The 101,317-nt window shown below is 53.7% G+C and overlaps 6 protein-coding genes across 15 annotated transcripts; 2 read left to right on the top strand and 4 right to left on the bottom strand.

The window, feature by feature from the left end:
• Positions 1-6,972: 6,972 nt before the first annotated feature.
• ERFL (ETS repressor factor like) lies at positions 6,973-11,837 on the top strand. The gene is made up of 5 exons (XM_004767730.3): positions 6,973-7,104; positions 9,573-9,807; positions 10,111-10,306; positions 10,412-10,529; positions 10,883-11,837. Exons 1-5 carry the CDS (start codon positions 7,038-7,040, stop codon positions 11,329-11,331), a joined length of 1,065 nt encoding a protein of 354 aa, XP_004767787.1. The 5' UTR covers positions 6,973-7,037; the 3' UTR covers positions 11,332-11,837.
• Positions 11,838-12,054: 217 nt separating this feature from the next.
• On the bottom strand, positions 12,055-30,735 carry ARHGEF1 (Rho guanine nucleotide exchange factor 1). Of its 9 annotated transcripts, none has more exons than XM_045077227.1 (32): positions 30,580-30,735; positions 30,392-30,480; positions 25,499-25,541; positions 25,327-25,410; positions 24,759-24,872; positions 22,691-22,789; positions 22,465-22,507; positions 22,025-22,271; positions 21,571-21,600; positions 21,218-21,317; positions 20,974-21,070; positions 20,865-20,900; positions 20,573-20,710; positions 19,864-19,969; positions 19,331-19,342; positions 18,547-18,714; positions 18,117-18,262; positions 16,567-16,713; positions 16,169-16,251; positions 15,823-15,948; positions 15,607-15,721; positions 15,391-15,491; positions 15,114-15,191; positions 14,819-14,894; positions 14,580-14,747; positions 14,012-14,099; positions 13,814-13,900; positions 13,481-13,551; positions 13,301-13,387; positions 12,819-12,982; positions 12,623-12,725; positions 12,055-12,413 (listed from the first exon to the last, which is right to left on the bottom strand). In XM_045077227.1, the coding sequence occupies exons 3-31, from the start codon at positions 25,526-25,528 to the stop codon at positions 12,642-12,644; spliced, it is 2,925 nt and encodes a 974-aa protein (XP_044933162.1). In that variant the 5' UTR covers positions 25,529-25,541; positions 30,392-30,480; positions 30,580-30,735; the 3' UTR covers positions 12,055-12,413; positions 12,623-12,641. The 9 variants fall into 9 exon arrangements, with proteins under 9 accessions (XP_044933162.1, XP_044933159.1, XP_012919453.1 ...); XM_045077224.1 differs by lacking the exon at positions 30,580-30,735 and adding an exon at positions 27,605-27,745 and having other exon boundaries at positions 19,331-19,339; positions 30,392-30,534; XM_013063999.2 differs by lacking the exon at positions 30,580-30,735 and adding an exon at positions 27,605-27,745 and having other exon boundaries at positions 30,392-30,533.
• Positions 30,736-31,648: 913 nt separating this feature from the next.
• CD79A (CD79a molecule) lies at positions 31,649-35,070 on the bottom strand. The gene is made up of 5 exons (XM_004767728.3): positions 34,903-35,070; positions 33,192-33,512; positions 32,845-32,963; positions 32,245-32,313; positions 31,649-32,115 (listed from the first exon to the last, which is right to left on the bottom strand). The coding sequence occupies exons 1-5, from the start codon at positions 34,979-34,981 to the stop codon at positions 31,996-31,998; spliced, it is 708 nt and encodes a 235-aa protein (XP_004767785.2). The 5' UTR covers positions 34,982-35,070; the 3' UTR covers positions 31,649-31,995.
• A 3,555-nt stretch (positions 35,071-38,625) lies between these two features.
• RPS19 (ribosomal protein S19) lies at positions 38,626-46,919 on the bottom strand. The gene is made up of 6 exons (XM_004767727.3): positions 46,850-46,919; positions 46,318-46,388; positions 45,940-46,040; positions 40,180-40,363; positions 39,616-39,670; positions 38,626-38,688 (listed from the first exon to the last, which is right to left on the bottom strand). Exons 2-6 carry the CDS (start codon positions 46,386-46,388, stop codon positions 38,662-38,664), a joined length of 438 nt encoding a protein of 145 aa, XP_004767784.1. The 5' UTR covers positions 46,850-46,919; the 3' UTR covers positions 38,626-38,661.
• Positions 46,920-51,231: 4,312 nt separating this feature from the next.
• DMRTC2 (DMRT like family C2) lies at positions 51,232-76,218 on the bottom strand. Its single transcript, XM_045077219.1, has 16 exons — positions 76,012-76,218; positions 74,842-75,201; positions 72,722-73,000; positions 71,638-71,758; positions 70,636-70,688; positions 70,263-70,294; positions 69,783-69,824; positions 65,300-65,382; positions 55,128-55,358; positions 54,884-55,041; positions 54,524-54,600; positions 54,068-54,251; positions 53,788-53,914; positions 53,002-53,062; positions 52,693-52,867; positions 51,232-51,822 (listed from the first exon to the last, which is right to left on the bottom strand). Exons 1-16 carry the CDS (start codon positions 76,073-76,075, stop codon positions 51,710-51,712), a joined length of 2,160 nt encoding a protein of 719 aa, XP_044933154.1. The 5' UTR covers positions 76,076-76,218; the 3' UTR covers positions 51,232-51,709.
• Positions 56,763-62,462, top strand: LYPD4 (LY6/PLAUR domain containing 4). 2 transcript variants are annotated; one of them, XM_004767726.3, is made up of 5 exons: positions 56,763-57,917; positions 60,645-60,831; positions 61,026-61,169; positions 61,645-61,971; positions 62,202-62,462. In XM_004767726.3, the coding sequence occupies exons 2-5, from the start codon at positions 60,765-60,767 to the stop codon at positions 62,402-62,404; spliced, it is 741 nt and encodes a 246-aa protein (XP_004767783.1). In that variant the 5' UTR covers positions 56,763-57,917; positions 60,645-60,764; the 3' UTR covers positions 62,405-62,462. The 2 variants fall into 2 exon arrangements, with proteins under 2 accessions (XP_004767783.1, XP_004767781.1); XM_004767724.3 differs by having other exon boundaries at positions 56,765-57,917; positions 61,026-61,175.
• Positions 76,219-101,317: the final 25,099 nt, after the last annotated feature.

Raw genomic sequence — 101,317 nt, 5'->3', positions numbered from 1 at the left:
CGTCAAACCTCTGCAACACAGACCCCCCCCCAAGGACTGCAAATGGGCATGACGCTGGCCTTGAACCCATACTTGTACTTCTCCCCGCTGACTTGTGTCTCTGCCCAGCAGCCCCCTGCCCTCCCTGTCCACTCCTTCGCCTCTGCCCTAATCCCTCAATTTTCCGCCTCTCTGCCCCTCCTCTCCTTCCTCTCTCACCCAGGTCCCTCCTTGGAGCAATCTCTCTTCCCGACCTCCGCTCCCTAATTCACTTTGTCCCGGCTGCTCTGACTCGCTCCCCTTCTCCGGGTTTCCCCTGGCTCTCCGCACCACCCCCACCTTCCACCACCAACAAGACCCCACCGGGGTCTTGTTCTTTCCCTGTCTTTGCAGGACTCTCTGCTCTCCCATCTTTTCTGCGTGTCCCTCTGGTCTCTGTCCCCATCTGTCTCCGGGTAGGTGTTGCTTCCTGCTTCTCTTTCTACGCGCCGCCCATGTCTCTCCTGCTCCCTGTTTCCCCCTCCATCCCCGGCCATGCTTCCTCCTTCTCTAGGGTCTCTGAGGGGAAGTGCAGGAGGATGCTGGCAGGGGATAGGGAAGCCGCCTGAGCTCCGTTCCGTGGTTGCGCCTCTCCCCTCCCTTCCCCCAGTTCTGTTTGGTAGGCGGGGTGCGTGGCACTGCAGCTCCTGCCTCCCCGGGGATGCTCTCCCCCCACCCCCCAACTGACATGGTTCCGCGTGCTGGCCACAGCCCCAGGGACGTTTGTGCAGACACTGGGACTCAGAGAGAGAGGGAGGGAGGAACAGGGAGGGGGTTGGATGGACCCAGAGACCCACGACAGACAGAGACACCAGCTCCAGGGAGAGACAGGGAGTGGGGGAGAGGGTGGGTATGAGGTCTCCACCTCTGCCCCAACTCCATCCTCCAAACGACCCCAAACCGCCTGTCACAGACACACCTTCTCCAGGCTGGGAAACCAGAGCCTTGTCTGTCTGCCAGTCTGTCCTTCTGTCTCTTGCACAGTGCACCTTCTGGCCCGCGTGCCCTTGTGTGTTTGTGTGTCTCCAGCTGTCTCAGTGTGTGACACTGCATGGGGGGGGGGCTCTCTCTGTGTGACTGGGATTTGTGTGGCAGTCCACGTAGGTGTGACCTGTGGCGGTGAGTGTGCGTCCCGAGCACAGGTGCGTGAGCGTGGGAGCAGGAGAAGCCCCCGGAGCCGTGTCTGTGAGCCTGTGCGTGACTGTTGTGTGATGCTGTGCTGTGAACGTCTGGGGTGACTGCCTGAAACTGGGCTGTGTCTGGACTTGGCCAGGCGGGTGGTGTGTCTCAGTGACCAGGGAGCACATCTCCCTGAAGGCAAGGAGACCGATTGAGGCCTGGTGGGAGGACAGAGTGGGTGCCAGACCCCCCCGCACCGGGCTGGTGAGTGTGGGTGTGTGGACCTCAGGGAAGGAGCAGGTGTGGGATGGTGGTGCTTACGACCACCCTTCCCCCCAGACCTGGGCATCACAGCCGCTACCCGTGGGGGCCTGCTTGGTCATGGGCTCTGTGTTCTGGGGCGGCCGTTGTGCCTCTGAGCCTGCGGGCTGTGTCCAAGTCTGGGACTGGCCAGGAAATGATTCTGTGTGGGCGATGGAGAGCGTTGAAGTCTTCATGTGCTTGTGGGTGTGGGTCTGCGTGTGATGGTTGGATGGGGTCTGTGTGCCCTGCTCCAGGGAGCGGATGCCCAGTGGCTCGTGAGGCTGCACGTCTGGGATGACATGGGAGCACGGCCATGTGTTTGGCGCCGCTGCATGTGTTGTGTGGCTTCTGGCGGCCTGTGTGTTGCGGGTGCCCAGGTGTGTGTGGTTCCATCCTGGTGTTTTGTGTGTCCGTGTGGGCATGAGCGAGCCAGCAAAGGCACTAGCCTGTTGGGGCCACGACAGTGTGTGGCTTTGGGAGAAGTAGTGAGTGGTGTGCGTGCGTGTGTGTACATGTATGTACGTACGCACACACGCACTCTACACCCCAGGCACGGAGACACCCCGCCCGGGTCATGCTACAGCATTCGGTTGATGCAGGTCATGTCGGGAGGTGGGGTGACCTCGGGATTGCAGGTGGCAAGTCCAGGCAGGAAAGCCCCCGTCACCTTCCTGACCCTGTCTGCCCGGGGACAGCCCCAGGGACCTCCTTGGTGCCCATAGTGGGGCCTCCCTCGAACTCGTGTATGCTTAGAAGTGGCTGTGATCTGTATGGACAGGGGTGTGTGTGTGCGCGTGTGCGTGCGTGCCACAGCGCGTCAGCTGGGCTCTGTGCGCCAGGATGGGACAGGGTGTGTGAAGTGTGCCTACTGGGGGTGCCTGGAGAGTGTGTGCGGGAGTCTGCCTGTGTGTCTGCTACGCGCACAGCTGTGTCCTCGTGGGTGTGTGGCACAGGGAGGGGTGTGTCTCCGGGTGGGGGCAGGTGGAGTGTGGGAGTGTGTGTGCGTGTCCAGGCATGATGTGTGTGCCTGTTGGGTGTGTGCGTGTGCGCGCGTGTGCGGGGGTGGCGGCAGGAGAAGGGTCTCGGGCCGCGTCTCTCTCCTCTTTAGACAGAGCCCCGGAGAAGATATGAAATTTAAAAAAAAAATCAATTTTCATTCCACTTGTGCAGATTGTGTTAAGGGGAGGGGGTGCTGGGTGAGGGATGAAGGGGCTGTTGAAGGGGGGGCGAGGCCCGAGGCGGCTCCCGAGGCGGCCAGAGCAGCTTAGAGAAATCAAAACAACTGGTTAAACCCCAGCCCAGGGGGCCGGGGTGATGGGGGGTGAGGAGACAGAGGCGATGGGAGAGAGAGAGACGCAGAGAGCCTGAGATACCCCGAGACAGAGAGAGACAGAGATGCCCCAAGACAGAGACAGAAACTCAGGCCCTCAGAAACAGAGGTATCTGGAGCTAGAGACAGACGGAACAACAAAGACGTCAGTGAGCAAGACCTTGCAGCCCTGTGGGCCTGAAGGAGGCCGGGAGCCCCGTCTCTGGGGAGATGGTAGCAGAAGTAGGCCCGAGCCGTGCCCATTTCGTGCATGCCCACACAAGGCGTGAGAAGTGCGTGGATGGGGGGAGACAGTCAGACAGCTGGACCGATGGTGGCAGGAACAGTGGGGGCCCAGGGAGGCTTCAGCTCCCAGGGCCCACCTCAGCCGGACACAGCCCCTCACCCAGCCAGCCTTCGGGTCTGAGCGTGCCGCTGTGTGGGCTGACCCGTGTGTTTGTGTGTGGGGGGGGTCCACATGTGTTTGTGGTCTCATGGTGGCTGTCTGTGTGGGTGCCACACGTGCGTCTCTGGCTCTGTGAGCGTGGGAGCAGTGTGCACGTGGGGTCTCTGGTGCGTGTCTGTGGGACACTGGGTGCTTTGGGTGTTGCCTGTGTGGGACTTGGCCGTGCAGGGGTGTGTCTGGGTGGGCTTCTGTTCCTAGATGGCGTAGAGTCTGTGTGTCTGCCTTCGATTGTGAGCCTCAGTGTCCTTCTGCGTCTGTGTGGGTGGGTTTCTGTCTGTGATTGGGGATGGTGCGTCTTTGTTTCTGTGTGGCACTGAATTGGTGTGTGTGGTGTATGTGAATCTGTGTATAGCCATGTGTCTGTTTCTGTGTGAATATCTGTGGCCATCCTGGTGTGTGTGTGACGGTCATGGAGTGTGTGACCCTTGTGACCTGTATGTCTGTGTGTCGCAGAAGACATGGTGGTACGTGTGCCGAGCTGCTCTGTGGGTCTGTGTGATGAGTGTGGGTTGTTAGTCTTTTTGCGTACAATTTTGTTGACCTGTGCATCACACGTTAGTGTGATGTGTGTTGTGTGTGTGACAGTGGTGTGTGTGTCACTCAGCTGATGGTGTGTCTATGTGGTGTGTGACCATGTGATATGTGTGACTTTGTTGACCTGTGTCTGTGTGATGGGTTGGGCATGACCTTGTGGTGTGTATCACTTTGTTGACCTGTGTGTGATGTGTTGCAACGGTGTGGTGTGTGTGTGACTCTGGACCCGTGTTGGTGTGGTGTGGTGTGTGCGTGATTTTGGTGACCTGTGTCGTGTGGTGTGTGTGTGTGTGACTCTTGGCCCATGTCCGTGTGGTGTCCTGTGTGTGTGATTTTGTTGACCCGTGTCTGTGTGCTGTGTGTGGCAGTGTGGTGTGTGTGCCTGGGCTGTGTGTCTGCTTGGCAGGGAGGGGAGAGCGGCAGCGTCTTGCCTGCGCAGCCCTGCTCCCACTGCTGCGCACACACACATTCTGTGCCGTGGCTGCAGGCGGTGGAGATGGGGGGCGGGGGGGGGGGTGGAGGAAGCAAAATAAAATTAAAAATTAAAGCTTGCCCGGAGTCCCCATCCGCACGGCGCGGACCAGCGGGGCAGGGGCTGCCACAGCTCCCCCTCCACAGCTACCAGGTCTGGGGCCGGCTGTCCATCTGTCCAGCGTCCTACTGGGGCCCCTGCCTGGCCCTGCAGCCCCGGCCTGCGGGGCCGCTCCTTCCATCGGTCGATCAGCCAGCGATCAATGGGGCCAGGGGGGTGCCAGGGGCAGGGCGAGATCAAAGGGGCCCCAGGAGACGGACACTGGGACGAAACAGAGACGCAGAGACAGAGATGCGGAGACAGAGATGGAGACAGAGACTGAGGGATGCAGAGACAAGGATGTGGGCAGGAGAGACGTGGACACCTAGAAACATAAAAGAGCAGTGTGGAGACAGGGAGACGTGGGGATCCTGAGACAGGGACACGGGGACCCTGAGACGTGGCTCTCTGGACCCTGACAGTCAGGGCAGGGACCCAGTCCCTGCGGCCCGATGGGACAGAGGCGGGGACAGAGAAGGGGCCGGCAGAGACGGCGAGACGGCAGAGATGCATGTGAGAGACGCGGGGGGAGCGTGGGAGCAGGGCCCGGAGCGCCGATCCCACGGCTCCTCGTTATAACGTGTCCGGAGGAGGCGGCGGGGAGTTGAAAGCGTCGGGAAGAGAAATCAAAACCAACACGGAAATGAGAGGGGCCAATGGGGGTGGGGGTGGGGGCGGAGGCAGGAGGGAGGGGGACCGGGAGAGGCAGAGCGAGTGGGAGGTGGGAGAGAAGTGGCCAGCGAGGTGCGGAGCCAGGATGGAGATGGGGAGACTGAGGCGGGACGGGCTGGGGGCACAGAGGCCGGGCGGGGGGCACAGGGGGAAGAGGGGAGAGCCCGGAGAAGGGACGGGGCGGGGAGGAGAGGGGGCGTGGGGAAGCCAGAGATCCAGGAGGCAGAGGGAGGTTGGTGGGGGGGGGACACAGGGGTTAGGGAGAGTGGGTGGGGAAGGATGGGGGAGACCCCTGGGTTGTGGGGAGACCAGGAAAGAGGGACAGAAAAATGGAAAAGAGATGGGGGGAGACAGAGAAGGGGAAAAAGGTGAGTGCAGAGAAACAGAGAGCGGGAGAGACCGGGAAGGAGAACAGCAGAGAAAGTTGGGGAAATTGGATGGGAGACAGAGGGGAATGGGGGCGTGGGGGCAGATTGGCTGCAGGCAGTGGGGGAACCCCAAGAAGGCAAATGAGGTGGCAGGAGTTCTGAGTGCTGGAGGGGATCTTGTGGGAGAGACGCAGGGGACACTGGGTGGCGGTGTGTGTGGGGGGGCACCTGGGTGTCTGTAGGGACCAGGTCTGGAGGAAACGGGCCATCTGCCAAGTCTTGTCTGGCATCCAAGGGGTGAGGTGGATTTCTGGGGAACAGAACAGCTGTCCGGGATCTTTGGGCAGGGTGATGTCTGAGAGGAATGCTGTATTCGAGAGCATGTCACGTCACGGGTGTTGGGTATTTGAGGGGGGTGTGTCTGAGTCAGGGGGTCTGAGGAAAGTGCTTTCTTTGAGAGGGGGTCTCAAGGGGTGGCGCGGTGAGGGGCGGAGGTGTCTGAGGGGGAAGATGTGTCTGAGGGGTGGGTGTCTGAGAGGAGCTGATGTCTGAGGGTTGGATGTGGGGGGGTGTCCGAGATAGCAGGCACCTGCGGGGAGGGGCTGGCAGAATGTAAAGGTTCTGAGAGACAGGAGGGGAGGGGAGGGAGTGTCTCAGGGGGATGGGGTATCTGAAGGAGCAGGGATCTGAGGGGGGCCATATCCAAGGGGGGAAAGGGGGTCTACGGGGAGCTGTCTGAGGGAGAAGGCAGATCCAAAGGGGTAAGGGTTTCTGGGGGGGCATATGTCTGAGGAGGAAGGGGTGTTTGAGAGGTACTGTTTGGGGGGTAGATCTAAAGGGCAGAAGTGTCTGAGGGGGGCTGTGTTGAGGGGAGACATATCCAGGGACGAAGCCTGTCTGAGGGGAGCTGTTGGGGGGGATGTTTGAGGGAAGGTCTATTTGAGGGGGAGATCTAAGGAGGGGGTATCTAGGGGGGCTATCTCAGGGGGAGGCAGATCCAAGGGGAAGGGTGTCTGGGGGGTGCTGTTTGGTAGGGGAGGCAGATCCGAGGGGAAGGGGTGTCTGAGGGGTGGGGACGCTGGTGCACGTGGCAGGGGTCTGAGGGTTGGGCAGCAGGTTGGGGAGGGGCTGCTGTGGGAGCCTTCCTGCAGGGTGCGGGGCGGGCAGGCCGAGTCTGGCCAGCTCTGGGCTGGCAGATGAAGGCTGGGGGCTGCTGGGGAGCTAGATGAGCCAGCCCTGGGGTCTGCTGGGCGGCGGGCCATGGGGTGGGGGCGAGGTTCAGAGGGAGACAAATCTGGGACGGCCAGAGAGAGGGACAGAGACGCAGAGACGGTTGAGAGGTCAGGAACCGCGAGAGAGCAGCTGGAGAGAAGGCAGCGGTCTGCCGCTGCACGGCACTGGGTGGGCAGGGGGCGAGCCAGCCAGTGTGAGCCAGCAAGCCAGTGGGAGCAGTGGGGAGGGAGGCCCGGGGGCGCTGTGGGTAGTGATCGAGGTACAGAGCGAGGAGGAGGCTGCGGGAGGAAGGGTCCGCTGGCCGTGGGTGGAGAGGGTGGCGGGTGGCAGGATGGGTGGGCCTGGGCGGAGCGCCCACCCCACTGACCCCTGTCTGTCTCTCCTGACTGCTGCCTGCCTGTCCCCGCGTGTCTGTCCCGGCCTCTCTGCAGGGCTGGCTCCACCATGGACTGTAGCTGCGTCTCCGACCTTCTCTTCGCCCCGCCCGCCCTGCCGGCTCTCTGGACCCCTGGTAACTGGCCCTGGCCCGGACCTCCCGCCCCTTCCCAGCCGGCCGGCTCCTCCTTTCCGCACCTCTCCTTGTCCTCCCTCCTCTGTCCGGGTCTCGCTCTCAGTCCCCTCAATGCAACCCCCTAATGAAAAACTTGGCTAAAAACTTCACAGCCCGCTGTCCCTGCCACTTGCCTGCTGGGACATGAGGGTCTTTGGAGGGTGGGGGAGGTATCGGGGTCCAAAACAGACAGGATTCAGGGGTCTGAGGTCCTGGGGTCCCGGCTGTGTACCTCTCAGCCTGCTCCTGCCCAGGACCTTCGGGCAAAGAGAGGCGAGGAGACTGGAGATGGCCAGGCACTGACGGAGCAGGGGCGGGGACCATGGGGGAACGGGCCAGGCGCAGGTGGACAGACAGGGACTGCCTGGGCAGGGGGACATGGAGACATGGCCCGGCCCACTGGAGCCCTGGGAGAGAGGACGGACGGCCTACTCAGAAGTGGACACCCAGAGCTGGGGATGTGGACAGTAAGACTGGCTTGGATGTGCCAAGTCACACGCCCCTCAGACGGGCAGTGTGTGTCTGTGCCAGTGCATTGTGTGTGCGTGCGCACACGCGGACGGGCAGTCTGTGCCTGCTTCTATGCGGGGTCTCAGAATGTGTCCCTATGTCACGCTTTGGAGCTTCTGGAAGAAGGGGTCACACTGGGAGAGTATGTCTGCGCGGCGTCAGTCTTTGTGTGAGCTGCTGTGCCTGTTTGCACACACACGGGAGGCTACCTGGGTGTCTCCGCGCTGGGCAGGTGGTGTTTCTTTGGGATGTCTAGCATGCTTACGTCTCAGGATTGGCGGAGTGGGGGTGCCAGCTCGCCAAGTACGTCCCTGCCTCCGTGGGGTGAGGAGCTTGCTGCTGTTACTTCCGGGTCTGGGCTGGGGTCCAGGATGGGGGTCTCGGTGGGCTTTGGGCTGGGTGGGTGGGTGCCCCAGGCCTGTGTGTGTGTGTGTTGGGGTATGTGTGTCAGGAGGTTTCTTGCATCTGTGTTTCACGGAGTGTGATGGACTTTGGGGGGTCGTCATAATGTGTGTGTGTCTGTGGGCTGAGGTGGGTCTTCTCGAGTGTGTGTCAGCAGGTACAATGTACCTGGGGATGTGTGTTTGAGGACAGATGGTGGCTCCAGATTGGAGTGTGTATCTGCGCGTGTGTGGCCAGTTGTGTGGTGTCATCTCTGGGGTTGCCTCTTCCTCACTAGGATGTGTTCTGGGTGTGGAATGTGCCAGAGCTCGTGGGTTGATGGAGCTCTGTCTCCTGGAGTAAGAAAGACCCAAAATGGGCCTGAGTAAAATTATCCTTTCAGGGAGAAAGCTGCCTGGCCTTTGAGTCTTTGGCAGGGGAGGCACTAGCACCCAGGGACACACCAGGCAGCCCAGGTGGGACCCTGCTGCTCCTTGCCTCCCACCCCTAAAACTCTAGTGAGCCAGAGAGGGCAGGGATCTACCCTGGGCATGCACAGCACATAGGTCACGTGGCTGCTCTCCCAGCTCAAGCTTAGTTCCTTCCAGGCTAATCCTTCCATCCCCATGTCTGGGCCTGCGGTCTCTGAGGCAAAGGGGGACAGGTGTGGTGTCACCCCATGTGTGCCTGTCAGGCAGACACTTGTCTTGATGCCACACTGGTAGCTGGGCCTTCATGGTCCTGTGCGTCTCCTGATGTGGCAATGTGGTTAGTGGGGCCCTGTTCTGGGGGGCCCGGAGGGCCTGCCTTGGCGGCACGTTGTGTGTGAGCTGCCGCACCCCACTCTGCTGCCCCCCCCGTGGGCTGTGGTGTCGCCAGGCGCCCCTGGAGTGTGAGTGGACGTCTGTGGGACCTGTACACTGTGGGTGTCTGCTGACACATGGGCGCTCAGAGTGTTGGAGCACAGACGTGGGGGGGGGGGGGACATGGGACATGAAAGGTACGAACGCGCAGACAGGCCTGGACGTGGCAGCCTGTGGTCAGTGGAGGGCGTCAGGGAGAGATGGAGCGGGGGGGGGCGCGGATTGGGGGGCCAGGGCGTGGGAGGAGGGGAGACAGCAAGACTGAGGGTATTCCCGAGAGCAGGTGAGACCAGAGGCCTCCTGGGGCTAGGCTGGAGGGGGCAGTAGGAGAAGGGCTGTGGACAAGGAGGGGTGCCGCTCCCGTGGCCTCCCCACACTCTACCCCCAGACCCCGAATGCGGGCGAGTTGTGCCAAGGTAGAGGAGGAAGCTGCAGGTGCTACTCCGGGCTTCCTGGACAATGGAGTTCTTTGCCACTATTTGGACAGTTTGGGGCCTGGACGCTACCTGGGGTAGAGAGAGTGGGAACTGGTTCCCTAAAGATGGCTGAAGCTGGGCAGCTGCTCCTTGGAGACCAGGATTCAGGGGGGCCTCCTGGTTCCCAAGTCCGCGGGGGACCCAGAGCCTTGGACTTAGCGTCCTGACCCGGGGCCACTCCCCTGCCTCCCGTCCCCAGGGTTTGCCTTCCCGGACTGGGCCTACAAGCCGGAGTCGTCCCCTGGTTCGAGGCAGATCCAGCTGTGGCACTTTATCCTGGAGCTGCTGCAGAAGGAGGAGTATCAGGGGGTCATCGCCTGGCAGGGGGACTACGGGGAATTCGTCATCAAGGACCCCGACGAAGTGGCTCGGCTCTGGGGCATCCGCAAGTGCAAGCCTCACATGAATTACGACAAGCTGAGCCGGGCCCTGCGGTGAGGAGGGGCAGGGGGAGGCTGGCCCTGGGGGTCTGCCAGGGCAGAATCCCTGGGCTCCCAAGGCACAGGGATCTCCGTGGGGTAGCTCCTGTGATTACCTGTGAGAGGGAGGGACTCGAGGAGGAAGGCCAGAAGCCAGGATCCCAGCCCCTGCTTCACCCCTGCCTTGCTACTGGGTTAAGGGACTTCTGTGAGCCTCAGTTTCCCTGCTAGTGCTCTGTGCACTAATGAGTCCGGGGCGCCCTCTTTACCTCCCTCGGTGCCCCTCCCCAGCATCCCCTGTCCTCCCTCTCCCCACAGCTACTACTACAACAAGCGGATTCTCCATAAGACCAAAGGGAAGAGATTCACCTACAAGTTCAACTTCAGCAAAGTCGTACTTGTCAATTACCCACTGTTGGATGTGGCAGCAGCCACCACGGGCTCCCCACTCTTGCTGACCCCTGGTCCCTTTGGGGGGACGCCTGGGCCAGATGCTCCTCCCCTTACCCCCGAGGTGAGTTAGGACACTGGGGTCCCCAAACTGGGGGTTTGATGCCCTCTCTCCAGCCCTCAACCCAGCCGGTCTAAGCTGTGAGGCCTCCCTCGCCTCCCTCTGCAGACACTGCAGACCCTGTTCTCGGCCCCTCGCCTGGGAGAGCCAGGGGCCCGGGCGCCCCTGTTCCCTCCTGAGACCGACAAGCTGCGTCTGGACAGCCCTTTCCAGTTCCTGGGCTCTGGTAAGGGCCTGCGGGTGTGGGTGCCGGTTTGCGGGGGGCACGCTGCCCGTGTCTGAGGGAAGAGGATGGGGAAAGATGGGGAAGGAAGGACGCAGGAAGGAGGCCCAGGGCGAGGCTGCGTGTGTGCCTGCGCTTAAAAGCCACAGGAGGACTTGGGGAGACGGAGGAGAGAAAAGGGGCAGGGACAGGCTGGGAGAGGGGCTTTTAGGCGACAAAGGACTGGAAAAACCAGGTGGGGGTGTAGAGTGGGCAGACGCCACGTAGGAGACACAATGGGCAGACCTCGGCAGACAGCACAGGGTGGGGGCACCTTCCCACGGTGTGCCCAGTCTGACCCACCCCGTGTTCCCCAGGTGCCACTGGCTATTCCAAGCCCCCCAGCCTGCTGGGTCCTTACAGTCGCGCCTTCCCAGACTATCCCTGGAACTTTAACCCGTATCTCACCGGCCCCTTCCCCAAGCTGCCGCCCTCTCTGTACCCCCCGCACTTCTACCCTAACCCTCTGGCAAGTACCCTGGGCCACCTGCCCTCAGCAGGGGCCGGGGGAGGCCCTGCAACTTCACCCCTCCTGGCTGCGGCAGGGGAGGCCCTGGGTCCTGAGCGCCCCTCAGGCCTGGCAGCAGCCCCTCGCCTGGCGCTGCCAGGAGCCAGGGGTCCGGAGGCCACACTGGGTGGGAAGGACGACAGCGACTCGGAGCTGGAAATCACGGACGTCAGCGGCTGCAGCTCTGACAGCGAGGGCGATGAGGGCCTCCCTGTGCCCCCCAAGGCCAAGGCAAGCAAAGGGGGGAGCGGCAGCTGAACCCGTGTGGGGTGAAGGGTTCCACCAGGGTGGGGGTTGGGCAGCCACTCATGCCTGGCCTGGCCTACCCTCGATGTCCCGCCCAAGGCCGGGGACCAGCCCTCGACCCCCTCCCAGGACCGGGCACTTGGCTGCCCACCTTCTTCCCTCACCCCAGGCTGGGGTCTCCCCTCCCCTGTCCAGAGAGGGAGGGAACATGACGGTGATGGCCTCGAGCCTCCTGCCCAGGCTTGTTTGAGGGGGGTCCCCGCCTGGCCCCACTCCCAAAGTGCAATATGGCGCCCAGCCTCTCCTGCCCACACGCCCCCCCGTGCTGTGCCCTGTGTGTTTGTGCGGCTGTGTCTCCCCTTGTGCCGGCCCCAGTCCTGACCCCCTCCCCACACAAGCCCCCTGGGACAGGGAGCTCAGAGCAATAACCCCGCCCCCAGCCCCGCCCAGGAGGGCCCCCTCCCCACCAGCTCCCCACAGCCCCCCACTAGCCACCTCCAGAGAGTTTACTACAAAAATAAAAGAACGGAAAGGAGCGTGAGCTGTGCAGGATCCGGGCGTCACGGGTGAGTTGGGGCTTGGGGTGGGAGCATCAACTGGGGAGTCGCTGGCAAAACCCAGGAAGGAAGGACTGGACAAAGGCAGTGGGACAGACCCGGGAAAGTGATGCCAGTCAGTCGTGGAGGGCTCCAAACCCACTCCAGGGCCCCCACCCTATCCTCACAGACACAGAGCTCTCCTTAGTTAATATATATTAAAAAATAAACCTCCAATTCAGGGTATAAAAACAGAGCAAAGGCACTTGGGGGTGGGGAATGGAGGGGTGGCCCCCCCTGGAAATACTGTGATGGCCCGGGGCATGGCAGGGTCATTGTGGTCCCCCTGGGAAGGAAGCCCTGAGTCCCCCAAGCAGAAGACAGGAGGGAGAGAAAGCCCAGGCCACGGGAGGTTGCGGGGAGGCAGTGATCCCAGCGGGGGCCCCCCCAGGCACAGCCCCCCGTCCCGGCAGCCCAGCTCCCTCTCCTCAGGCCCTTGGGGTGGAGATGCGGTGGCAGCTGTGCGGTGGCAGCGGATGGCCCTCAGTCTTGCAAGGCCTGGGGGATGTAGGAAAAGGGAGATGGGGAGAGATGAAGAGAAAGGGGGAGGAAGGGGGAGAGGGAGGAGGAGGGAAGGGAGAGAGGCGGGTGCAGGAGGTGGAATGGGGACATGCAGGGAGACTGAGGCAGAGGGAGAGAGCAGCAGGGGGCTGTAGAGAAGGGAGCCGCTGACATGCCCACTCTGGTCCCTCCAGTTCTCCACTCACCTGCCTGGGGCCAGGAGCCTCAGGTACAGCCAGGCTGGGGGGCAGCGCTCTCCCCGAGCTGAGATAGGAGGAGTCGCAGGCGACAAAATTCCTCCTCCACCTCCTGGTTGGAGAGTCCGCAGTGAGAGGGGTCCCTCCATGGAGTCTGGAGTCGGCTCCATCTCCCTGCACCCTGCTCCTCCCCCCAGGGTGCCACCTCCAGCTGTTTCATGGTCTCCTCCAGGCTGAGCAGCTTCTCCCGAATCTCCTGGGTTTGGTCCTGGCTCTGGGAGCCGCCCCCTGGGACCCCATCCCCTTCACGGGAAGGCCCTGCCCCGCTGTCTTCCTCCGAGGGAAACAGGAGCTGCTTCAGGGACAGCACTGGCAGGGACAAGGGAACAGAGTCACAAGAAAGGGCTGGGAAAGAGGCTGAAGGCTGGCAGCGGGGATCCCAGCGGGGAAGGTGGGGGCCAGGCTGCAGGTGGGGCTGGGGGACGTGAAGGGGTGCAGAAGAGAGGCAAGGAACACAGGGTGGAGGGCACCCAGGGAGAGGCTGAACAGAAGGTCAAGGGAGGGACAGAGGCTGTGGCAGGAAAAGGCGGCTTGGGACCACTGAGAGTGTGATGCAGGCCAGGCACGATGGGCCTGGGCAGGAGGCAAGCTGGGAAGGGGGGCTAGAGGCAGCCCCCCGCGGCCTACCTTTCTCCAGGGCCTTGGCAGCGAGCTGGCCCTCGGGGCCGGGCCTGGAGTAGGGCAGGAGCATGCTAAGGATCCTTTCTGTCCGGCCTGGGCGGGAGGCAGAAGCCGGAGCGGGTGTTCAGCGGTTGCTGGGCCTCCTCATGACGCCCGCCCCCCTCGGCGCCCCCTGCAAAGGCTCACCATCCGTTGTGGGCATCTCTCGGCCACCACCGTTGCCGTTCTCAGAGCTGCTGAGCAGGGGCTCTCGGGTGCTGGGGGGAGGAAGGACTAAATGATCTCACAGCCCTGGCCCTGGGGAGGGGGTGGCAGAGAGACAGCGGCGGGGCGGGGGGGGTGGGGGGTGGGGCACAAACAGATAAAAAAGTTGAGGCTGGGAGATGGAGACAGAGGAGCCTGGGTAGGGGCCGGAGAGGCTGTGGTGGTGGCACACGCACACACAGACACAGACAGACAGACACACACACCCGGAGCTCAAACTCCCCGGCTCCTCAGGCCTCCACTGTCCTCCCTCACCTGCTCGGGCTGGGCCGGGATTTGGAGCGAGAGGCGGGAGCGGGGACCTTCAAGGATCCAGCAGTCTCGGTGATGAGGGAACACCAGCTGGGGAGACAGGTCAGCGCCCCCAGGGCAGGCAGTCAGAGCCCCCAGATCCTACGCCGGAGCTTCCCACCCCCCAGCCCAGGCCTCCTCATCCACCGGAGCCACCCTTACTTCTTCCGTTCCGACACGGTCTGGGCCACCAGTTCATAGATCTGTGCCTCCTGGTCCCACGTAAAAAGGACATAAAAGGCTTTGTGATCTGTAAGAGGAGGGGGGGTGGTTCAGAGCCAAGGTTACCTCCATGTGCCCTCCCCTGAGTGTGGGCTAGAGGCTGGGGCAGCCCCTGCTTGCAGTGGCCTCGGGCTCCCACAGCTCACGCCATCCCTCACGTGCCTTGTCCCAAGGCCTCCATCTCACACCCCTTGTCCATCAGGCAGCAAGTCCCCAATCTGGCTTGCCCCACAGACCCCTGGAGCTGCTGATGCACCTCTGCAAAGCCCCAACTCTGTCTCCCCCACCCCCGTTCCTCTGTGGTCCCCAGGAGACAGCCAGGGGGCATCTCCCAAGACTGATGAGAGCAGGCTGCTCCCTGCAAACCCAGGGGAGCTGCCGGGCTCCCTTCTTAAGACTCACAACGCTCCTGGTCCCTTGGCTGCCTTCTTCGCCTCTGCTGGGGTCCCCTGGTGCCCCCCCCCACGTGCTCCCCAGCCCTCCAGGACGGTCACCGCCCACGCCTCACCGGTGGCCACCTCGCGGGTGATGGCAGACGTGAGCCGCAGCACCGGCCGCAGCATGGTCTTGCCGTCGGGTGTGGGTGTCAGCGTCCGACTGTGGGACTTGAGCAGCAGCCGCTCGTCCTGGCGCTGGAGCAGCAGCAGCAAGTCATCCAGCAGCAGCACGTGGACCTCTGCAGGGCAAGGCCCAGGCTCAGCAGCTGCCCCTACCCCCTAGCACCCCGCCCCCGGCCCCCACGCTCACCCACAGCCTTGTCCTTCGTCACCCGCCACGTCAGCGGGCCCTCATGCACAAGCTTCTTCTTGGTGATGTCCAGGTTCTGGAGGCAGGAGGGCGTACCGGGTCGGCACAGGGCACGGAGGGGAGGGGAGGGCAGGGGTCAGAAGGGGCAACCGGCTGGGACTGAAGAGGGGCTCTGGGCGGAGGGGTGGGGTGGCTCTCCTTCCTAGGGTGCATTAGCAGAGAACTCCAGGGGCAGGAGGGGCAGGGCTGCCGGAGAGCAGGGGAAGGCCGGGGAGGGCAGGGCTGGCAGGGCCACCTTGAACTCGCTCAGCATGGGGTCGCTGCTCTGACGTAGGTGGGACAAGTCCAGGCGCTTCTGATAATCCTTGAGTCGCTGCCGGTGGGGGGGAAGGGAGAGTCATGGGGAGGACCCGAAGGCTGTGGCTGACCCACAGTGACCCTGAAGGGGACAAGCTGAGGGCAGGGCCTGGCCTCCAGAGAAGGGGCCCTGAGATAGACAAGACAAAGGCCCGCCCAAGCCCCGCACATGGACACCCCATTGCCCTGGGGCCCACAGCCACGGCCAGGCATACCAACAAGTCCTCCATGTCGCGCACGGCCTGATTGACGTGGTGCAGAATTTCTCGGCAGCACTCAGCTGCCAGTTCCACTTTCTCTCGTTCCGCCGGCTCTTCTGTGGCAAAGGAGAAGCAGGCCCTGGTGACCCCGAGCCGGGAAGCTCCTGGCCAGCCCCGCCCCCATGCCGCGGAAGCTGGGGCCCTGCGCTGTGGGGCCCAGCGTGCTGGCACCTGTGTTCTGCCCGATGCTCTGGAGGAGCAGTGGGTACTTGGTCAGACGCTGCATCTCCGTGGGGATCATATCCTTCAGCTGCAGGCGGCGGCACCGGGGGCGGCTCTCAGCCTCCTGCGGGCAGAGTGTGCTGAGTGGCCCAGCTGGGGGCACGCAGCAGGAACTGTGACACCAGCACGCCTCCCCCCACCCCCAGACCCTGGCCTCCCCCTCACCTGCACAAAGGCACAGAACCGAGGCTCCTTGCGCTGCTTGGCTTTGAGCTGCTCTAAGGCAAATGACTGGCGGCTGCAGAAGCGGGAGGAGATTTTCTGGAACCATCTGCCTTCGGCACCATCAAACTACAGTGAGATTCAGGCCAGGGAGGGTGTCTCAGGTGGGATTGGGAAGAGCCGGGCCTCACGTGGGAAGAGCAGCCTAGACAGGCGCCTGCAGTGAGCGGCCCAGACCCCGGGGTCTTAATGGGAGAGGGGCTTGAGACCAGCCTCCCTGGGCCTGGATTCCAGGTCCCTGGCTGGAAAGAGGGGACCCCAGGGGGAGGCAGGGGCTGGGTGCCCTCACCCGAGCCAGCAGCACGTCTCCGATCTCCTCAATGAGGTAGCCACTATCCTGCCTGAGCTTCATCAGTCGATCGAGGAACAGGGCTGTGGAGAGCAGTGAGGGAAGGGATCACTGTCAGGGCCCGAGCCGCAGCGCGCAGAGCTGAGTGGGAGGCGGTGGTCAAGCTGCAGGTGTTGGATCCTGGGGGCCAAGGGGCCGCCACCCACCCGATGCCATGCCCTTGTTGATGTGCCCCGGGAATATGAGCTCTGGGGGGTCCAGGGCTGCCCCCAGGGCTAGAAAGGAAGCTGCCCGTGCCAGGCACTCAAGGAGAATGTGCTAGGCTCTGGTTGAGCCACTGAGGCCTTGAGGAGGGAGCCGGCAGCAAGGCACACAGCGGGCCACAGCCCTGCACTCACAATGCACCTCGATGAGCTCGTCCAGGCTGGGGAAGATGTTCTGGAGCTCCTCCAGGGAGAAGAAGCCCCCTTCTGCCATGGGCTGGTAGAAAAGGTCATGCAGCACCCGGAGCATGCGCACATGGGCGGCCTCAGTCACCAGCAGCTCTGTGGGAGCAGGAGGCACGGTTGGGAAGGGTGCGGGGGGGTGGGGAGGTGCACAGTCTCAGAGGCAGGCTCAGGATTGGGGGACAGGGATAACTCTCCCTGGGTGGAATCATTTGCCCCTGAACCAGCTACTGAGGATTCCTTATCCCACTGCTGGTGTTCCTTGGCTGCGGCAGCCAGCCCGGGTGACCAGTGGTCCCCTGTGCCTGGAACCCATGCCTTTCCCCGAACATGGGATTGTCAGTGCTACACCTGGGAAAATTCCAGGTGAACTGGGATGAGCTGGTCGTACCACCACCAGCAAGCCTACGGCTGTGTGTAGGATCCGGCAAGTCCCTCGGCCTTGGTTTCTGGAACAATGATAACCCTTTACACATACGTTGATAGCCTTGGATCCAGGAAGCCCCCCTCCCCCTACCGCCGCGAGGGAGCATGCCTGGGTTTCAGGGGCCCCAGGAGTTCCTGGAGACAATAAACGCACAATTCCATGTTAGGAATATTTTTCTGATGAGGGAAACGGCTGTGCTGTCCACTATGGTACCACTAGCCACAAACAGTCCTTCGGATTTTAATTGAAATGAAATACAGTTCTGTAGTCAGTGGTACTTGTCACATTTCAAGTGCTCAATGGCCATTATGCGGCTGGTGGTAACCGTGCTGGGCAGCACAGAGGCTGTGAGTTTTCATTATTCCAGAAAATTCTACCAGATAACACTGCTTTCTATTTGGCTCGTATCCTTAGAAGGATCTGGAACACAAGAAGTATTCCCCTATGGCCCTAGAACTTCCGAATGAGTTCCCCTCTTACTATTAAGCAACGTGTAAATAAAACTTCTAAACCAGAGCTTCCAAAGAAGTGTTCTACTTTTGCCAAACGCCCACCCCATACCCAGTTCGAGATCGCAGAGAAGAATCAACACAGAAAGGATACTTCCATCATCTCCCCACCCAGAAGCAAGCGCTGAGGATACACTGAGTATCTTCCGGAACTTGTTCCCATGGCACTACTTTTGCCTCTGAACAGTTAAGTCCACACTGGAATGTTCTTACCTGGCCCCCCACCACATTAAACACTTCCCACGAATCCCCTCAACTCCATGACCATCTTTTGAGGTGGGAGCTATTACTTCCCAAATAAGGAAACAAAGATTTCCTCGAGAAATACAACGTCATGTGACCCTTCCAGCTCTTACCAGCTCTGCCCTGCACTAGGAAAAAAACTCGCAGCAAACGTCACTTTGACAGCTGACAGCCACATTCCTGTTCCACGCGTGGCTGTTCCACGATGTATGTGACGAATGGCCCTCGGTGGTAACAGGCTGCCTTCAAGTCCGGCCCATGGCGCACAGAGATGGCAGCACCTTGTCCCTTCGCCAGAACTGGGTGGCGTCCCCCGTACTCACCACTGATGACCTCCTGCCGCTTCACCTGGCTCTTGGGCAGGCTGTGCAGGGTGCCAAGGGGGACAAGCTCCCGCCAGCCAGGGGGCTCTTCTGGTTCTATTTCTAGTCCTGACCGTGCCGGGTCCCCTTCGTCTCCAGGCTCAGGGCTGTGAGACAGAGGCCTTGTTAGGGCCGCAGCTTGGGGCATCCCTGGGAGGAGACTTCCATTCCTAGTGGCCAAGCCCCACCCCCCCACCCCCAGCCTGCCCCATGGCCTTGGCATTCAAGGCCTCCAGAGCAGGCCCCAAATCTCTAAGTAAGAAGAGTCCCACCCCTCTCCTGTGACCTCAGTGTCCAATACGCAGTTCTCTCTAACTCTGGCAACAACCCCTCCCCCACCATCCTCCTGTCTCTCCAGGCTGCCTCAGTAGATGGGGGAGGAATGACCTACGTGGCTCGTCGGGTAGGGCCAAGCACGGCTGTGGCAGAGCTGGGGTCCATGTCCACGTCACTCCGGGAGCGGCCCCCACCCCGGCCCTTAGCCCCGAGGCTGCCCCGGGAAGGCCGGCGGCGGTCACTCACCCGCAGGCTCTCCGAGCGCCCCAGACGCCCCGATAGCCTGGACCCGGAGGTCAAGGACAGTCAGGCAGAGGCCAGGACAGAGACAGGGAAAGACCAAGACAGGGACAGAGACAGGGAGAGACCAAGACAGGGACAGGTGGGAGAGACCAGGACAGGGACAGAGACAGGGAGAGACCAAGACAAGACCAGAGGTGGGGATATACCAGTTAAGGGACAGGGAGAGACCAGGACAGGGACAGACGGGGACCAGGGTAGGGGAGACCAGGACAGATACCAAACATGCAACAGAAGAGAGGAGAGAGTCAGAAGGAGCAGTGGAACTTGGGGCTTTGGGCTGTTGGGGCACTGAGGGTGGTCAAGAGCGATGGGGAAACTTGGTGGGGGTGGGGAAGGAAACCCAGTCCGGAGCAGGGATTGACCCCTCCCTTCCCTGTGGCAAGGGGCTGGTTGGGGGGCAGAGCAGGGACGGAGGGAGGGAAGATTTCAATACTTAGCTCTTCTGCTGGGAGGGTGATGTCCCCACCCACCCCTTGCAGGGTGAAGGGGAGGGGATGGCCCATGGGGAGAGGGGAGGGGCTGGGAGAAATGGGGGAGGGGCTAGCCCCCCCCCCCCCCCCCCCCCCCCCCCCCCGGCCCAGGGCCCACGGACCCACCTCTTCCATCTTCTGGGGAGAGAGGGGCACAGGGTCAGAGGAGGACCCAAATGGAACCCAACTCACCTCCCCCGCCCACCAAAGTGTCCCCAAAGCAGCGGCACAAAGACGGGCAGGGGGCAGAGCCTGCCCCCCAACTGTGAGGAGGACAGGGCCCCCAGGCTTGGAGCACAGAGGGTGGGGGCTGGAGGGCAGGGCACAGGGAGGCAGGGGCGGGAGCAAGGCGCAGGGCAGTGGCTCCGAAGAGGAGAGGAGGGAATGACAACCTAAAGAAGGGATGAGGGAGGGGGCAGGAGGAAGAGGAGGCGCAGGAGGAGAAAGAGAAGAGGAGGAGAGAAAAGAGAAAGTGGAGGACGGAAAGAGGAGGCAGAGATGGGCAGAGGGAGGAGCAGGGCAGAGTGGAGACAGCTCGGGGACAGCAGGAGCAAATGGCAGCGCGACCCCAGCACACGCGGAACCTCCCCCCCTCCCCAGGGCCTAATAAGCCCCTTCCTGCTCCCCGCACCCCTGACCCCACACCCAGCCCCGGGCACCTCTCTGTGTCAGCACCCTCCTCGGTGCTCTCTGGGGGTGCCAGGGGCTCCAGGCTGGCCGGGCCCTGCGGTGGTGGGTCCCCCAGCTCTGGTGGGGCATCAACACCTGTGGGGTGGCAGGGAGAACAAAGATGGCTGCCAGGCCCTTATGGCAAGACCCCCACCCTGGGGGCCTCGAGCTCCTCCTGTGGTGTGGGGGATGGGGGACGGACTGATAGAAGGGCCTCTGAGAACACGGCCACAGCAGCTGGGGCGAGGAACCGGGGGGGGGGGGGCCACAGAACCAGGGAAGGTTCCACGTCCATTCCCTCCCTGACCCTCAGCTAGGACTTGCAGGGAGAGGATAGACCCCTTTAAGGAAGACTGAGGCTCAGACGCGGCTTCCCAGATATAACCAGACTAAGCCGCAGAGCTGGGACTTGAACCCAGAATTGGCCAAGCAGTTGCCTTAGATCCCTGGAGGGGACTGACAATATACTCTGAGAGGGTTCTGGGAAATGACACCTTGGGGGCGGATGGGAAATGTAGTCCAAGGAGGGGGGCTTAAGCAGCCCCAGGATAGAGGCTGGAGCCTGAGAGGACAGCAGTGAAGCAGGTGAGCAAAGGGAGGTGGTTTCTTAATACTACTGGGGACCAAGAGCAGGGCAGGGTAAGTGGAGAACTGAGGAGGGGTGTCTCTTGGGGGCAGGGAGGCGCTCAAGAAACTCACCTGCTTCCCGGTCGGGGCTGTCTCCAGACAGAGGGTGTGGAGAAACTCCAGGGACGTCCTGCCCAGGAGCCCCGACGTTCCGGTCCCGGGAGGGCACTCCTAGGCCTCCCCTCCTTTCCATAAGGCCTGGCTTCTCAGCTGGGGAGACATCCAGGGAGGAGGGGGGAATGAGAGCCCAACACGTCTAATCCACCGCAGCCTGCACTCCAGCCCCATCCTCCCCACAGCCCAGGAGCACCCCGACCCTCTCTCCCAGGTTCCCCCCACCCCCAGCCAGCTTCAGGACCATTACCATCAGCCTCGACTTTGAGGTGTCGGAAATCGGGGGCTGAAACGAGAGATGGGGCTGTGAAGCAGGGGTGCCGTGGGGAAACAGGGCGGGCAGAGGCCAGGTACCTCACCCTGAGGCTCGCCCCGGTTCCAGCGGGCAGCGTCCAGTAAGATGCTCAGGCCTTTCTTGGTCTTGGTTGGCTCATCTGACCGCCGATTCCCCATCATCTGAGGGAAGGAGGGAGAGTGAAGGAGGGGGCTCTCCATCTCTGAGACCATAACCTAGCAGAATCAGACCCTGGGAGCCCAGATCACGGGGCTCCCCAGGGGCCTCTGGGGAGGGAAGCGCCAGGTTTGGGTGCTCAGGGGAAGCACCTTTTTTCGGAAGAAATTCCTCCCCGACTTCTTGTCCCCGCTCTTGGTCCGCACCCCAAGGTGGCGCATGTACAGGCTGATGGCGCTGACCACAGCGGCACTGTGGGGAGGGGTCAGTCAGGGCCCCGAAATGCGTGCAGATACACACACGCCCATGGCCATGGGGGCACTGCTGTCCCCCAAGCCTTCCCCTCCGCATTCACTTTCCACCCCAGCCCCCCAACCGGTTCCAGGTGAGTGTCTGAGGAAGGCAGAGAGGGCTCCAGAGGTCAGGGCCCCAATCCCCAGTCCTCCTCCCTGGGGCCTGGGGGACTAAATGCCTCTCCGGCCGTTCTCTCTGCTTCTCTCATCACCTCTTTTCCTCATCGGGAGAGATGGTGTGTCTGCAAAAAGAAGGAAGAAGTTTGCCACAAACTTGCTAAGCCTGGATCCCTGTCTATCCAGCACAGGTGTCCGGGGTGCTGCCCCTTAGATGAAGGAACAGAGAGAGGCGAGGCGGAGAGGGAGAGAGCCACGGCTACAGGGAAGGAGGAGCACAGCAGAGAAGAGCGTCTCTTGAGAGCTCGGAGCGGCAAGGACAGGACCCAAGCACCAGGCCCAAACACAAGACCATGGAAAGCCCTGGAAACTGGGAGGGTACCCCAAAGCTGGGAAGAGACAACACAAAACCAGCTGAATTACAAATGCCAGGGCTGGGGAACCCAGAAGGCAGGGGAAGAGCCCAAAGGTTAAGAAATGAACCCTGAAGCTGCAGGGACCCCACCCCCACCCCCACGCCAAGCTGGGGAGCAGGCAGGCCCCACTCACTGCATCTCCTCCAGGTGGGTCAGTAGCCGCTCGGCCAGGTGCCGCTCCCGGGCCTCAAAGCTGGCACGGTCCCGCCCAACCCAGGCCTCCAGCTGGGTCAGGTCGTGCTCCCAGGGTGTCATGCCCATGAGCCGCTTGGAGCGGAAGTCCTCCAGCAGCCGGCTGACGGTGGCCTGCTGGTTCTGCACCACGTCATGCACGAAGTGCCGCTGGACATCCTCGGAGAGGAGGTCGGGTCGCGTGCGGTCTGCAGGGACATGGGCAGGGGGTTGCTCCCACCCACCCTCAGACCCCTGACGGGTGCGCTTCCTTGGGTTGCCGGGGCCAGGGGTGAGGACAGGAGTCTGCGCTGTCCACGGGAGCAGGGGAGTGTGGCTTCCCACCCCAGGGGTCCCCTGCTGGACACCCCTCCCTCACCCACAGTCCCCTTCTCTCCTTACCGAGTTCAAAGGAGACAGTGGGAGGGACCGGCACTCGCAAAACCTGCTCAGGCCAGAGAACAGGGTGAAGGTGAGGACCAGGGCAGAGATGGGGTCACCACAGCCCAGGTGCCTGCTGGGAATGATGGTCTGAGGGGAGGGAGCTGGGGAGGGAGGGCCAGGTGGGCACCGAGTCTCCCAGGACCAGGTTGTGGGGGGATTAGGGCCCCTCAGAGGTGTCTCTCACCGCAGTCTTGTCCAGGAAGCTATGGTAGAAGTCGAGGAAGGCCTTCTTGGCCTCTTTGGGACCCAGGGAAGCCAGCATGTCTGCGTGCAGGCAGCAGAGCTGGGGAGACAGAGAGCATCACGTGTCCTCTCCCCCCCCCAGCCCCAAACCACATTCTCCCTTGAAAAGCTTGAGGCTCACGTCTTCTGGTTAAGAGCTCCCTGGTATCTACCACCCCCACACCCAGGCCCTTGCCTCTCTTGGCCTCCCTGGGGGCCAGCGTGACCATTTGCTCATTTTCTATCCTGTGAAGTGGCTATGGTTTGGTTTCCTGCTGTCTCCTACTACACTGAGAATCCTGGGGCCTGTAGCGTGCTGTTCTAACCCTTGGTCCACGTTCACCTGGTCAGTCGTGATCACTGGTTGTTATCGCCTTTTATAGATGAGAACACTGGGCTCAAGTAGCTTGCCCCAGGTCACGATGCTACTTACTTAGAGGCAAAGCTGGGGTTAGAACTTAGAAAGCCTGTTCCCCTAGAACCCACAGCCTAGAAATACTGCAAAAACCTGAGGGACACACGTGTGTATGTATGTGAGAGAGAGGGAGGAAGGTTCTGGCTCATCGGTGCCCCAGAGAGGCCCCGAGCACAGTGGGGGCTGGGCAAATCACCAGGTGGACCAGTGGGGCTCACTCATTCATTAACCACTCATCCCCAGAGCTCGCCTGCCCTTCAGCCCCATGCTGGGCAGTGCCGGCACTGTGCTGCCTGCTCCCACCCGTCTTGACTCCTGGGGTCTCTCGTTGGGTAAGGAACACAGTCTGTGTGCCAAGGCCTTACCCTAGTAGGGGTAGGACTCTGTTTTCCTGCCATAAACACTTCCAATCTCTGCACACCCCCAAACTCCACGACAAAACCCCACAAGAGGCCCATAGGAAGCAGCCCAGGGCCACAGCTATCTCCTGGCTGCCTGCCCAGCTGATGAGGCGAGGGGGCTGCAGCAGGCCAGAGTCTGAATGCTGGGGGCCACCCGGGTCACCTCGGCCAAGCCCCCGGCTCTGGCTGGGCTTGTTTCCACATCTGTAAAAGGACATAGCAGTCAGCACCCTCCCTGGGCTGAGTTCAGGAGCCCAAGTTCTAGAAAGCTCAGGCTCGCTAGGGGGACCTCCTTGCCCAGAGGGGCACAGCCTCCATTTACAGGGGAGGGGCAGCCACTCTTCTGGAGAGAAGGCATTTTCCTGATTTCCTGCCCATTTTTGAAGCTCTGGGGTCAGTCGATGCACCCCTCCTTCTTGGAGCCCTGGGCATCCCAGCCCAGCAGCTCTCTCATGTCTGGCTGGTGGGGGGATGTACCCTGTTGTGCACTTCCAGTCCGGTCGAGTGCTCCGGGCTACACCCTAGCTGCAGCCTGGGCTGGGCCACCCTAGGTCTCCTTGCGACGAGGACCTTGTCCCCAGAGCACCCCCCTCCAGCCTGCGCAGTGGCATCTTCCTTCCTGAGTCACGCACTGGGCTCTCCAGACCTTACAGGGCAGCATGGCTGCCCCTGACAGGGCCCAGGAAATTTCTGCCTCTTATCTGGGATAGTGAGTTCTGCTCGCTCTGCTGTGCGTGCTGCTTGTGGTGGTTCATTGTTTCTGGGGCAGCCAGACCTGGGAAGGCCAGGGGCTTCCCTCCCACAGCCCTGGGCCCCGAATGATGGACGGGTGGCCCCTGCCGAGGCCGCAGAAGAGGATTCCACTTCCAGGGTCAGCGGGAGGGGCCATGGATGGGTGACACAACCACTGGCAGGGAACAGGGGTGGGGAGCCCGGGGCTCTGCTGGCTTCTGGGGTCTCCACTGCTCTCTGCCTGACCAAGCTCTGAGTACCCTCCCCCCCTGTACTCGCTCCTTGCGGAGATTTGACGGGGCACCCGCAGTCTTGCCAGGGTCGCATGCCTAGCACTCTGGCTCTCTCTTCTAGATCTCACGCTGTGTGCTCTGGATCTGTTTCCTGGACCCTCCCAGCTGGGCTTCTCTGGCCGGTCTCACTGAGCGGGGTGGCCAATCCGGGTCTCAGCCCTCCCTCTGCCCACGCAGCCCCGCCCTCACCAGGGGTCCCGGTTCAAACTGCAAGGCCACGTGCTGCAGAAAGGCCATGAGGTGGGCAGGCCGCCGCTTCACCTGCTCCAGGCTCTGGAACTGGCTGTTGTGCTCCTCTGCGTTCTGAGGGCGGAGAGCGAGGCGGTGAGACAGTGGGGAGCAGAGCGGCACCTTGGGCTTGACCTCTCCCCTCCCCGGCAGCGATGACACCGTAATAGCTGGGACTGGGGCTGGTGTCAGGGACAGCAGATGAGTCAGCGGTACAAGGGCAGGTTATGAGGACAAGCATTAGCATGGGGAATAGGGATCGGTGCTGCGATTAAGGGGGGCGGTGAAAAAACCCGGGGCTAGAGTTAAAAGGGTGGGAGTCCACGCTATAATGGGACACCAAGGATGGGGTGGGAGGGAACTAGGATTGTGGTACCCAGATTACAGAAAGAGGGACAGGCAGTTAGAGGAGGTGGGGGCCAGCATCCCACGGGGGACCTGAGGAGGGAGGAGACACTGAGGATGGGACTTGAGGGCTGGGGCCCACGGAGGCTGGGACAGAAGCTTTTCCACCCCATCTCCCCCTCACCGTCTCCAGCTCATTCTCAAAATCCTCATCCTCAGCCCCAATGATGCTGACTGGCACCAGGCCAGGCCGCGGTGGTCCTGGGGCCTATGGAAGAGGAGGGATGGCCTCAGCTGGGGGTGCAATGCCAACTCACAGCCCCCCAGTCCCCTGCCCCTAGGCTCTCTCCACTCACCAGCCCGCGGGCGATGTCCTCTGCCTCCATGGGCTCCACAGGGCTGAGGAACAGGAGGGGCCGCGGTTAGTGGGGGCAGGAGACAGTGGCACAGGGTGGTTACTCACAGATTCCTGGCCCAGGTGTGAAGGTGAGTAAACAGCGTCCCCCGCCCCAAACCCGGCCTCCACAGCTCAATGGGGCCTCTGTGTGGCGACAAAGAGCCCTTCAGAGGCTAGCCAGGGCGGGGAGCCCAAGAACAGGGAGCCTTGGGAGGGTGGGGGAAGCGATGGAGGCCCAGGAGCAGGGGTCACTAAGAGAGCTGTGGCCATGAAAGCCTGTAATTTGGGGTCTCTAAGGGGGAACAGGCTGGGGGCCTGGACTCCTGGGTCTGAGGGAGGAGGGGCTGGGGGCCTGGACCCCTGGGTCTGAGGGAGGAGGGACCAGGTACCTGGATTCCTGAGTCTGAGGGAGGAGGGAGCAGCAGGTTAGGTCTGAGAAAGGAGACCTGACTCTTGGGTCTGAGGGAGGAGGGGCTGCAGGTTGGTCTGAGAAAGGACAGGCTGGGAGCCTAGATTCCTGGGTCTGAGGGAGGAGGCACTGGGAGTCTGGGCTCCTGGGTCTGAGGAAGGAGGGGCTGGGGGCGGGACTCCTGGGTCTGAGGGAGGAATGGGCTGCAGATTGGGTATGAGGAAGGAGAGGCCAAGAGCCCAGACTTCTGAGTTTGAGGGAGGAGGAACTGGGGGCCTGGACTCCTCGGTGTGAGGAACGAGAGGCCAGGGACCTAGACTCCTGGGTCTGAGGGAGGAGGGATTGGGGGCCTGGACTCCTGGGTCTGAGGGAGGAGAGGGCTGCAGGTTGTGTGTAAGGAAGGACAGGCTGGGAGCCCAGACTCCTGGGTCTGAGGGAGGAGGCACTGGGAGTCTGGGCTCCTGGGTCTGAGGGAAGAGGGCGCTGCAGGCTGGGTCCTAGGGAGGCAGGGCCTGGGGGCCAGCAGAGTTGGGAAGGTTAAAGGAAAGGCAGAAAGGAGATAAATGGGGTGTGTGGGGGCTGCTCTCCTAGACCTGACAGGCTTGGGGCCGGATGTTGCCTCTGAACCCACCAGCCCCACTTCCTGTGACAGGAAACCTAATGGCAAATCCCCCAACCCCCAACTCTCTCCACATAAGAAAACAAAACTCTGAACCTCTTTCCAGAGACCCAGAAGTAGCTTTCCCTCGGGGACCTGGTATCTTCCCCTGCTTCCAATCCCATAAAACAAGGGATGGTCCTTAGCCAGCTCCTCCCCAAGGTGTGTCTGTCTCCCCTGCCCTGCCTCTATCTGTCCCTCTGGCTCTCCTTCCGTGGCCAGCTATCTGTCCTCTGGCTGTCTGTCCCTTGAATGTGCTTGAAGTCTTTGCCTCTCTTCTCCTGGTCTCCTTCCCTCTCTCCCTCCCTTCAGACCTGTCTCCCTTTCCCACCATCTCTGCCCTCCGTCCCCCTCCACCACCTCGCCCTAGCTTCCGTTGCTGTCTCTCCCCTCTGTCAGTGTCTGTCTTCCCACATCTGGTTCTGCAGCCACCTGAGTCCTCGAGTCACTGTGTCATGCACTGTCTCTCTCTCTCCCCGGCTCTCCCATCATCTCCCTTAGAGTCTCTGCTTTCCTGTGTCTTCCCACCACCATCTTCTCGGTCCTTAATTAGTCTGACTAATGCCACCAGAGCCCGTGTCAGGCAGGAAGGAGGTGGGGAGGGGTGGACCAGTGGGGTGGTGAGGGGAGGGGAGGGGGATCCCCCCACAACCCAAAGCTATTTCCAGCCCCGGTTGCCTGAGGCTCACCCTTCTGCCTCCTCCACAGGCCTCCTCCCTAGCACTCAATAAACGGTGGGTAGGATTTTGTTTATGACCATGAAACAGTGATGCTTTCTGGAGTGTCCCTGTGTCATCCCATGGGTTCCCCAGAGCACACGACATTCCCTTTCTCTTCCATAGAGCGCCTCTGTCCACCTCCAAGCTCGGGTGATTTAAGATTTGAGCATTGTTAAATCTTCACATAAATAAACTTGCAAGCCGGCACCAAAAAAACAAAAAAAACAAAAACAAAAAAACCCCACAAAAGCAATTATTTATTACAAAAGCTAAACTTACCTAGCACTTAACAGCGTGCTAGGCATTGCTCCAAGTGCTTCTCACATCTGAACTCACTCAAGCTCACAACCACACGCACCCCATACAATTAGTAGTCCCGTTGGAGACAGAAAACCTTCACCAGGCCACCGGCAGCAACTTCTGGAAAACATGACCACACACATCGAAGGTCCATGCTCACCCCACCGCGGGGGCAGCGGGGGGAGGGGGGTGTTCAACAGAGGCAGGGAGATTGCAAAAAGCGCAAAGGAGAGGACACATGTCATGTGAGCAAATGCTCAGGGCCAGGCAGGCCCCAATCATGTACCTTATGCCTATTACCTCTGCATTTGGAAACACGAAACAGTGGCTAACCGTTAGTGTGCACTAAGTGTCATGAAGTATATGCCAGGCATAGCATTATTGCTTTACAGGTATTAACTCACTGAATCCTCTAAATGACCCCTGGAGGTCAGTTTTATAACTATTTTCATTTTACTGAGGCACAGCTCTTAAGAGACAGAGTGAGGATTCAGATCCAGGTGGTCTGACTTCAGAGTTCACACATTTAACTATGAGAATGTGCTCCTTCAGAGCACGCGGAATCCCACCGCCCACCCCAACCTTAGGAAACTAAAATCTGAACCGAAGTTGAGGCACATCTGATCCCTTGAGGGTGTCTGGGGAAATCAGAGGTCTGTGGGCACTGTGATGGGCAGGAGTGTGGGCTGCTGCTCAGGCTGCTCCACAGAGGCTTAGGGCTCAGAAAGCATTCTGGAAGGGAAGGTGCGGGGTTGGCTGCTTAGAAGACAGACGGTGAGGGGGTACCACAAAGGGTATTCACACACTGAGGCGGTCAGATGGGTTTGTAGGCAACTGAAAAAGCCAACCGTCCAGCAGCAGAGACACTGTGTCCATGGGACTGGGGGTGGTGGCAGTCGGGGAAAGTTTAGAAGGTTCTTAGAGGTGTGGGTCTTAGAGCAAAGCAGGCACCAGTTGGGGGCTGTATGGGCACCTGGATTCTGTGCAAGGTTTGTGGTCTATAAGACACTGAGCAGATGACCCGGGTCCCCAAGAACCTCCGGAAGCCGTAAACAACTAAAAATACAGAGTAGTCAAGGTAAGTTCACAAGGGGCCCTTGGAAAGTGTAAGGCTCCAGATTCTCTTCTATTGGCAAGTTCAAACAAGTGGGTCTACACGGAGGATCACACCGGATCATGATTCCGTAGGTAAAGCAGCCAGTCTAGGGGACCTATGGAGACTTAAAACGGGAGCAAAATTCTATAGGCGCATGTGGTGGTCCCAAGACCCAGGATTCTAGGGGGTGATACTGACCAATGGGGACCCCACATCTGTAAGAAGCCGAGTTTCCGGGAGTGGGAAGCAGAAAACTGGTGGGTCTGTTGGAACTTGTAATTTATATGGAACGTGGGGCATCTATACGAGCCCCAAATCCTACGTAGGACGTGGCGGGTCTACGAGGGCCCCAAATCCTACTACAAGGGACGTGGCGGGGCGCACGGCCAGGGATGATGGGGCGGACCTGCGGAGTCAGGATCTGACGCCCGCCGGGGGCCGCGTCCCTCACCTGCTCCTGGTCGTAGGAGAATCCACCACAGCAGCCAGAACCGAAGTCTCTGCGCGCCGGCTCCAAAGTCCCCCACCCCCGCCTCCGAGTCGCTCTAGCTGCCCCAGCGTCTACCTTTGCTTCCAGCTCCACTCCTCCCGCTAGCCGCTCTAGCCTAGCCGCTGCCCGGTTCCTATCCGGGAGACTCTACTCCTCCCGCCGGCCGCTCTAGCGCTCCACTGCGCCACGCTGGCCAGAAAGGGCCGCTCTGGCCTGCCTTGGAGGGCTGGCGTTTCCGTATCTCGACTGCTCCTGTCACTCTACCGTGCCCCGCCCCCCGCCCCCGCCCCCCCAGCCAGACTACAAAGTCCTTCCAGCTCCCCCGGCCCAGGGCTCAATCCCAGATCTCCGAGTCGCCCCTGGCCCTTAGTCTCCGGCCTGGGTTCCCCACCCTATCTTGCCTTCCTAACTCCGGAAACAGCTGAATTTCCAAGGCAGACACTAATATTCCCGGCACCCCCACCGCCCTGGCCGCACACTTTGCCGGGACTGTAAAGCGAAACTCCTGGGTGCCATGGTACCTTTCCCCCTGACATGCAGTGTCACCTGCAAAAAGTAATTACTTCTTCCCGAGACTCAGTCTTCCCGCCTGTACAATGGGGGAAGATCTCCAGCTCTGTCATCTACAACCCGTCTCTCAGGGTATATAATTAATGGCCCAGAAAAAGGGCTTTCCCAAAAATGCTTTCAAACGCGCTCTGCAACTTCCAGCTTCACAGGGGCCTACGGTGCAGTTATTGACGTTTTTCCTTTTCGGTGGCCCTAAAGCATGTGGGGTTGGAGGACGGTACTTGAAAGCACCTGCAAGTTCAAATCCCAACTCCACTCGGTCTCACGGTGTGTGGACCCAGGGACGAGTCGGTTCCGCTCCCTAAGCCTCAGTTTCCCCACCCGTACAATGGGAGTGATCATCCGTCCTCCGCTGGACAGTTGCGAGGCTTTGACCCCGGCCTTGCACCCTTCATCCCCACTTACTAGGCACTCGGCAGGTGTTAGTTCTCCTCTCTTTGCTCCCCTTGACAGATGGGTTAACTGAGGCCCACGGAGGGGCGGCCGCTGGCTCTGAGGGGCGCGGAGGAGGCCCCAGCACGGCCGGCAGCGCCCCGGCCCCCTCCCTCCTCCTCTCCACTTCCCCTGGCAGCCTAGGGGCGGGAGGCCAGGCGGGGCCGGGATCGTGTACCTGGAGTTCGGCGGGGAGGTGACCGGCGGGGTGCCCGAGGTCGGGCTCGGCGATCCCGGGCCCTGCGTCCCGGCTCCCGCTTCCTGGCTCTGGCGGGGCAGGAAGTTGGGGCGTTTTTCCGGAGGCCCCCGCCCCGCCGCCCCTCCCCGCTTCCTGCCCGCGCCCCGCGCCCCGCGCCCGCCCGGCACCTCCGCTTCCTTCCCCTTCTCGCAGCCCGCCGGGCCCCTCCTTCCCCGCTCGGCGGGGGACCAGCCGGCCCCGGCCCCGCCCCGGCCCCGCCCGGCTCCTCCCGGCTTTGTCCGTCTGTCTGTCGGCGGGTCGCGGGCTCCACGCTTCTCGCCTCCACCGGGTGTCCACTATCGCCTCCCCGGCGGGATGGGGGCCGTCTCGCCGCAGCCTCCCCTGCTTTCCGTCTGGGTCTCCTGGTCTTCCTCTCTCTCTTTACCTCGCTGTGCGCGTTTCTGTCCGCGTCCCTCCCTGTCTGCCCCTCTGGCCCTCCTTTCTCCGTGGGGGGTCTTTTCCTCCCGCTCGCGGGGCCCTGCTTCTCCGCGCTGTCCCTCCCCTCTGTCGCATCTCTTGTTTTCCCTTTTCCGGGTCTCAGTATCTTTCTGCATGGCCACCTCGGTCATTTCGCCAACCACTGCTTTCTCTAGAGTCCCAGGGATCAGCCTCTCCGTGTCCATTTTTCTATGGACCTTTCTTTCCTTTCTCTGTCTCCTGCTTTCTCTCTGCCCCCCCCCCATTCCCTGTCCCTTCATTGTCTTTCTCTTCACTTGCTCTGTCTCTCCATCACTATCTCTGTGTCTCTCTCTTCTCCCAGAAACCCTGCGTCCCTGTGCCCCCCACCCCAGTCCCCAGATGACAGCCACAGATTCTCCCCAGATGTCCCTGCTGTAAGTCCATTCCCAGAAAAGAAAAGGTGTGGCTTGGCTGTAGTCAGCACAGGGTACCAGCCCCACTAGACAGGCGCCTGTGTTTGTGGGACTGAAATATGAATAAATAAATATGGTCACCTGCCTCCTTTCTGTGTCCCCTGCCTGCTCAGGGACCTAGCCTAAGGTGAGGCACTACTCCAAACAATTCTTATTTCTGTCTGGTTACCTGGCCCCAGGTGAAAGGAGTGGGCACGGTTGGGGGTTGGGGAGTTGGTGGGGGCAGGATCCTGGGTCTAAGAGAGAAGGGGCCGGAGGCCTGGACTCCAGGGTCCCACCAGAAGAGGGGAGCATCCCCATGAGATCGACGACTCCTGCCAAGGTCTGCAGTAGGGAGGGATTTATTATCACTAAGTGGCCATGACAGAGCAGGGAGGGGAAGGGGACACTAACGAGGCTCAGCAATCAGGTCCCCTGGAGGCAGCGATTAAGGGCTCATTACCCGCTGGGTGTGGGGGGGAGGCTGGGAAAAGCCGCAGGAGGAGGGCTGAATTGGGGTATGTGCAGGTGGATGAGGATAGTCTAGAAGGAAGAGCAGACATGCTCAAGGGGGAAGTAGAGTCAGGACACTCCCGGGAAAGATCATGAAAAGAGAACCGAATGGGGCGGAGGGGGAGCAGGGAGAGGGAACACCAGAGCTGGCAGCCCAGCTGGCTAGGGCAGCCCACAGGGTCACGGCTTCTCCAGCTGGACGTCCCCGTCTCCGATGTGGAGGCTGCCCACGTCCTGGTAGGTGCCCTGGAGGCCTCGGGAGATGTCCTCATACATGGAGCAGTCATCCAGGTTCAGGCCCTGGGGTGAACATGTGGTGGGGGGCTTCAGCGCCCTGATGCCCAGATCCTGCCCCCAGATGACCCCAGGGAGGACCCCCATGAGAACCCCAATGCACATGCCCCTTGCCTGTCCCCACCCACCGCTCACCTCATATAGGTTTTCATCTTCGTAGTCATCTGGGGCGTCCATCCCAAACTTCATATTCTGCCATCGTTTCTGGGAGGGGGTGATTGGGAGGAGGGGGTGTGGGGGGAGAATATGTTTTCCCCACCGAACAACACTCTGGGGTGCCAAGAGGTGCTTTACCAGAGAGGATAAGGACTGGGCCCAAAGCCACACAGCAGTTGAGTGGCAGGTGTCTCTGGGTCCCCGCCTTACAGTTCTTGCACAAATAACAACTCTGCTAGAAATGGCAGTGGCTGGGTTGGTTGCCTGTCACCTAAGGCAGGGTTGGAGCAATTCAGTGACTCCAGGAGGACAGCCTTCCCTGGACACATCTGAGGGCCCCTGTGCTCCTGGGGGGGGGCAGCTAGAATGAGACACCATGGCTAGGGTGTGGGGGGCTAGAGTGAGGTACACCTGGGGGTGGGGAGTGAGGACAACCCTGCCAGGAGACTGAGCAAGGATGCGCTGCTGGGCCCCGCACCCTTTACAAATTCAGGTGTCCCTCAGTCATGTGAGGATGCTGTCACTCTCCCATTTTAGGGGGACCTCCACCTCAGAGGGCCCCAGTCCCTAGGGGCTCACCCTGAACAGCAGCAGCGTCCCAGGCACCACGGCGCAGAAGAGCAGGACGATGCCCTCGGCTGTGATGAGGTTGTTCTTGGTGGCTTCTCCCATGTCCAGGAAGGGTCTGGGGAGCCGCTCTGAGAGGAGGGGAGCCACTCAGAGCACGAGGGCCTCCCACCCCCAACCCGCCAGGCATCCCAGCCCTGTCCTGGCAAGAACGAGACCACCGAAGCCCTCCACCTGCAGTGAGCATGAGTGGGAACGCAAGTTTGCCCACAAGGGAAAGGGGCACCGGCTCCACCCCTACCGCACAGGTGGGGCAGGGGTGGGGCGGGAGGGGTCCAGGGCGCCGCTGGCTGGCTCACCGCGCACGCGGAGGTAGGTGCCGCAGGAGTACTGTTGGTTGACTTTCTGGTTGAGGCCTTTCTCCTCCACCCGGCACCTGTACAGGCCTCTGTGGCTCTTGTTCGCGGCCTGGATGCTCAGCTCACTGTGGGGGCCCTGGCCGTAGCTCCAGAACATGTCGGGCCAGGTGGCATTGCCTTGGATGATGCGCCACCACGTGACATTGAAGGTGCTGTCGCGGCTGCTATGGTTGTACAGGCACGGGACGTGGACCTCCTCCCCTAGGCTCACGGTCACTGAGGGTGGGCCCTCGTCCACCCACAGGGCCTGGCACCTGGGGCCTGCAGAGATGAGGAAGCGTTGGGGATTGTGATGGGGACCCAGGCCCCAGCAGTGGCAGCAGCCCAGGGTGCGTGTGTGTGTTGGGGGGGGCGGGTAGAAGGTTGAGGACACTCCCCAGGGAGGAGAGGGGGTTGGGGGAGGGGCCCACGGTGCAGGGAGTGAGGTTGCCTCTGTAGGGAGAGTAGTATCGAGGGGAGCAGAGAGAGGGCACACCTGTGGAGGATGGGGACAAGGACACCCATTGTCCCCCCATCTCTCCAGTGTGCCTCTTGCCACCCTCCCCACCTGTGCTCTGTGCTTTGGCCCCACTGAACTCACAGGCATTTGGATATTTGGCATCCTAGTGGCAGAAGTGCCCCTGTCCAGGGAGCTCTGTCCAGAATCCATTTGGACCTCACTGCCTCCGGGAGGCCTTCCAGGCTCACTTTCCCATCAGTCCCCAGCCCCACCTGACACCTGGCGCTTTATCTGGTGTAATCTCACAAAAGCCTTAGAGGTAGTTTCTCTCATTAACCCATTTTATAGGTGGGACAGCTGAGGCCCAGGGAGGGCAAATTTGTTGTCTAGCATCATGAGGGCAGCAAGAGTGGTTGGTGTTTCAAACCCTGAGCCTTCAGGCCCACCTTGCCCTGTGACCTCAGTCCCCACTCTCATTGCTTCTGTCAACCTGGGGGTCAGGAGTGACCTTAGCTGGCGGCTGGGCTGGGGGTTAGGGGAGGGGCCTTAGCAAGGTGGTTGGCTGCTGAGGAAACCCCCCCCCCCCCCCGCCCAAGGCCAGCCTCCTCTGGAAGGAGGAGGTGAGAGGTGAGGAAGAGAGGAGGAGGAAGATGTGGGGAGAGAGGCAGCAACCTGAGCCCCAGTGGTCACAGCCCCACCAGCTGGCATTGTGTGGGGTGGGGGTGGGGCAGCCGGGAACGGCAGCGTGGATGAGGCACCCCCTTCCCCAGCATAGGGGCTCCCTATGCAGTGGGGTGACTGAGATTCAAAGCAGAGAAGGAGAAACCGTTTCTTCTTTCTGAAGCTGAGCCCTACCCCCAAGTTGCCTTCCTGCCCCAGCTCTGAAGCTCAGTCAAGGGCAACCTTAGTTCCTTATTTTGACCTGTGGGGTTGAGGGGGTGGGGAAGTCGTCTGTCACCCCGGTCTTCCATGTGGCTGCGGACACCCCTTAAACTTTGCTGAACCCCCTCCGGCCTCCCCTCGTCCCTGCAGCCTGCTCCGGAAGTCTGCTTCAGGGGCTCTCCCAGCACCGGCCCCCCCACCTGCTGGCTCCTCACCCTCTGAACAGGGCCTTTCTTTCTGCCTGAGCCTTCTCTCCAGCCTCCTCAGTCCTCCCCACCCCACTGCTCGCCCCACCCCGCCGCCCCCAGCACCAGCCTGTCAGCCACGTACCCAGGTCAACAGCAGAGATTAGGAAGAAGAGCGTGATGGTGGCGCGCAGCGCTTGGAGGACTCCGGGACCCCCAGGCATCTCTCCCAGTGGGTTGGTTGGTCTGGGCTGCAGCAGTCCTGGGGTACCAGATTCCACCTCGGCTGGCCTGAAACCCCGCCCTACTTCCTGCCCAGCCCTGCCGGAGATGGGCTCCAATGGCCCCGCTGCTGGGCCCTTCTGCGCCCTTTGGCTCTGGGCCGCTGGGGCAGCCCCTGTTGGTGAGCTGCAGGCCCCTGGTGGAGAGAAACTGCTCCCTGCACCTGTGGCCATAATTCCCCTGAGGGGAGGCTGTTGGGAGGGAGGGGAAAGAGACCAGTCCTGGCAAGGAAGCCCCAGCCAGAGTTCAAGGTGCCCCTGCCTGCTGGCGGTCTGTCGGAGTGGTGGTTCTGAGCCTGTTCTCCGCTCCACACTGGCCTTAGGCAGAGCTCATGTCCTCTCTGAGCCTCTGTGTCTTCACTTCTTGGCGTTGGAATCAGGATTTAAAGGGGTCGTGTGTGCAAAGTTCTGAACACACGGCCCAGCCCATAGTAGGTGCTCAGTAAAAGGTGGTTTGTATTAATGCTCAGGAAATAAATGAGCTCTACGACTAGGCGGTGGCTTCCTGTTCTGAGCCTTGGCATTAAAAAAAAATTTTTTTTTAATTTTAAAGTAAATCTCTACACAAAGCGTGCGGCTCAAACTCACAACCCCAAGCCAAGTGTCACATGGTCTACTGACCTGGCCAGCCTGGTGCCCCAGCCTTGGCATTTTTAATCCAAGAGATGAGCACAAGTGTATCCCCCCAGTATTGTGACCGGAGATGATGTTCCCAGCACCTGGGGAGTTAAAGTCACGACAGGATCTTGATGAGAGTCAGCCTCCCCACGATTGGGCAAGGTAGGCCACCCCTCCCCACCCCATTTTTACAGAGAAAACGGGCCCAGAGAGATGCCATTGCTTGCCCCGTGTAATACAGCTTGCGAGCGGGGGAGCAGAGATTCGAAGTCACTTATGTGTGCCCACGTGCCTTTGAGCATTATTTTAGGTCACGCAGAAGGAAACGGACTTTGAGGAGTGGGGGTGGGGAATCACAGGCGATTGTTGAGAGGTTTGTGAGCAGTTGGGGCACTGTCACATACCCACGCAAGGAGACACGGGGTGGGGGTAGTTAGCTCACGGAGATATTCAGTAGCAAAAACTGAAACAGAAAGTCTGTGTGCGGCAGAATGGGATGCGCACAGTGTGACATAAGCAACTAGCAGAGTAGTACTCAGCAGGGGAAAAGGCAGTGCTCCACTCGTCAACACACCTGCATCTCAGAAATGAGGTGAAAAGGACAAAAAACCATGTAGCGTACAACAGTTGACTTGTTTTCAAAAGGCGAAACATCAGGTGCTGTTAGGGACACGTGGGTCTGTAGTTGAGGTGTGAACCCACGCAGGTGAGTGGCACCCAGTTCCTGAGAGGGGTTCCCTCTGGGGGAAGGGAAGAGGGCTGGGGCTGGGAGGGGTACACAGACGACTTTGACTGTCCTGGCTTTAGGTCTTGTTTTACTTAAGTTGGTCAGTGGAGGGGCGCCAGGGTGGCTCAATGGGTTAAGCCTCTACCTTCGGCTCAGGTCATGATCTCAGGGTCCTGGGATAGTCCCCTGCATCAGGTTCTCTGCTTGGTAGGGAGACTGCTTCCCTCTCTCTTTGCCTACTTGTAATCTGTCAAATAAGTAAAATCTTTAAAAGAAAAGAAGTTGGGCAGTGGGTCCATGGGTCTTTCTTACACACTAATAGGTATACTGTTTTGCATGCTCGAAGCGTAATTAAAAAAAAAAAAAATGCAACTTTCACCCACACAGAGGAGCATGGGCCTCGAGTTCATGGTTCCTGTGTTTGACTCTCAGGACCTGTCAGCTGACTGGTTGCTTGGGCCTCAGTTTCTTCTCCAGTAATCTGGGCTCTCCTGCCCACCCTTGCCCAGCCGTGAGAAAAGGACACAGTTCCCCTTCTCTGGCCTGGGAGCCCTACTCGCTCCCCGACCCTCTGGGGACCTAGGTGTTCTTCTGTGACCATGGCTGTGTAGCAGGTTACCAGCTCCTCCACAGTTTAGTTCCTTCTTATGACACCCCCTCCCACCCCCCAGGAAGAACTCGCTGGCGCAGACCAGGCAGCCCTACAAATTCCTTCTTTGGCAAGTCCATTTCCAGGCCCTCGACTGCCCCCCAGTGGCCAGAGGGACATCTGCTGGATCGCAAGCCCTCAGGCCCGGCAGGCTGATTGGGGACACCCACTGCATCAGCCAGCAGGTGGGCCTGGTGCCATGTGTGCCAACCCGGTACTGGGCCTCGCTGCATTGTGTTCTCTTGCCTACTCCAGGACCTCTTCGTCCTCCGTTGACAAAAAAGGAAACGATCCCAGAACAGGGAGCGACCCAAGGCCATGCCCAGGCTCATAATCCCTTGGGCCTTGTTTTTCCACTTCCCTTACTTCCAAAGGGCAGTTCGTTGCAGTGGTTAGAGCCTGATTGCCTGAGTTCAAGTTCCGGTTTTGCCACGCCTTTGCTGTGGTGCACAAATGATGACCCAACTTGTGACTTGACTTTCCTTATGTCCAAATGTGGGTGCTTCCGGCACCTTTGCAGGATTGCCTAGTCTGTTAAGTTTATTACGTACCTTGCCATGTGGTGGGCTGTTTAATCTGTGTAAATCCCCCAGCAGACTTCTGAGCTGGAACTGGGAGGGATGACAGCTTCATTCCCCACCAGATGTGGGATTGTTTTTTCTATCCTGAACACGAAGTAAGCAATGGGTCATGTGCTTGGTGTGCTGCTCTGTGCCAAGGCACGGTCTGTATGGCAACTGCAGATCCCTCAGGAGTGATACAGACAAGTGGAGGGCTCAGAGGAGGAATAAATTGCTCAGGATTGCACAGAATTAGGGTCAGAGCTGTTAGTCCAGTCTGAGTTCAAAGCGCAGACTTCACACTGTTAGTAAATGGATCTCAATAACCGGGCTGGGGAAAATCAGACCTTGGCCAAGCCAGCTCAGGCTCAGCATCTCAGTGCTCCCCAGGCAGTGGGTGGGTTTGGTCACATTGGGTCACTTCTCCAGGCTCAGCTTTCTGGGGTCTGCTGGCACACGCCCACTTAAGAGCCCTTTAAAGGTCCCACCCCATTCACACCAAGAGCCAATCACCACGCAGTACCCTAGAGGTGGTGCCACCTGAAGGCCCAGCTCAACCTCTGTGCAGGAGCCCCGCACACTGCTCCCCTCAGGTGGTGGCGGGTGTGGAAAGTGGCACCCCACCCCAACTCTGGGGAGAGATGAGCTCCAAAAGGTGCACACCAGGAACACTCAACCACCAGGAGTGAAGGCTGGCCGTCCCAGTCTACCTCCTTCAGGGAAAAAGCCACTTGCCCCTCCTGCTTTGTTCCAGCAGCGGACAGAGTGCCAGCTCTGCAGCCCAGGCCCAAAGTGGGGCCATGGCTTCAACAGCCACTCCTTTCAGTTTTCTCATCTTACTGAGAACAGCAAAGGCAGGATGTGGGGGGAGGGGCAAGAGCCTCCAGTGGCTATTGATGCCACAGCCCCCCAGGGGGCACCCTGGGTTGCCCCTTTCAGGAGGGAAAAAGTGAAGTTCAGGGCTCCTTCCTCGCGCCCCACAGTGGAAGGAAAACAGCCAGCCCAGAGAGAGAGAAAGAGACCCAGACGAGGATTATGAATGAGGCAATTTATTAACCCAGCATTTGTTCTAATGCTTCTTGTTGGCAGCTGCCACCTGCGGGAAGAGATGGGAAAGTAATTAGGATCAGGCGTGGGGTCTGTGTTCAGACATTCTGGAGCAGCTCCCACTACCCAAGGGACACCAAGCAAATGGGGTTGTGGCCTGAAGCACGTTCCCTGGGTCTGATCCCTACACCCTCAGGCACTTCTCCATTTTACAGATGCACCAACTGGGACTTAAGGATAGGAAGTGGGATTCCAACACCCACTGCCCTATCACCCACAACGATGTCCATGCCAGGCTCTGCCCTGCCCTGGAAGAGTTCACCAGCTCCTTCCAGGCTGCCCCCCGACAGCCAGGGGGCTGACACCTATTCTTTTGCTCCTTGACTAAGTGGCTAAGCCCCCTTCAAAGCTCCTAGGAGGCCCAAGTCAATGATACATAAAGAAGAAAACCAACAAGGGGTCCATGGCTGGTGCTGGGGACTCCCACTGTGGTACCCACTGAGCCCTCACTACCAACCCCTAGGGGTCTATGGGGGCGGGGGGAGACACAACTGGCTCCAGGCAAATGGACTCTGCCCCAAGGTGTCCAGCCAACAGTCATCTGGACAGAGGCTGGAGTTCCGAGCTGGCCTGCCTCCCCCTCTCCACACCCGTCCCATGTGGTGCTCAGCAGGCATGAATAGGAGGAAACCGTGCAGCCCCGATCCTAAGGCTGCAGACATGGGCAGAGGCAGCTGTGGGGAACAGGTCCTGCTCGAGGAACAAGCCCAGCTGCACCGCAGGCTTGGGGCCCTTCACCCCGGCACCAGCATTTCCAACCGGCTCTAGCAGGAAAGCAGTCAGAATTTTCTCCTGCCCCCCTCCCCACCCTGGGCAGTGCCCTCCAGGGAAGGACACTGACCTAACAAAGCTCAGGCTTTGAAGCATCCTGTGCAGTGACTCAGGGACCCAGCCCTGGCCCACACCCAGGCCTCACCTGTCCGGCGATTCTGTCCAGATCTCTCTGTCCCTGAGGTGTCAGTTTGCGGCCCCTGCGGGAGAAGTCATGCAGCGCCTCGTGAGCACAGGCTCTCAGCCCTGTCACTGCCAGGCCCCTCCTGGATGGGAGCCAGGCTTCCCAAGAAGGCACCTAGCCATGAGCCCACAGGACACCAGCCAAGTCCCACTGAGGGCCCCAGTCAACTGCATTCTAAGGAGCTGGGAGCAGGAGCGGGAGCCCCCCTGGGAGCTGCCGGGTGTCGTTTGTGCAAGCATTAGATCAAAAGCCCCGAAAAATCAATTGGGAAAAGTTAACGAGCAGGCTAATGAAAGCGGACAGTCGCTAAATTACCTTCCTGGAGCTCGGGGTAGTCAGCCAGTGAGGTCGGGGTGAGGCCCCTCACGGTTCGCTTTTCTGCAGAATCCCCTGCCTAAGGGGCAAGCTGCAGCCTGTGCAGGACAGACCCAGCACTTCCCCACACGGGGGAAGGATGGTGCTAGATAACTTCATTATAGGTGATCTGACCCCAGGCTCTTCATCACTCCCCCCACCCCTGCTTACCCATCTTGGTCCTTTTCCACCATTTTCAGCCCCTCTAGGGCTTGTAGAACCCTGCGGGCCACGCTCTTGGAGCCTCTACTGAAGTGGCTAGGCATGACCCCGTTTCTCTGGCGTCCCCCGTAGATCTTGGTCATGGAGCCGACCCCAGCGCCGCCCCGGAGGTACAGGTGCCGTGCTGTGGAAGCTGCGGGTGGCGGGTGTGTGCGCAGATGTGAGGACGCTTCTCAAGCAGAGAAGGCTCCTCTCCACGGCCGAGGCAGGCCGTGGGAAGGGCCTTGCTCAAGGTCACACACATATCACTTGTGTGTGTGGCTGCTACTTCTTCCCATTGTATAGCCCCGGGAACTGAGAGCACACACCAAGACCCAGTGGCAGGCCACCACTGCCCAGCTACCCCACACTAAGTGTCCCCGCACTCTGCGCCCAGCCTGGGAGACTGTAGGGCCCGCCACAGCCGTACTGCCGTAAGGTGGGATTCTGTCCTGCAGGCAGAGCCTGGCAAATGCTTAAGTTGTGACTGTCTACCTCCATGTGCCCAGGCCTGAGGGGCAGCAGGGTAGGAGAGCCAGGCCACTACCCAGGTGCAGCCCCCTGAACCCCTCAGCCCCGGAAAACTCAGGGTTAGAACAGACACCCCATGCAACCTGCAATGGGTATCCCACCCCACCAGGGACACAGGCTTCTTAGCTCTAGCCTGGCTTGGGCAAGTCCCCGGTCCCTCACTGTTGTGTTCAACAGGCCTGCTTCTCCCCGGGGCCCTGTGCCATCTGCTTTTCGTCTTCTCCCCGAGGCAGTAAGATGGTCTCAGGACCTGGCCTGCCGGTATGGCCTTGGCTCGCCACTCACCCTCATCTGAGAACCAGGAGTAATGGTCCCTCAGAAGAGCGTGGCTGTCACTGCCCAGGCGTCTAGCGTCGTTCTCTTTCACAGAAAAGCCAACAGGCTCCGGAAGACACTGGCCTCATGTCACACAGCTCTGAGGAACAGCCCCTCAGACTGTTCTGGCTTTCTACCTCAGGGGGCCACTGAATTGTGAAGGAACTGGGGCCTGATACAGGGCCTCTAGGTCACTCCAGGACTCCTGAAGCCCAGCACACAAGGTTTAGTCCTGCAGCTCAGAGAGGGAATCAGGACTCAGTCGGCCAGTAACCACTAACTCCCAAGAGCCGGTGCCAGGCCATGGCCATGACCCTCCAGCTCAGGGTGGGGTAAAACGCGAACTCCTCCTCCCTGCCTGCCCCCTCAGAGTAGTTCTTCCCCAGCCCCCTCCACCCCTGTAAGATGGTCTCCAGATACAGCTGAGGGCTTCTGGGGGCCACGGCACAGCCGAAACCACCCCCACCCATCAGGGCCACCACACACCCGCGCCTCAGGTTCCCTGCTTGCAGTCTCTGCTCACTTTAAAACCCTTCTCCTTGGTTCTTGCTCCCTCTTTACCCTGCAGTGCTCCCAACACCTCCAAGCCCAAACCCCCCTTCCAGAGACATCACCGGAGCACCCCAAACTTTCAGACCAGCTCATATGCCCAGCAGCGGCCACCCTTCCCCACTGAGCCTGTCACAGAGCATGTGCTGACTGGGGTGGAGACCTGCTCTCCCACGCGGGATGCACCCAGGGCTGGGGAGCGCAGGACGGCCTCACAAAAGGGGTGAGATGAACACTGAGCCCACAGAGCCCAGGAGAGGCCTGGCCAAGACAGGACCAAGGCTCCACCCAGTCCTGATCTGGGCTCCGTATGAAAAGGAGTGGCCAACCCGCGCTGAGCACTAACACCGGGTCTGAACCCCAACACTGCTGCTCAGCAGCTGTGAGTCCGCCCCCGATTCCAGTGGTCTGGGCCACGGTACCCAAAGGGCAAGATTTCCTTCATCCGAGAAGGGAGCGGCAGAGAATAAGCTCCAGCCAAGTCCAGCTGTTAGTTGCTTCAAGGAAGGCGAGGTGAGTTCCATTAAAAAGCTGCATAAAATCATCCAGTGTGGTGTCAGACATCACAAGCCTAGGTGTCCCCCCACCCACCCCGCTGATACTATTTTCCTGACCCATTATAAGGGAGAGTATTAACTTCACAAATTGAAGAGTATTATAGCCAAAATAAACAAAATACTGACCCATTCCCTACACCTCCCCACCCCTGCTGGAGACCCAGGTCCCAATCCCTTTGAAACAGAGGTGCTATGCCACAGATCCTGGCCATCCTGCGGTGTATGAGGGGCACGGTGAGCCAGGTGTCTGCACAAATGGCTTCTCCTCGAGTCCCTCTGAGGGCTTTCTGCTGCGCTCCTCTTGGGGAATCCTGTCCCTAGTAACCAGTCTGCACCTCCACCTGCAAAGGAAGGACCAGCAGCATGCCCTGTGCACTGGGCACCAGGTGGAGGAATGTCACAAGGGACTGGGGGGGGGACTGGAGCACCTGGCAGACCACAGGAACTGCACAGGTGTCTTCGCAGCTCAGCATCTCAACAGCTGGTTTTAAGTTCAGATCTGTGATCCCACCCTGACCTACCGGGTCACAAAGTGGCCTCCCAGATACATCTTGCCCTCAACCCTTCTCTGCTGAGCTTCTAAGGACAGACTTACTTTCCCTGCCTTGTCATCCGTTAACTTGTTCCTGCATGGTCTACAAGGCCGTCCTCCCCGTAACACAGCAGGAGTCAGAGAGGACCAGGTTCAATCCTATCATGAATTGCATTCAGATGTCCCAATTCAGCAGCAGTTGGCTAACAAGACAATGGATTCTCACCTCACTCCCAAGCAGGACCTTCTGGGAATCAAGAGGTCAAGAGACTTGCCTAAGGCCATACTGAAACACCCTCTTCACAAAGCCCAATGGTGGCCTTTCCTTGATGCTCTTAAGAGCAAGAAGCTCCTGACACAGGTTCTTTCCAGCCCTACCTCACCCTTCAGCCCACACCATTGTGCCTCAGTACTTCTCACTCCTATAGCTCTGTTCCTCTTCCAGAGCACCCTCAGGTGGGTTCTGCCATGTCCTGTTTTATCCACCCCCACCCCTCAGCGATCAAAACCTGGTCGCTCCACGATGGCCCCCACATGCCTCCAGACGTCAGTCCCCACACCACCTCCTGCCAGAGCTCAGCCTCCAGCACAGACTACTGCCCCACTGTGCTCTGGTTCCATACCCCAAGGGGATGAGCCAAGGCCCTATGATCCAGAGAAGGAATAAAGCACATACAACACAGACCCTGGTTTTGGAGTTAGCCTCCAGGACTCTCCCATGGTCAGCCTGCCTGTCTATACCTCAGTTTCCTCTTTGGTAATGGAAGTATCTCCTAGGATTTGTCTGGAGTATGAGCTAGCCCTATGGAGGTGGGAGCATTCCAGCTGGCAAACTTCCCCTGCAAAGGGTCAAAGTCAGAATCTTCGGTATAGTATGTCACGTAGGATGTCACAACTGCAACTCTGCCTCTGATGTGAATATAAAATAGGCATGGTAGTGTCCCAACAAAAAGGTACACACTCTGGGGTGCCTGGGTGGCTCAGTGGGTTAAAGCCTCTGCCTTCGGCTCAGGTCATGATCCCAGGGTTCTGGGATCGATCCCCACATCAGGCTCTCTGCTCAGCAGGGAGCCTGCTCCCTCGACCTGCCTCTTTACCTACTTGTGATATCTGTGAAATAAATAAATTATTAAAAAAAAAAAAAAAAAGGGTACACACTCAACAAACCTGGGTCTAGAACCACCACGCTCTGGCACTAAGGCAGTTAGGCCAAGATCAAAAAGGGAGTAAGGGGGGGCAACTGGGTTGCTCAGTTGGTTAGGTGTCAGCCTTTGGCTCTGGTTATGACCCTGGGGTCCTGGGATGGAGCCTCACATCAGGCTCTCCCTGCTTGGCAAGGAGCCTATGTCTCACCCTCCCTCTGCCTGCTGCTCACCCTGCTGGTGCGTGTGCTCTTTCTCAAATGAATTAAACAATCTTAAAAAAAGGCATTTGGGAACCTTGAGGAAAGGAGGCCAGGAGAGCAGGTAGAGGATGCACACTTCATGTGAGTTGTCAGAAAAGGAGCAGGGCGGGCAAAGAGATCACAGCCACAGTAAGACTCATCTGTGTGTACTGCCCAGCGTCTTTAACTAATTTCCCTCTAAGCTTTGCCCAACTAAAAAAACCAAAAACCATGAAATGCAGCCAAGGGAAGAGAAGTGGAGACCCGCCCCCTCAAGTGATGGCGTGGGTGCGGCAGATCTGAGGCATCACTGTCTGGCATGTCACTTGACCTTTCTGACAACAACCACAAAAACAGAAACCACAGCACTACCTGATAAGTTCTGAATTAGCCAGATTAAACAAAATACACGTATCTACCTGACCGTACCAAAAAGGCTAGACTTTCTCATTTTAGATCCGAAGCCGCCTTGACCAACTGATTCTTGGGGCACTGCCAAAGATCATTCAGGGTAGCCTTGTTTCCCAAGATGGACGGACGGGGTGGTGGTCTCATTCAGGCTCCAACACTGATGTGCCCGGGGAAGTCATGTCAGCTTCCCTCCACCAGCCCCATTTTCTAAAAGCACAGCAGTGATGCCCACCACATGCATATGCCACCCACCCTCCCCATGAGTTGGCTGTTTCATCCTCAGTGGTCTGAGGCTGTGGCCGAGACCTACTGGCCCCTACGTCCAGTCTAGAGCCTGAATTAGCATGGATCTCATGACATTCCACGCATGAGTCCATCACAAATCTACGAAACTGTCTGTGCTCCAAGGTGCCAAGGCAACCTGTACCGAGGCCAACTCTTCTCAAGGTCATCCTTCAATCTTCTCAATTTCCAAACCTTGCTTCCCACCTACTTCCTATCTGGAGACAAGCTTTGGCCAGGATGGAGCTCCTATACCACAGAGGAAAGCTGAAAGCTGCAGAGGCCAAGAGCCCTTAGTGAAGGCCTATGCAGAGGCTGCCACCTCGAACAGTCTTGCACCGAGCACCCCCTATAATTCCTAAACTAGACTTTTGTAGGGTGACAGCTTGGAGAAACCCGAAATGTCAAGGACAGGTGCAAAACAGCACTGTGCTATCAGGTGCTACATTTAAGTCATTCATTCCAAGTTGGCATCACTGGAAGACTTAATAAAAAGGGGGGGGGGGCTGGCATGGTTACCAGGGTGACCACAGGCCTTCTTTGGGCCCTTGGGCCCTACCAAGATTTACAGCAGTGATAAGGCCAGACCTCCACCTCTCAAGAAAAACTTACTAGAGAGACAAGGAGAAAGCTGGCCTGACGATCTGAATAAAAACTAGACAGTTGACTTGAAGTCTGCCACAAGTACACTTAACAGCATTTTTACAGCCATAAGCTCATTTGATTCCCACTATAATCCTGCAGTGGTACAATCATTAGCCCCATTTTAGAGAGGACCACAAGAGGCACAGGCAGATAGAGGTCACACAGTCAAGTGGTGCAGATGGACCTGAGTCTAGACCGCATTAACACAGAAAGGTAAATACCTCCCTCTAAACATGCCCCCTTTGAATATGAACTTATTTGACTCTAGGTTTTCCTGGAGACTCAGAGAAAGCCGCAGGTCCTCACACAAGCCTCTTACAGAGAAAGAGACTCAGAATGTGAAGATACTGAGTGTCACACAGGGCATGCACAGACAGTCCGAGGTTTCTCCTCACACTGCAGGCCAGCTATGGCAAAGAGTTTCACCTCTCTTGCAATCTTGGGTTCAGAGATAATGGGAAGGTACGGTGTGTGCTAGAGCCACCCAAGCCCCCAGTCCCCAGCCAGAGGCCCCAGTTCCTCACCAGCTCGTGTGTAGAACCAGTTCTCATCATAGGGAGCAAGCTCTTTATGCTTGGCCAGCTTGACGGTGTCTACCCATTCAGGGACTTTCAGCTTCCCAGACCTGGGACCAACAGTGAGAAAGGCACGACTCAGAAGCCCGCACACTCCACCCCCCAAATCCCCTCTGCTCGGCAGGACAGCAGGTTAATAGGAGGCCCATGTGTCCCAGAATGCAAAGCACGAAACCCCACTACAAGCCAGACACTGCCTCACACAGACAAGAGAACTCCACACGAGACCTCACACCACCCCTCCCTAGAAGAAAAACAACGCCCACCGAGGAGCCAGGCGAAGACCACAGCCTCCACCTGCGCTAAAGCCCCGGTCCCCACACTCACTTTTTGAGGAAAGCTGCCAGAGCTCTGACGAACTCCTGCTGGTTCACGTCTTTTACAGTAACTCCAGGCATCTGAGGGAGAAAGAGCAAGCACGTGAGCTCAGGACCCGCGCGGACGAACGACAGGGGCCGGGACCTCGCCCCACGCGACCGAAACCGCCGCACTCCTGTGACTTCCCAAGATCCCGCTTCGGGACTGGGCCCTGAAGGCCCCTGCGCCTGTGGGCACTCGAGTTCACCGCCACTCAAGACCTCTGCGCAAAAGGAGGGGCTGGAGCCGCTGCGGAAACGCTGGAAGACCCGAGCCCCCGATCCGAGGACGGCCCCCGCATCCACGCCGCCCACCTGGTCCGGTCTCGTTTTCCGGACCGCGCCGACCGGGCATGTTCGGGCCTGCCGCTCGCACGTGGCTGCGGCTCCAAGGGGCGGAGCGGCCACACACAGTCGCCCCGGAGCCCTCGGGCACGCGCTCCCGGCTGGGGAGTCCGGCCCTGACGCCCCGCGCCCAGCCCGAACCGGAGCGCCCGCCTTACCGTGCGGCCTCCGCGCTGCCAGCCAGGGGAAAGGGAGCAACGGGGTTTCCCGGGCGCACAAGTCGGGCGTCGGGTCTCGCGAGAGGTTCGAGAGCCCGCGAGAGTGGAGCCAGACGAGCAGCCCCGCCTCTCTCAGGGCGAATCAGGCTTCGTCTCTGCGGAGATGGGCGGGTGCGTGGGGAGGAGGCTGGCTCGCGAAGGGAGAAGCCGAGGGCGAGGGGATGGAGGCGCGCTTCCTCTCAGCCTTTTGCCCTCCGGGTGTGAAACAGAGCTCCCCTCCTCAACTGGGGGTTGTGTGGTTTCGTTTGAGTCGATTGTGGCGGAAGGAACAGCGGCGGAGGACACGGTGGTGGCGGAAGTTTTGCGGCATTTGAATGGACGGGAGAGTAACCCGGTTACCACCCCCTTTCTGGGAGGAAGTGGCTTTTCGGGACGGAAGTGGGGCTAGTAAGGGCGGAACTGTGACGGGGAAGCCTGCGGATACACGAGGAGGAAATGTGTGCGACCACCAGTTCTCGGGAGAGCAGGCGGAGCCGGACCACCCCTGTTAGGGCGGAAACTGCTTCATCACGGCCCAGGCGACCGCTGTGGGAAGGAGGCACCGCAGGCAGGGAGGAGACCGGGGCAGGGATAAAAAGGCAGAGGCGGGACCTGCGGAGATGTTACGGCGGCTCTGCAGCCTAGTGCCGGAATGTGTTCGCTCAATGCTTCGGGAATCTATCCCGCAGGGAGTCTATCCACCTCACTGACCTGACCGGGTCCAGTCTGCCCACTTGCCCTTTGAGCGCTTCAATTTATCCGTGAAGAGAAAGAAAATACAATTTAAATAGATACACGGAAATCCCGTTTGTTTGCCCGTTTTAAATTACTGCTCCTGTACAAGGCGTATCAAATTCTTTTTTTTTTTTAAGATTTTATTTGACAGACAGGTCACAAGTAGGCAGAGAGGCAGGTAGAGAAAGAGGAGGAAGCAGGCTCCCCGCTGAACAGAGAGCCCAATGCTGGGCTCGATCCCAGAAGTCTGGGATCATGACCTGAGCCGAAGGCAGAGGTTTTAATCCACTGATTAAAATCCACTTTTTGTGTGCCTACTCTGTGCCAGGCACAGATAAATGTTATGTAGTGTTACATGCGTAATCTAGTGTAATCCTTGTCAGTTCCAACAATCAAACACTGAAGGGACTCACTTACTGTCCAATAAAGTTGTTAACTTGCTGCAGAAAGGGAGTCATTTAAATGTGTGTGGTTATTATGTTGAAAAGATAGAGTTTAAAAAATAAGATCAAATAGTAGTTTTCCCACAGTGAGATACTGTGTATGCAAAGCACCTTTTTTTTTTTTTAAGATTTTATTTATTTATTTGACAAGAGAGAGATCACAGGCAGAGCAGCAGGCAGAGAGAGAGGGGGAAGCAGGCTCCCTGCTGATCAGAGAGCCCGATGTGGGGCTTGATCCCAGGACCCTGAGATCACAACCCAAGCTGAAGGCAGAGGCATAACAAACTGAGCCACCCAGGTGCCCCCACCTTGGTTATTAATAAGCCAGTATGTTATGCCAGTATCTGTTAAAAAATTAAAACCAACTATTTTAGTTGGTTCAAGCTGCTATAACACAATACCATAGATAGTGGCTTATAAACAACAGAAATTTATTTCTCATAGTTCTGGAGGCTGGGAAAGTCCAAAACCAAAGTGCCAGCAGATCTAGTGTCCTGTGAGGGCCAGCCTCCTCGTTTATAGCCATCTTTTTGCTATGTCCTCACATGGCAGAGAGGTGAGTGAGGGAGCTCTTTGGGGAATATTTTATTAGGGCACTAATCTCTCCTAAGGCACTGCCTCCAAATGCCATTACAAGTGGAAATTAGGTTTCAGTATAGGAATTTTGGGGGGTGACACAAACATTTGGTCTAGAACATAAACTATGCTTCTAAGCATGAAAACATCATGTATTTAGTTTCATGCAGAATGTTGTTGAAACCTATTTCACACTTAGAATAGTTTAAGTGTCTCAGATTCCCCCCCAGAATCAACATATGTGTGTTTGACTATGTAAGTTGTATGCATGTGTAAGTATAAATGTTCATATACTTGGATAACTTATATTCACCTTTTATACATTTCTGATATACATTTTAAAGATTTTATTTGACAGAGAGAGATACAGCAAGAGAGGGAATACAAGCAGGGGGAGTGGGAGAGGGAGAAGCAGGCTGCCCGCTGAGCGGGGAGCCCGATGCGGTGCTTGATTCCAGGACCCCGGGATCATGACCTGAAGCTAAGGCAGAGGCTTTAACCCACTGAGCCACCCAGGCGCCCGTTGATGTACATTTCTAATATCAGTGCTAAATCATTTAAGCTTAATTCACTTGGGCCAATTTACTAAGTATTTTTTTTTTTTAAGAGCTGTCCAGGGACGCCTGGGTGGCTCAGTTGGTTGGACGACTGCCTTCGGCTCAGGTCATGATCTCGGAATCCCGGGATCGAGTCCCGCATCAGGCTCCCAGCTCCATGGAGAGTCTGCTTCTCCCTCTGACCTTCCCCTCGCTCATGCTCTCTCTCACTGTCTCTCTCTCAAGTAAATAAATAAAATCTTTAAAAAAAAAAAAAAAAAGAGCTGTCCAGAGGAACTGTGTAGGGTGCCTCACCAAACAAAAGAAGACATGGGGATAATACAGGTTTTGGGGAAGAATGTTACGTAAAATTTATATATTAAGCAGAGCTTTAATGGACTCAAAGCAAAGCAGTTCCTATATAATGGAGTCAGCATCTTGCCTGGGCAGAGAAGCAGACACAAAGTCCTGTTTCTTCAGAAATTATAGAGTTAAGATAAATGTGAAACGTTATCTTCAGAAATCCCTCCTCTGAAGGTCAGCACCCGGGTTGGAAATCATAGCTGCTTCTCTATGTTACAGTGATCCTTCAGGCAAGAGTGAGATGTCCCCTTCTCACTATTACAATGATTTCAAAGAGCCTATGATTTCAGATGACATGGTTTCTCAGTAGTACATCCTTGGTGTTAATTTTTACAGATTTGTAATCTTAACAACTCTCTAAGGTGGTTACAAACCAGGCAACCGAGTTTTAGAGATTCAAGTTGCTTGACCTCAAGCTGGGATTTGAATCCACAACTGATGACTCTCCTACATTTTTCAATAATTCTATAGATAGAGAATTTAAAAATCATTAGAAGTTGTGGTACATCTAGGTAATAGAATGCTATTCAGTGCTAATTAGAAAGGAACTATCGGGACATGGAAAGACATACAGCAAACTTAGATGCATATTGCTACATGAAAGAAGGCAATCTGAAAAGGCATACTATAGGATTCCCACTATATGACATTCTGGGGAAAAAGGCAAAATTATGGAAACAGTAAAAAGGTCATTGGTGGCTAGGATTTAGTGCAGGTAGGGACAAATAGTAGGTGGAACACAGAGAAATCTTAGGACAGTGAAACTTTCTTGTGCAATATGGGTGCCTGGATGGCTCAGTTGGTTAAGTGTCTGCTTTTGGCTCAGGTCATGATACCAGGGTCCTGGGATCAAGTCCCACATTGGGCTCCTTGCTCAGTGGGGAGCCTGCTTCTCCCCATACTTGTGCTCTCTCTATAAATAAATAAAATCTTACAAAACAAAACTATTCTCTGTGATACTATAATGGTGGATACATGTCATCATATATTTGTCCAAATCCATACACTGTACAAATAAGAATGAACCCTAATGTAAACTATGGACTTTGGGTGGCGATGACACATCAGTGTAAGTTGATCAACTTTAAAAAATGTACCATTCTAGTGGGGAATGTTGATAGTGGAGGAGGCTGTGCTTGTGTGGGGGCAGGGAGACCATGAGAACACTTACAGTGTGCTCAATTTTTCTGTGAAAAACTGCTCTAAAATGTAAACGTTTGAAAAAGAAGAAAACTGAGCCACCATTTGAAAATTAAGATGTTCTACAAAGAAATTCAATTTTTCAGCTTCTCTTGAAGAACCAGAAATTGTGGCTATAGCCACTGTCCTGCCTGGCAATAATCCACTAAGGTAAAGGAGGCTCTCTCCTTAGGCAGGGCATGCATTCTCAGTTTTCTAGGGCTCATCCAGTTTTCTTTACTCATTTACATGATCTGCTTGGCCCTGTATGCATTTCAGTTTGTAGCCCTCTGACAGCTGGAAATGATCTATGCCTGGCACTGAGCAGGCACTTCATTGTTGAATCAGTGAATCTCCCACTATCTTCCTCTACCAATCCTTCTTATATAGCTATAAGAAATCCAAGTTTGTATTTATTTATGCTAGTTACTGAAAAGTAGGTTGAACAAGTCCTTTGTGTCAGGATAGACTAGATTACGGTGCAGCAACAAACAATCCCCAAATCTCAGTGGCTTAAAACAACAAAGTTTTATTTCTCAGTTACTCACCCAAAGGTAGACACAAAATGAAAATACTCTCCTGTTTTTGCTTATATGGAGACAGACATGAGCGCACAGGTATGTATAGAATCATAGGTTATATAAGTATTCTGGAAAGTGAACTCATGCAAAAACCTATTTAGATACTGGTTAGCTTAAACTGCACATCTCTCACTTTGTTGGGGATTTAAAAATGTCCCAGGACCCAGTGAGTAAGAGAATACCACTTCAGTCAAGGAAATGCCCACACTACAAAAGGAACCAAAAGCTAATGAAGCACCTGAAAGCTTTAAAAAAAGGGAAAAAAAAGTAAAGAAAAAAAAAAAGAAAAGAAAAGCTGGAAGCTTGTACTACATTAAATTCCATACATAAATCCAGAAGCAAAATACCAAATATGCAGTGCCCGCAGGCTGTTGCCTCTTCCCCAGCAAGGCTTTCATCTCTGGGCTTCTAGCTTAGGAGGGAGATAGAGCCCAGACGCCCAATATGCAGAGCCACAGAGGGGGCTGGGCTGGGTCGGAGAGAGGGTCCAACAGGCTGGAATCCTCTTCCTCCAGCAGGAGCTATAAGCGGGAAAGAAGGGGGTAGGACTGGGTCATATCCATTTCCTTTCCCAGCAACCCCCTCTTTTTACCCCATTCAATCCAGGCCTCATCCTTGTTCACCTGGATTAGAAAATGCTTCCCCCTCACTGATTTTCCAACCTCCAGTCTTGTCTCTTTTGATCCCTCCATCAGAACCACCATACTTGTCTTCTAAAGCTCAGGGTCTCTATGTCCCTGCCTAGCTCAGAAATATTCCCTGGCTCCCTTTCATGCACAGTTGCTGGTCTGGACTCCTAAGACTGGCACCCAGACCTCCGGGATGGGAAGTCTCTCCAGCCTCATCTCCTTCTGTTCCAGCGGTTTTTCCAGGCAGGTTTCCTTACCCACACACCAAACCTAAGCCACCATCTTGGACAGAAGAATCCTCAGCCTTCTCTCTCTGTCCCCATAGGTTTCATTCCTCAAGATTCCTTTAGTTCTTTCAAGGTTTGTCACTGAGCTTTGTGGAGGCACCCTGTTTTGCCAACTAGAATGGAAAGTCCTTGAAGGCAGTTATCAGATCTACAGCAGGCAGCTGCAGGGAGCCTGAGGCTGGAGTCAGGAGATCAGGCTCTGCCAGCCTTGCCATATGCCCTTGGGCAAGTCCCTGCTTTTCTCCAAGCCCCCTTTTCCTTGACATCAGGGCATGGGACATTTGCTTTTAAGCACAAAATTTAGTAAAACTGGTTCGCCAAACAACTCTCAACTGCAGTTCCAGGAGCTAGGTTGAGAAGCCTGGGGCCTGAGTCTGAAGATGTTCAACATGCTGACCCTGCTTAGTCCCTACCTACCCTGGTACCTCCATTTCCCAACCATTCCTATCCCATCTTCTTTCAGGGAACAGGTTACCTGGTGGGCCACAGGGGTGGAGCAGGGAGATCCAAGGAGGATTGGGAGGAACAGAGGAGGTCAGGCGGGGAGCCTGGGAAGAGTCTTTCAGACCCACAAGAGCCTCAGCTGCCTCCCGCTGCAGCTGCCGCTCTGAGGGTGCAGAAGTCCAGGCCAGGCGAGAAGCTCCAGGGGCCTGCAAAAGAAAAGAAAAGAAACAGAGTGGGAACCCCCACTCTGCCACTCTCCAAGTACTCTCTCAGCCCCTGGTTACTTCACTATCCCTTATCTTCCTTTCCCCAGGCTCGATTTCCACTTCTTTCCCAGGACCTGTGGCTGCAGCAGAAGAGGGTCTGGGGTGCCACAGGGCTGGAGTATCAGAGTTGAGCATCTAGAAGCAAGAAGATAACAAGGGGGTTAAACACATGGATGGACATGTACACATGGAAGTCTGGGTACCTGCTGGGCCATTAGGCTTTGTGGACTTGGGCAAGTCCCTTCCCCTGTCTTGGCCTGTTTTGTTTGCTATAAAATGAAAATCCCTGCCAGCTTCTTTCCCCCAGAGCTACTGTGGCAGTGGTGTCAATTTTTAAAAAACATATAAATAGCGAGAGGGACAGGGATGGCTGTTCCTGCCCTACCAGAGTCTAGTTGCCTTCCTCTAGTTCCCCAATCCCCATGGAACTTGAGGAGCACCTTTAAGAAACTTTCTCTAATGGCCTCTGACCTCTACTGTAGGCCTCTGAGGCTCTCACCATCAGGTCCCACCCCACCCCACCCTTTCAGCAGGCAGTCTGATTCCATTTTATCTGTTTAAGAGGATTTAATAGCTACTGCTATTAAAGTCCTGAGCCTCTGCTGGGGTGTATTCCGTACATTATCACGAATTCTCATGACAAAGCAAAAAGAAGGTAATTGTGTCTCCAACTTACTGACAGCAAACCAGCTTCAGAGAGGTAAAGATACTCGTACAAAAGTTTTCAGTCAGGCAATGGCAGAGGAAGGAGTGCCCATCCTCACAGGTTAGTCTGAGACCTTGTATTCTACGTCATCTACTGTGGTGTCCAGGACAGTATTAGGCACATTATAGACAAATATCCTTCCCTCCCTACTCACGCGCGGGGCAGGGCAGAGGGCCCTTGGGATTCTCCAGAAAGGGGAGTCGTCAGTATCGGGCGAGATCCTGGGCAGGTTGGGAGGGGCCCATGAGTGGGCAGCCGGAGGGAAGTGCCAGGGTCAAAGCCTAATGAGGGTAAGAGAATGCAGGAGTGTACAGGGGTTAAAGGTCATGACTTCCATCTTCCTTCCTACTCTGCATCTTCTTCCTCTTCTCTTTCTGGTACAGCAGTACAATGGTATTCAAATATTTGCTGAATGAATATTGTATTAATCTTACCAGGAAAGGGATGCAGAGGGACAGTAGGTTCTTGGCATAGCAAGCGGCATACCACTGGTGGTGGCATGGAAAGTCCTGGAGGCAGCCAGTGTCCAGGAGCCCAAGGGCCTGGAGGCATTGGAGTCCAGGACAAAGGCAAGGCTTCTGGGGGACGACTGAGCAGCAGAGGCCCTTGGGAGTTATCCTGCAAGGGCAGGGAACACAAGCTGGAATAAGATACGAGGCTGGGGAAGGAATGAGTACATTCTAGGGTGGGTTCAGGACCTCAAAACTTTAGACTTGAGGGCTGAAAATACCACCCTCTCATTTTTTACCCATAGAAGAGAAGTGATTTGCCCAGGAGGATACTGCAAATCAGGGCTAGCTCTAGAACCCAAGTGTTGAGGGCACAGAAGGAGGGGGTCTGGGCAAGGGCTAGTATAAGAGTCACTCCTCCAGGGCCCAGGTTCTCCTTACCTTCCCAGGGGGCGTCAGTGCCAGTGGGACTGCCCCATGGGGCATCTGAGGCTGGGGTGCTATGTTTTCCTTTTCAGCTGTGAGGGAGCAGGGAGAGCTCTGATGAACCCTTTCTCCTGACCTCCACCCCACTCCAACTGCAAACTGAGCTCATACTTCCCTCTGGCCTTTTTCTACTCAGGGATCTCACTATATCCTCCCAACACTTGACTGCGTTTTAAAATTGGAGAGACTGAGGCCGCCCAGAGAGTAGAAACACTTTGAGGTCACATACCAATTCCAACGGAGGGTCTGGGACTCTTTTTCCTACTTATGCTTTCTCCACCCCAAACCTGGACCCATCCCTGGCCAGACACTCACCGGGGACCCCAGGTTGAGTGGCTCCCTTCTTGACATGGCTGGGAGTTTTGGGAGGAGCTGCAGCTCTCCTCATCAGTCCCTGAGCCAGATGCCTCTTTAGCTGTGCTTCCTGTTGCCTACGCAAGGCCACCTGGGCAGCCATGACCCTCCGGCGCTCCCTAAAACAGGGGTTGCAGGTCAAAAGTCAGCCTCGCTTTAGATGAGGCCCTTCCTCCTCCCTTCCCTGGAACTCATTCATACTCACAAGATGAGGACACATTTATGACACTCGCAAGCCTGAAAGAGGCACAGGCGCTTATGGCCCTTCAAGTGGGCAGTGACGCCGTGGTTTCGGCAGCGGGCACAGGTGGGAGAGCGACTGACAGCTCTCCTGGGGATAAGCTCCGTGCCTGGGGGGGCTCTGGTCTCACCCCCTGGGGCAGAGTCGGAGGCACAGAGGTGGACAACAGCGGGCATTTCTTTAGCTTCCATGGATCTGGGGGCAGGAGTGGGAGGTCAGGGCGGCCACGTGGGCCCTCTCCTGACCAGCCCTCCTGCCCCTGGGAGGTCACACCTGAAGGGGTTTCCACAGCACCCACCTGCAGACTCAGATTTCACCCTCACTCCTCGCACCCCCCCCAACCCGCCTGCTTTCTCCCTGCTTCACCCCACTGCCTTCCTCGGACTTCCTCCTTCCCAGAAGGCTTGCCTTCTTCCCCAGCGCCCCTCTCCCCCTTCCCTTCTCAGCTGCTGGCCTGTGCTTCTTCCTGCACAAGCCCCACGCTCATACCCCTGCATTCACCCCCCCCCCCCGGGTTCTACACCGCCTTTCCCCCAACGCCCTGTTCTGAGAGTTCTTCCTGCCGTAGGCGACTACCATCCTCCCTCCCGCACCGATCCAGTTCCGACAGCTGCGTTCATGCCCCCGTTCAATTCTCAGCGTCATGTACCTCCTGCAAGTCAACGTTCCCCTTGCTCCCCTTTTAAATCAGAACGCTCTCTTGCCGCCTCCCCGCCCCCACCCCCGCTATTACTTTATTCTCACGGATTCCTCGCCCCACTTTCAAGAATTATTTTCATTCACTCGACAAACGTTTACTGAGCCCCTTCCAGATGCCAAGCCCCCTCCTCACAGCACGGATTCCCGTCCTGCACCCACATGCCCTCCAAACTCTGACGTAAACCTGGTGGTCACTGCGCCCAGCGCTTGGGGGGCCTTTACCCATTCCCAGCAACCGATCTCATGCATCGCCCGGCCCACCTCCCCGCGGCGCACCACCGCCACGCGCGGCTGTTACTCGCGTGCACCCCCTTTCAGCTGCCAGGCCTGTGGCCTCGCCTCGCTCCAGGGTCCAGGAGCGCGCCTAGGGGCCCGCGGCGTGGGGGAGGGGAGGAGAGGGGCGCGAGGAGCGCGGGGGGGGGCGGGGGCGGGGGGTCCAGCGCCACAGAGAAGGGGAGAAGGGACAGGGAGGGGCGGGGTCGTGTTCGCGTCCTCGGCCCGCGGTTACCACAGCCTCGAGCGAGCAAAGTCAGACACAGTCAGGAGGACGCGAAAGGATGCGGTGAGGAAGTGGCGTGGGGAACGGCCGCGCTCGAGCCTGTTTTCCCGCCCCTTCTCACAAGGACCAATGAGCTTCAAGCGTCATGTCCCGCCGTCAAGGCAAGCGACCAATGCGCTTCAGGATCCTCACTGACGGGCCCTCCCCTTACCTCCAGCCCGCTTTGGCTCGCGCCAGACTGTCAGGCCAGCCAATAGCGCGTCGAGTTGAGTCTTATCCCTCCCCCCACTTGCCCCTCCCCCTGTGGCTTGCCTTCCCAGATTGTTGCTCCCCTTTGAGGGAGGTGGCCAATGGGGCGTCGAGTACTGCTCCCAGGATAAGACTGGCCCTGCCCCCCCCCGCCCCCGCAGAAACGGCCGCCGGGTCTGACCTCCCAGGCGTTGACCTGGACCCAACTGCGCACGCGCAGTCTCGTCCTGTAGCTTGCTCCGCGCGGTTTTGCCTCTTGCGCTCCGAGCTTCAGCTTCGCTCGGGCGGTTCTTTGCTGTGTGGACGCTCGTGTTTCTCTCACGTCTCTCCCTGTGCCCCAGCTCCAGATCTGCCCTTCTCCTTTTATGCGTTTCCTCTTCTTTTGATTTTCCCCTTTCCTTCCCTCATCCTATCTCGGGTTGCGTCCCTTTCCATGTCTCTCTTCCTGTCCGTTTAGGCGCTGATTTTCCTAACTTCGGTTTTCTCGTTCTCTTGAGAGTTCCTGTCCTTCTGTCCATCCTGCTGATTTTCGCACCCCCTTCCTCCACGATCCTATTTTCCGAATTGCCTGGCCCTGTCCACCCCCCCCCCACCCTCCCCCTTCCCTCTCTTTCCGAGACGAGGCTGTAGTCTGTCCCTTCGTCCCTTTCCGCTCTCGGCGTTCATCTCCCTCCTCGGTTTCGCCTCAGTTCATCGGTTGCATCTGGGCTCCACTCTGTCATCCTCACCTGCCTTCTCCGTGCGTCCCACGGTTTCCCTCCCACCCGCTCCTGTTGTCCCCTTTCTCTGCGCTTCCTGCCTCGGTCTCCTTTTCCCTCTGAGTGCCACGTCTTTGTGTCCTAGGCCTCATTTTCCTGCCTCTCCCATTGTGCTCTGGGTGCTGGTCCTCTGACTCCCTGCAAGGTTATAGGCCACGTTTGCTCCTCCTCCTCTGCACGGTTTCTCTCTTGCAGGCGTAGCATCCCCTCTGACCACCTCTTCTTCGTCCTTTCCCCGTGAGAATTTCATTCCGCTTTTTTCTGTTTGTGTCTCCATTTGTGCTCAGACTTCTGGATCCTGTCGTTTTGCATTCCAGGCCGGTGTGTGCTATCTTCTCTGATTGGCCCGATCCCTTTGTGTGATCCTTTGTCAGCCTTCATTTCCCTGTCCTGTGTTCCATCTTTTCTGCGGGTCTCAGCGCCTTTGTTTGCTACAGACTCCTGAATTACAGAGCCCGTGTGCCAGGCATTCTGGACAGAAAAGGGTGGCAGAAGTGACCTCTACCTGGACTGCTGTGCAGGCGAGCAGTACTAGACAAAGTTGGACAGGTTGTTTGGGGCCAATCTAGCAGTGGGGGATGTGGGTGTGGGAGGCTTGACTGCCTACTAAAGAGGTTGACCTTGATCCTTTAGATAGTGGAAAGACGGAGAGGGACTGGAGAGCCAACATTTCTGGAGAGTTTAGCACTTGCCTGATACTTTATATTAATAAGCTTAGTAATTTTCAATAGCATTCTCATGAGATGTATTATTAGTCCATTTTATAAATGAGTTCAACAACTTACACAAGATTGCACATCCAGTAAGTGGAGGGGTAAAGATTCTAACCTTGCTCCACCTTTGAGTTCAAAGCCTGTGAACTTTTGTATGACCTACATTGTTTTAGTTAGTATTTCTAGTAATCTTCATTCCCCACTTGTATTCCCTAACCCTCCTGTAGGCACTCACTTCTAGTGGCTAACGCCTATCTTTTGGTTCTTGTGTTCTTGTAAGATGTGTGGTGTCTTGTGTGCACACGTTTTTAAAAAAATTTGTTTATTATTCATTCATTCATTCATTTAAGTACACCCAGCATGGGGCTCAAACACATGACTCTGAGATCAAGAGTCACATGCTCTTCCTACTGAGTCAGCCAGGCACCCCTGCACATGTAGTTTTATTTTATTACTTTAAAAAAACGATTTTATTTACTTAGAGAAAAAGAGAGCATGGGGGAGGTGCAGAGGAAGCAGGAGGGAGAGTCTTAAGCAGACTGCACCCTATACACAGCGCTTGAGGTGGGGCTCGGTCTCATGACCCTGAGATTAGAACCTGAGCTAAAATCAGGAGCCAGACGCTTCACTGACTGAGCCACGCAGGCAACCCTGTGCCTGTGGTTTTAACTTATGCAAGTAATATAGTGTTTTTATTTAAAATAATCAGCACTGAATTTTTCTGATCCAGCCATGTACTGTTATGCGTATGTCTAATCAGTATTTTTTAATTGCATGATATCCATAGTGTGTGTCCCCTGAATGTTGTGTGTTCACTGAGTCTCAGCCAGGAATGCCCACATTGCCTTCAACTCACCTTCTCCGTAATAATGCTGCATCCTGGTATATGTTACTTTGTGGATGAAGGTGGAAATCTCTATTACGTGTACCTAGGACATAATAGAAGTGGAAATTTGTAAACCTGATTTGACTTAGTCTTGCCAGATTCCTCCCTGCAATGCTGCTTTGGGCCCGAAACATTGATCAGAACTTTCAACTGTTCCTCAGAGTCCAGAAGAAGGTCCTGTGCCCCTCCCAACAACCCCATGAGCAGCAGGACACAAGGGTCCCTGTATCTGTATCCCCACATTGCTGCCAACACATATCTTTTTCCAGCTGTCTGGTCCATTGCTAGTCTGAGAGATGGACAGTTTGATAGACTGCCTGTCTCTGATTATTGTTAAGCCTGAGTGTCTCTTCACATATTTTTTAGCCTTTCTGATTTGCTCTTCTGAGAACTGCCTCTTCATATGCTTGGCCCACTTTCCTACTAGGGCTATTCTCTTTTTCTTGTCAGTTTTCCAGAGGTCCTTGGGCATTCTAATTGCTTTAAGGCATTGTATATACTCTTCTTATGCCAATCTTGGCATTTCACATTATTTTAGAAATGTGTCCATTTCATCCAGGTTTTCTAAAGATTTTTTTTTTTTTACATCATCTCTATACCCAGCATGGGGCTCGAAATCACAACCCTGAAATCAGGAGTCGCGTGATGAACTTTCAACCAGCCAACCAGGCTCCCCTACTTTATTTGGGCTTTCAAATTTATAAATGTAGAGTTCTTAAGTATACTTGTATTTATTTTTTTAAAATAGCCACTCTCTGTTACTTCTGATTTTTAATTTGATATTTTATTTGCATCTTCTCTTTTTCTCTTGATTAGATTTGCTGGCGAATTATCTCATTGATTTTGTCAAAGAATGAATGTTAAGTTTTCTGTAATAACTTTTGTTGCTCTAATTCATTGATTTATGTCATTATCTTCATTTCTGTCCTTTGCTGGGGGGGGGCAGGTGTTTTGTTGCACCTTGTACAACTTCTTGAGTCAATCCATGACCATGCTTTTTAATGCTCCTGTTTCCTGACAAATGTATTGAAAGCATAAACTTACTTGTAAACACTGCTTTAGTTGTGTCCCACATTTTGACTTGTAGTTTAAAAAAAACTTGGTTTTGAAATGGTTATTGACTCACAAAAAGTTGCAAAAGTCATAAAGCCATAAATACTTCCTTCCACTTCTCCTCAGGGATATCTTCTACAACTGCAGTATACAAGCATGAACTTGACATTGGCATAAAACTCTCAACTAGAATATAGACTTTAATTAGTTTTCACCAGATTTTACATGCAGTTTATGTGTGTGTGTGTGTGAGAGAGAGAGAGAGAGAGAGAAATGTACTATGTTCATTATTATTCACTTCTAAATACTTTTCAATATCCTTTTCTGAACCAAGAGTTATTTAGTAATATTTCAGTCAATTTCCCTACACACCCCCTTGTTATTCTGATCTCATTGTCTCTGGCTGGAGAACAGCCTGTGTGACACTGATCCTTTGAGGAAGTCAGCTCCGCTCAGCACAGTGTCCAACGGGAGGACCTAAGCAGGAGTGTGAGGGTCATGATGAGACGCTAATGTGGGTTCAGGGCAGGCTGGAGAGGACACTAAGAAGACGGGAAGTCTTGTGTCCCTGAAGGTCACAGGGAGCCTATGTCACAAAACCTGACAATCAACTTTCTGCTCTAGAAACAGTGACCCAGAGGCGGGTGAACAGACAATTCAGAAACTGACGAGAACAGAGCTTGATACCTGGATTGATCTTGGTTCTGGATTGACCTCTAGCATCCAGGACCCCAACCCAGGACCATGGGACCCCAGCACTTCAGCCCTGTGCATCTCTTCTGCCTCCTAGGGGCCATCTCCACTGTGCCTCGTATGTCCTGTGGGGCTGGATGCTTTGGGACCCCAGAGGGTGGGAGGCTGGATTCACGTAACTAGAGGAAGGAGGGCTGGGTATCTGGGTTCCTCAGGGTTCAGGGCCTGTGGAGGCCAAGTTCTTGGCTGGCAACTGGGGGGCTGAGAAGGCAATGTGAGGGGCCCGTGACTGGAAGGGCATTTTCCCTTTAGGGGCCGTGGCTCTTTTATGCTATGAAGCAACGTCCTCACTCTTCAGAGCTGTTTCTCTTCATGACTGGAAGTGGCTTCTGATGAGGAGCATGGTGTGTAAGCTGAGTGAGGGCTGTGAGGAGACACTGGTGTTCATCGAGACAGGTGAAGGAAAGTGACTTTGATACATTACTTTTTTTTTTTTTTTTTGGTGGCTCTTCTGACCCCCAGCACCCAAGGACTCTGGACTTGAGCTCCAAACAGTTACTCCATTGTATCTTTGGAAATAATGTCAAGACACTGGCAGGAGAGGGCAGGACCTGGCTGGGTGTGGTGTGGACTGGATAGGAAGGCAGAAAGGAGGTGATCCCAGATGGATGGGGGACGATCTGGGAGAGAATAAAAGAAAGGGACACAGGGGAGAGAGGAACAGGGGGATTACTATGGGGAGGGTTTGGTGAGGAGAGACAGACAGAGACCCCAGACCTGGGATCTGAGCCCTGTGCAGCTGCCACGAGTGGACCTCATGGCAAAGTTGGTGATGCGGCAGAGTGAGCTGGAGGAGCAGGGTGCAGGGTGGGAGGGTTGGCTCTGGGTATGGCCAACAGCACTGATCAGAGCTCTCTAATCTGCTTCTCAGGGACCAGAAGGGGAGTTGTGGGTTTTAAGGGCTGCAGCCCAGCCTCATCTTACCCCCAGCAAGTCTCCTACCTTGTTTCGCCGCCTGGATTGTCCATTGCCTCCTACAGCCGCATCTGCCGGACATATCTCTGCAATAACCTCACCAACTTGGATCCTTTTGTGAAACTCAAGGCCAGAACTCCTAAGTCTACAGCATTTTCTCCCCATAGTTGCCCAACCTGTGTGGGCGAGCACTCCAAGGATTGCCTCCCAAATTTTGTCACCACTGATTCCTGTCCCTACGACGCCTCTCAGTGTTATAGTTCCACCTTAAAATTTCAGGCAGGTGAGAAGAGAAACTTGCTTTAGTGCCTTCCCACTCTGCAAGAGTCTGGAAGAGGGGATTGGGGCCGCCCGGGCCAAGCACATGAATTCCAAGGCGGAAGGACTAAGGTGGCTGTTACCCAAGTTTCTGGTGGGAGAGCCAGTGTCCTGGGTTGGGAGGGGCGTCTGGAAGCAGCGGCAGGGCCCTTGCATCTAGGAAGTGTCCCTGATCCGTCTCTGTCTGTCTTACAGGCTTACTCAATACCACCTTCCTCCTCTTGGGCTGTGCTCGTGGACACCACAAACTTTTAGAAAATTATCACCATATTGGGAACATCAGAGTGACCGAGGTCCTCAACATCTTACAGAAGGCCCAGATTGCTGGCGCAGAGCCCTCCAGTTGGAATCCTGCTTGGAGCCTCCTTTCAGGACTTCTGCTGGCCTTCAGGGACTGACAATCTAGCTGGACTGCACAAACCCCTTCCTGTTACCCAGTAAAGTCATAGAGTTGCCTTTCTGTCTTGTCCTGTGATCCTTGAGGGTTGTGGGGGCGTGGAAGGTGTGAGGGGAGCCAAACAGACCCTGGAAGGGGGGTGGAGGGGCAGGCAGTGGGCAGTGTGCATGGTGAAGTGAGCAGGGGTTGGGGAGGAGGGTCACTAGCAAAGTGACAGTCATGCCCAGCAGCCAGGAGGACCCCCAAAATTATTTTAAAGTTTTTTTAAAAAAGATTTTTAAAAAATTATTTATTTATTTGACAGACAGAGATCACAATTAGGCAGAGAGGCAGGCAGAGAGAGAGAGGAGGAAGCAGGCTCCCTGCTGAGCCGAGAGCCTGATGTGGGGCTCAATCCCAGGACCCTGGGATCATAACCTGAGCCAAAGGCAGAGGCTTTAACCCACTGAGCCACCCAGGCGCCCCTAAAGTTTTTTTTTTTTTTTAAAGTAATCTCTATACCTAGTGTGGGGTGTGAACTCATGACCCTGAACTCATGACCCTGAGAACAAGAATCGCATGTTCCTCCAACAGGCACCCCTCCCCCAAATATTTCATTTTTCCCCTTCCTGTGGTGACCTGAGCTCTAGCCCATTCATCCCCTGACTCAAGAGATCCTGGCCAAATCTCTCCCATTTTCTGGGCCTCAATTTCCTCCCCATTAAAATGAAAGGCCTGGGTCATCTGGGTGGCTCAGTTAGTTAAGTGTCTGCCCTCGGCTCAAGTCATAATCCCAGGGTCCTGGGATCGAGCCCTATATTGGGCCTTTCCCTTTCCCTCTGCCTGCTGCTCCCACTACTTCTGCTCACTCACTTTCTGTCAAATAAATAAAATCTTTAAAAAAAAATGAAAGGACTTATGAATTAGAATTGGGTATCATCTGGGTGTTTTAATTTTTAATTTTTAAAAGATTTTATTTATTAGAGAGAGGGAGAGAGAGGAAGCAGGATGGGGAGAGGGGCAGAGGGAGAGAGAGACAGACTCCCTGCTGAGAGGGGAGCCTAATGCAGGGCTCAATCCCAGGGTCCTGAGATCATGATCCCAACTGAAGTTAAGAGCCCACCGCTTAGCTAACAGCCGCCCAGGTGTCCCCCATTTATAATTTTTTTAAAAGATTTTTTTATTTATATGAGAGTAAGAGAGATTACACAAACAGGGGGAGTGGTAGGCAGAGGGAGAAGGAGAGCCGGATGTGGGGCTTGATCCCAGGACCCTTGGATCATGACCTGAGCCACAATCGAGAGTCAGATGCTTACCTGACTGAGGCACCCAGGTGCCCCCCATTTATAAATTTCTAATGTTCAATGACCTTTTCTTTCTTGGGACAAACGTTAAGTTAGTCACGGTGTACTGTTTTTATTCTATATACTATTGGATTTGGTTTGAGAGTATCTTGTTTAGCATTTTTGCATCTTTATTTATGAGTATGATTGGTCTGGTATTTTCCTTTTTCTGTACTTCTGTTGTTGTTCCCATTTCAGTTTAAAGGTTATACTAGCCTTAGAATAAGTTAGGGGGATATTCCCTTTCTATTCCAAGGATGAATTTCTATGATTTTGAGATGATCTGAATTGAAAGTTCTGTGGAACTCTGATAAAACTTCTCGATTGGATTTTTTCCTCTCCTTCCTTAAAATCTTTTAATATGGCAAATTTCAAAGAAATACAAAGAGAGTTTGTATACAAACATATACAAGTGGACTGTAGTTCACTAGACTAGTGAGAATAGTATCAGGAAACCCCATGCACCCATCTCCAGCCCCAAAGTATCAACTCATGATGAACCTTGTTGTGTCTACCTCCCTTCTACTCCTCCACGCACTGGATTATATGTTACAAATCATATAGTATTGTTTGTAAACACTTCTGTGTGTACTTCAAAAATGTAAGGCCCCCCCCCCGTTAAAAAATTCAAACTTAGAGAAAACTTGCAAGACTATAAGAGGGGACTCCCAGATACCTCTCATCCCTATTTACCATGCCACATTTGTATTCTGTCTGTATAGATCGAAATGTATGCATGTGTATGCACACAAATCATTTTCATCATATATATATATATATATGATTTTTTAAAAAGATTTTATTTATTTAAGAGAAAGAGAGCACATGAATTGGGGGGAGGCAAAAGGCAGAGGGAAAAGTAGACTCCCTGTTGAGCAAAGAGCCTGATGCAGGACTCGAACCCAGGATCACGGGATTATGACCTGGGCTGAAGGCAAATGCTTAAATGATTGAACCACCCAGGCTCCCTACGTATGATTTTTTAATAAACCAATTGAAAGTTATAGGTATCATACTACTTCACCCTCACTACTTCCACCTGTATCTCACCAGAACAAGGATTTTCTCCTATATATCCACCCTACGATTACCAGGCTCCCCCCATTTGATCTTCACACAGCAATATTATCCAATATGCGGTCTCTATTAGCTTCCTGTTACTGCTGTAACAAATTACCACGAAGATGGTGGCTTTAAGCAACAGATACTTATTCTCTTACAGTTCCAGAGGTCAGAAGTCCACCATGGGCTTTGCTGGGCTATAATAAAGTTATTGGCGGGACCACATTCCTTTCTGGAGGTTCTGGGGTTGGATCAATTTTCTTGCCTTCTCCAGTTTCAGGAGCCAGCCCATACTCCTTGACTTGTGGTCTCTTGGTGTTCAGCAGGGAGTCACCTTGAGGATTCCACACCTCCCTCTCCCTCTGTCTCCCTCTGTCCCTCTCCCCAATTGCAAGTGAGCGCTCTCTCCCTCTCTTTCTCAAATAAATAAATCTTTTTTAAAAAAGGAAGACTCTAACATTGACACCACTGGATACCAGAAGTAGGAAAAAAGTATGGACTGAAAAAGGTACCTGAAGAAATAATGGTCCAAGAAGCTGAGGGAACCCCAAGCACGATAAGCAATCACAGTGAGACACATGCAAACTTCTGGAAACTAAAGACAAAGAAAAAATAAATCTTGAAAAACAGCCAGAGAAACAACCCATTGCATATTAAGGAACACTGATTTAAGTGATGGTAGGTTTTGTGTCCGACAGCCTGGAGGCCAGAAGGAAGTGGCAGGGTTTTCAGGCTGACTACAAATCCTGATCTGGCAAAATGATTTTCAGGAGGAAAGGGGAACTAAGGAAATATTGTGATGAAGGAAAAATATGAAAATTTGTTGCCAGCTGACCTACTATTAAAGAATAACCAAGGGAAAAGATGTCCAATTAATTCATCCTTCTCTGTGGCTTATGTTTGGTGTCATATCTAAAAGCTAACCAAATTTACTTTGTTTTGAAGTCAACTCTACCCCCAACATGGGGCTAGAACTCATGGCCCCTAGATCAAGAGTCACAGGCTCCGTCCACCAAGCCAGACAGGTGCCTATAACCAAACTTAAAATAATTGAAAGCAGAGTCATCTCTCTGAAAATAGTAATCAAACAAGAAATCAGCAATAGAAAGACAACAGAAAAATCTTCGAACAATTGTAAAGCAAGCTACATATGTGTAAGTAATCTACGGGTCAACAAGGAAGTCTCAAAGGATATTTTAAAAATACACAGAATTATATTAAATACACTAAAAACATCTCCATCACTTGTAGGATGCAACTTATGCTGTGCTGAGAGAGGAATTTGTAGCAAGAAAGGCTTATAAGAGAGGAAATATCTCAAATCAACAATCAGAGTTCCTACCACAAGAACTAGAAAAATAAGAGCAAAGTGAACCCAACTAAAAGCAGAAGGAAAGAAATAGTAAAGATAAGAGCACCCAGGTGACCCTCATGTTGGTCACTGTGAGTGGACATAATGGACCTGAGCCCCACGAAGGGCAGGGCTGGGTCTGTAGCATTAGAGTTGGTTCTGTGGGTGGGATGTGGAAGATAGGAGTGGCTGTGAGAGCCCTAGCATTTTCTCTTCCTCTGAGGGGGTCGCAGGGAGATGCAGAAACTCTAAGATGTTGGATTCTACCCTGGGAGATCTTCAGGCCTCTTTTGTCCCTTGGGTGGAATGTTTGCTCTGCTGGGAAGGGCAAGCAGATGGCAAAGGACCCTGAAATCAGACACAGGGCTCAGCTAGGAGCAGCTGGGAGAACAGCTCAGGGTTCTGTTCAGCCTTGCTGCCTGGGGGGCTCAGCTGGGGCTTGGGAAACAGGACCCTGTGCTCAGGGATGCTCCAGGCTGGCTGATGGGTATATTTCCAAGGTCATGCACCAAGGGTTTGAAGACGCCCATGAAACATTCCTTCCTTATTGTAGACAAGAGAGGGGCCTGGCCCTCAGGGGCTAGGATGTTCCCCCAGGAGGCTGGAGCTCACTCCCAGCCTCCCAGAGGCCACCCTCTGGGGGCAGCAATCAGCCAAGCAGGGAGCTGAAATGGATGTGCCAACAAGTAACAGCTGGACATGTGCAAAGGGTTTATGATAGACAGAGCAGAATCGAATAGTCCGTGTAATAGCATTCGGCCTCATTATATCCTTCTGTAGAATACAAATGGGCAGTCTTTCCAGCAGTCCCTCATTGTCTCCTCCCAGCTTAACTTGTGGGGGAGGTTGGCTGGGACACTGTCCATGGTGCTGATGGAACCCAGCAATTCCCAGGGATTGGGAGCCTTAATCTAGTTCTGACCACATTCTTTCCATTCTTAACAAGGAGCATTACTAACAAGAGATGGAGAGGGCTTCACGGAGTGTGCACTGGCCTCTGTCTCCATCGCTCAGGGCACTGAGGGTGCTGTAGACATTACTGCAGGAAGTGGCTCCACAGTTAGATGACCAAGTCCAGGCTGCCCCCAGCAGTTGGTAGTGAAGGAAGGTGATGAACAAGGCCTTGAGGGCTGTGATAGAGGGCTTGAAGGCTGTGGAACAAGGGCCCCTCAGAGATGTTTCTATCCTCAGGCCCAGAATCTGTGAATCTGTCAATGATAAAGGGACTTAGGATTAAGAATCATGGGATGTAAGATTACGGTGGTATATACGGGTTGGCCAAAATAATCACAAGCGTTCTTTCTTATAAGTGACAGAGGAGGGCAGAGGAGGCAGAGCCAGAGAAGATGTGATGGATGGAAACAGGACACAGAGAGACTTCATGTTGCTCTGCTGGCTTTGGAGGTGGAGGAAGGGGCCACAGCCATGGGAAGCAGGTGGCCACCAAAAGCTTGGAAAAGCAAGGAAACACACTCTCCTGGAGCCTCCAGAAGACATATCAAGGTCGCACCTTGATTCTTGCTGCTTTACACCATGAAGCTTGCAACAATTTGACACAGCAGCAAAAGGAAACTAACAAGCAGAGTCACCTTGTCTAAGTGTATGTTTGGGATGAGGAGGGTCTTAGAGCTGAATAATGATGTGCTACTTTGCAGGTTGTTCTTCATACCTCTAGTTTCATGACTGACAACAGCTCTGGCAATGGCAGACACACTTGTGAATGTGGGTGCAGTACCGTGGTGCTCAGACCACTTTTGTTTGTATGAATGTGGGTGCCGTGATGCAAACGAACCCACATGGGAAGAACACCCAACATGGGGCCTCAGGGAAGGACCAAGACCTTCTGGGCCCAGTGTGTGGAGGAGCTATAGAGGAGGCACAGGTGGGAGGATGCCCATGGACCAGGTGGAAGAGACATTTTGTCCCACCACCATGGGAACCTGGGTGACAGGAGAGGAAAGCCCCCTGCCTCTGACCTGGATGCTTCCTTGTGGGGAGTGGTGTTTCAATCAGGTCCAGTTCAGGGAGAAAAGTGGACATTGATGGGAAGTACTGGGCGAGAGGTCATGGGCTGTGCCTGGGAGGGCCATACTCAGGGAAGGAATTCTGGGTCTTCCCCACTGGGGTTACTTTGACAGCCTGTCTCTAAGTCACCCTTGGGGGTAAGGACATACTGAAAGCTGGCCTTGGACACAGAGGAGAAACCTTTGGATAGGTGTCAGTGCCCTGGATCCAGGATTTGGGGACAGGCAAGTTTATTGGTGAAGACCACTACTCAGGGCCACCAGGGCTGGTGGAGGAGAACTCAGGACACCAAAAGATAGTGAAGGGGTCCCACACCAGGATGTGTGCCTGCCATGGCTGCTCCTTCCTAGCTCATCTTGTACGGTCATCAGAGGGCCCATGTTCTCTGCTTTTGACACCCAAACCACATTTATCTATTGCTTTGGTCTATTGCTTTGGTCCCTGAGTGGTATGAGGATCTATTGCTTTGGTCCTTGAGTGGTGTGAGGACTGCTGAGTGCTCTTATGATTTGGCCACAGCCCTGGCTCTAGTTAGCATGGTCCCAACAGTCCACACCCCTCACCTCTTCTTCTATCCTGGAGGACCAGAGATGAAGGCTTGGTCAAGTCAGAGGTAATGTTTCCCTATGTGACCAAAGAGAGAAGAGACCCAGAGTTTCGGGTGAATTTCTTTTCTCTTTTTTGTTTTTTACACTTTATTTATTTTCTCAATGTAAACTCTATACCACATATGGTGCTCAAATTCATGACCCCAAGATAAAGAGTTGCATGCTCAGGGCACCTTCAGGGCTCAGTCAATTAAGCATCTGCCTACAGCTCAGGACATGATCTCTGGGTCCAGCCCCCTGCTCCGTGGGAGGCCTGTTTCTCCCTTTCCCTTTGCCCTCTTCCTGGCTCATGCGTGCTCTCTCTCTCTCTCTCAAGTAAATAAATAAAATCTTTTTTAAAAAAGAAAAGAGTTGCGTGCTCTACTGACTGAACCAGCCAGGTGCCCCTGGGTGAATTTCTCTAAGAGAAATTACCTTTCACAAGAAAAGGACCAAGGAGGGGATGAGTCCTCTTCATCCAGATCTTCTCAGATCATCCTCAGGGGGTCAGCGGTCAGGACACTTTCCCTGAGAACCCCCACTTCCTGGGAGATGGGGGCCTTTTTCCTGGGTTCAGGGAAGCCTGTAGTGGTCTCCAGAAATCAGGAAGTTCCCAACCCTTGATGTTCCTGAATATCCTCAGGGCCTAGTGCTGGTTCTCTGGCACAGGCTGTGGCTCCTGACCCCACCTAGAGTCCTGGGTCTCAGCGGCTCCCAGGCCCTGGGGAAACTAAGAAGACATTTCTGCTTTGTGGTTGATCTGGCAGTATGTGTTTGTGTCTGGGTGTCGTAATTCCTGTAAAAGAAGAAGAGGCCTCTGAGCCCCTGTCACCTTCATAGAACACATCTGGGTGACTTTCAGCTTCTAGGTCAACCTGGGCTGCTCTATGGGAGCCTATTTCCTCCCAGTATCCCCTGTTCCTCTCTGCACTGCTGTTTCCTGAACCTCAAAGCACAGTCAGGGGCAGGCTGGGGGCAGATCTTCAGCCCCCTTGGGCTTTGGGGACCAGAACATTAGGTGCCCACACTCACCTGGTAGATAGGAATGGCTGTTGTGGGGCCGGGCAGGGAGTCCTAAACAGGAGAGAATGGGTGTTTGTAGATAGAGCGGGAGGGTCATTTTTCTATGGGAGTGACCAGTTCTGTCTCTTGAGCAGCCTTCTCCAAGCCTGCTGGCCCACACCCCAGTCCCAGACCACTGCCCACTGCCCCCTTTGCCCCATTCCTGTTATCCCAGGACCCCTGGCTGATGCCCTCAGTGCCCACCCTGCCCCTCGCTGGACTCCACTGTTCCCACTGGCCAGCTCAAGGGAGCAGGGACAACTCAGGACATGGTGGGGGGTGGTCCTGTCTCTGAAGAGGGTCATGCCTGGCTGGAACAGGGTTTGCCTTGTCCTGGTTAATCTGGAAGAAGCAGGGTCTGCTCCTTGTTGCTGAATTGGTTGGATGCCCTGCCTTGACCTTGCACAGCCTGGACCCTACTGGAAAGAGAGGTGGAGGGGGCAGGCTTACCTGCGATTTGTTGCTGCTGGCTGGAACCTGCCCTGGGAACAGAGACAGGAGTTAGTACCAGGGCTGTGAAGAAGCTTGGGCTCATCCTCCCAGGAGGCAACAGGTCTGCAGCTCTCAGACAACAGGGAAGCAGGAGCACCTCCCAGAGAAAGAGCCATGGCCATTTTAGGGCCCAGTGCGGGTAAGGTGTTGACCTATGATCTAGATTCCACAGATCCCTGAACCTGGCTGGTTCAGGGAATATAGCCAGTTGAAGTCCCTGGGTTAAAACCCCAGAGAAAGGGTCAGTGGCTCCAGGCGGCTGAGTAGCAGGAGTGGACATTGGGGCAGGACCTTGGGGCACCCAGAACACCCAGGCTGACAAGATACTCACGGGGGGTGGATGCTGGGCAGCAGAGCTCTCTGAGGTCACACCAGCCACTGGCCCTAGGAAAGATCAGGCTTAAGTGTGAGGGCTGCAGGGAGAGATCACAGCTTTGGTGTCAGAGCAGGGGACAAGCAGGATCCTGATTCCAGGCAGGGGTTAGAAAACCAAACCCCTCTCTCCACCAGTGCTGTTTAGCAGAGGAAGGGCCCAGGAGAGGGGATGAGGAAAGGCCATTGAAGCCCAGAAGGCAAGACCTGCAGCCTGATGGGTGGCTAGGAGAATGTGTCCTGAAAAGGAACGAAGAACCCAGGAAAGGAATCAAAGATGCAGGCCTGACTGAGTGGTACGGTCAAGGCTGCAGCTCCTTGTGCAGGACACTGGGGAGCCCTGGGTATGCTGGATCCCCAGCATGTGGAGCATGTGCTGAATGTGGTGTTCCTGCTGTGGCCACACTCTTGCCCCCACAGGCCCGCCCACAATCTCCATCTTCCTGGACAAGCAGCATAAAGGACATCCAAAGACTAGCCCTGGGTGAGCCCAGGTTCTCCGGTCTCACACATCAGGGGCTGTGGTTCCCGCATCTGCCATTTGGGGGTGACATACCTGGCCTGTCAGGCTCTTCTCCTCTACATTTCATGGCCCTGCCCAGGACGACCCTCAGATCCTGAGGCTGCAAATCCCCCTCACAGAGTGGGGGGACTGAAATAAACCACAGATGCCCTTTGCTGAACACTTAGTCCTGTCATCACTGCTGCAGATTTGCCAAGTGACCCAGACAACCCTGAGAGGTTGTTCCCTAATTGTCCCTAATTTATACCCAAGGAAGCTGTGAAGGAAGCACCCCAGTCAGCAGCTGGCGAGAAAGGAGCCAGATGGAATGGGAAGGAAAATCCATGGGGCAGCTGGGAGCCTGGAAGAGCCCGTCTAGGATCCTAGGTCAGGACAGGTCTCCCTCCTGGCTTGGGGCAGCTGTGGGACACGATCGGTGTGTGGGAAATGTCATTGTACCTTCCAGTCCTTGTGCAGAGCAGGAGATAGCCTAGGGCAGTTGCCAGTGCCAGTCCAAAAAGGACCCCGGCTACAAAGCCAATGATGGACCCCACAGGGAAGCCTGTGGTGCTTCCTTCATCTGAAGAAGAAGAAACAGAGGGGAATGAGTCCCAAGTCAAATCTGGGCAAACCAGGAGAGGCCATGGGGGAAGGGCCTAGTTAGGGAGGAAGAAAGGGCGTTGAGGTCTGGCTGGTGTGTGTGTGTGTGTGTGTGTGTGTGCATGTGTGTGTGTGAATGTGTTGTCACCACAGTGCCCTCATCCCCTCGGCCTCTGCATCATTTCTGTTCCTCACAGTGCAACCTTGGACTTTGTCTAATCGCCACATTTCCCCCCCACCCCAGAGTGTTCATTTTCCTCTCATGTTATGCCTCTTCCCTGTGTCTTCTGTCATCATTGATGGTCTTGGAGGGAGGCCCTTACCTGTCCACTCAACACTGATTAAGGAGAATAACACCAGCTGACTGCGTTCGAGGTCTGCTCTGTGCCAGGCACGAGGGAAATATTTATGTTGACTCATCTGCTGCTTCCCTGCCCACGAGGGGCCAGGTGTCACGCCCACTGTGCACAATGAACAACTCAGTGTGGACAGGGCCCAGTAAACCAGTGAAGGTCAGAGAGCTGGAACGTGATCAGACAACACTCATCCCAGTTCCCTGAGACATTACAGCTGGCAACAAAAATGTTAATAACCAAAGGACAATAGCTGCTAAATTTGACTGAGCCCCAAATCTGAGTATGACGCTATCTCAGGATTTCATCTCATGAACTCATGAGATCTCATCCCTGTGGTCCATTTCTTCTTTCCAGTTTTAGAGAAGAGGAAAATGAGGTTCAGGAGGTTGAATGTCTTGACCGAGTTACAACAACTGGTACAAATCAGAACCAAGATGCTAACAAGATTCATCTGATTCTGGGGAATTTTATCCACATTGCCCTAGAGGCCCTGAAGGAGGCTCCCACCTCCTGCAGGCCGCCACCCATTTCACGCCGCCTGCCATGAAATATTAGGGAGGAAGGGGGAGAGTTTGAGGGTCACTCACAGCTCACAGCCAGCCTCACAGGGTCACTTTTCCTGGAATCGCCTGGGTTGGAGACCTCACACTGGTAATTCCCGGCATCCTCCTTCCTGACAGGGCGTATGGTGAGGGTGCTGTTGTCCTGGGTCAGTGTCATCCTCTCCATGAGCTTTAGACTCTGGCCATTGAAGAGCCACCCGATAGAGACCCCAGGGTTATTTGTGGAGCAGGTCAGGGCCACAGAGTCCTTGTCTTCTGTGACTGTGGTGTTGCTGGCATGGAGAGCGGGCTGGGCCAACGGCTCTGCAGGGAAACCCAGAAAGCAGCTTAATGAGAATGGGCCTGGTCCCTGGTCCCTGGGGCCTGGGGCTAAGCTTCCTCTGAGGTGCCAGCCAGTTGGAGGGCCCCAGACAGCTCTGTGAAGGTGTCCCAGAGGATGGCCCTGCTGTCTGCAGAAGGATGAATGTCTGTGTTCAGGTGATGATCTGCAAGGAGAGGGCTGTCCCTCACACTCTGACCCTTAGGTTCCCTCTGGCCCTTAGTCATGTGTCTGCTCCACCCAGACATCACGGTGGCATCAGCACCATGAACCTCGAGCTCGTGTGGCCAGCAGCCTCGGTATCATGAACAAGAGCTGAGACCAATGACCAGCAGAAAGCGAGGGGATGAGCAAGGGGCACGGGAGCTGAGGGAATGAACGACCCATCATCTCTTCAGAGAGGCACTCTGGGTGCAGGATCCTAGGAGATCTGACCACCAGGCTCTCTGCCCTCGTTGGGAGAAACTCCCACACCCTTCCCTCCTTCCTTCCCCAACAAAAGCAACTGAGTTTCCTACATGTGGGCCCTGGGCTGGTTCTAGGGGCATGATGGGGAGCAGAAGGCCAGTCCTTTCCCTGACACCCAGTGGGAGGGCCAGGAAGACAGCAGGAAACAATCAGATCTCAAGTCTAGAACAGGGAGGTGAGGCTCGGGCATCTGAGGGCGGCCAGCTCGTTCTGACAAAGGGTGTTGGGTTCCAGAGCAAACATGGAGGGAGCCTCTGTTTGCTCTCACCACGCACACCAGCATCCCTCCCTCTGATGGAGGAGAGGACGGGGCTGTTTCTGCACACAGAACCGGGGTCACTCCCATCTGCTGCTTCTCAGTCTGTGTGACCCTGATTCAATGACTGTATCTCCCTGTGCCTTGGTTTCCCCTTAATGCACCAGGTATAATGATAAATGACCTCTACTTGCCAGGCCTTTGAATTATCCTTTATTTTTTTTTTAAGATTTTTTTCTTTATTTACTTGAGAGAGAGACAGTGAGAGAGAGCATGAATGAGGAGAAGGTCAGAGAGAGAAGCAGACTCCCCATGGAACTAGGAGTCCGATGCGGGACTCGATCCCGGGACTCCAGGATCATGACCTGAGCCGAAGGCAGTCGTCCAACCAACTGAGCCACTCAGGCGTCCCTGAATTATCCTTTAAACAACCCCAAATACCTAACCCAAATTTGGGCTATAGAAGCTGGCCAATCAAACGGCAGCTGTTAACTACTTTGCTCCGCTAAAGAAGGTTCCCTGGGCTTGATTCTTGGAGGAGGAGGGGTGGCATGGAGCTTCTCTTTGCTCTGTTCCTCCCTGGCAGTGCTGCCCATCCTCTGGCTAATGGACTGGGGGCTTTTTAGGTCTGTGCTGTCCATGCTGAGCCTCAGGTGAAGGACCAGGCTTGGCCCCTCCCCCGATGTGGCTCTTGAGACTGAACCCTGGTGGTGACCACCTCAGGCAGCCAGAAATGGTTGTTCCCAGTCAGCTCTGCCCAGGAACCCCAACCCCATCCCGGCACAGATGCCCCAGGGTCACTAGAGTCAGGAGCCCTGAGACAGTGGTCTGGGCTGAGCTCTGGTGAGGATATCAGGGACCCCCAACCTTGGCCCTGATGGACCCTGCAGAGTCTTTCTCAGATGATCCCAGAGTCTGGATTCCAGGAACGGAATTCCAGTCTTAGGAAGTTAGTCTCCACTGTGTGTCCTGCACTAAATGTTGGAACCCTCCCCCAACACGGGACATAATGCAGAGGGGGAAGGAGGCCCAGTCCTGGCCTGTCATCCTGTGTGAAGCAGGAATTCACCCCACCCAGCACCAGAGGTGAGAGGTAATTACGGAATATGCGGAGCCGTCCAGTTACTTGTGCCACTTCATAATTTCTATCTACAATTTGTAGAGTGTAGTATCCTGTGTCATTCAGGGTGATGTTCCGGAAGAGCAGGGATCCCTTGGGGTACACTGTCTCTCTGCCGCTGTGTGCAGGTCCTGGGATAATAACTCTTACATCTACTATATATGATACAATACGACGGTTCTCCTCTGTTGTGGCCCCTTTGAACCAGCTGAAGCGTCCAGTATCCCTAGGCAGATTGTGGACTTGCAGAAGGACGTCCTTCCCTTCGGTAGCACTGGGCGGCACGGACTCCACAGTGACATGGGCAGTGGTGGGCGGGTTCCAGAGGGTTAAGAGCGAGACTAGGAGGGAAGGGAGCAGACGGATCAGGGTCTGGACCTGGGTGTCGGAGGGAAAGCTGGGGCCCTGCAGACGGAGCAGGTCCGCATCCCCTAGCCCCCTAGCCTCGGGGTGTGTGTGTGTGAGTGTGCACGGGTATCTGTGTGTCTGTGTGTGTCTCTGCTGGTCAAGGTCAGTGGCATGACCGCACTGCTTCATCTCTGAACTTACTTCCTCTGTTTGGAACAACTTCCTCCCATGTCTGTGGCTCACTCCCTCACTGCCCTCAGATACCTGCTCACGCTCAGGGGCTCCTCGGGAGAGGCCTGCCCTGACCGCCTCCTCTGAAGACCCTCTGTCTCCACGTCCTGACCTTTCCCTGTTCTGTTCCCTTCATGATGCTTGTCAGAACCTGACCTCACATTCTAGACGTCTTGGTCCCCACAGAAGTGAGCCTGGGGAGCAGGGACTCGTCTGATGTGTGCTGTACTCCCGTGGTGGGGCAGGCGGCAAATACCGGGCTGAATGAATTGTCCCCAGGGCCCTCCAAGTCTGGCGCTTGTCAAGATCTCAGGTTGGTGGGAAGGGACAGCAGTTAGGGTCCCTGGTTGTTGTTATCATCAGTTTTCCAAATTCAGTGCTCAGTGATGAGTAACTTGGGGAACAGCCCGTGGCTCACCACTTCCAGATCCTGAGACAGTCCTGTCGCTGAGCGGCTCCCCCAGTCCTGCCCTGCTCCCTTGTCCCCTCTCAGAGCCCTGTCCTCCCTGGAGTCCCCAGCCAGCCTTTATCTCCCACCCTGCCGCTTCCTCCCAGGGAACTGTCCCTCTCACCTGCCAGCAGGAGGTCCTGCCAGGGGGCCCGTCCTCCTCGGGGAAGGACCGAAGGGGGCTCCATGGTGCCCGCTGCCCGCTCTGTCCCTCCCTCTGTGAGAAGAGCTTCTGCTCCAGAAATGCTCAGGAGAAGCAGTTGTCCCAATGTTGGCTCTGTCTTAAGTGGCCCCGGAGGCAGGGGTGTGGGGCGGGGTATCTGCCAGGGCCCCTCCTTTCCCCTCCCCTCCCTCCTCCACCCCTTACCTCCTTCCCCACTTCCTTGTCCCCTTCTTCCCCTTTCACTTCTGTCTACATTTCGATTCCCTGACAAGGGCTGAGGCCTCTCCCTCTTCAGCTGTGATTTCCCAGCATATGGGAGCGCGGGCACATGCCCTTGTTTGGACAAGCACAAGCCTGTGGCGTTGGGGTCTGGAGACCCACAGAGCTCAGGGTCAGGGTGCAGGGACAGCGCCCCCACAGCCCTCTCCCCTCCCGGCCAGGGACCCGTCCTCCTCGGGGAATGGCTGAAGGGGACTCCACGGTGCCTGCTGCCCGCTCTATCCCTCCCTCTGTGAGAAGAGCTTCTGCTCTAGAAAAACTCAGGAGGAGCATTGCTCTCCACACTTGCCCGCTTGGCCGCCCTTCCTCCCTGGGCTCTGAGGGGCCCCTGAACGGAGGAGCACTGGGCGGGGCATGCGGGATGGGGGCGGGGTCTCTGTCCGTCCCTGCCCTTCCTCCCTTCCATGCTCCTCCCCGCCTCCTGACTTTCTTGGCCCCTACCCCTTTCATTTCTGTCTACGTTTGGGTTCCCTGACAAGGGCTGAGGCCTCTCCCTCTTCAGCTGTGATTTCCCAGCATATAGGAGAGCGCGCACATGCCCTTGTTGGGATATGCACAGGCTTGTGGCGTTGGGGTCCAGAGACCCACACAGCTTGGGGTTAAGGTACAGGGACAGCGCCCCCACAGCCCTCTCTCCTCCCCTTGTGGCTTTCCCCTTTGGAGCAGGAGCCTGGGGGTTGCCTCAGGAACTCCTGTTACCAGGATGTCATCCCCACTGTGTGCTGGAATCACTGTGGAACTGTATCAAGACAGTGAATGCCCAGGGGACACCTAGAAATGCTGCTTCAGCAGATGCCCAGCCAGGCTGTGACCCCATGATGTGGGGGTGGGGCCGCCTCTGCTCCTCCTGTGCCCACGGAGGGTCTGCAGATCCTGTGAAAATGCAGAGTCTGACTCAGCAGTTGTGGAGTGGACCCCAGAGTCTGCCTCTACCAAGCTCCCAGGTGATGCTGACTATCCTGGCCCAGGGAGCACACTGTGAATAGCAAGACTGAGGGGACCCGGTTCTCTTTGAGGATGGCCCTTCTCCCCACTCCCCTGCTGTGTCCTGGCCTTGAGTCTGTGGGCACCACACACAGAGCCCCAGGGTCCCCAGATCCCGGGGATGATTGCCTTTTGTAACAGAGAAGGCCAGCTGGGCACTGGTCTCCCCAGTGCTCTCACAGCCTTGGGGAGGTTGGACTGACTCCTGGCGGCAAGGTCCAGAAATGACTCTGGGGGTGGAAAGGGGCAGGCTGGATGATCCCTGGTTGTCCCCAGCCCGGCCTCTGCTTCCAGGACACAGACCCAGGACCAGATGTCTCAGGAGCTCCATTCCCAAGTGCGAAGGGACTTCCCTGTGTGTCCTGAGAGAAGAGATGGTGGGAGGTCAGGCGGCCACGGCTCCTGGAAATGTTTCGAGGAGACCCTCCCTCTCTGTGTCCATTGGCTGAACTGTGGCCCAGAGACAGACCATGTACTCCTGAGCATCCTGGGCAGTCTGTGTCCTCTGCCTGGGGGACCTTCCTGTGGTCACCCCGCTTCCCCCATAGGTGGTGCCAGGCAGGGCATGGGGAGCTGCCCATGGGGACCAGGGCATGGGGACCCTGACAGATCATGGAGCTCCTACGGCCTAGAAGGAGTGCGCAGGACAGAACAGGCATGTGGGAGGGACCCAGAAAGATCTGTGGGAGAAAGGGATGGAAACCAGGCTCCTCTTCCCCCTCCTCAGCCAAAGCCAACTTCAGTGTTTAATGTCCTGTGTGTTGTCTGCATGTGCCTATTTCGGAGGTGAGTTTGGGGGCAGCATCTGGGATGGTGACCAGACTCCAAAGGGTGAGGGTCCCTGAGTCCTAGGCAGAAGTGAGGGACTGGTCAGCCCGGGTCCTGGTCCCTGTGGGTCCTAATCTGCCTGACTCCCAGGGCTGCATGAGCCTGGAGAAGACAGGTACAGTCTAGAAGGTTCCTGGTCTTGTGTGAGGAGGGATTTTGTCCCTCAGCACGAGCTCTGTCCACCCAGAGGGATTTTCTCCCTCAGCACGAGCTCTCTGTCCTCAGGATTTCAAGGAATAACCTCGTAGGGGGTCCCTTGAGCCTTTGGGAAAGGGGCCAGCCTGGGGACTGGGTCCCACAATGTCCTGTCTCCCCATCACAACAAGGATGGGGGCCATTTGTGTCTCTTTCTCTCCTCTGCTCTAGGTCTCTCCACAGGAACCAGGAGCTGGGAGCAGCCCTTCCCAGAGACTCAGCCCCGAGTCTCTGGGAAACACAAGCAGATGCTGGGTTCTCCTGTCTCACCTTCCTGGGAAGTTCCCCCTCGCTCCCCAGCACACCTTGGGCTACTGAGACATCTTCAGGGAGACATAGCAGGTGCCTCCACAGACCAGGGGCCCTCAGGATGAGGAGTCAGCTCCTGATGTCTTTGGAGGTCAGGGTGGGGCTCTGAACTCCCCTGGTATTAACCACACCTAGGGTTTGTGATCCAGAATTTGTGCGAGGTCAGATCTCTGAGAGAAGAGGAAGGACACAGACTGCCCAGCCAGGCCTTCCAAGGGAGAAGTCGTTCACAAGATCCAGATGGGAGGGGGTGTCCGTGTTGTGGGAATGAATGGGGGTCTGACCTCTAACTGTAGGAGGCCCCAGTCCTCCCTCCTGAATCTAGGAGGGGTAGAGGCCCGGCAGCTTACAAGGTCAGCCTCAGACACGTGCTGGCCTCCTCCGGTGCTGATGCCAGTGGCCTCAGTCCGCAGGGAAGAGGCTCTGACCCCAGGTTCACATGGGGGACATTGTGTGCTTTCCCTCAGGCCCTCAGTGAGTATTTACTGGGCATCTGTGACGTGTCAGGCTCTGGGCTGGATCCTGGGAACTCCACAGAGAACAGGACAGATGTGGGCTCTGGACTTGTGGGATTTACCCTGTACCCAGGCCAGCAGCACTAGAAAATCATGGCACTGAGGTCTCAATTATCAGAAAGAGAAGGGCCAGGAAGGGAAAGTATCCGGGGCCTCTGGAGCACGTCAGGGGGTCTTAGCTGATGGGGATCCCATGGAGCACTCCTGAGAAAGTGACCTTTTGGCTGAGACTGGAAGCACGAGTGGACCTTCGCCCCTTGAAAGACGGTGTGGAGGGACGAGCTGTCCACAGGGAGGGACCAGTCTCAGGGGGCAGATGCCTGGCTGGACAGAGGGGCCGGCGGGGTCCAGTGCCGTGAGCCTGAGGAGCCAGGAGGACTGTGAGTGATTGAGGCTGTGGAGGGTCAGACCCTGCTGGGTTGTGGGTGGGCTGAGGGAAGGATCCAGGCTGTGGCGCAGCTCTACCGCCCTCTGCTGTCATGTGCTGGAAATGGGAAGAAGTGGGGCTCTCCGATTATTATCCGAGACCTGCTGTGTCTCCGGTACAGCAAAAGAGGGAACGCAAGGTAGTGTTCAGGAGGTAGTGGGAGAGGGAGAAGCAGGCTTCCCGCTGAGCAGGGAGCCTGATTCGGGTTCGATCCCAGGACCCTGCGATCATGACCTGAGCTGAAGCTAGACGCTTAACAGCTGAGTCATCTAGGCGCCCCTATCCAATTATTTTTAAAAACTTGTACATTAAGTAACATTTCATAAATGGACATAGAATTTTTAACCCCGTTATTGAATTATAGTTGACATACGGAAGTTCAACATATTGAAAGTATAGAACTGAATACATTTTTCTACGGGCATGCAGAGAAGTCTTTCCTACATGAAGATACTGAGTATCTCCCTTCCTCTCAAAGTCTCCTCACATCCTCTTTATTCTTCATTCCGCCCCCTCTGACGCTCCTTCCCCATGTTCCCATGAAGCCTTACATTTGCTTTTGTTATTATCAATTAGCGTGCATTTTTTAGAATTTTGAAAATGTGAACCATACACTACGATTTGGGGCCGGGGTCAACTTTTATACTCAGTGTGGTTTTTAAAATAGTCCACAACTGAATGCAAGCTGCTGCAACCACTCTGGAAAAGAGCATGGAGGTTCCTCATAAAGTTGAAAATAGAGCCACCCTACGACCTAGCAATTGCACTACTGGGTATTTACCCTAAAGGTACAAACGTAGTGATCCAAAGGGGCATGTGCACCCGAATGTTGTAGCAGCAATGTCCACAATAGCCGAACTATGGAAATAACCGAGATGTCCATCCACAGCTGAATGGATAAAGAAGATGTGGTGTATATATACAATGGAATACTATGCAGCCATCAAAATAAATGAAATCTTGCCATTTGTGACCATGTGGATGGAACTAGAGGGTATTATGTTTAGCAAATAAGGCAATCAGAGAAAGACAATATCATATTATCTCCCTGATATGAGGAAGTTGAGAGGCAACGTGGGAGGTTTTGTGGGGTAGGAAAAGAATAAATGAAACAAGATGGGATTGGGAGGGAGACAAACCATAAGTGACTCTTAATCTCACAAAACAAACTGAGGGTTGCTGGGGGGAGGGGTTTTCGGAGAAGGGGGGTGGGGTTATGGACATTGGGGCGGGTATGTGCTATGGTGAGTGCTGTGAAGTGTGTAAACCTGGTGATTCACAGACCTGTACCCCTGGGGCTAATAATACATTATATGTTAATTAAAAAATAAAAAATCATATAAAAAATAAAATAACCCACAACTACATTTCATTGCAAGTATCCTCATTTCCCCCCCTTTATATCTTAGTTTATCTCTTTTGTATCCCTTTTCTTTTTTATCCTTACATTGGAAGGATTCAGAAAGTTGTTTTTTAATTTATTCCCTCATTTATGGTTTCCAACTCTGGGCTATTACAAGCACACTGGCCAGCAACTTTTGTGCACGAGGCTTTGAAGCGGCTGGAGCTTTCATTTCTCTGGGATAGAGTCCCACTCACGAGTGCAGTGACGGAATCGCTGAGGAGGCACACCTTTAATGTCTGGAAGAACACGCTACAGTTTTCCAAAGTAGCTGCAAGTATATTTTCTCCTAGCAGTGTGGGAGAGTTCCAGTGGCCCCCCATCCTCCACACTTAGCTTGGAAAGTCCTTTTACTATTTTAGCCAGTCCGCTGATTGTGAAGTGGCATCTCGGTGTGGTATGGTTTGCTTTAACCCACTGAGCCACCCAGGCGCCCTTCAATAGGTTCTTAAACAGCAGGAAAACATTTACTGTTCGATTGCATTGAGACTCCCGCAGAAACTATCCCCATAGAGTGAGGTTATCACGGTGTTTCTCTCTGCTCAAAGTATATTATTTTAAAGTACACATGAAATTTTAAATGTGTACAAATTCAGAGATGTAAGAAACTTCAAAAGCCACAGATGCAGAGTGCAGGAAGGTGAAGGCTGTGAATGCCCCTTTCATTAAATGCATCTTTTATTTTGCCTTGTTGACACCTAAGCAGCAGTTGCTGCGATTCCCTGGACCCAAAAAGAGCAGATCATCCAAGGAATGTAATTTCCTCTGCCATTCTCCTACGTATGAAGCCTTCCCAAAACCAAACACCAAGATACCAGCAAGTGAATCTTTGGGCAGTGATCCAAAACAACAGACTCTGTTTTCTTGGTGGTGTGTAGTGAGTACGAACCTTTAATAAATAAAGTGTAATACATATATGAATAAATAAATAATATATAGTAAGAACAAACTCCTACTAAATGAAAAACAGAAACAAGTTGCAAACTAACCACATAGCAAGTGAGCCTAAACCATGTGCGTGTAGTGATAACAAACTAACCTCGTAGTATAGCAAGTAAGCCTAGACCATATGCGTGTAGTGATAACAAACTAGCCTTGCAGCAAATACCACATAGCAAGTAAGCCTAAACCATATGCGTGCAGTGATTAGCGTGGAGCAAAAAGTTGTAAACATTTTTACTTATATGAAATATCGTAAAGACCAAAAAATGTTTTTGACATGTGTGTGTTTTTGATGTGCAAGCATGAGAAAAATAAGTGATGTAATGTGTTTTCGAAGGAGACCTAGCACAGTATATAAAAGAGGCATCGGGTTGGACTGAGGTGAAGCGAGTTCCCTGTCGGGAGGACATCATCGCTGGTGTTACCGTCGCCCCGCAGTTTCGTTGCCGACCACTCGCTGGCTCTCAGTCTCAACTTCTGCGGTGACCTCTCTGTCTAGATTGTGAGGCCACGTCTCCTTCTCCGTGACAATTGCAGCAGACCGTGACCGGACCACGATAGTGGTGCGGACCTCGTCCCGATAAAGATCAAGTGAGTTACATCATATCCATCTCTCTATCTCTTCTTTACACGTCGCGACCTCCTGGCGGGACACAGGGGTTTTGCTCGCGTCATGGTGGCAAATAGGGAGCCTTGTCTTGCTTTCCATGAGTAGATACTGAAGTCTTGGAGTCTTTGTCTTTGCTTCTCTTTTTGCCTCTGCCACAACAGACTGGACTATTCCCTGCCTCCCCAGGGGCCTGCTTCCACCCCTCAGGGCCCTGCCAGTGCAAAGCATTTCATTGTTTCTGACCCCCTTGGAAATGGGAATATTTTCTCTATTTCCCAATGTAAGGGCCTATTCAGCCAGAGCAGCCCCACCCTGGTTGAACTGCCATTTTGTTGTAAAATGTAAATTGACTTTGCGTGCCCCCCCCCCCCCCGGGGGTACTTATTCAAAAACAAGTCCTGGAAACCAGTCCCAGGTAACAAATTCCAAGTACAAGGGTGGGTCAGGCCACGTGGAGGTATTCAATCAGTGGGGGCGCATACTGTCTCCTAGTTATCAAGGAGTATGGGCCAGGGCCCTTTGGGAGCCTTTTGGCACCAATCCTAACCAAGGTGTGATAGGCTGGTTCAAATGTCTACTAGGGTAAATTGTAATTCAATTGGTCACCTAGCATGACTGTGCAGCTTTCTCTGTGTGTCACAATTTCATTGGCCACCTGTGTGTGGCCAGGCCCAACCACATGGCCTTTGCTCTATAAAGGTTAATCTGGAAAGCAGGGAGTTGTCATCCTCACTGTAAGGGGCATCCCCGACCGTGCTGTTTGAGGGTTGGTTTGATTTTTGATTCTTGGCATGAAACATAGCTTTGCTTGACTTTTGCTTTGTATCAGTCTCGCTCCTTTAATCCCGGACCCATTATGGGGGTACCCACTTTTGGGGGGACCCAACATTGGGGGCTCGTTCGGGATTAAATGACGAGAACTGAGCCAGCATCAGAATTTCTGGGTCTGAATCTGGTTGTGGAGCTCAAGGTATGGCCCACCAGGAGGAAACTGGACGCAGCCATGCTCCCCAGGACTGGAGTGGATGTGGGGACGCCCCATCCCTCTTCTGGTAAATTGTCTAGGGGTCCGAGCCCCCCCAGGCGGTCATCTGGGTCTGTAGGGGGTCGGGTAACCCCCATCTGTAGGGGGTGGGGAAAACCCCCACCAGCAGGTGAGAACCGCTGGGTCTGGTTCTGTTCTGTGGCTCTTCCTGGCAAGTGTCTATAGGGGCTCAGGACCCCCCGCCAGCGGCAGGCTCTGGGTGAGGGCTGCTGGGTCTGGTTCTGTTCTATGGCTTGTCTCGGCAAGTGTCTCTAGGGGACCAAGAAATCCCCACTGGCTGATGAGGGAGCAGGAGGCTGGCTGAGGAAAAAGCAAAAGCTGGCGCCTTGCACCCCCTCTTCACCCTTTCCCCTCCATAAGTGTAGCATCCCTCAGGCAGCCCTGACTGCCATGAACAATAAGCAAATAGTTAACTTGCAGAGCTCACAATCCTGCTAGACAGGAGTCTCCCTTGGCTTACAAATGTCCTAAATCTCACTAACAAAGACGATTGATAGCAGGATTGTGACACCCCACCAAAAAGTCTCCCAACTATCTTAATGTTAATGGCCGGTCTAAAGACAACACTGATCCAGCAGCAAGGGCAAGCCCTCCGGCAGGCCTGGGACACCCTGGCACCTTGAAGGCCCTCTTTAGCATATGAAAACTCCACTGAAACCTCCCTTCCCCTCCCCTTCCCCCAACAGCAGGGTACATAACCTGCCATCCCTCACAACCCGGGGCAGCAGCTCTTCCTGCCCACGGGTCCTGTCCCCGTGCTTTAATAAACCACCATTTTGCACCAAAGATGTCTCAAGAATTCTTTCTTGGTCGTCGGCTCCGGACCTCAGCCCACCAAACCTCACCTAGGTTCTAGAACTTCATCATATGGCGCCCAACGTGGGGCTGTGAGTCTTTACATTTGGACTCTGAGCTTCGGTGCAAAATTGGTGAGTACTTTCTTTCCATTTACTCTGATTTCAGGGGCTTTTCAAGGAGTATGGTCTTATTGGAACACTTGCATGTCAATTGCTCAGGCTGTAATCCTCTAGCCCGTGGCTACTCTATGGGGAGGAGAGCGTCTGCCTTTTGGCTGTAAGCTAGTACCCTGGCCGGAATGGCAATAAGACCCAGAAACTTGATGGCCTCACTCTATTCCTGTTCTTATAGAAAGTTGTCTCTCTTGGGCACGGGACAGCCAACTAAGTCACCAGGACGGCTGCCAATCTTAAGACTCCCGTGTGAGGTTTCCTCCTGATTGATCTAATGTGATCCCCTCCACATGCCCGGTCTAGCCACTTCTGGCCGCCGGACCTCCACTGGGAGCCGGCCGAAACCAGTACCCGATTGAATTAAAACGCAACCGGGGACCGTTTCCTAGGGAAGTTGGCTGTACGGACCACATGTGTTGGAATGTCGCTTAGACCATGATGGATTTCAGTCTTTACTGTTTCTCGTCAGTGTCTTCTGCAAACCGCCTATGAAATTGAGTAATTTCCCTTGCCAAAACTTCTCTAGCGTTTTTGTGGGTTAATATGGCAAAACAGTATGCAGTCTTCAGGACATACGATAGCATGGCACAAGCGTTTTAGTCCATTCACCAGGCACCCATCAGCAGCCTAGGATGCGATGGGGAAGTGGAGGGACGCCGGCACCCCTCCAGGGCCTCTTAGGGCAGGAATGCCTTCTGGGGAAGGCAGGATGGTGATCAATAGCGATATCTTGAGGGACGCCTCTGGTCGCTTTTGACACACAGGAACCTCTGACATATCCTGCGTGGGACGCTACCCAGGAGTCGGGGGATTTGGTAATGGACCTTCTTTACTTTTATGGAAGCATGGCCTCAGTAGGCTTCTTAAGTTCCCAAGGACTCTACCTTGGGGTGCCTTTTAACCCACTGGAAATAATTTGGATTGCAAAACTTAGGAAAGGACTGAGCTCCTGTAACACTGCATGGCCTCAGTGGGATCTATCCGTTAGATCTCCTCTGCAGGGCAAATGGACCTAGGATACCTTCACTGCTCATACCTAGGCCTTTATTGCTCTATACCAGGACCCCAGACTAAGGGGCTTTTGCGAAATGTGTTTGCCCAAATGAGTCAGCTAGTAAACTTTCTCCTGACATATTGGATGGTAATTACGTAAATAAGCCTTCTTCTAGTAAACCCAGGTTGCTGGGCCATCCCTAGCAAAGGGGATTCTGGCTTTATTTCTCTCTGTTACTCCTAATAGATGTGGGGGCTTCTCCCTCACTCACGTCCCGTGTTAATGGCTATAACTGGAGCCAACTGGGGTTGGTCTAACTCAAGACAGAGACGATAAGGAATATTCCCAAGCAGCTGCCGAAACTCTCTTTGTTTCGGGGAAGTTTCCCTATGTTCTCTGGCCTGACTTGGACTGCCTAACCCCTTGCCCCTTGCTGGTGGGAAAGCATGGTGTCTGCTCCTCTGGGGCTTATTGAGCTCTGAAACCGGGAATCTTTTCTCTGCCTCCTGGCAGTGCTTTGTTTCTTCTGTTTCCCCCTTATTGTGTTTCTGCACCAAGGTGCGTGCAGCCTGCATGACTAGCCTCTAGATCATGCACCACGGCTCCTTCTCTCTTCACTGTCAAGGAGCAAGAACACCCCCACTCCAGATCTTCCCACGCATGTCTCAGGTAAACATTCAAAGTGGAGTGGGCCCAGGTGGAACGTAAATCACTATTGGAACTAAGTTAAGTTTGTTGGTTTAATTAAGAAAGACGTGTCTTTTAAGTTATCAGCAGTAATGTGAAACTTGGAAGTTTACTGAAGGTTAAATAAGCTTGTGTTATTAAAATTTGTTAGCAAAGAAATGACTAAACTGATGGTTAATTGTCTGTCTCAAAGTTCTAATGGGTAATTGCTGAAGTAGCTTTCAAAGTCTTTGGTAACCTGAAAGTTTTAAAGTTTTGCTTGGATGACAAATGGAATTAAATTGTGGACACCTGTATCTTAACCAAACAGGATAAAATGCTAAGTTGTTAATTACTGGATGTAGGTTTGTGCTTTTTGACTTCTTACTGCAAAGAAACTAAGAGTATTTAAATCTGTTGGTAAACTTGTTTGCCACTTAACTGATTCATAAATTGCCACCTGAAGAATTCTGTTGTAACAGTTCACAATTGGTTAATAACTAAAGGTGTTTCTAAGAATACAAAGTTCTACTTAGTGTAACTAAGACTGATGGAAATAAAGGGAAACTCTGTATGTAGGAAAGTAGGAGAAAGATTTAAGGAATGGGAATACATTTTGTTGAAGGTAAGGGAAGGTAATTTTGTCCTAAATGAGATGGTTGTTTAAAAGAAATGACTTGGGACAAAACCTGAATGCAAAGGAAAGTTGTAGAAGGTTTGTGAAGGGAAATCTTCAGAAAAGGAATTTTAGCTATAGTCAAGAATGAACGAAGATTGAAATGAATGGGTTTTAAAGGTACGTTGGTACAAGACTGAAATTGTCTCTGTTCAAAAGGACAATGTTTTCTTAGATCAATTGATCTGCTGTTAAGAAAATGTAAATGGTTTTCTCTTTGCCTGCCCAGAAAAACCAGTTTCTATGCTTTGTTTTATCAGGTGTTTAACATCCCTAATTATATTTAGGCATGTGCTTCAACACTTTCTAAGATTTTAGCAAATGTTGACAAGATTTAAATTGTAAATCTCTTTAACTCATGCTTTTCCTTGGTATGTGAAGTTGCTCATGAAGTACTACTGAACCAGTGACAAACATTGGGTTACATTTGGGAAAATACTATAACTATTCTAGAGATTCTACGTACTTCCTAAAGTTTTAACGTTTTGAGAGATCACCGCTTGATACTGTAATTATGGGAATGTTATGTGTCACAGAAATTGTAACCTGATTTCCTTGCAGCTAAATTGTATAAACTCTCCTCATCAACTCTAACCATATCCATTCTGAATTTTTGTCATTTATAATTGTTTTAATTCTCTTGTAAAATTATCTTCAAGGAGATTCCTGTAAAGGACTTTCAGGACAAATATAGATATTTGATATGCTTGAAAATCCTAAAACTGAAATGGGTAAGAATTTCCAAAATGGACTAAAGCCGCATTCACCAGAATTAGTAACCTGGTACTAAATGAACTAAAAGATTATAGTGTTGTGTCTCTTAATGTTTTGTCTTACTTTAAACCTTGCTGGTTCTCTCTAATGTTTGCTCTTCCAGACTAGGGATACTCCCTCCTAGTTATCTGTAACTTATAGAGATGTAAAAGTGCTCATTTGTAAAAGTGCTCAAAGCATTCAACTTTTCTCTCTATCTGAACCCTCTGAAACCAAAAGGTCTTAGTAAGTATTCTTTCTTCCATGGCAATCAATCAGTCATTTGCATAAGTTCAATAAGAATCTGTTCTCCTTGTAACAGGACACAATTGGAAACACGGGTTATTTTACCAAGGCTTTGGCTGGAATATCATATTTGAGAAAGACATGCATAGACTCAGATATGACCAGACAGCTTTAAAGGAACTAAGGTTGACTTTATGAAACCTGGAGCCATAAAGCCCCTTGGGACTGTTGGCCTGATTGATACCTTGCTTACAGAGTTCCCAGCAGCAGCCTCACCAGGTGAGTAAAGAATGTCACTCTTTGGTAGGTGCGGAGACTCAGAAGAGGCATTCGCCCAAATTAACAGGTATTGCAGGTATGCCTGATGGCAAGTATGTGGCTTGGCTTCTGGCCCGGAGAGGCTACTAAAAGTTCAACCTAGAGATTCCTTATACAAAGTTCCAGCAAAGCAGATTCTAAAAGATCTATATGATCACACTCACTGTTCTTGCTGAGCTTATGTAAATAATGGGCCAAGTTTGTTAAAACTGGACTTGTTTCACAAGTGAATTAGTACTGATTTGGCTATCTCTGTAAATGAGGGTTATTTTAGAGAGAAAAATTGTTTTAGTAACACACCTTTATGGATGTTAAATTCTAGATTTGATTGTCTTTAAATGTTTGTTTACCTAAGCTAAACAATTTGAGGTAAACTTCAGAGAAGTTGTACAGTAGCTTCTTTAGTCGATCTTACTGTTTTGTGGGGATATTCGCAGACCCCACGGCACATGATTAAACAACTGGAAAATGGGATTAATTTTTCCCTACAATTATATAACTTAACTAATACCTTGTGTGTGGCTGGGATAATGAAATTGCCTAAAAGCCAACCTATCACACCCCATAGGATTAACTATGGACTTGTGGAGATAATGGATGACCCCACTTTCTTTATGAGTGGATTGGATGATTCATGGGGGGCTCCCCTTATCTCTTGACAAGTTTTCTCCCACTTGACAATGATCCTCTGTAATCAGGATATTGTTAAGGCTGGACCACTCAAAGGTCGTCTTATTGGTTTCATCCCTTAGTGCCACCTCTGTTGAGGTGCAATTGCAAACAGATGCTTTAGCGAAACTTAGAACAGCCCTCCTCATAAAAAGAGCCTCAAAGCTCACTATGGGACAGTCCTTGACTGTAATGATGTCACGTCAGGTCCAGATTTGTCTTAGAAGCCACCAATGGATGATGTAGGCCAACTAATTAAATATTGGGCTATACTTACAGATATGCCAGAAATAATACTTAAAATTTGTCAAATTTTAAACCTAGTTACCTGTATGCCTGAACCTGACCTGTACTCCTTTCTCTATAGAGCAAAAAAGGTTATTGATCTTGCTTACTCTATTTGGCCAGATTTAAGATGCCCCTGTTGAAAATATGAATGACAGTTGGTTTTCTGATGACAGTAGTTTTCATAGAAAAAAATAAGAAAAGCTAGGTGTGCCATAGTGCTCACTAGCACTTTGCAATTGCCAAAGTCTAAGAATTAACATTTATACTGACTCCAAATATGCTTTCCTGGTACTACATGCCCATGGAGCTATTTGGAAGGAAAGGGGATTGCTATCAAGCCATAACTCCCCAATCAAATATGGGCCTAAGTTACAAAACCCTCCTTATCGCTATACTGAGGATGGCATATATCAGATCCGGGATACATATTTGTGGTTCACACCCACGATTGGACAGCTCAGTTAAAAGGCGTACATTCCAGACTATCGGGCAAAAATGTCACAGGAATAATAAAGGATATGAACACCCAGATTAAGGCCCTACAAGATCTCTCTCAGTAAATGGTTAAGTTCCTAATTTGAAGGAGGACTATGGCCGAATCTCCTTTTCGGGCTTCTTATTCTTATCGCCTTATTAATCTTAATATGTTGCTTTGTTCCATGTTTCTCTACTTGGTGCCGAGACTCCATTGCTACAATGACTACACCACGGCAGACGATCCTTGTTGCGCGCCTCTTCACTGTCAGCGCTGGATTCAGCTGCCTCCACCTTTCATAACTCTCTTATACGTTCCTACCCTGACCAATATTGACCCGAGCAGGTAGGGACAGCTCTATGCCCCTATTTAGCATGAAGAAGTTACAGAAGATGAGAACTTCCACCTTCAACCACCTTAAAGATTTAAGGGTCAAAATTGTTCAGGGGGGAATGATGAGGGAGCAGGAGGCTGGCTGAGGAAAAAGCAAAAGCTGGCGCCTTGCACCCCCTCTTCACCCCCCTCCCCCTCCATAAGTGTAGCATCCCTCAGGCAGCCCTGACTGCCATGAACAATAAGCAAATAGTTAACTTGCAGAGCTCACAATCCTGCTAGACAGGAGTCTCCCTTGGCTTACAAATGTCCTAAATCTCACTAACAAAGACGATTGATAGCAGGATTGTGACACCCCACCAAAAAGTCTCCCAACTATCTTAATGTTAATGGCCGGTCTAAAGACAACACTGATCCAGCAGCAAGGGCAAGCCCTCCGGCAGGCCTGGGACACCCTGGCACCTTGAAGGCCCTCTTTAGCATATGAAAACTCCACTGAAACCTCCCTTCCCCTCCCCTTCCCCCAACAGCAGGGTACATAACCTGCCATCCCTCACAACCCGGGGCAGCAGCTCTTCCTGCCCACGGGTCCTGTCCCCGTGCTTTAATAAACCACCATTTTGCACCAAAGATGTCTCAAGAATTCTTTCTTGGTCGTCGGCTCCGGACCTCAGCCCACCAAACCTCACCTAGGTTCTAGAACTTCATCATATGGCGCCCAACGTGGGGCTGTGAGTCTTTACATTTGGACTCTGAGCTTCGGTGCAAAATTGGTGAGTACTTTCTTTCCATTTACTCTGATTTCAGGGGCTTTTCAAGGAGTATGGTCTTATTGGAACACTTGCATGTCAATTGCTCAGGCTGTAAATCCTCTAGCCCGTGGCTACTCTATGGGGAGGAGAGCGTCTGCCTTTTGGCTGTAAGCTAGTACCCTGGCCGGAATGGCAATAAGACCCAGAAACTTGATGGCCTCACTCTATTCCTGTTCTTATAGAAAGTTGTCTCTCTTGGGCACGGGACAGCCAACTAAGTCACCAGGACGGCTGCCAATCTTAAGACTCCCGTGTGAGGTTTCCTCCTGATTGATCTAATGTGATCCCCTCCACATGCCCGGTCTAGCCACTTCTGGCCGCCGGACCTCCACTGGGAGCCGGCCGAAACCAGTACCCCCCGATTGAATTAAAACGCAACCGGGGACCGTTTCCTAGGGAAGTTGGCTGTACGGACCACATGTGTTGGAATGTCGCTTAGACCATGATGGATTTCAGTCTTTACTGTTTCTCGTCAGTGTCTTCTGCAAACCGCCTATGAAATTGAGTAATTTCCCTTGCCAAAACTTCTCTAGCGTTTTTTGTGGGTTAATATGGCAAAACAGTATGCAGTCTTCAGGACATACGATAGCATGGCACAAGCGTTTTAGTCCATTCACCAGGCACCCATCAGCAGCCTAGGATGCGATGGGGAAGTGGAGGGACGCCGGCACCCCTCCAGGGCCTCTTAGGCAGGAATGCCTTCTGGGGAAGGCAGGATGGTGATCAATAGCGATATCTTGAGGGACGCCTCTGGTCGCTTTTGACACACAGGAACCTCTGACATATCCTGCGTGGGACGCTACCCAGGAGTCGGGGGGATTTGGTAATGGACCTTCTTTACTTTTATGGAAGCATGGCCTCAGTAGGCTTCTTAAGTTTCCCAAGGACTCTACCTTGGGGTGCCTTTTAACCCCACTGGAAATAATTTGGATTGCAAAACTTAGGAAAGGACTGAGCTCCTGTAACACTGCATGGCCTCAGTGGGATCTATCCGTTAGATCTCCTCTGCAGGGCAAATGGACCTAGGATACCTTCACTGCTCATACCTAGGCCTTTATTGCTCTATACCAGGACCCCAGACTAAGGGGCTTTTGCGAAATGTGTTTGCCCAAATGAGTCAGCTAGTAAACTTTCTCCTGACATATTGGATGGTAATTACGTAAATAAGCCTTCTTCTAGTAAACCCAGGTTGCTGGGCCATCCCTAGCAAAGGGGATTCTGGCTTTATTTCTCTCTGTTACTCCTAATAGATGTGGGGGCTTCTCCCTCACTCACGTCCCGTGTTAATGGCTATAACTGGAGCCAACTGGGGTTGGTCTAACTCAAGACAGAGACGATAAGGAATATTCCCAAGCAGCTGCCGAAACTCTCTTTGTTTCGGGGAAGTTTCCCTATGTTCTCTGGCCTGACTTGGACTGCCTAACCCCTTGCCCCTTGCTGGTGGGAAAGCATGGTGTCTGCTCCTCTGGGGCTTATTGAGCTCTGAAACCGGGAATCTTTTCTCTGCCTCCTGGCAGTGCTTTGTTTCTTCTGTTTCCCCCTTATTGTGTTTCTGCACCAAGGTGCGTGCAGCCTGCATGACTAGCCTCTAGATCATGCACCACGGCTCCTTCTCTCTTCACTGTCAAGGAGCAAGAACACCCCCCACTCCAGATCTTCCCACGCATGTCTCAGGTAAACATTCAAAGTGGAGTGGGCCCAGGTGGAACGTAAATCACTATTGGAACTAAGTTAAGTTTGTTGGTTTAATTAAGAAAGACGTGTCTTTTAAGTTATCAGCAGTAATAATGTGAAACTTGGAAGTTTACTGAAGGTTAAATAAGCTTGTGTTATTAAAATTTGTTAGCAAAGAAATGACTAAACTGATGGTTAATTGTCTGTCTCAAAGTTCTAATGGGTAATTGCTGAAGTAGCTTTCAAAGTCTTTGGTAACCTGAAAGTTTTAAAGTTTTGCTTGGATGACAAATGGAATTAAATTGTGGACACCTGTATCTTAACCAAACAGGATAAAATGCTAAGTTGTTAATTACTGGATGTAGGTTTGTGCTTTTTGACTTCTTACTGCAAAGAAACTAAGAGTATTTAAATCTGTTGGTAAACTTGTTTGCCACTTAACTGATTCATAAATTGCCACCTGAAGAATTCTGTTGTAACAGTTCACAATTGGTTAATAACTAAAGGTGTTTCTAAGAATACAAAGTTCTACTTAGTGTAACTAAGACTGATGGAAATAAAGGGAAACTCTGTATGTAGGAAAGTAGGAGAAAGATTTAAGGAATGGGAATACATTTTGTTGAAGGTAAGGGAAGGTAATTTTGTCCTAAATGAGATGGTTGTTTAAAAGAAATGACTTGGGACAAAACCTGAATGCAAAGGAAAGTTGTAGAAGGTTTGTGAAGGGAAATCTTCAGAAAAGGAATTTTAGCTATAGTCAAGAATGAACGAAGATTGAAATGAATGGGTTTTAAAGGTACGTTGGTACAAGACTGAAATTGTCTCTGTTCAAAAGGACAATGTTTTCTTAGATCAATTGATCTGCTGTTAAGAAAATGTAAATGGTTTTCTCTTTGCCTGCCCAGAAAAACCAGTTTCTATGCTTTGTTTTATCAGGTGTTTAACATCCCTAATTATATTTAGGCATGTGCTTCAACACTTTCTAAGATTTTAGCAAATGTTGACAAGATTTAAATTGTAAATCTCTTTAACTCATGCTTTTCCTTGGTATGTGAAGTTGCTCATGAAGTACTACTGAACCAGTGACAAACATTGGGTTACATTTGGGAAAATACTATAACTATTCTAGAGATTCTACGTACTTCCTAAAGTTTTAACGTTTTGAGAGATCACCGCTTGATACTGTAATTATGGGAATGTTATGTGTCACAGAAATTGTAACCTGATTTCCTTGCAGCTAAATTGTATAAACTCTCCTCATCAACTCTAACCATATCCATTCTGAATTTTTGTCATTTATAATTGTTTTAATTCTCTTGTAAAATTATCTTCAAGGAGATTCCTGTAAAGGACTTTCAGGACAAATATAGATATTTGATATGCTTGAAAATCCTAAAACTGAAATGGGTAAGAATTTCCAAAATGGACTAAAGCCGCATTCACCAGAATTAGTAACCTGGTACTAAATGAACTAAAAGATTATAGTGTTGTGTCTCTTAATGTTTTGTCTTACTTTAAACCTTGCTGGTTCTCTCTAATGTTTGCTCTTCCAGACTAGGGATACTCCCTCCTAGTTATCTGTAACTTATAGAGATGTAAAAGTGCTCATTTGTAAAAGTGCTCAAAGCATTCAACTTTTCTCTCTATCTGAACCCTCTGAAACCAAAAGGTCTTAGTAAGTATTCTTTCTTCCATGGCAATCAGTCATTTGCATAAGTTCAATAAGAATCTGTTCTCCTTGTAACAGGACACAATTGGAAACACGGGTTATTTTACCAAGGCTTTGGCTGGAATATCATATTTGAGAAAGACATGCATAGACTCAGATATGACCAGACAGCTTTAAAGGAACTAAGGTTGACTTTATGAAACCTGGAGCCATAAAGCCCCTTGGGACTGTTGGCCTGATTGATACCTTGCTTACAGAGTTCCCAGCAGCCTCACCAGGTGAGTAAAGAATGTCACTCTTTGGTAGGTGCGGAGACTCAGAAGAGGCATTCGCCCAAATTAACAGGTATTGCAGGTATGCCTGATGGCAAGTATGTGGCTTGGCTTCTGGCCCGGAGAGGCTACTAAAAGTTCAACCTAGAGATTCCTTATACAAAGTTCCAGCAAAGCAGATTCTAAAAGATCTATATGATCACACTCACTGTTCTTGCTGAGCTTATGTAAATAATAGGCCAAGTTTGTTAAAACTGGACTTGTTTCACAAGTGAATTAGTACTGATTTGGCTATCTCTGTAAATGAGGGTTATTTTAGAGAGAAAAATTGTTTTAGTAACACACCTTTATGGATGTTAAATTCTAGATTTGATTGTCTTTAAATGTTTGTTTACCTAAGCTAAACAATTTGAGGTAAACTTCAGAGAAGTTGTACAGTAGCTTCTTTAGTCGATCTTACTGTTTTGTGGGGATATTCGCAGACCCCACGGCACATGATTAAACAACTGGAAAATGGGATTAATTTCCTACAATTATATAACTTAACTAATACCTTGTGTGTGGCTGGGATAATGAAATTGCCTAAAAGCCAACCTATCACACCCCATAGGATTAACTATGGACTTGTGGAGATAATGGATGACCCCACTTTCTTTATGAGTGGATTGGATGATTCATGGGGGGCTCCCCTTATCTCTTGACAAGTTTTCTCCCACTTGACAATGATCCTCTGTAATCAGGATATTGTTAAGGCTGGACCACTCAAAGGTCGTCTTATTGGTTTCATCCCTTAGTGCCACCTCTGTTGAGGTGCAATTGCAAACAGATGCTTTAGCGAAACTTAGAACAGCCCTCCTCATAAAAAGAGCCTCAAAGCTCACTATGGGACAGTCCTTGACTGTAATGATGTCACGTCAGGTCCAGATTTGTCTTAGAAGCCACCAATGGATGATGTAGGCCAACTAATTAAATATTGGGCTATACTTACAGATATGCCAGAAATAATACTTAAAATTTGTCAAATTTTAAACCTAGTTACCTGTATGCCTGAACCTGACCTGTACTCCTTTCTCTATAGAGCAAAAAAGGTTATTGATCTTGCTTACTCTATTTGGCCAGATTTAAGATGCCCCTGTTGAAAATATGAATGACAGTTGGTTTTCTGATGACAGTAGTTTTCATAGAAAAAAATAAGAAAAGCTAGGTGTGCCATAGTGCTCACTAGCACTTTGCAATTGCCAAAGTCTAAGAATTAACATTTATACTGACTCCAAATATGCTTTCCTGGTACTACATGCCCATGGAGCTATTTGGAAGGAAAGGGGATTGCTATCAAGCCATAACTCCCCAATCAAATATGGGCCTAAGTTACAAAACCCTCCTTATCGCTATACTGAGGATGGCATATATCAGATCCGGGATACATATTTGTGGTTCACACCCACGATTGGACAGCTCAGTTAAAAGGCGTACATTCCAGACTATCGGGCAAAAATGTCACAGGAATAATAAAGGATATGAACACCCAGATTAAGGCCCTACAAGATCTCTCTCAGTAAATGGTTAAGTTCCTAATTTGAAGGAGGACTATGGCCGAATCTCCTTTTCGGGCTTCTTATTCTTATCGCCTTATTAATCTTAATATGTTGCTTTGTTCCATGTTTCTCTACTTGGTGCCGAGACTCCATTGCTACAATGACTACACCACGGCAGACGATCCTTGTTGCGCGCCTCTTCACTGTCAGCGCTGGATTCAGCTGCCTCCACCTTTCATAACTCTCTTATACGTTCCTACCCTGACCAATATTGACCCGAGCAGGTAGGGACAGCTCTATGCCCCTATTTAGCATGAAGAAGTTACAGAAGATGAGAACTTCCACCTTCAACCACCTTAAAGATTTAAGGGTCAAAATTGTTCAGGGGGGAATGATGAGGGAGCAGGAGGCTGGCTGAGGAAAAAGCAAAAGCTGGCGCCTTGCACCCCCTCTTCACCCGCTCCCCTCCATAAGTGTAGCATCCCTCAGGCAGCCCTGACTGCCATGAACAATAAGCAAATAGTTAACTTGCAGAGCTCACAATCCTGCTAGACAGGAGTCTCCCTTGGCTTACAAATGTCCTAAATCTCACTAACAAAGACGATTGATAGCAGGATTGTGACACCCCACCAAAAAGTCTCCCAACTATCTTAATGTTAATGGCCGGTCTAAAGACAACACTGATCCAGCAGCAAGGGCAAGCCCTCCGGCAGGCCTGGGACACCCTGGCACCTTGAAGGCCCTCTTTAGCATATGAAAACTCCACTGAAACCTCCCTTCCCCTCCCCTTCCCCCAACAGCAGGGTACATAACCTGCCATCCCTCACAACCCGGGGCAGCAGCTCTTCCTGCCCACGGGTCCTGTCCCCGTGCTTTAATAAACCACCATTTTGCACCAAAGATGTCTCAAGAATTCTTTCTTGGTCGTCGGCTCCGGACCTCAGCCCACCAAACCTCACCTAGGTTCTAGAACTTCATCATGGCGAGCATCTGTAGTGGGCCGAAAAAAACCCCCACCCATGGCCAGCTCTGGGTAAGGGCCACTGAGTTTGCGGTTGTCTTTGTCTTGTCTCTTTGTAGTCTGTTGTGGTGTTTGTTGTGTTTGAAGGAATGGGGCAAGCGGAGAGTAAGGGGACTCTGACTTTCGTCTCTCCATTCCTCCTAATAGATGCAGGGCTTCTCCCTCACTCATTTCGTGTTAAGGGCTATAACTGGAGCCAACTGGGATTGGTCTAACTTGAGACAGAGACTTTAAGGAATATTCCCAAGCAGCTGGCAAAACAACTTTGTTTCGGGGACATTCCCTGCCTTCTCTGGCCCGATGGGGACTACCTAGCCCCTCCCCCTTGCTGGAAGGAAAACATGGCGTCTACTCCTCTCCTGGAGCTGATGAGCCCTAGAACTGGGAACCCTTTCTCAGCCTTCTGGTGGCACTTTGTTCTGTTCTTCACTGTCAGGAGACAAGAAGAGCGCTCCCTGGACCTAACACCCCCTCCCACTCCGGATCTTCCCACCTGGGTCTCAGGTAAAGATTCGAAACAGAGTGGGCCCAGGTGGAACGTAAATCAGTATTTGAACTAAGTTAAGTTTGTCGGGTCAATTAGGATGACCATGTCTTTTGAGTTATCAGTAGTAAATGTGAGACTTCAGAGTTTTTACTTCAGGTCAAATAAGCTCGTGTTATTTGTTAAAATCTGTTAGCAAAGAGATGACTGAACTGATGGTTAATGGTCTGTCTCAGAGTTTTAATGTGTAACTGTTAAAGTAGCTCTCACAGTCTTTGCTAACCTGAAACTTTAAACCAAATGGGTAAAATGCTAGAGCGTTGGTCGGGGGTTGCTGGAACTAGGTTTGTGTTTTTGAAATCTCTTAGTAAACATCTCTTGTGCTTAACTGAATTCTGTTGTAACAGCCTGGGGGCCACTGTCGGAGCTAGATCCATTCATAAAGAATGGAAGGGGAGACTGATTGCCTCCATTAGCCAGGGATACCCAAAGGGGGGGGGGGGTTCCAACTTGTTTGAATCTGAAGAGTGCCTGACTGTGAATGTGTCTGTATGGCTCCACCGCTTCGGCTGAGTCTGAGTGGGTTGCACCCTGACACTCATGGAGCATCATAGGGCATCATAGGGCATAACTAATGGTCATCTACTCCACGGAGTAGCCTGGTCCGGGGTTTATATGGACAGACCTTAGCTAAGACGCTCCTAAGTACCCACGAGGGATGCAAGCAGGACAGCATCTGAATGGTCCCCCTCCCTTTGTTCGCCATGTCATTCATGATGGGAGGGAAACCCAGAAAACTCACTATCTTGTGTGGGGGGGGGGAAACACTGGTATTTTCACTCTGTTTAAAAGGGCAAAGTTTTCTTTAGGTTAATTGATCTGTTAAAAAAAATGGAAATGGTTTTCTCTTTGCCTGCCCAGAGTTGTAAATGAGGTCTTTTGACTCATAAGCCTTTTCCTAGATATGCTAAGTTACTCAGGGAGTACTGGTGAACCAAGGATAAACCTTGCATTACATTTGGGTAACCGCCCTAAAGGAAATTCCTATGGGAGACATTCAGGACAAATACAAGTCTTCAAAATCCTGGGAACTGAAATGGGTAAGAATTTACGGAAGTAAGGGCTACATTCGGACTCAACCAGAATTAGTAACATGGGATTAGATGAACTGAAGGAAATTGTAATGTTTTGTCTTTTTATTTTAAACATGACTGGTTCTGTCTATAATGTTTGCTCCTCTAGACTAGAGAAACTTTTTCTTAAATTATCTGTAACTTATAGAGATGCAAAAGTGCTCATTTGTAAACGAATCAAGGCATTCGTTTACAATCTGAACCCTCTGAAACCAAAAGGTCTCCGTGAGTATTCTTTCTTTCACGGCAATCAGTCATTTGCATAAGCTCAATAAGAATCTGTTCTCCTTGTGACAGGACATTATTGGAAACACTGGTTACTTTACCAAGGCTTTGACTGGGATGTCATATTTGAAAAGACTCAGATATGACCAGACAGCTTAAAGGAACTAAGGTTGACTTTATGAAACCTGGAGTCATAAAGCCCTTTGGAACTGTTGGCCTGATAGCTTGCTTACAGAGTTCCCAGCAGCCTCACCAGGTGCGTAAAGAATGTCACTCCTTGGGATGCCTGGGTGGCTCAGTTGGTTAAGCAGCTGCCTTCGGCTCAGGTCATGATCCCAGCGTCCTGGGATCGAGTCCCACATCAGGCTCCTTGCTCCGCAGGGAGCCTGCTTCTCTCTCTGACTCTGCCTTCCACTCTGTCTGCCTGTGCTCGCTCTTTTGACTCATAAGCCTTTTCCTAGGTCTTTTCCTAGCTCTCATTCGCTCTCTCTCTGACAAATAAATAAATAAAACCTTAAAAAAAAAATAATGTCACTCCTTGGTAGGTGCAGAGCCCCCGAAAGAAGAATTCGCCCAAGTTGACTGGAATTGCAGGCATGTCTGATGGCAAGTACGTGGCTTGGCTTCTGGCCCGGAGAGGTTACTAAAAGTTCGACCTAGAGATTCCTTATAAGAAGTTCCAGCAAAGCAGATTCTAAAAGATGTATACAATCACACTCACTGTTCTTGCTGAGCTTATGTAAATAATTAGGCCAAGTTTGTTAAAACCGGACTTGTTTTTCAAGTGAATTAGTCTTGATTTGGCTATCTCTGGAAACAAGGGTTATCTTAGAGAGAAAAATTGGTTTTAATAACACACCTTTATGGATGTTAAATTCTAGATTTGGTTGTCTATAAATGTTTGTTTACCTAAGCTAGGTAACTTGAGGGAAACTTCAGAGTAGTTGCATGATAGCTCGGGTAGATGATCTTGCCTTTGCCAATCAGTCAGCCCCAGAGATAAGGAGGAAACTTCATAAAATTGAAGGATTTGAAAGAATCTGAGTTAGTGGGAATAGTGGAAATAGCCGCTGAGGACGATGGGTCATGCTTGCGGGTGCGTGAGACCTGTCTTACAGATTCTGCAGGAAGAGGGTATCAGGTGTCAGCAACAAAAGCACAGCTTTGTCAGAGCCATGCCATTTAGGCTTCGATCTCCAAGACGAGTTTCTTGGGACTCTGGACTGAAAGACTTGCGGATCCCCTTACCCAAGAATTCAACACTGCCACAGGATGCAAACAGCAAGAGGTTCTTTATTGTTACGCAGGCGCCTGCGGGTGGTCAGCGCGAGCCTGTGGGTGGTCAGCAGCTCCTGCTAGCTGAGCACACCTGGCTGGGGTGGTGCAGGATTTTTATAGACAGGTACATACAAGTCCCGGATGGGACCGGGCCGATTGGCTGACAATTTGAACATTTGAAAAAAGGCATACTTGGTGTTAGCGGATTGGCTTTGGAAGACCCCCTCGCGCGAAGAGAGCGGCGGGAAGGGGAAACAAAGGGGGGAAGTTTGACCTTATTACTCAGCAGAGAAGCATCCTGCCTACGTGACCATGCCTCGGCTATTAGCAGAAGGTATCTTGTTCAAACAGGAGACAAGTGTCACACCCTAAAAGCCAAGCGGTTACAGAAAGGCAAAAGAGCAGTTAATTAGTTAACAACTGGGGGGAAGGGTCTTTCAGGACTACTGCAGGCTGTGGATACCGCGGTTCGCGGAGATGGTGCGACCTCTCTACAAACTGACTAAGGGAGGTTTGACTCAGACTCTGGGGCCTTGGCAAAGGCCAGTAGCCTATCTTAGCAAGAAACTCGATCCAGTAGTGGCTGGGGTCACCCCTTGCCTCTGCATAATTGCTGACACGGCCCTCCTGGTCAAGGATGCAAGCAAATTGACTTTGGGTCAAAATCTCATCTTGGCCACCACCCACGCTATCAAGGGCCTTCTCCGGACTCCACCAGACTGGTGGATGACAAATGCCCAAGTGACGGGGTATCAGGCCCTCCTCTTCAACGAACCAAAAGTGACTTTCTGGCCCCGGCGGTGCTAAGTCCAGCCATGTTGCTGCCAGAGGAACTGACTGACCACATAACTGTGGGGAGGTCCTAACCCAGGTCACAGGAATAAGGCCGGATCTCAGAGACACTCCCCTCCTGGATGCAGAGATAAGACTGTTCACAGATGGGAGTAGCTACGTGGTCCATGGAAAGAGGTATGCGGGGGCTGCGGTGGTTCTCCTGAGCAGGAACTCTGGATGAAAGCCCTGCCACACAGAACCTCGGTGCAAAAAGCGGAGCTTGTCGCATTCACCAAGGCACTACAGATGGCCAAGGGTAAGACCGCCAACATCTATACGGATGGTAGGCTGGGTAAAGGCTTTTTTTCTGCCAAACATGAGGTGGTAGGAGTGGTAGCTAAAAAGCTAGTAGAGGTTTGGGTTATCTCTCAATTTGGGTCAGAAAACGGCCCTGCATTTGTGAGT

This window comes from Mustela putorius, unplaced genomic scaffold (genome assembly GCF_011764305.1).
Source record: "Mustela putorius furo isolate JIRA1106 unplaced genomic scaffold, ASM1176430v1.1 tig00000196_pilon_pilon_pilon, whole genome shotgun sequence".
Lineage (NCBI taxonomy): Eukaryota > Metazoa > Chordata > Mammalia > Carnivora > Mustelidae > Mustela > Mustela putorius.
This window is presented reverse-complemented; position numbering and strand designations above follow the sequence as displayed.

Bases quoted from the DNA above. Each gene is read 5' to 3' on its own strand.
- RPS19 (XM_004767727.3), bottom strand. From the start codon at position 46,388: ATGCCTGGAGTTACTGTAAAAGACGTGAACCAGCAGGAGTTCGTCAGA. The intron at 46,041-46,317 runs GTGAGTGTGGGG...TGTTGGTCCCAG, and splicing joins CTGGCAGCTTTCCTCAAAAA to GTCTGGGAAGCTGAAAGTCC. The intron at 38,689-39,615 runs GTGAGGCCTGGG...CTCTTCCCGCAG, and splicing joins TGGACAGAATCGCCGGACAG to GTGGCAGCTGCCAACAAGAA.
- DMRTC2 (XM_045077219.1), bottom strand. From the start codon at position 76,075: ATGGAGCCCCCTTCGGTCCTTCCCCGAGGAGGACGGGCCCCCTGGCAG. The intron at 54,601-54,883 runs GTGAGTGTCTGG...GCTCCCTCACAG, and splicing joins CACTCAACCTGGGGTCCCCG to CTGAAAAGGAAAACATAGCA. The intron at 52,868-53,001 runs GTCCTGGGAAAG...TTTCTTTTGCAG, and splicing joins CTCTTCTGCTGCAGCCACAG to GCCCCTGGAGCTTCTCGCCT.
- LYPD4 (XM_004767724.3), top strand. From the start codon at position 60,765: ATGGGACCCCAGCACTTCAGCCCTGTGCATCTCTTCTGCCTCCTAGGG. The intron at 60,832-61,025 runs GTATGTCCTGTG...TTTTCCCTTTAG, and splicing joins GGCCATCTCCACTGTGCCTC to GGGCCGTGGCTCTTTTATGC. The intron at 61,972-62,201 runs GTGAGAAGAGAA...TCTGTCTTACAG, and splicing joins CACCTTAAAATTTCAGGCAG to GCTTACTCAATACCACCTTC.
- ARHGEF1 (XM_013063999.2), bottom strand. From the start codon at position 27,630: ATGCCTAGCACGCTGTTAAGTGCTAG. The intron at 14,748-14,818 runs GTGAGCGTGGGG...CTTGCCCTGCAG, and splicing joins GACGAAGGACAAGGCTGTGG to AGGTCCACGTGCTGCTGCTG. The intron at 12,983-13,300 runs GTAGGCCGCGGG...TGTCCCTGCCAG, and splicing joins TGCCAAGGCCCTGGAGAAAG to TGCTGTCCCTGAAGCAGCTC.
- ERFL (XM_004767730.3), top strand. From the start codon at position 7,038: ATGGACTGTAGCTGCGTCTCCGACCTTCTCTTCGCCCCGCCCGCCCTG. The intron at 7,105-9,572 runs GTAACTGGCCCT...TCCCGTCCCCAG, and splicing joins GCCGGCTCTCTGGACCCCTG to GGTTTGCCTTCCCGGACTGG. The intron at 10,530-10,882 runs GTAAGGGCCTGC...CGTGTTCCCCAG, and splicing joins TTTCCAGTTCCTGGGCTCTG to GTGCCACTGGCTATTCCAAG.
- CD79A (XM_004767728.3), bottom strand. From the start codon at position 34,981: ATGCCTGGGGGTCCCGGAGTCCTCCAAGCGCTGCGCGCCACCATCACG. The intron at 33,513-34,902 runs GTACGTGGCTGA...TCATCTCTGCAG, and splicing joins AATCTCTGCTGTTGACCTGG to GCCCCAGGTGCCAGGCCCTG. The intron at 32,964-33,191 runs GTGAGCCAGCCA...CCCTCCTCTCAG, and splicing joins CACCTACCTCCGCGTGCGCG to AGCGGCTCCCCAGACCCTTC.